Source organism: Fusarium keratoplasticum, chromosome 13, assembly GCF_025433545.1.
Source record: "Fusarium keratoplasticum isolate Fu6.1 chromosome 13, whole genome shotgun sequence".
Taxonomy (NCBI): domain Eukaryota; kingdom Fungi; phylum Ascomycota; class Sordariomycetes; order Hypocreales; family Nectriaceae; genus Fusarium; species Fusarium keratoplasticum.
The window spans coordinates 928-145,106 of NC_070541.1; the positions used below are offsets into that span (position 1 = coordinate 928).

General features: G+C 37.8%; 14 protein-coding genes and 1 pseudogene across 15 annotated transcripts, besides 1 other annotated feature; 5 read left to right on the forward strand and 10 right to left on the reverse strand.

The window, feature by feature from the left end:
* Positions 1–7,835: 7,835 nt before the first annotated feature.
* Positions 7,836–8,597, reverse strand: NCS57_01442700 (uncharacterized protein; the record flags this gene model as incomplete). The annotated part of the gene is made up of 1 exon (XM_053064030.1): positions 7,836–8,597. The coding sequence occupies one exon, from the start codon at positions 8,595–8,597 to the stop codon at positions 7,836–7,838; it is 762 nt and encodes a 253-aa protein (XP_052906313.1).
* A 6,664-nt stretch (positions 8,598–15,261) lies between these two features.
* NCS57_01442800 (HTH CENPB-type domain-containing protein) lies at positions 15,262–15,955 on the reverse strand (the record flags this gene model as incomplete). The annotated part of the gene is made up of 2 exons (XM_053064031.1): positions 15,262–15,269; positions 15,325–15,955. 2 exons carry the CDS (start codon positions 15,953–15,955, stop codon positions 15,262–15,264), a joined length of 639 nt encoding a protein of 212 aa, XP_052906314.1.
* Positions 15,956–19,485: 3,530 nt separating this feature from the next.
* Positions 19,486–20,314, reverse strand: NCS57_01442900 (uncharacterized protein; the record flags this gene model as incomplete). Its single annotated transcript, XM_053064032.1, has 2 exons — positions 19,486–19,811; positions 19,903–20,314. The coding sequence occupies 2 exons, from the start codon at positions 20,312–20,314 to the stop codon at positions 19,486–19,488; spliced, it is 738 nt and encodes a 245-aa protein (XP_052906315.1).
* Positions 20,315–29,571: 9,257 nt separating this feature from the next.
* On the reverse strand, positions 29,572–31,071 carry NCS57_01443000 (FAD-binding PCMH-type domain-containing protein; the record flags this gene model as incomplete). The annotated part of the gene is made up of 3 exons (XM_053064033.1): positions 29,572–30,327; positions 30,397–30,631; positions 30,680–31,071. 3 exons carry the CDS (start codon positions 31,069–31,071, stop codon positions 29,572–29,574), a joined length of 1,383 nt encoding a protein of 460 aa, XP_052906316.1.
* Positions 31,072–33,437: 2,366 nt separating this feature from the next.
* On the forward strand, positions 33,438–34,323 carry NCS57_01443100 (Epimerase domain-containing protein; the record flags this gene model as incomplete). The annotated part of the gene is made up of 3 exons (XM_053064034.1): positions 33,438–33,702; positions 33,756–34,124; positions 34,175–34,323. The coding sequence occupies exons 1-3, from the start codon at positions 33,450–33,452 to the stop codon at positions 34,321–34,323; spliced, it is 771 nt and encodes a 256-aa protein (XP_052906317.1). The 5' UTR covers positions 33,438–33,449.
* A 2,497-nt stretch (positions 34,324–36,820) lies between these two features.
* Positions 36,821–38,796, reverse strand: NCS57_01443200 (FAD-binding-3 domain-containing protein; the record flags this gene model as incomplete). The annotated part of the gene is made up of 4 exons (XM_053064035.1): positions 36,821–38,314; positions 38,367–38,512; positions 38,570–38,650; positions 38,712–38,796. The coding sequence occupies 4 exons, from the start codon at positions 38,794–38,796 to the stop codon at positions 36,821–36,823; spliced, it is 1,806 nt and encodes a 601-aa protein (XP_052906318.1).
* Positions 38,797–39,420: 624 nt separating this feature from the next.
* Positions 39,421–42,189, forward strand: NCS57_01443300 (Zn(2)-C6 fungal-type domain-containing protein; the record flags this gene model as incomplete). Its single annotated transcript, XM_053064036.1, has 8 exons — positions 39,421–39,826; positions 39,890–40,049; positions 40,116–40,178; positions 40,230–40,446; positions 40,495–40,797; positions 40,846–41,331; positions 41,398–41,815; positions 41,867–42,189. The coding sequence occupies exons 1-8, from the start codon at positions 39,454–39,456 to the stop codon at positions 42,187–42,189; spliced, it is 2,343 nt and encodes a 780-aa protein (XP_052906319.1). The 5' UTR covers positions 39,421–39,453.
* Positions 42,190–46,376: 4,187 nt separating this feature from the next.
* Positions 46,377–48,721, reverse strand: NCS57_01443400 (Zn(2)-C6 fungal-type domain-containing protein; the record flags this gene model as incomplete). The annotated part of the gene is made up of 7 exons (XM_053064037.1): positions 48,620–48,721; positions 48,510–48,533; positions 48,293–48,414; positions 47,831–48,231; positions 47,484–47,770; positions 46,954–47,409; positions 46,377–46,868 (listed from the first exon to the last, which is right to left on the reverse strand). Exons 1-7 carry the CDS (start codon positions 48,668–48,670, stop codon positions 46,377–46,379), a joined length of 1,833 nt encoding a protein of 610 aa, XP_052906320.1. The 5' UTR covers positions 48,671–48,721.
* A 751-nt stretch (positions 48,722–49,472) lies between these two features.
* NCS57_01443500 (putative ABC1 transport protein) lies at positions 49,473–54,145 on the forward strand (the record flags this gene model as incomplete). Its single annotated transcript, XM_053064038.1, has 6 exons — positions 49,473–50,549; positions 50,608–52,131; positions 52,185–53,117; positions 53,173–53,406; positions 53,455–53,684; positions 53,731–54,145. 6 exons carry the CDS (start codon positions 49,473–49,475, stop codon positions 54,143–54,145), a joined length of 4,413 nt encoding a protein of 1,470 aa, XP_052906321.1.
* A 29,922-nt stretch (positions 54,146–84,067) lies between these two features.
* On the reverse strand, positions 84,068–85,073 carry NCS57_01443600 (Mitochondrial fission process protein 1; the record flags this gene model as incomplete). The annotated part of the gene is made up of 2 exons (XM_053064039.1): positions 84,068–84,782; positions 84,868–85,073. The coding sequence occupies 2 exons, from the start codon at positions 85,071–85,073 to the stop codon at positions 84,068–84,070; spliced, it is 921 nt and encodes a 306-aa protein (XP_052906322.1).
* A 2,989-nt stretch (positions 85,074–88,062) lies between these two features.
* NCS57_01443700 (Zn(2)-C6 fungal-type domain-containing protein) lies at positions 88,063–89,250 on the reverse strand (the record flags this gene model as incomplete). Its single annotated transcript, XM_053064040.1, has 3 exons — positions 88,063–88,816; positions 88,867–88,964; positions 89,014–89,250. The coding sequence occupies 3 exons, from the start codon at positions 89,248–89,250 to the stop codon at positions 88,063–88,065; spliced, it is 1,089 nt and encodes a 362-aa protein (XP_052906323.1).
* A 27,843-nt stretch (positions 89,251–117,093) lies between these two features.
* On the forward strand, positions 117,094–118,570 carry NCS57_01443800 (uncharacterized protein; the record flags this gene model as incomplete). The annotated part of the gene is made up of 2 exons (XM_053064041.1): positions 117,094–117,245; positions 117,295–118,570. The coding sequence occupies 2 exons, from the start codon at positions 117,094–117,096 to the stop codon at positions 118,568–118,570; spliced, it is 1,428 nt and encodes a 475-aa protein (XP_052906324.1).
* A 5,690-nt stretch (positions 118,571–124,260) lies between these two features.
* On the forward strand, positions 124,261–125,761 carry NCS57_01443900 (annotated as a pseudogene). The gene is made up of 3 exons: positions 124,261–124,800; positions 124,857–125,460; positions 125,538–125,761.
* Positions 124,261–125,761: a sequence feature.
* Positions 125,762–125,796: 35 nt separating this feature from the next.
* Positions 125,797–126,576, reverse strand: NCS57_01444000 (Haloacid dehalogenase, type II; the record flags this gene model as incomplete). The annotated part of the gene is made up of 1 exon (XM_053064042.1): positions 125,797–126,576. The coding sequence occupies one exon, from the start codon at positions 126,574–126,576 to the stop codon at positions 125,797–125,799; it is 780 nt and encodes a 259-aa protein (XP_052906325.1).
* A 784-nt stretch (positions 126,577–127,360) lies between these two features.
* On the reverse strand, positions 127,361–129,086 carry NCS57_01444100 (Invertase; the record flags this gene model as incomplete). Its single annotated transcript, XM_053064043.1, has 2 exons — positions 127,361–128,593; positions 128,646–129,086. The coding sequence occupies 2 exons, from the start codon at positions 129,084–129,086 to the stop codon at positions 127,361–127,363; spliced, it is 1,674 nt and encodes a 557-aa protein (XP_052906326.1).
* Positions 129,087–144,179: the final 15,093 nt, after the last annotated feature.

The window sequence follows — 144,179 nt, forward strand, 5'->3', positions numbered from 1 at the left end:
AAACTAACTTCTTTCTTTTTTTCCTTCTTTCCTTAATCTTTTCTTTTTTTTTTTTTTCCTTCCTTAATTTATTTTATTTTTTTTTTTTACTTAATAATTATAATTCTCTTAATTAATATAACTTTTATTATAATTCCTTTATTTAACTTTTATTTAACCTTTTTTTCCTTTTTATTTTACTTTTATATTTTTTTTTTTTTATTTTTTACTTTTATATTTATCTTTATTCTATCTTTAATTACTATATACATCTCAATAATTTATAATCTTTTTTTTTTATATTTTTAAATAAAATAATTAACCCCTTTTATTTATTCTACTTATTTATCTCTATTTTTTAACCCTTTAATCTACTTATATATATCTATACTTTTATATTTTTACTTTTTTAATTACTTTTTTTTTTTTTTTATCTTATATTCTTTAATCTTAACTTTTTTATTTAATTTTCTCTTCTTTTTTTTTTTTATTTTTTTTTTCTTCATTTTTAACCCTAACTTATTTATTAACCTTAACCCTACTATAATTACCCAATCCAACCTTTTAACTCAACTCCCCCAAACCTAATCTTAACTACTTAACCTTAACCCAACTTATAATTATTTAACCCTAACTCCTTACTATAACTACTTAACTCCTAACCTCAATCACAACTACATTTTAATTCTTAACCTTTAATTAATTACTTAACTTTAACTTACTTTTACTACAATTTATTAACTCTAACTTAACTTCATTTATTAACCTTAACCTTAATTTTAACTCACTTTAACTTTAACTTTTCACTATAATTATTTAACCTTAACCTTTTAATTCATTTTAACTACTTTAATTTAACTCATTTTAATCTAATTTTATTTTATAATTATTTTAACTTTAATCTTTTAACTTCAACTATTACCTTACTTTTAATCCTAATCCATTACTCCTACTTTATTAAAAACTATTTTTAAATTTAACTTTTAATACTTAACTATACTTCTATTATACTTTTTTCCCTTTTTTTTTTTATTTTTAAACTTTATTAAACTCTTTTTTTTTAATATTCCCTCCTAAATAATTTCATTTTAACTTTTTTTTTTCCTTCCCCTTACTCCTTTAAACTTTCCTCTTATACCAACTTAAAACTTACTTTTAATAATTCTATTAACCTTTTCCCTCTTTCTTTCTTTCTCTTTATTTATCTTATCTTTAATTTTTTCTTTATACTTTTATAACTACTTTTAACTTTATACTTTCCATATCCTTTTTTTTTCCCCGCTTTCTCCCTACTACTTTCCTTCTTTACTCTTTATTTTATTACCTAATTTTTCTTTCTCCTCATTAAACTTCTTTAACTCCTTTCTATAACTATTAACCCTTTTCTAACCCCTCTTACTATTCTCTTTTATGCCTTTATTACTATTTACTCTTCTTATCTTACTTATAAAACTTATTCTAATTATACTTAATTATACTTTTACTTATAAAACTAATCCCTTATTTTACTTTACCCCCTTACCCTATACATACTCTTTACCCTCTCTAACTCTTACTTATATCTTTACTCTCTTAATAAACTAACCCTAAATTAATTTACTTTTACCTTTTTCCTTTTTTTAAATATATATATATATAATTAATTAATAATATAAAAACTAATTTTATATAAAACTCGCTTAACTCCTTATCCTTTTATTACTATAACCTTTATAACTAACCCTAACTCTTAACTTAACCTTTTATTTTACTACCCTTATATACTTCTTACCTTAATACTTAACTTAATTACTTTACTTTTATTATTTACCCTCCTCTCTAATACTACTTATAATTATTTTTTTTTTTTTTTTCCTTTTTATCTTTTATTCTTTATTTAATTTTAAACCTTTATATTCCTTGCCTTGAAAAATTACTTTAAATATAATACCTAATATTTAATTATTACCTTTCTTATACCTTTTTTTAATTCTTTAACCCTAACCCCGCTTTTACATTTATGCCTTTTACCTAATTACCTCTTTATTACTTCTTTTACCTTATATTTTACCTTTCTTCCTATTTTTAATATTATACTTTATACTATTATTTTAATTCTTTTTAATTCTCTTTATACTTTTTATATTATTTTAAACTCTTTAATTTTATTAAACCCCTTATAACCCTTTTTCTTATTATATCTTCTTTTTAATACTTATCCTCTTACTTTTATTTTATTTTATTTTTACCTTTATTACTTTTACCTTTTTATACCTACATTTTATATTCTTTTAAACCTTATTCTCCTATATTAATTACTGCTACTTTTTATTATTATAACTCTTATATTTTTTAACTCTTTTTAACTTAAACCTTCCCAATATACTTACTCCTCCTATTTCATTCTATATCTCATTTAATATATAAATATCCCTCTTACCTTTTCTAATACCTTTTAACTCTATTTATATAATCTTTTCCCTTTTAATTTATTTACCCCTTTAACTATCTTAATAACTATACTTCTTTATCTTAACCTAATGCCACTATAAAATGCTATAATTACATTGCTTTATCTATACTTTTTTTACTAATTTTTTCCTTATTTTTTTGCCTTATCTTATACCTAATTCTTTTTCATTTAACTTAAACTTATTCCTCTCTTATAATCCTATATAAAATGCTAAAACTCCTAATTATATTACTCCGCCTACTAACCTTATATTTTAACTTATAAATAATTTTTTTACCTTTTCTAACCTCTATATTACCCCCTCTCCTTCTTATCCTTCTACTCCTATGTTCTCCTGTGCTTAAACCTACCTAAACTATCCACTGACTCCACTAAACTCTTATAATAAATGCACTTTTTTTAATTCTTCCTCCTCTTATGCTCTAAAACTATAAAATAAACTATATTAATCTAAACTCCTTATATTATATTTTCTTTTACTCCCTAACTATTTCATTTTCTTTCTTTTTTCCCTTGCTCTAACCCCTGCTCATTACCAATGCTAATAACTCAGCAAAATAACCCCACCCTGCCTGCTTTCCTACCCTATACTTGCCAACCTTTTTCTCCTTAACATGATCCCTTATCTTACTATCCTTCTAACCCTCCCCTTCTCTACTTACCTCTCTAACCCTTAACCGAACCTGATACTTAACTACGTCTACCTTAATGTTGCCCTCGCCTTCCGGACACCTAACTACACTTTCTAACTTTTCTAATAACCTTCCTTCTTAACCTTTTTTTTTTCCTTTCACTAACTTTTCATTACATACAAATGCCTTGTAACTTGAACGTTGTTCTCTTTCTCCTCCATCCAACGGCTTCTTATTCCACTTTCACCTAACTAACTTTTCTTATCCTTCCCTACCATTTTTCCCCTGCTTCACTATATCAAACCCAACTCAAAATAACATTCAAACCTCACACCTACTCCATAAATCCCACACAACTCCTACTTAACATCTACTTACTATTTATTTGCTCTATGTTGCCTATTACTAACCTCTTTACCACTCTATCACCTAACCCCCATCCCAACTATTCCTCTTTTACCTTAAAAAAATTCCTTTTTCTAACTCTAAAATATAACCCTAACCTCTAACGCTTCTAACCTAACGCTTTCTAACCTAACCTTAAAATACTACTAACCCTAACCTTAACGTTTGCTCTGCCCCTAACCTTAATCTCTGACCTGTTCTCCTTCATGTGTCTTACTATATATAACCACTCACACTCCTTGTCTTTTGATCTACCTGATTACTTGTAACCCTATCTGCCATATTCTCGATTACTTCCATCTACCTATTACTTAATTACATTGCTTAATTATACCTCTCTCCCTAATGATATGCTTACCGTGTACTATCTTAATGACTTAATTACCTCGTCTCTTATGATGACTTGATTACCTTGTCTCTATTTGATAACTTGATTACCTCGTCTTTGTATGATGACTTGATTACTTGTCTCTGTATGATGACTTGATTACTTCTCTATATGATGACTTGATTACTTCGTCTCTATATGATGACTTGATTACCTCGCATCTCCTTGATTACTTAATTACCTGTATATAACCCGTCTAAACCCTGCTCAACCTCAACCAGTCACATATAATGATACTATATCATGTGTTACGTTTCTAATCTTCCTTATATATATATTCCTTAAAATTACAATCTACCCTCTATAACCTCCAACCGTTTTTCCTAACCCATCCAAATACACATTTATATAACCATTGACTCTACCTACTTCAAGTTTTTTCCTCTAGTATTAACTCTTTTGCTTTACTCCCTTCACTCAACCCTGTTCTACTCTTAACCCATGCCTGATTCTATGTTATATGCTGCTTTATTTTCCCCCTTAACCCTACCTACCTGCCTAATCATACTAATATCACAAATCTAAGCGACTACAACCCACTAAAATTCACTATACCTTATCGACCTTTATGCAGCACTCGGTCTCAACTCATAAATCCTTTTCTTTTTCTTAAACATTCTTCCCCTAACTCACGTTTTCTTCCGAATAATCACATCCCCGACCTTTTTTTGTATACATTATTCCTTTTAACACTCTCCCTTCTCATCATACTCCTCCTTCCTTATATAACAAACACAAGTAACACCATTATTTCCACTTTTTCCAAATCTGCACTTCGTCCTCTTTTCTATCATATCAACACTTTGCCTTCGCGACAACTGTTTCCTTCACCTAGCCGCTCTCCTATCCTTCCTTTCAACACTTTCTCTGCCAGATATATCCTTTCACCTACTTATGTCATCACTCAGCCCAGCTTAAATATCACATTCTTTTTCTTTTCTATAATTTGTCGCCGTTTTATTTTCCCTTTACTTTACTTCCCCTCACCTTTTTTTTTTTTTTATTCCTCTTAACTTATCTCACTTACTCACCTCCTCCCCTCAATACTCTGCCAGCCTCCAATAGAACACCTATAACCCCCCCTCCTCTTTCAACTTCCCCCCTTTTCTTTTCTATACTACTAAACCACCACTGACGAAACTATTTCACTTCTCTTGATTCCAAATGAAACTTTGATGTCCCCTCCTAAACAGATCTACTCTTAAATGTATTTACTATCCTAACGTTAACCCCACCACCTGAATATCCAAAATGCCTATCTTCGCCCATCCCCGTTCCTCGCCCTCACGCACGGTAAGCGCACTTGTTCTTCTAACTTTTCCTTACCCCAGTCTTCTAATTCTTTTCGCCCCGCCCGCACCCTTTCATGTTTCTTTTCTATTAATCCATATCCCCTGTATGAGCAAGCAAGGCATGGTTTGATGGACTCACTTGAAATACAAATAACCCGTCTACTCTGTTACCTTGACATATATATACCCTCCCTTTTATTTATGGAACTCCCCCTAACCTTCTTTTTCTTACCCTCCCCCAACTATACATAAACTACACAACCTCTCTCAAATCCTCCCCCTAACTATAATAAAATCACCCTAACCTCTTTCTTCTCATCTCCCCCTACTATAATAAAAACTACTCACCTAACCGCTTTAAACTTACCCCTAACTTATTATAAATACCCTTACCTAACCTTTTCTAAATATCTTCTTAATTATTTACTATAAAATACTTTTTATTTATTTTTTTTATATATATCTTATATATTTATCTTTTATTTACTTTTTTAACTCCTCTATACCCTTTATTTTTTCTATAATTTCTTCTTATCTATTTTATACTTCTTTCTTTATTTTTTTTTTTTTTTATTTTCTTTATTATTTATATATCTTTATATTATTTTATTTTTTTTATATTTATTTTACTTTTTTTTTTATTTTTTTATGTAGAATACATTTATTTATATCTACTATATACATATATTTTACACCCTTTTTCTCTTCTCTCTTTCTCTCTCCCCTTTTTCCCTTAACCCTATTACCCTATTATTACTCTTCTCCTTATCTCTTCCCCTTTATCCATATAATATACTGCCTATATCTATATTATATACCCAATAATTAACTGCTTTTTTTCTCCTTCTCCCCCCCATACTCACTCCCTTGCTTTAAAATCCTATAACCTTTATGGTATCCCTGTGTAAATTATTTATATTCATATATCATTTCTACTTTAACCCTAACTCCTACTAACTTACCTTCTATTTATCTACCCACTACGCTCTCTTCTTCTATACTTTCATCCTCTCTTCCAATATATATGCACCTTAAACACATTATTATAACTTGACCTGCTTAACCATTCTCCTCGTATGCAACGCCCTGCTGCCGACTTCTACATTATAAATCTTTTGTTCGCTTGACTTACAACGGACTTAATTAGTTTCTCCCATTATCTATCTACCTCTATACAAAACCACTAAACACATTTCAGTATAACTGGCAGTTTATATCCTCTCCGCCTGCTTTTCAACCCCACTCTACTAATTTCTAACTATCTATATATCTCAATTTATTGTTTTATCTGAAAAACTGACCTTTCTCCCCTCATCATCTGCCCTATGTGATATTGTTACCACTCATCTCCCCTGCACCTGCTGTGCACCATAATCGGAATAATACCCTTTGTACTGACGCTTCTCTCCCTCTGGACCCCTCCTGAATAACACATATGTTGTTTGCTGCCCCTAACGCTCGCATATTGCGGCAATGGCGAAACGCTTCCTCGTCATCGTTCCTCCTGCCACACCTCCTCACTCTCCTCCTCCCCCTGCTTCATCATTAACTAGATAATATCATAAAACCCCTAACAAAAAACCTGTTCGTCTCTAATGAACCCATTTGAACTTTATCCCCTAACCACTTCATTAACCCCTCCCCGTAAATCTTTGATCGTCCGTATCTTGCCAATCATACTGTCGCTCCACATCCATCTTCCCCATCACCTGTTGACATCGGTCTCATACCATGCACTGGCTGCTCCCCCATACGCTCACCAATAACCCGGCGTACTGGCACTCTACTCTCTCCGCAACCTATACGTCCCCTGATCATCGCCCACTGCCTCCCAATGCGTGTAAATATATTGCGGTAACCTGCACCAAGAACAACCGGAAAAATCCCGCATCACGCCCTTCTTGAACATGCCCTGCTGCCATTTCTCCTCGCATCGTCTTACCTATCGCCACCACTCGCACCTCGTACCGGGCACTCTTCCCTCGGATGAAATTGGTCGTCCTCTACCGTGCCTGTCGCCATGAAACAACCCATACATCGACCGGCCATCAATGCCAACTCCTCCTCTAACATCTTGGCCTCCTTGTTTACCTGCATTGCGTCCTGTCTGGCCCTGAACTGCTCGTATCGGCTGTTCTGCTGTGCCCCTCCTGAAACGCTCCTCAACCTCCGTCTTTGGCACTCCTGCACCCTCTTTTGTTTCCACCTACTGCCATGTCGCCTTCTTCTTTCAAACCATAACATATCCTCCTTCTAATGCTAATTGGTCCTGTTGCTGCTGACACACATCACATGCCACCTCCGACTCTGATGACAACCTGCTCGATCGTATTGGCCATCCATCACCTGGTCCAACACCACACGGCGGCACCACTTCGCACTGATAAACCGCTCAACGGCTACTTCCTTTGCTGGCCACTTGGCCTTATCTGATGCTACCGCCTTCCTTCTTCTTCTCCCTGCCTTGGTTGATGACCGTGGACCTCCTGCTTCCTCCCCCTGCTGGCATATGACGACGACGGCCTCGCTATGGCCGTCCGTCCGCCCGGCCCGTCCGCTTTCCTGCACGTAATCTCGCAATCGGTTCGGCATCCCGGCGTGGACCACTAACCGCACATCTGGCACGTCGACCCCTTAACCCTAACGCGTTCGTGGCCACGATTAAATGACCTTGATCGATCCACGACTCAATCGCTGCGTCTTGCCCGCTGCTGTGTCGACTTGGAATGAAACACGCTGCACTCCAATAATCGCCCCAATCGTTCAACCCGGTCGATGGTGTTGGCGTAAACGATGACGCGACCTTGGCTGTTTCTGTGTAACCAATCCTGCACGATCTTGACCACGCGGCTGTCTTCCGCCTCTTGGTCTGCCCCAACCTCGCCGCTACCGGTCTGACTGGTATTCTGCTGCTGCTGCTGCTGCTGCTGCTGCTTGTGGTGATCTCTGCGCTTGGCTGATCGAACAACCACTACCCTATACCCGATATTCGGCCTCGTCGTTCGTGATCGGAATACCTTTACACGGCTGGCTGATAACCCCACGACCTCGAAAAACCTCCCAATCTCATCTGGTGGCAACGTGGCCGTCAAAAATACCTTTTGGACGCCCCATTCGTTTAACACCCGGCCCAACTCCATCAACTGCGGCCGGAATTGGCTGGTACTGTCCAAAATGGCGTGGCACTCATCCACAACGACACGATCCAACGCTTTCCGTGCCTGCAACCGGTTCACAAAATCGCCGAACCCTTTTGTCACTGCCGACTCGGGCGTGACGAACACGATGGGGGTGATCTGGTGCCCGCCGCGACTGTTCCAAACGTATGTCGCGATCTGGTTTCTGGCACAACGGCCGTGCAAATCATCTCGCAATGCTACCAACGGCACGATGACGATGGTTGTCCCTCCGTCGTCGCTGGAACAATACGCCGGTAACATGAACGACATGTTTTGCCTTCTCCCGTGCCTGCGATCTGCACAATCGGGCTTCTCCCCGCATGATGGCCCGGATCACCGTCTCTTGCTGGCCACGGAACGCGGCGTCTGGTCCTATCATCTCCCCTCAACCGGGCGGCAATGTCGACCTGCTGTAATCGCCTGAAACGCTGCAACTGGTGGTACTCCCGCTCCGTCTCGAATGGCTCCCGCTTTCGGCGTATCGCTACGGCTAAACTATCGCCCTCGCGGAACTCCAAAAAACCGATGCCACTGACGACTGACGGACCGAAACTTATCGCGCATCGTGGCCGTGCTGAATAACCCTTGCTGCAACTCTCGTGCGTATACCATGCCGGCCACGTGCGTTCCATGGCCGGCTTGTAAATCGATCGGGTTATCGTCCACACCGTCGTCGTCTTCTTCGACCCCATCTATCGTTGACTCCTTGAATGCCTTGTCCAAATATCGACGGATATGGCGATGGCAATCTGCCGCCACGAACTAATGTTCAATATGGTGCCCAATAATCGTTTGCTGTCTCGTTGGATGATGCGGCGGACGCGGTCTGGCGTCCAATTGCGCTCCTGTACCCAACTGTCGAACCTCGCACTGGAACCGGGCTCATCGGTACCATCCTCATCACCACGATCATCGCCGCCGCCGCCAATGCCATCCTGGCTGCCCTGGCTCTCCATTTCGGCCTGTCTCCTCTCCCTCTGCTCCGTCTCGCTGACTTCGTCCCTGCGAACCACCTCGTCTGGCCATAAATATGGGCTGCGTATGCCGGCATCTTTGACGACGCCCTGTACCTGCTGCCACCACGGCAACACTAACCACAAATACCACACCAATAACTCGCCCACCTCGCGTGGCAAATATCGGTGGATGACCTTGGCCTGCCCCGTGGCCCGGAACGACTTGTGGTACGACGTGACGAAACACATCAACCCGTCGTGCGCGAATATGTTGCGTACGCCGCCGTTCATGGTATTCTTATATCGAATGCCTAAAATCTCGGTGGATCGCGCCGGCTGGCCACCTACCATATGCATCAATAAAAAACATCTTTTTCCATGAACTCGTCGAATGTCTTCCCATATGACTGCACCGCTCTGGCCTGGAACGGCTTCCCCCGTCCTCCCTTCCGTGGTCGAACCAACTCTTACGCCGCCCTTGCGTCTTGATGATCTGTCGCGCATTCCAACTCTTGCCGGCTGCCAACCACGTGTGGTTACGGTCGTCATCCAAAAAATGAATATCCCACCTTGTCTTCGCTATGGTCGTCTTCCATCGACGACCACGGGATCCGCGGCAACTGGCTGATGTCGTCCACCATCGTCAACGTCGCCAACAACTTCGGGCTTCCTCTTCAACGCATGCAACATCTCTGTCAACTCGCCCATGTGGAACTGCACCCGCCGGTGCTTGATGCGGTCCCCAACCCAATCGATGGTCCCGCCGGCCGGCGTGTTGAACCGGATGTGCATCCCGTACGTGCGTGCTTCGTAAATCCAATCCATCGGCGTTGCCTCGGCGTGGGGATCCTTGGGCGTGACCGTCATGAACCGCTGCACTTTCCCACGCACGATGCGGAATATGCTGGTGGCCTCCCTTCTGCCTCCTCCTCTTCCGCCTCATCTTCCGCCTCCTTTCGGGCATGCTGCTCTTCCCACGTCTGATTTCCTCCTGCCGCCGCCGCACCATCCACTCGTCCATCTTATCCTGCTTCAAACGCATCACCTCGGCCTGCCTCTCCTGGTATGACTGGTACACGACCATGGCACGGGCGACCTTGATGACGGCGGAATATATGGGCGTATAATCCAACACATCCATCCAACCGCCGTCCTTTCGGATACCCATCACGGCTAAACTGCTGATGATGGCGCTGCGGTACTCCCCCGCGGTCAAACGGTGGTCCAACAACGCTATGACGACCTGCAATGTCAACCCGTCCACTCGGTCTCGTCCAATGGCTGTGCTCTCCGGATCGTTAACGTGCGCCTCGACTAAATCCGCCAAATCATCCATGAAATCGCCTTGCCGCTTGATAACCGGAAACTTGGGCCTATCTGCATCTGGCATTTTCTCGGCACGGTATATGTAACACACCAACTTGGTCCACACGGCCGTGTAACGCGTCCACGTATCGTCCTCGACCCGGTTGTCGAACGGTCGCCGTGGCTTCTTGTCCACCTCTTTTCGCTGTACCTCGAACAATGCATGGCTTCCAACGTGGGTGGGCGTGGCTATGGTGCGTGCTCGGTCCATCACTCGCACCAAGCTGTCATGGATCAACTGCAACTCATGCTCCTGCTCGCCCACTGGGTCGACCAACCGCTGCATGGCTTCCGGATCGAACCCCTGCAAATGGGTGGCCCATCCGACGTGCTCTAACCACGCGTTGGCGTCCAACTTGGAATCGGCGGCCTTGATCCGTTCTTTGTCCTCCAAATGAAACCGGCGCTCCTGCTGGTCTAATGTTTGCATTAAACGGTCTGCAACGGCTGCCTCGTCCGGTCCTGGCTGATCGGTGCACCGAACCCGACCTCGAACCAACGGCTGCCCGGCCCATTGCTGAAAAAAAACGTTGACACTGGACACCGCTACGCCACGGGACCTGCTGTGTCTCCATGGCTCGCTGCTGGACACTTCCGCCCCTGCCTCGGGGATTCGTCCATCCATGGTCACTGCGGTAATGGTTCTGCATGGCTCGTTCTGAACCGACCACGTATAAACAACCCTCCTCGCCGCAACCCAATTTGTCGCTCTGTGGTGGGTGGATAAATGGGATGGGGTCGGTTGTGGGTGGCGGCGTTGGCCATGTTGCCAACTCGGCCGGGGTCTGGATGACATCTGGGTCTGACTGGATCGCTTTTGTGATCTCGTTCCTTTCTGCTACCCGGATGGACCTGTGATATTGCTTCATGTGCTGCTCAATATGCTTACCGATGTATGCATAATGGCATGTTTTGCAGATAATTAATGGAAACTCGGGCAACTTGATAAATGGCTCCATCTCGGCCACTGCTATTCTGAACTGCGATGTGTGTTAACGGGCATCCTTGATGAGTAATATGATCTAAATCTGGCTGGAACGAATGGCTCTTTTTCTCTTTGGATTTATATTATGCTATTATCTCTCATTGGTGGCTTACACTCACATATATCGTGCTGGCTTCGATGGTCTGACTGGCTGTGTGCTGATTGCTCTATCTGTTGTACGGGAATTGGTGGTGTGCAATGAATTGATGTTTATCTATTATGATATTTGTTGCTTTTCATTGTTTGTGGCTTGGTGCTTGAACTTGCTTCTGCGGTTGCGGGGGCGCTCCCGTTGACGTTTTTATATATGGATTATTAATTAACCATTGCACTTCATTAGATATCTCGATGAAAAACCCTTCTATATAATAAACCTGCTTTAACTAATCTCTCTTGATTAACTACTGCTCTTCTTGACTTATACCTGCTCTGATACTCTCTCACCGGATGGTTGGCGGCTTTATGGCTGGACTTCTTGGCGGGTGAATGCCACGGGTTATCTTATGGCAATAATATAAATCACTTATTTAACCTAGCATTATATGACCCTTAACCTAACTGCCTTATTCCTCATATACTCTCTTGCATGTAGTCCTTTCTACCTTGGCTATGCTGACTAATAATTCTGGGAATCTGGGTTTGATCAAAAATGGAATCTTGCTGCACTCGGGTCAATACTTGGGTTAACTTTAACCTCGCCGCAACGCCGCAATATTGGATCTCTGATGCTGATAATTGAAATGCGATATGCCCTTAACGTAATGGATTGATGCATGTACTTGAAATCCATTTTTTATCTTTTTTTTAAAAATGTCGACCTGTTTCCGTTGGGGGGCAATCGTATCAGGTCGACGATTTCACTAGCGCGGTTTTTTTTACTATGGGATTGCCATTGGAATCAGACCTGTATTCGCCATGCAGCTGGGTTAGACCTGTATTCGCCATGCAGCTGGGTTAGCTGGAATATCGCTGTTGTCCTGACTGGTATAGCGCCTTGCTACCCTATAGCAGCTGCTGTAACTGCGACCTTGAAACAGCATCTGAATAGATCGAATATCTGTTGCTTTTTGGTTCTCAGAGCGCCTTGCTACCCTGCAGTGGTTGCTGGAACGCAGTTGGCCATCTGGCTCTTAGAGCACCTTGCTACCCTGTAGCCGTTGCATTGCTGCGCTCCCGATAGCTGGGATATCGCTGTTGTCCTGGCTCTAAGAGCGCCTGGCTACCCTGTAGCTGTTGCTACCCCTATAGTGGTTGATGGAACGCAGTTGGCCATCTGGCTCTCAGAGCGCCTTGCTACCCTGTAGTGGTTGATGGAATGTAGTTGGCCATCTAGATCTCAGAGCACCTTGCTACCCTGTAGCCGTTGCTACCCTATAGTAGCTGCTGCGACTGCGACCTTGAAATAGCATCTAAATAGATTGAATATCTGTTGCTTTTTGGTTCTGAGAGCGCCTTGCTACCCTGTAGCGGTTACTACCCTATAGTGGTTGCTGGACTGCAATTAGCTATCTAGCTCTAAGAGCGCCTTGCTACCCTGTAGTGGTTGCTGGAACGCAGTTGGCCATCTGGCTCTTAGAGCACCTTGCTACCCTGTAGTGGTTGCTACCCTGTAGTAGTTGATGGAACGCAGTTGGCCATCTGACTCTCAGAGCACCTTGCTACCCTGTAGCCATTGCTACCCCATAGCAGCTGCTGCAACTGCGACCTTAAAACAGCATTTAAATAGATTGAATATCTATTGCTTTTTTTGGCTCTTAGAGCGCCTTATTACCCTGTAGCGGTTACTACCCTATAGTGGTTGCTGGAATGCAATTAGCTATCTGGCTCTAAGAGCGCCTTGCTACCCTGTAGCTGTTACTACCCTATAGCAGCTGCTGTAACTGCGACCTTAAAATAGTATTTAAATAGATTAAATATTTATTGCTTTTTAGCTCTTAGAGCGCCTTGCTACCCTATAGCGATTGCTACCCTGTAGCGATTGCTACCCTGTAGTGATTGCTACCCCATAGTAGCTACTGTAACTGCGACCTTAAAGCAGTATTTAAATAGATTAAATATTTATTACTTTTTTAATTATAAGATTACCTTGCTACCCTGTAGTAGTTGCTACCCTATAGTAGCTACTAGAACGTAGTTAGCTATCTGGCTCTTAGAGTGTTGCTACCCTGTAGTGGTTGCTACCCTGTAGTGGTTGCTACCCTATAGCCGTTGCATTGCTGCGCTCTTAATAGCTGGGATATTACTATTACCTTAACTCTAAGAGCGCCTTACTACTCTATAGCGATTCCTACCCCATAGTAGCTACTACTCTGCCGCAGCTGCCTACCCTGCAATAGCTGCTGCCCTGCCATAGCTGCCTACTCCCTGCAGTAGCTGCTGCCCTGCCGCAGCGGCATACCCTATACCAATTACACCTCTAACCTTTATCTATCACTTCCCAGAACACATACAGCAACCACAGCCGGTCTTGAAGAGCGGCCCGATAGCTCAACGGTTAAGCTTAGCAACCTTTTCCCGAGGGCCTAGGGTTCAATTCAGGCTAGAAGCAGCTTGCGCTGCTTTGCCTTAGGAAGAGTACGGTGCGCTCGCCGTTAACATATATGGGCTTCCTAAGTAAAAAACCGCGCAGTTATCTGGGAATAGGCCTTGTGGCATTAAACCTTATAATCATAAGACAGGTTCTAATAGGTGCTAGCCGCACTAATTAGTTTTGCTATTTTATTATTATTATATTATTATTTTTAATTTAATATTTTAATTATTATTATTATTATATTATTATTTTTAATTTAATATTTTAATTAATATTATTATTATATTATTAACGTACATCACAAGTGAGTGAAACACACAAGCGAGTGAAACAAAAATCCCAACCTCTTTTATAAAAATCGCAATAAAAACACCACAAACCATTTGATCAATTAAAACTACTCACTATACTCTTCCCCAGACGTCTCAATCACTACTTGACAGGTCCTTGCATTATGGCCGGGCTTGCCGCAGATACCACAACGTCGAACACCCGGTCGCGCCGACCTCCCTTGACCACCACTCCGCGACGATTCGGCCATTACCCGCGCATCAGCATCCATTTGATCAATTGCTTGCCTTCCTTCCTCTACCGTCATCACCCCTCTTTTCTGTAGCCGGGTCCTTTTTGCTCTCCGGCGCCGGCTTAGTATCTCATTTGCCTGTCGAAGGTCTTGAACCTCTGCCCGAACAAGAGCCATCTCATGCATAACCGCCTTTGTTCCCTTTGCAAGAGACTTTAATGCTTCAAGAATTGACTCTGGAGAGCTGCTTTGGTGCCTTCTAATTCGTCTCTCAAGGTATTCAGACTGAGATTGGGCCTCAAGCACAGTCTTCGGGGTCCTTGATGCCCAAGAGGTCAATTGATCAGATGCCTCCTCAACCGGCGTTGGCGTCCGTAGCTGCACATCAAGCTTCGAGACCACACTTTCTGGATCAAGAGGAATAAGCCCGGCCCCTTTGAATGATGCCTTGATGTTTTTTTTCGTCATAGTGGCCTCGTGTGCTGCGTAGAAGGCTGGAAAGAACTCGGTCTTTGAAACGTGTGTTATAGAGCATCTGATCAGATGCTCTATTTCTCGACCATATGCCTTCTTTAGTATGCTAAAGCACCCGACGTCAAGGGGCTGGAGTAGATGAGATGAATGAGGTGGCATACAAAGCCGGATAATCTTATTCTCCTCGCAATATCTCTCGAATTCGATGGAGTGGTGACTTTCGTGGCCATCAAGGATCAAGAGACGATAGGAACCAATTGATCGATTGGTTGTGTGCCGGTCAAAGTGCTTGAGCCACTCGAGACCGGTCTCATTATCGGTCCAGCCATTTTGGGTCGTTGCAATAGCCCAATCGCCCGGGAGGTTGCTTTCTCGGTACCAGTTGGCGAGGTGATATTGGCCCGCACCGATGATAAACGGCGGGATCGACCAGCCTTCCGCATTGATCGCTTGGATCACTGTAATCCATTCCCGATTTCCAGGCTGCACTGATTTTGGCTTTAAACGCCTTTCTGAGCCCGTGACGACCATTCCGCTTGCAATCATGCCCATAAGGAAGCCAGTCTCGTCAAAGTTATAGATATCTTCTGATCGGATGCCGTACTTCGCGATTATGTTCGCCACAAGCATAAACCAGTTGCGGATAATAGTTGGATCTTCGCACTTGGCTCTCTGGTAGTCATATTTACGAAAAAAACGCGTCTTGAGGTCTGGGTGTCGCCTGACGAAGTTTGAGGCCCAGTTTGTGCCGACTGGTGGTGCGTCGCGGTCGGCAAGCAATTGATCAGCCATTGCTTTCACACTACGTAGCCGGGGGGGAAATCCTCGCGAATCTAGGTCAAGAATAAAGTGTTTAAGGATCTGTTCCTCTAGATTAGATAGTCGACGTGATTTTGGGGTAATATCGCGTTGAGATTGGATGCCTTTTTTGCCGACGCCAGAGCGTTGTTGGGTTGACTGTATAGATTGTTGCAGCGCGTCGGAGCTTTAAGGTTGGGTCATTTTGAAGGGCCTGAAGGGCAAGAAGCATTCTAGCCTCATAATTTGACTGTGACATGCTGGGTGGTTGAGAATTAATTAATCAAATAGAGAAGGTGTAGGTTGAGGGATTTTTGTTTCACTCGCTTGTGTGTTTCACTCACTTGTGATATACGTTATTTTTAATTTAATATTTTAATTATTATTATTATTATATTATTATTTTTTAAATATAATTATTTATAATATTATATAAGGTAATTATAAAAATTAAATACCTTATAATAAATAAAGGACTAATTTACTTTATATTTTAATACTTAATATAGCTTAAAAAGAAGCTAAGATATATTAAAATAATTAATAAATTAAGCTACCCTATAGTAAATAAAAATACTTATTTTATTATCTTAATATATAATTCCTTAGAGGTATAGGGTAGCTATAATATAACGCGTTAGGCAGCTATAACCCTAGTAGGTCTAGGTAATAAGTAGTCTTATTACCCTATAGTTACTAGCTAGCTATAATATAATAAGACTAAGCTACCTTATATTATATTAGCTAATATAGCTTAAAAAAGAAGCTAAGGCATATAAGAATAACTAATAGATAAGCTACCCTATAGCTTTAAAAGCTAGCCTTTTAAGCCTTAAGGCCGTGAGTTGATTTTTTTGGTTTTTATATAGTAAATCTAGCCCGCAAAAAGGAAAAGTGGCCCATGAGCCCGGTCTGGCGTGCGGCTAGCTAAAAGGTCCTCGGTGGGTATATAAGAGGGAGCCAAGGCGGCCTGAAAAGGCCCCAAGGCAGCTGGGGGCAATAAGGCTAAAAAAGGCTTATAAGCAAGCTAATAGCCTAACCTATAGGTCTAAGCTACCCCATAGCTAAAGTAAAGTAAAAAAATAGCTTATAATTCACCTGGGCTATGTGACTAAACTAGCCCCACTGTACCTTATCTTATTAGATTACCTTTATGTATCCCTTATATATATGCTTGTAGGCTCTGTGCCTCGCGGTCTGGGGGGGGGGATTATAGCTGTAATCGGCCCCTACGAACCTGGCTCCTCCGGGTGCACAGCTACTAGGGATGCCTAGCTATAGCTAGCTAAAGGACCTTCTTTCTAGCTGCTAGATGGGCCTATTAACTCTATATGCTATTTATAGCTATATGGGGGGGCAACAGGGGAGTCACATAGCGACTGGGGCGCGCCGCAATGGTTCAAACCAGTTTCTATGCCCCTATATATAATAGATAACTTAAGGCTCAAGCTTCTATTATAGTGGGCTTAGAGGAAACTGCATTTAACTTTCAGGGGGCTATTTTAGGCTATCAGGGGCGGCTATAAGGGTAAGGGCGGGTACTTGGGCTATAGGGGGGCTATTTGCGCTATAAGAGGCGGCTATAGGGTAAGAGGCAGGTATTATTTTTCTTATCCCATTTATTATAGGCTACTAAGGGAAATAACTAAGAGGGCTAAGAGGATAGGGCTATTTTATTAAGTGCAAAGGGTACTATTATTATAATACTACCTAAAATAAATACCTAGTAACTATCCTAGAGTATCTCTTTAGCTATGCTAAGGCATATTCAAGGCTTCTGCCAGCTCCTTATAGATACGGCAGATCCGGATAGCATCATAGCTAGCCCAAGAGATCCTCCCCCAGCCAGGACCATAAGACCCGATGGTGCTTAGGAGCGCAGTTAGGGGGGTTAATTTCCCCTCAAACCCAAGCTCTTTATAAAGCCGGCTAGTTAGTTGTGGCTGCTGTAATACAGCAGAGCTCCAGAGGGCAGCAATAAGCCCAGGAAACTGGCAACTACCCCCCCTGGATTAGCTGCCAGCCGCCATGCTGCGGGTCTTCCTCCCAGCGGCTGCAAAGCTCCTGGGGCACAAGGCAATAGGGCACAGGCTCCAAAGCTTCCTAGCCTATCCCGCTGCCTTAGGTAGCGGGTAATAGACTTAGTTAGCTCAAAGCCAAGGCGTATATCCTTGCGGCTGGAAGAAGTGGCCTGGTGCAGCTTAATGGCAGATGGTCTCGCCTATCTAGCCCATCAAGCTTGCAGAAAAGGCAGCCCTGAAGAAGCTGCTGAGAAAGCAGCCTCTGAAAGGTCTCAAAGTCTGCCCTTTCCCTCTCGGCCCGTGGTAGCTGCTGCAGTACGCATCTGCTGTACTTGCATAGCTCTAAGCCTAAGATCCCCTCTTCAGGGCTCTCTAGGGCATAGCCTTCTTCTGCGGTTAAAGGCAGGTTCTCTAGGCAAAAGTCACACTTTTCCTCCCCTGCCTCGCATACTTGCCGGCTAGCTCGGCCATCTAGAGCCCTATCTAAGGCTATCCTACGGCATTGGCTAGTAGAGAGGAATTCTCTGCTGCCTATGCTTAGGAACCTAGAAGATTGGGCTTCTTGGGTCGAGCTTTGCAAAGGCCTGAGGGTAATAGCCTCGCTAGGAAGCCCATCTCGACCGGCACGGCCGCTCTGCTGCCCATAGTCTGCAAGCCTCTTTGGCATCTCAAGGTGTATGATAACCCTGATATTAGGGATATCAATACCGAGGCCAAGAGCATTAGTTGCAACTATAACCCCTGCCATTGCCATAGAGGGTCTCCCGAGACCCTTCCATCCAGGCCTGCAGGCGTTCTGCCTTGCCATCGCGAGTATCAACCTCGTTATAGTAGGCATCACACCCTAGAGCCTGGGCTAGGGTTTCAGTTATAGCTATAGTCTTGCAATAGACTATAGCTTTGGCTGGGCGAGGGTATAGGGTAAGCTTGCTATCAAGCAGCTGCCTCAGGGCATTCTCAGCAGACTGCAGATAGCCCCTCTTTGGGAAGCAGAGGGAAATCAACTACCCTGTAGCTGATATTAGGCCGGGTTGTGGGAGCCCGGAAGATAGTGGCATCTTTGGCCTTGGTGTAAACTAGGCCTAGGGAATTCACGCTCTTCAGCTATAGGCAACGTTGCAGTTAGGTATACTATCTGCACGCCTCGCAAGGCCAATAGGCCTAGCTGCCTTAGCTTAGGCCTGAACCGGGGGCTGCCTTCTAGAATCGTGTGGCACTCATCTATAACTATGCGGTCAAGGCGGGCTAGGGGCTTGGAGGCCATCTAGATAGGCCTGGAACCGCTTTGTCATAGCTGACTCGGGCGTCACAAAGATAATAGAAGCCCCCTTGGTGCCCCATCAGCCTGCCACTGAGCAGCAGGGATATCCATAGCTTGGCAGCGGTCTAGGAGGTTGCCTAGCAGCGAGACCAGCGGCACAACTACTATAGTTATGCTATCTGGGCAGCTAGCAGCCGGCAACTGAAATAGAAGGCTCTTGCCGCCGCTAGTGGGCATGATGGCTAGGATTGATTCCTATTACTCATGATGGCCTCTAGAATCGGCTTCTGGCCTTGCCGGAAGGTGGCGTTAGAGCCGAGCAGCCTCTGCAGCTCAAGGTCAAGGTTAACCTTGCGTAGCTGCTTCCAGCGGGCTACTTGAAGCTCCTGGAAATGCTCAAGGTCAACGGCAGCTAGGCCTCTCTTTGAGCCCGAGGGGATAGTTGCCCTTGAGAAGCCAGGGGCAGAGGGGAAACCAAGCAAGAAGTGCCACTCTTCACTAAGAAGCCGGAAGCTTTGCCTGCGCTGATAGGTCTCAAAATGGGCTTCTGTAAGCTGCCGGCCGTAGACTAGGTTGGAAGTCATACTGCTATGGCCGGTCTGCCTATGGAGAATAGTATCTCTTTCTCCAGGGCCCCTCTTCATCAGAGCTGCTTTCACTATCTCCGTGGTCGACTTCGCTATATAGCCCCTGGCTAGTAATAGCTGCATCCCGGATATAGCGGCGGCCTAGGGCAATAGCTATATGCCGCCAGCTACTAATAGTAAGAGACTCAATGCCAGCCAACTTGCCCCAGCGCTTAAGGACCCGGCTAAGCCTAGCTGAATTCCAAGAGCCTGCTGCAAGCCCTATATGCAGCCTAGGGCTATCAGCCTGGCTACCTCTCAGGGCCACAAAGGGAGAGCTTCTAAGGCTATAGAAGCCTAGCTCGGCCTGCAGCTGCTGTAGCTGGGGGTTATCCCCTAGGGCCTCTACCTTCTTGCCATAAGCCTCATCGCCATCTAGGCTAGAGGTCTTCCAGAGAAAGGGGGAAAAAGAGCCCTGAGAGCTAGGGTCAAAATTAGCCTGCATAGCTTCCCAGAAGGGCAAGATAAGCCAGAGATAATAGACTAAAAGGGTTCCAACCTCCTGAGGAAGGAAGCGGTGGATAACTTTGAGTCTCTCTGACCTAGAAAAGCCCTTATGAATACCAGTAACTAGCATAACTAGCCCTTGGTCTAGGAAGATATTGCGGATGCCCCCCTGCGGCGGTATTGCGGTGCCGAAGGGTTAGGAGCTCATTTGACCGAGCCGGAAGACCACTGCTCAAGTGAATCAAAAAGGCTAGCAGCTCAAGCAACTTCTCAATGCTTTGGCTATAAGAAGACATAGCCCTAGCCTCTGGGGCTATAGAAGAGCTACTAGAGCTTCCAAACCAGCGGGCCTTGAGAATAGGGTCTTCCCAGAGAAAGGAAAAAAAGCCAGCTCTTAGTCCCTCCCCTAGCTACCTCATAGAGGTTATCTAAAAGGAATAACCCACTGAATCATCAGTAGGGTTATCCTGGATAGAATCCCAGGGGATAGAAGGCACTAGGGCCGGCTGGCTCTCCTCCAAGGTATAGCTCTCTTGCATAAGAAGCCCCTGGAAGAGAAGAAGCCGGGCTTCATCCAAGGCAGCCTGCAGTATATGCTGCAGGCTAGGAAGGCTAAGCCGGTTGCCTCTATAGAGGATAGTCTCTCCTTCCCAGCTGATATAGCCGGGCTGGGCTGTATTGGCCTTGGCAGCTATTCCATAGCTACGCAGCCGAAGGATAAACTGCATAGGGGTCGTATCAGCCCCAGCCGGGCTATTCAGCATACACCTAGTTACGAGCTGTTGCACAAGCTCAAAATAGCCAGGGCTAGCTTCTCGAGCTTCTAGAAGGCTCCTTCCAAGCTCGATATGCTGCTGGATAGCCTTATCTCTTTTCTAGCTACTTCTGCAAGATAAGGAGCCTAGAAATAGAGACTAAGGCAGAGAGAAAAGGGGTAAAAGTCTCAAAGCTAAGCCAAGAGCCATTAGGAGATATACTAAGCACAGTAAGAAAAGAGACCATAACGCTATTAAATTCACTATCCTTAGTCTGATGATCTAGGATCGAGATAAATAGCGCCAAGGTCTTTTCCTTTGCCCCCTTATAAAGCTCTATAACCTTATAGCTAGAGAAGTTGCCTTTAGCTAAGAGCCAGGCCTCTTCTAGGTCATCTAGGTTATCAGATAGAGCCTTATAGCTAGCTAGCTGCTGCTGGCTTGCTTTGAAAGGTGGCCTCTCTGTGGGCTCTAGGTTGAGGCAGCGGAAGGTATAGACTAGAAGCTGCTTTGCCACTATGGCATAGCGGTCTTGCGTAGCTTTCTTATACCTATAGCTAAAGGGCTTCTTTGCTGGCTGCGAGGCATCTTGCCGGTTAACCTCAAAGAGAGCATTCAGAGGAATCTCATTAGAAGCTATAAGGCTTATAGCTTCTTGAATAAGCTCCTCAAAGGCCTGCAAGAGAAAAAAAGCAGGCAAGCTCAGAGGTCTCTTCTAGTGACTCTTTAGTTAAGGTAAGGTTAAGAGAAAGTAGGTCTCTTAGGAAATCCTTTTCCCCACTAAAGTCAGCTAGGTGCCTTGCTGATCCTAGCCTTCGAAGCCAAGGGTTAGGAGCAGTAAAGTCATTTAGCTGCTCTATAGCCCTCGGCCTCCTTGCTTCTGATAGCTAGGGCTTGGGCCTCAAAGGCAGCCTTAGCTTCTGGAAGAGAGAGAGCTTCAGAGCCATTACCTTCTAGCAAGACCTCAAAGTATTCACTGCGAAGCCCCCGCTTGAAGAGTTGCTGATAGGCTACGCCGGCTCGCCAATAGCTTTCAGTAGCTATAGAAGGCTGCGGGGCTGCTGCCTTGGAAGGCCGGCCGTCTTGACCCTTCTGCTGGACCTTGTGAAAGACCCGTAGGTGCTCTCTAATTCGGCGTAGCTCGGAGCCAACATAGAAGCAGCTAGGCTCAAAGGTGCAGCGGAAGCCCTGTTGCATAGGCTCTCCAAGTTGTAAGATAGGAGGGCCTAGAGGAATAGGCTTAGGTAGCCTTATAAGGTCCTTCTGGCCCTGAAGAAGATTAAGCTTAGCAGCCTGCTCTAGGGTGGGCTTGATCTCTTGGAGGGAAAGCTGATGAGGTTGTTGGCGGAGGTGTTGTTGAATTTGGTTAAAAAGAACTGTAGTTTTGCAAGTCTTGCAAATTAGAAGGGAAAACACAGGGATATAAGTAAAATAATCCATAGTTATAAGGCTTATATATAACTAATATATAAATAGAGATAGAGGTTAAAAGTAAATACCTAGGAAAAGTTAGTCTTTATAAAAGAGTAATAAAAAAAAGAAAAAAATAGAAGTTAAAGCTTATTGGCTAAGAAATTACCTTAGTTGTGGCTGGTATAGTGGTTGGTGTGGCTAGGTAGCTAGGTTATGGCGGTGGTTGGGGATTTTTAGCGTAACGCTAGTTGCACTGACCACCCCATTAAAATTTCTCTTTTTTATCTTTAAATAATTCTAGAAAAATAAGGGAATAAGATATAAGAAAAAGGACTTAATTTCTAAGATCCTTATAGCTTAATATAATATATATCTTTTTTGTGGAATTATAGCTATATTAGAACCCTGTTTTTTAGAAACTGTCGGCTGGTCGAGAAAAAAACTGTCGGCTGCCCCATGGTCTGCTAGCGTAAAAAATAACTCCCATATAAAAAAACTGTCGGCTGGCCTGCCGACGGTTTTAATAGATGATAGGTCTTCCTAAGGCTAATCTCTTTTCTTATTTATTTCTTATCTCTTATCTCTTATTTATCCCTTATTTCTTATTTATCTCTTATCTCTTATCTTTTATCTTTTATCTCTTATTTATCTCTTATCTTTTTATCTCTTATCTCTTATTTCTCCTCTCTAGCTATATCTCTCTCTCTTAGCTATATCTCTTTCTTTTAGTTATATCTCTTTCCCTTAGTTATATCTCTTTCTCTTAGTTATATCTTCTTACTCTTATATCTCTTATATTTCCTTATCTTAGAAAAATCTCCTCTCCTTACCTTATAAGCTATATCTTTAGCTAGAGGAAACCCCCCGGGCAGATTAGCTTAGATAGTAAATACTAACCCCAACCATAACCCTAACCCTTAGCGCTTATTAGTCTTAAAAGCTCCCTCGGTTACTAGTCGTCTATAGATCAAGCCTGCGATCTTAGACCCGTGACTAGCTTATAGATTATATAGATTATCCCTATTATTATTACTATCGCTATTACTATTATCTAAGTCTACTTCCCGTAGTAGTCTCATATAGGATATAGATATATTCCGGAAGTATTATCATCCGATCGCAATTAATATATACCTCTAGCTACTAATATTAAGCTTCTACCCACACGCTATAATACTAAGCCTTCGGATAATATATACTAAGCGCAATAATATCTAGTACTCCCCGGGTCCTAGCTTCTAAGCACCTTACCTGCTCTCCCTAGCCTAGCTAGCTTATTCTTAGCTAGCCTCCGCGGCGCTATCGGTTTACTTATTATCCTATGGGCTACTACTCTCTAGTATACCCTCTATAGCCCATAGACTAGCGTTAAAGCTAGACCGGTCCTATATATTAGCCTAGATATCCTCCTAGAACAATAAAATAAGCTATAAGAAGTATACCAGCGGAGTATTAACCTCCCGCGGTAAAAACCAATAAATAATCTTAAGCCTTCTAGATATTAAGAAGCCTTTATATATACCTATAATAATTATAATAAGCCCCTAGTCCACTAAAATATTCCGGATTCCTCTATTAGCTATATTGCGGTATTAAATCGTAAGAAGCTTATATGCCCTTAGGGGAAACCCGCTACTTAATTACGCTAGAAATAGTAATAACTCCAAAGCTTTCTCTACCTAGAGACTATATCGATATGCCGCCTTTATATTTAACTCTATGCTACTATTACTATTACCTACTAATTTAACCCACATAGCCCTTAAGCTATTATCCTATAATATCTTTCAAACGACCTAACCTTTACTTATACCTCTATTATACTAAAATAATTTATTAATAAATAAATAACTAATTATTTCATTAGCAGCATTATCTAAGAGCTTACCCCATGGGATCTTAGGTAAGCTAAGCTTAGCTAGAGACTAATTAAAAAACTCTCTATAAAATAGCAAGTCCTTATATAATATATCTTCTAGCTAATAGACTACTATTCTTATCATAGCCTATATATTAAGAATACTAAGATAAATACCCTTAAAGATGATATATTCCTTATCTTAGCTTACTAACCCCTAGGATATTATATTATTATATATAGCTATGCTAAAGTTTTAGAGTTAGATAATAAATTATATTAGCGTTATTTCCTAGCCCTCTCCTCCTCTAATTATAAACTAGCGAGTTATCTTAGATATAAGCATAAAGTTACTTAGGCTATTCTCCTCTGCCTCTTCTTAGTTCTAGCCCTACTATATCTTTTACTTAATAGCCTTAGCTCGCTAATTAATTATATACTTAATAATATAGAGACGGGATATTACTATAATTATAGAAAGCTTTAGGGTAGAATTCGCATAGCCCTCTTAAGTATTATTCGCATAGATACTTAGAATAATTAAAAAGCTAATAAGAATGCTATTATACTCTATATCCTTAGTAAAATAATTAAAAATAGATATATAAAGTTCTAAAATATTATTTTTAAGTAAATTAAGAAGCTTAGAAACTTCGGGAGCCTCTAGGTTATTATTATAGTCCTTTTAAGTATTTATTAAGTTATCTATATACTCTATTATTATATTATATATATTTTATTATCTCTTACTTAGTTTAAATAATAGCTGATTTATTTTATTTTTGAAAGATATATAGTAAATAATATAAGTAAGTAGTTATTTAACTATAAGTATATATCGCCTCTAAGTCTCGGGCTTAAATTAGAAATAAAATAGCTTACTTCTCTCCTTAGTAAGCTCCTTATAGTTAACCTTAAATAGAGTATTCTAAGAGATATTTTTAGGTATAATAATAGCCTTAGCGTAATTAATTATCTAATTAAATATAATATATATAAACTATAATTAAGTATCGTCTAACTTATCTAGGTTATTTAGATTAACTTTATATTCTATAGAGATTAAATCCCTTAAAAAGTCCTTTTTCCCACTAAATTCCTTAAAGTAAAAAATAAAACTAAGCTAATAAAGCTATAGATTTAGCGCTATAAAGTTGTTCTCCGTATTAATATGCCTTGCCTCTTAGCTCCGGATATTATTACCTTTTCTTTAAAATATATTAATAGCTATTTAAAGTCTAGCCTATAAGCTATAGTCTTAAGACCTTAATTAATCGAGATCTAATCCTCTTACTACCTTAAATAACTCGCTACCTAGACCTTATAAGAATAATCTTTAATAATATACCCTAGTCCTCTATAGACTATTACTTTTTTCCTCTTCGGCCGTAATAGCTAAGCGATATCTACCCTTAAGATCTAAATCCCACTAGTATTTAATCTTAAGATATTCTTAAATCTATCGCAACTCTATACCTATATATTAGCAATCTAATAGGGATATATTATACTCTATGGCAAACTCGCATTAAATACCCCCTATACCTAGTGGACCTAATCCTATAATTAGCGATATATTATTAGGCCTTAATAATAGATTATTATAAGCTTTTTATTAATTTTAGAAGACTTTATAATTAGATATCTATTTCTATACCTCCTTAATTATCTTTATACTAAGATAATATAAAGTACTATAAAGATATACTTTAATTTATTTATATATAACTATAATCCGGTATATTTAATAATAAAAAAGCTAGAGTTCTAGGTTATATATAAAGTATTCTATTATAAATAATTTTAAGAAAATAAAGATTTAAATTCTCTCTTTAAACTCTATTAGCTACTACGTAATATTAATATTAATCTAAAACCCTTTTATTCTATATCGGCAATTTAAGCTAAGCATAATAAACCTAATAATTAATAGCTATTACTATGCTTTATAAGTTAAGAAGCTCTATTATTAGCTACAGCGGCTAAACTAATACTTATTAACCTTATTACCTGATAATTATTAAAAAAAATAATCTTAACGCAAATTCGCCGCTAAAGTATAAAACTTATAAATATATATATTAATATTAATACTAATTAATTCATAGATATTTACTTTATATTCTTCTTTATTTTTAGCTCACTATAACTATTATAAGGGCTATTTTGCTAATTATCGGCTAGTGCTTATTTTAATTATTAGTATATCTATATTATATAAGCGCTAAAGAATTTCTTATATAAAATTAATTATTAGTTGCCAGCCGACATAAGCTATAATTATTAAGGTCTTAGTGCCCTACTGCCCTTTTCATAGCCTTAGAGCTACATAGCCAACCTCTATAATTATATATTGCCCAGAGAATCTCTTTCCTTTATAGCCTTAGCTACCGCCCAGATCATAACCAGGCCTTAATGACTTATCTTACTTTCTAAGACTACTAGATATAACTACTAGGTTAAAATAATATAGAGCTTACCTAGAGACTATAAAATAAGACAGCTACCTTATCTATAAAACAGTATTCTAGCCGCCTTAATATACTTAATAAGTAAGCTATATAGATAAGTAAGCTATATAAAAATCCCTTATCCTATATCTTTTCTATTTAATTAATTAATTCCTTACTACCCAATATATCATAATCTAATAGAGAGGCTAGGGTCCTTCTTGCCTTTTAAGCCTATTAAAATAACCTAAAACTTAGTCTCCGACGCGCTATATTAATCTATTAAGTTAATCATAATACCCTCCGCGCCCGGCAGAATAGTATCTAAGCCCGAGCTAATATTATCCCTAAATTACGCAAGCTATCTAAACTAAAAAAAGAGATTCTTATTTACTTTATTCTTAATCTAAATTCGCGAGGATTTCCCCCCTAGCTTTATAATATAAAAGAAATAGCTAATTAATTACTTATTAACCGCGATGCGCTACTAATTAGCACGCATTAGGCTTATAACTTTATTAAGTAGCACCTAGACCTTAAGATATATTTCTTTTATAAATATAATTATTAGAGAGCTAAGTATAAAGATCTAATTATTATTTATAATTAATTTCGGCTTATAGCGAATATAATCGCGAAGTATAATATCTAATTAAATAATATTTATAATTTTAATAAGACTAGCTTTCTTATAGGCATAATTATAAGCAGAATAATTATTATAGGTATAAAAAGGTATTTAAAGCTAAAATTAATATAGCCTAGAAACTAGGAATAAATTATAGTTATTTAAGTAATTAATACAAAAGGCTAGGCGATCTAGCTATTTATTATTAATATAGGCTAATATTACCTCGCTAACTAGTACTAAGAAAGTAACCTCCCGGGTAATTAAGCTATTGCGATAACCTAAAATAGCTAGACTAATAATAAGATTAATCTTAAGTAGCTTAAATACTTTAATTAATATATAGCTAATTAATTAATTAATTCTTATTATCTCTTAATCCTTAATAGCTATAAAAATTATTACTTTATTAAATTTAAGAGATATTATAAAAAGAAAAAGATTATTTAGCTTTATATATTACCTTATTTATCTTATTTATTCTAGCCCCTTAATATTAGATACTTTAGTATACTAAAGTAAGCTTATAGTCGAGAAATAGAGTAATTAATTAGATACTTTATAACTTATGTTTTAAAGACTAAATTCTTTCTAGCCTTCTATGCTATATATAAGGCTACTATAATAGAAAGAAATATTAAGGGGGCTTTTAAAGGAGCTAGCCTTATTCCTCTTAACCTAGAAACTATAGTCTTAAAGCTTAATATTTAGCTATAGATACTAATATTAATTAAGGAAGTAACTAAATTATTAACCCCTTAGGCTTTAAAGACCCTAAAGACTATACTTAAGGCTTAATCTTAGTCTAAATACTTTAAAAGATAGATTAGAAGGTATTAAAGTAGCTCTCTAGAGTTAATTCTTAAAGTATTAAAGTCTCTTACGAAGGGAATAAAGGTAATTATATATGAGATAGTACTCGTAAGGACAGAGGTCTAAGACCTTTAATAGGTAAATAAGATACTAAGCTAACGCCGGAGGGCAAAAAGGATTAGATTATAGAAAAGAGGAGTAGTAATAGTAGAGGAAAGAAGGTAAATAATTAATTAGATAGATATAGATACGTAGGTAGTGGCTAAATTATCGAGGAGTAGTGGTCGAGGAAGGTTAGTTAGGCCGGGCGTTTGGCGATATAGTGTCTATAGTAAGCCCGGGCATAATGCAAGGACCTATTAGGTAGTGATTAAGACGTCTAGGGAAGAGTATAATAAGTAGATTTAATTAATTAAATAGTTTATAGTCTTTTTATGATGATTTCTATTCAGGGGGGTAAGGAAAAGTATATAGCTCACTTATCTATATAGCTTACTTATTAAGTATATTAGTTTTTTTCTCCTATGAGAGTTTTCCCCAAGGATACATAGCTTAGGTCGCAGCTATTAGCGATCTAAGAGGACATAGACTTCCTACCTTAGGGTAGAGAATACTATTTAATCTATCTATACAAGAGAATTCTAGGCTAGGGAGGGATAAGTTCCCGCTGATAGGATGCCCTCTTGAAGTAATATGCCTTAGTATTGATTATATACTAGATAAACTAGATGCAGGCACTGCTAGATGGGAGCTCTGCTAAGATTAACTGTATTGGTGTCTTGCGGGATGTGCTTTATCGAAAACTACCATAAGGCTGGCTATGAGTAGAGAGGTGCCTTTTTGGGAGCAATGAGCACGAAAATAGCTCGAGCATGTATATGGCCCCGATCTAAGAGGCCTTGCGGGGGATCTGAGTAGGACTCAGTATGGCAGCGATTGTATTTAGTTTAGCTCAGCACGTCGTTTGCTCTGATAGGAGACTTTTGGGGCCTCACGGCCTCCCGGACGAAAAATATACATACATGCATACATTTATCATTATTTTTTCAACCCCTCCCTAAATTTTTACTTTCTTGATATGAAAATATTAAGGAATTAGCCATAATTATACCTTCATCCTTAGCAAGTGTACCACAATCCATCCAATCTACGCTCCGCGCAGCCTCTAGCGGCGGCGATAGCATCGGCTACCACCAGCCCGCATACTGCCCCAGATCCCTGCTCGGCTTACTGATCAACAGTCTAGTTCATCCCTTTTATTTGCGTTTGTTTCTATTATTTTTTTATAAATCAACTGTCAGCAGTTCTTCCTGAACATCCACCTAACCGCAACAATTTTTAATCTTCGATTCCAACTTCAACTCTCGGCACTGAATTCTTGAATAAATTCCGAGGATCCAACTTCCTCTTAACAGCCACCAAAGTCTGATAGTGATCTCCATAGACCTTGCTTAACTCCATCTCATCGTCATCTAGAAAGCCAATGTAGGCTGCGTCTAGGACGTTATCAGGGTCTTTTTCTATGAGATCCTGCTTCAATGACCTAGCCCATTCCTCAGCGTGCTTTGCAACTTGTGGATCCCGAGATGTGCCAGCAATCTCAAGCCAGTAGTGCTGACACCGTGGCTCAAATACTGACTTGAGGCCTATCCCCAAGTCACGAATGAGTTGCACCGAGATGGACGACTCCGGACCTGGAATCACAGAATTGTAATGCGCCAGGATCTGTGTGGTTCTTGGGGTAAGATATCGAAGGTTAAGAGTCCTTGCTCGGCCATAGACTGTCGATCCTACCAACTTCTCATTTTCTTCGCACAATATCTGCCATGACGTCGCCCTGACAGTCTTTCTGAGGCAGTTTCCAAAGCAGGCGATAACGTCGATCCATTTACGGCCCTCGTCATGGTCGTCATCGGCCCATACAACTGACGCCGTGAACATGTTGCCACAGCCTGCGATTACCTTACCAATTAGTTGTACAGAAAGGCAACTTGGTTCAGATCCGGTGCTGAGGAGTTGGTTGTAGCCCTGGACGAATAAAAACCAGGCGATACTCATGTCATCAGACTTGAATACTAAGGTGGCCATGAGGACCTATGGAAGAATGAGAAATCTTCTTCTATCGCAGCGGAACATTGAGGACACGTCCAACCATTCACTTACCTCCTTCAAAGGATATACCTTGATCGTGAGTTCCACAATCACACCGAAACAACCTCCTCCTCCGCGCAGCCCGGTCAATGCTTCTTCATCGGCATCGACAAGCTCTCCCTGAGCATTGACATATCGAGCACCGATGATTTGATCGACACCAAGGCCATACTTGGCAGCGAGAGGACCGTAGCCGCCAAGAATTGCCCAGCCAACGTATCCTATAGAGCCAACAAGGCCGCTTACCCTTTTAGTCAGAAGTAACGCAAGAAGCGGGAATAGGGCAATCACGTACGTTGGTGTAATGAGATCTTCTTCGCCCAGAGCTGTTGCCAAGTCTCGAATAAGAGTTCCACCTCCAATCTTCGCAGTTCTTTTATCCTGAAGAATTTTTATGTAGCGAATATCACGCATATCAATTACCAACGCGTGATTAACTTGACTTCGACCAGCACAGTCATGGCCACCAGTGCGTACGACAAAGTCAACATTGTTAGACATACATAAACGAACCAAGTCCTGAACATGAGCTGCATTCTGCGGTCGTGTAATGACGTCGGGACGAGCTGCCTGGCTCGTGTAGTATTGGCGAGAGGCGTCGGCCCATTCGTGGTCGGTGGGGATAATGATTTTGATGTCTGGATGGGTGCTGACGAAATGCTGAAAGAATCTCAACGGAAACGCCATACTTAGATCATCCGTGATTCCGTTGTCTCTTCTATCACGACATGTGGAGGTCCGTGACAGTCCGGTTGGCTTAGCCGAGAGTAGGTGACCTCGAAATTCGGACTTAAGTTCTGATAAACGAGAACAAAGATGAGAAAAAGAAAAATGAAATAAATAGGGAGGAAAAATGAAAAACCTTTTGAACCCAGCCCAGGCATCTAGACATTCATTCGTAAGTTGGGTCACCGCAAAAGACGGGGTGCCGAGAGAGTGGGGTTGACCGTGCCAAGACACCGAGGTCCTTGATGCTCGCTGCTTCGCGATGGTTCACCAAAGCCGAGCTTAGGAGTCGTTCGATATGCTCGAAACTAGTGGTATGAGTTGGTGGCGTAACTGGCATGGTTTATCACCTCTGTATTTGTTCTGTGGACAATGAGTGCGGGAGTGGCTTGGAAGCTGAGACTCACGGGTAGCCACCAGACCGCTAAAGTTGATACAATAACGCTGGGTAAACCACTCCCAGGAGAAAAACAAATCTTGATACAAGCTTCCCAAGGGGCCTTTCATTCGGCTTCGGCCAATATACATGGCGTAAGATAGACTTGAAAATTTTGACAGATAATCGTAATTCCTAGAATGCTGGCACATGAGGCTCCTTGAACCAGCTTCTCCAAAAAAGAGGGGCTCCCTGTCTTCCTCGTCGGAGACGGATATGCTCACAGCAGCAGGAAGACGACCACAGCTGTTGAGGGCACCCTAGATACGCCTGCATGCCGACTTGTTTCCCGGCATGTGGAGTAAAACAAAGGCTCCATAAAACAGGGATGACTGGGGAATCGGCCTTGATGTTGTCCGGTGAGTTGATGCGGGACTCGTTCACGTCGGCGTTGGCACGATTCTCGGCCGTGGACAGATTTTGAGATGCGAAATGCCGAGCGCGAAACCGAAAGCGAATGGCCACATGCTGCATCGTCGGCGCCCTTGGTAGCACGGGCAATGGAGGGGGGAATACTAATATTAGCCTAGCACCCCGGTGTGCTTGCAATGTATGCCCAGGGTGACGCCGGTGTTCGGGGTAAAATGGTGTGACTGAAACTTACATACCATGGTCGGTGGCAGCCAAGAGCGACTCGGGCTGTAATGCCAGAGTGGCGCCTCTACAATGAGAAGCCACCTCGGACTCCCACGCATTACCGAAGTGCGAATGTCGAATATGATTACAAATCGATGGGTTGCGACACATGTGCGCCACCGACAGCCCCTCAGCCAGGTCTCGATCACAAAATTGAGCATTAGCGTTGTATTCTCAACCGCGATGGGTGCCCCCAATGGTGTCACATAAAGTCCGAATCTCAGTTTCAGTGTTCTTGGAAGATGTGGCAATCCTCGTCGAGTGACGAAAGGCCTGTTGCTCATGCACAACTCTTATGTAATCTGTGCTGTAGCCCATGCTGGTACCTTAGTGGACGCGCTTAATTCCAGGAGCACATCGAGGAAAACGAAATCGTCGGTATAAAGTTCTAAGTCACCTCCTTTAAGAAGAGAAAAGCCAATACCCCTACCTTTACTCGGTTTATGAGCTCCTAACCCGAATATATTCGTCATCCGCTTGCCCCTTGATCGGACCAAGGAGCTTGATTTGGCTCAGTGCCCGCCTTCCAGCTGTACATAGGTGGCGTGAAAGTTACCGAGGAGCAGTGTACCGAAGAGACAGAGCTCTTCTGGCCTTTTGAGGCTGGTGTGTAGCCGACTGGAGTCATTTGTTTAGATCAACTACCATTGAATTATGTGGGCTGGGTTGATCAACAATACCATTCGAGCTGTATACTTTTGGCCCAGTATGGGGAACCACGCTGTTTCTCAGCACGCGAGGGCCGATGTGGGCCACAGATACTCTATTTTAATGACGGAGATCAAGCTCTGTCTTTATGCAGGTCTGGGGGTGCAGGAAATAGTAATACGTACGGGGTACTGGTCCCGCCTAGTACCTCGATCCTTACTCGACGTCAGTTAGAGCAAATCGGAATAAATCGGAATAAATTGGAATCGGACTTACTGGCTAGAAGGTACGCACGTCATTCTTCCCCTGATCATGCACTACGTATTGCGATTCATTCGTGGCTTGAAGCACAGCAGACCGAGAAAACTTCGTTGGCCCACTATGACGGCCTTGCTTGTGCACGCCCCCTAACGACTCACCGCCTTGTTGAACGTTAGAGGCCCACAACATCGATCCCTCGCCGCCGGGCCGGATTCTGCCATCTCGAGGAGGCGATGAGTGACTTGCTAATGGACTGGGTCTCCCTTGCCTGATGCTAGGGCGTTAAAAAGCGAGATGGGTTCCCAAGGCTTGCTTCTGCTGGGCCAAACTTAACCTCTCCATCCCTCTTTCTTCGGCAATGAGCTCTCTTGATGATCCGGCAGTCCAGAAGGGCTCCATTGTCCTCGTCACTGGCGTCAACGGCTTCTTGGGCTCACACATTGCCGACCAGTTTCTTGAGTATGGCTACAAAGTCCGCGGCACTGTACGGGATGCCGAGAGGAACTCTTGGCTTGTGAAGTTCTTCGAGAAGAAGTATGGAGAAGGAACCTTTGAGCTTTTCGAGGTTTCTGACATGATCGCTGAAAGGGCATTTGACGAAGCCGTGAAGGGTAAGCCGAAATCTAGTAGCAGTAACGTTCGCTTGCTAACCAAGGTTGGATAGGGGTCTCAATTTTTGTCCACACAACATCTGTTGTATCTTTTGACTCGAACCCTCGCAATGTCATCCCCCCCGCAATTACCGGAGCTGTGAATGCTCTGAGGGCGGCATACAGTGAGGCAAGCGTCAAACGATTTGTGTTCACATCTTCATCTACGGCTGCGATATCTGCCACTCCTAACAAGCCCGGTGTTGTCGTGACCGAGGACACTTGGAATATGGATGCTATCAAGGAGGCTTGGGCAGAACCTCCTTATGGCCCGGAGCGTGTGTGGGCGGTTTATGCCGCGAGCAAAGCCCAAGCTGAGCAGGAGGTTTGGCGATTTCATCAGACACATCGCGATCAGCGTCCTGATATCGTTGTCAACTCTGGTATGACCCAGGAATCTAGAAGCAATTGTGTTATTGCTAACGGTTTCGAGTCCTTCCCGCTTTCAATTTTGGAAAGGTCCTTGACCCAGTTAACCAAGGTCTTCCGAGTAGCTCTGGCTTGCCTTGTGCGCTATGGAAAGGAGAGGTCACATCGATGCATGAGATGATTGTGAGAGGCGCGTACAGTATCGTCCCCTAACTTTGGCAGGTAGCTAATGTGTCATAGACTATTATGTCAATGTCCAAGACACAGGTAGGCTGCATTTCGCAGCAGCTATTTTCCCTCATGTTAAAGATCAACGAATTTTTGCGTTTGCCGGGCGATTCAGCTGGGATTCGATTCTAGAAATCCTTCGGAAGCATAAGCCAAATAAGGAGTTCCCCGGTAACTTCTCTGGCGGGATTGACCCGAACGAGATCCAACCCTGTGGCAAGGCAGAACAACTGCTTCAGGATCTAGGACGGCCGGGCTGGACCAGCCTCGAAGAGTCTATTTTAAGCAATATCGAACCTTTAAACACCTTTGCCTGAAACTAAGGGCTTAGAAGAACACTGTTGTGTCATTTCTAAAAGAGTGAGTTTTAAGTTCGGAGGTTTGTTATTTAGTCAGAGATACGAAATCCTTTGGAATAGCAAGAGATGCTCTACAATAAAACGCAAAGGTAATCAATGTGTTAAATGCTTTACATCTTCCTCTTAGTCCCCCCTGGCCCTACTAACAAAGTGTACTGCTCTCTCCTATCGCGCTAATCATAAAAGGAAGCCATAACGCTCACTCAGGTATCCGCTCACTCAGGTATCTTTTGGCGGCCTTCAAGATCGTCGACTTTAATGGCTCATTGCAATGCGATAAAAGGTCCGATGAGAACGAAAGTCATTTATACGTATTCTATGAGTAATTATATGCTTAGAAAAATTTTATAAGATGATGAGCTCTCGGTATGGCTTCGAAGACCCAGTCCTTAGTAGGCTCTTAGAAGGCCACAGACGGACTGATCTTCGGTGATAGAACGCGTCGAGAAAAGTGCCTTGCCAGTCTCGATACCGCTTAGGGAAATCGCTGCCGCTATGGCCACGAAAAGGCGGCAGTGCTGTCACGGCAGAGAGCATCTCCTCTGTGGATGTTTTCAACTTCGCAACGATCACTCGGGTTGCTGCTCGTCGCGGAATCGCTCTCCCCTCTCCGTGATTGCCTGGAGGCTGGCCGCTCAACGCCGCACAGTCCTTGGAGACGCCCCGCGTCTGGACGCGAGACGTCTCGGGCGTTACTCTACGGCTGTGTAAGCAGGGAGGCTCGACGATCCCCCAGAACCAGGTTGACTCGCACTCCGAGTCTCTTAGAGATACGGTAGAGGCGAGCTCAGACGATGACGGCTTCGGAGTCATAGAACCGGCCGTTGCTGCCAACTAATATTTGCCACTAGACGATGCCAGATTTCAACTTCGGCTCAATTCCTCTGAATGACCCACCAGCGATGCCAGGTTTGAGGCGGCTCCGGAGACCAAGGACCACCCGCGAGCTCTACCAGAACGTCGTCGTGCTGGAGACGTTTCGAAATTTCTCTGCTCTTGGTCTCGACCTGACTCCCCACCCTTTGAGTTTCGTCAACTGGTTCGTGCCATATGCACATTCCCTGTGATCCCTGCGTTGCAGCACCTCTCACCTAATCCGACGGCTAGCGTGTCAACCTGTCCGCAAAGAGGGCGTTTGGTCTCCACAGTGTTCTATTGCTGGCTGTTCCAAACTGACACATCATATAGGCCGGTCCTCGATAGATAGACGGGACGAGTTGTGGTTGTTTTGCCTTACACGCCCTCTCCTACCTTCTGCGTGGTCTTCCATTGCCCCCGGCATTTCGTCGCACCTGAGAATTTCTAACAAACCTCCCGAGGCCCGTGTTCCCTACCCGCAAGCCTCGAGTGCCTGAATCGGCCGTTGTTCATCTTGACGCCTGTGCCGGTCCGCCCAAGCTGGGCCCCTGATGCTTCAAGACAGCTCTCCACCCAGTCCCAACAGCACTTCTTGACTCACGTCTTGAAGCGGAAGAGAAGTTATTGCATGAGCTTGAACAAAAGTTGGAAGATCCCAACCAGGCGGGCCAGGACGCTCAGCAACATGAGGCGCTGACCAGCTGGTTGGTACCAATATTGCAGACTCGGGCACCGAATATGGGGGAGGATAAGGAGGCCAAGCGCGTCATGGAGCAACTTTCATGGATGGCAGCCATGGTTTTGCGTGGTTACAGTGACCGTGTAGAACCTCGAGGGCTTTCTGGGCTCGACTCTGAAGATATTGAACGGAGGCGGAGTGAAGTAACCAGGCAGCTGTAGCTCAATGGGAAAGAAGTTGGCGAGCTACGCTAGCAGATGGCATTAGAGGTCATAGGATGTTCAATGGTTGACGAAATGCATCGGGTGCTACCAATGATGGTGTAGTGAGGTGTTTCATTTTCATGTCAGACATTGTGTGTGCACGGGTTGAGTTGCAATAGATAAAAAAGGTGACTAGAGCACTCTGAGGGTGGATATCGCATAGTTAAGTGACACTTCCTTCTCCATTGTGTTGTTCAAAACGGACATAAGTCAACCATACTGGCTCTTGCTATGGCTCTTGTTATCAACCATCTGGCAGGGCAATATCTCTCCTAGAAAGTGGTTTTGCCTGCTTCCTGGGCTGCCCAACACTACTGGATAATTTACAGCTCATGTCTAGATAGGATCTTGTCGAGGACAGCCGTCAATGTCTGTTGGCAGTCTTGGGCCTTACCAACAGACCTCCAGGCAATGAATCTATCAGGTCGAACCAAAACGCAACCGTCGTCGCCAACTCCTCGTTTCTTGTGCCAGTCGCGGTACACGTCGATGTATTCCTGCCCATGCCCAATTCCATAGACATGAATAGGGATGCCAGTGGATTCCTGGATGTTTTTGGCAGCAGTTCTCCAGCATTCGCTCTCTGTACCTACCAACAAACAGAAGGACCCCTTTCCGGCGATGTCCAAAGTCGATATCATCTTTGTACGGGCGGGCACATCAATCCATGCATGGGGCAATCGACTACCAGGGTACGAGCTGATCTGCACCGTGACAATTGGGTCATCCTTCAAAGCAGGTCGAGGCTCGCACTCATCGTCAAGGTACACAGCTTCAGAGGTATACCATTGATTGTAGGCCAACCCAAGGCTCTCAAGCTCCTGTGTCTTTGCCTCTAAAGCCTCATGCAGTCTTGCTCGCCGGTCTGCGCCAGTGGTAGTCGACTGCGACAACTCTGCAAGCTGCTTGATGCCCTCCTCAGGTGGTACGGCCATCCCAAGGACACCGAAGAGATCACCATTCTTTCGAATCTGGTTGTTAGACTCGCGGACAATGGCAGCGCCTACCGGCTGTCGTTCCCGGCGGTACGAGTCCAGAAGACCGGGACCGGCCAGACCTTTCAAAACGTACGCTACTTTCCACCCGAGGTTGTAGGCATCCTGGATGCATGTGTTGCTCCCCAGTCCAAATGTGGGTGGATGTCGGTGTGCCGCATCACCGAGGATAAAAACACTGCGGTCGGCTATCGAGTATGTTTCAGCGACGCTTTCACGGACCGTCCAAGGATCGAGCTGGAGGATTTCGACGGAAATGGAACTATCACCGATGAGGTCTCGCACAAAGGCAACAAGCCCAGGGCTCTCACGCGTTAGCCCGTCGAATGGGTTGGATCCCCCTGGGCCAAAAGCCACCATAACCCATTCATTCCAAGGCCAAACAGCTCGCAGATGTGCAACGACACCGGGAAATATAGTTCGATCAGGCTTGATGATCCAGTGTAATCCAGTGTGTCGCTCCTTAGGCAAGAGACGGGTAAGGTCCGCACGGAGCAACACGTTGCAAGCTTTCGGCCCTCCAGGCTTTGTTGAGAACCTGAAGTCGAATGCGCGCGCCGTCCAACTACGTGCGCCATCTGCTGCAAAAAGGTACTTGGTGCGAACTCGGAACGATTGCTTCGTGACATGGTCCTGGATAGTACAAATAGACCACGGCCTGCCAGAGTCGTCCTTGGCAGTCTCAACACCGATTATCTCGGTTGAAAATCGTATAACGAAACCATGATGAGAAGCAAAGCGTAGTAGTAGCGGCTCAAGGTGACGCTGCGTGAAGTCAACGTATTCACACGGCGTCACTTCCTTTCGTTTACCCTGGTGGCGCTCGCGTCTCATTCGATATCCAAGGAAACAATGTGGATGGGTTTGAACTTACCGAGACTGTTGGATGTTCCTCCCACGCCATGATTCTTCCATATTCCTGCCCAATGAAGCTTCGAGCAAAGCGCATAGAAAGATAAAGGGGCCCACGTATAGCGAGGCGTAGCACCTCCTCCTCAAGACCGATATCGCGGAGACACTCTGACATCAACAGGCTGATTAGACTAGCACATGGCTACACAGTAGGCTTGTTCTCACCGGCAGCGAAAGGATTGAACCCGTGGGCTCTAGGAGTATACGCCGTGGAAGAGGCCTTGGATATGACAAGTCCATTCAGGCCTTGAGGCTGAACGTTAGCCATCCATTCAAGCTTTGATTCCCTGCTATCTGTGGTGATTACCATTCTGGCCTAAAAAGGCTGCAAGGGAAGCTCCCGCCGGTCCGGCACCGACTATGAGAATGTCCGTTTCGATTTGGAAGCTCATGATTGCAGATAGAGTAGGATGGGGGTGAAAGTTCTGGCAGATAGATTCTTACTTTTAGAATGCTAGAGAGAGTGGAGTGCTGGAATAAAGTATTCCGCCACTCGTCCGAATCTACACCTTTAATCAAGAGAGACTCTTAGTCTTATGCAATAAGATTAGCGGCCATGTCGAACTACGGCTTGGCCGTCCGTGTCCTAACTCGGCCAATTGCTCATTCTACTCAATTACATCATATCCTCGGATAATATAAGAAAATGCGTGGCATTTAAATCACACCATAGCTAGCCTAATACTAATATTTAAGCATAAAGAAGGTTAAGATAGCCTGTAGATCTCATGTATCATATTAACCGAAGATCCGTATCGGAAGTAAGGTGTGAATCGTGTCATTCTTTCGGCATGCGGGCACATTAGGAGGCCGAGATGTGGGCCTCTGGTACCGCTTTTATGCAGGTAGAAAAGGGACGCCCGTTTATTCGATGTTGCACTCCCATCGTGAATAATCGACCTGGTCATGATAAGTGGGGCTCCAAAGCGGTCAGCTGCCTTCTTTGTTTGCATTCCGTTTTAGTTTTCGCGCTCGGCTCTTCGCGCTTCGGCCTTGCGCCCTCAATTTCGCCTCCACTCGACTTTCCTTTTTTGCCCAGACGCCAGGACATGGATGTTTCCGTGCTGTGCCGTCAGCCATCAGATGATTGTCCAGCACTTCATCCCTTAGACTGGCAGTCTGGAGTCCCCACACTGATTTCACTTGAATCTCTACAGCACCCTTACGTCGTGGAATCCAGACAAGTTCCTTCCGGAATCATGAGGCCGCATAGCACCGAGTCTGACCTCTCAGCAACCCCTGTCGCTCTCGGGAAAGAGCCCTTGTCCTGTTTGTCATGTCGGGCCCGAAAGCTCAAGTGTAACCGTGCCAAGCCAGCATGCAGCCGTTGCTCTCATCTCTTCACAGATTGCGCCTATCCGGAGTCAAGGAAAAAGCCAATTCGCAAGAGAAGAACCGTAAAAGAGTTAGAAGCTCGTCTAGGTAATTCTTGCCTGCCAATCCTATCTAATGAAGCAAAGCTGTCTACTAACAGGAGGTATGAAGTCGAGGTTGAAAGGTATATGAAAAAAGGCGATAAACGCATTGATGGGCGAGCACACCAAGGTGACCGTTTCCATCGCTCTATTATAACGGACTCCCGAACTTCCACCCTCGGCTTTAACGATAACACATCTGAGGCAGGCCAGAAACCGCTAGATTCACCGTCAATCCTATCCGCCTTGTCAGGTGTCAATGCGGAGCCTGACGGACATGAGCCTTTCTCTAGCAGTACTCAAGCTATTAGCCCAGACATAACTGAGCCCCTTCCACCGCACGAGATCATAGACGATTTGTGAGCTGCTTACCCTTACATGTAAGAGAGGAAAATAACTGACAAAAGTAGGAACATGGCATTCTTTACGACCTACTATCCTTCGATGCCCATCGTTCACCCTCGGAGGTACACTCAAGCCATCAATAGTGAACCCTCAGCAAAGCCGCCCATGTGGCTTCAGTACGCCATCTGGGCCACAGCGGCAATTGGCCACAACAAGTATAATAAATACCACGAATCCTTCTATAGGCGAGCAAGGCAGTGCCTTGAGGTGGATGAGATGAAGGTTGCTTACGCCAATGAATAAAGTATGTGGAGGCTAACACCTCGCTAGAGCTGCTATGAGCAGTTCGTAACGATTCAACACGTTCAGGCATGGACACTGATCGCCCTGTATGAGACCAAGACTATGATCTTTACTAGGTCGATTATGAGTGCTGCACGATCTGTTCGGCTCTGTCAAATGATGGGACTCGATCGAATTGATGGAGATCCGCACGTCCTTTCTTACTCTCTGTCGCCGCCACTGACTTGGACGGAACTGGAAGAACGGAGGCGAGCGTTCTGGGGTGCATTCTCCATAGATGCCTATGCAAGAATCTCAACAGGATGTCCTAGCTTGATTGATATAAACGATGTAAGTCAAACCTCAGAAGCTACTCGGCTATCATCTAAATAAGCGCAGGTCGCTGTTCGCCTTCCTGCTTCTGAGAATGCCTTCATGTTAGACCAGAAGGAGGAAGCACCTTTCTTGCATGAAGGGATTAAAGGTGCTGAGTATTCTGGCTTTGCAGGAACCGTGATTGCTTGCCAGATTTTCAAGTCTATCTTACGCCACATACACCGAGCCGAGCCGAGCGAACGAGCAGACGATATCATCAATGACCCATTTTGGGTGCGACATCGTGAACTTGATGATATTCTATCAAAAAATTTTATATTCCTCCCCAATAACCTTGGCATGCCTTTGAATACGAACGACCCTGCAGTTGCTTGTACGCATCTCGACCTTCGTGCCTCGATTATATGTCTCCACCATGCCGCTGTTGAGAAGTGCGAGAAACATGGCCTGCCCGACTCTATCAAGCAGACCAGCATTGCCCGTTTGCAGACGACCGCTCAAGAGGTGGTCAATATTGTCAGACTCGTCTCCCATGCAGTGTCACTTTTCGTATGTATTTATTGCTTTAGTGCTCCCTAATAAAGTAAATCTTAAGCACTAACGCATCTAATGCAGAAAAACCCATTATGTGCTCTTGCTTTGTATCTTGCGACGAGAGTTTACGTGTATATGGCCAAACAGAATCTGAAATCTGGTCTAGCCTCGTCTGACCTCTCGAATCTGGGCTTTATCATCTCAGCGATGGAGGCAATGTCACGCACGCACGAGCTGACACGTGCATTCTTGCAGCAAGCATGCGCCGACATCGAACATTGCGGTCTCCACTTGCATATACAGGTTCCATGCCTAAAGGAGTGTCTCGATGCTTTCAATCTAGCTGGAGCCCCTATTCCGATAATTGCTCGAAGCTCTGTCGCTCAACACACCGAGGCTAGACCCCTTGTGCCGAGCTACCGACGTAAACGACCCACCTATATGGCCCCGGGAAATGGTTCTGCATGTTATTTAGAGGACGAAGCTGGTGGTTCTAATGGTACATACTTGTCTACGTCCCTACCTTCTAATTCTAACGTTTCAACACCAGATCAAACGGATTCGACGACCCACAAGCAGGGTCGAACGTCTGCCATTCCAGAATCCGAAGGGATGAAGTGCCATAATACCACAGCACCTGTATCTTGTCGACTAGACGTGAATACTGGCGCGAATGCTTTGGCCAAGGCCACCTGGCAACCAAGTGACAGATCCCCCAGTACACATCTCCAGGAGGGCATGTCGGCACCTATATCCCAGTCTACGGGAGTGGGATGTTTATTGGCTCCCAATCTTTCAGAAACGATGGTTAGAAACCCTGTACCAGTCTCTGAAGCCGATCTCTTGGAGATCTTGGACTGGAACGTGGACTGATGTGAGCACGGTACGGTAAGCGTGGATGTTCCAGAACGATTTGTGCCTGCCACGATGGTGTCGTGCTCCACCACAACACCACCCGCCAAGTAACGTTTCATTGTATCGCCATGCATCAATAGAATTATTTCTCAAAATATCAAATTAGGTTAGAGTGATTTGACATTTTCACTACGTCATCCCAAGATACATATCGGGAGCATACTATGAGCACGGCTTTGCGGGTTCCGAGATGGATTAGCACCGACGCCGCAACTCACTCTAGTGGTTTCGTCAGGTCGACATTGTGACGGTCGGAAGTTTCCAAGGGATAAACCGGTCGTACTGGGTTTATGTTGGTAGAGGGGATACTGGCGTTGTCTTGAACAAGGATGCTTGTCACGTCTGGTAATGTGCTCAAAAGTATTAAGTATAACCAAGTTGTATTGATAGCTGAGGTAGCTGCTACCTAAGAAGTGCGAATGAGTGTGTTCTATGTACTGGTGTGGTTTGCCTTGCTCACGACGCTTGCCGTGAGCGGTCCTGGCTTACTGGTGTCGGCGTGAGCGGGAGTACATTGTTCCGTCCGTGGTCCGTTCTGCCTCTCCTGACCGCCCGGTCGCGACATAGCCGTGACAGACATTAAGAGGTCGCCGTGATAGATAAGGAAAATCCCTACCCGTTGGCTCATGTGGGCCAAGGCCCAGGCGAGCCAACCTAGTAAGCTAGGTTAGCTATAAAATTATAATATAGCCACAAAATTATAATATAGACCCCGCACTTAGTAATATCCTTATTTTTATATAATTACTACTTATTTTAGCCGTATTTTATAATACTAATTAATAAAAAATACCTCTTTTATATTTATCTTTATTATGCTAAGTAAGGCGAATCTTAAGGCCGCCCGGGAAGTTATAATATTATATGCGTAGTATACCCGGGGCCTCTATTATAATACCTCCACCGGTATAACTTAACCTCTCTTACTTTATGCCACTAATATATATTACCCTGGGTCTTTTTTTACCTCTATTTAGAGGATTATAAGAAGGCTAGAGATTAGATTTATCCCTGCCTAAGTTAATAAACCGAGAGTCCTTATAAATAAAGAGGATAAAGTTATTATTATTTTTATTATATAAATAAAAAAGTCTAGATTTCTTGCCTCTAAAGCTAAAATTAAGGATATCGCTATAACCTTTTATTAATATAAGAATCTTAATACTAATCTAATTAATAAGATATAATATTCTTATTTCTATATTAATTATTCTAAGCTTAAGTAAGTATTTCTTAAGGCTATAAAATAGTCTTATAAGTCTTAAAAAGCTAATAGTCTTTATAACCTTTAATAATAATTTAAAAGCCTAATTAAGATTATCTAGAGTTATAAAATTAGCGCCTCTAAGTATTAAAATATTAACTAGGCTAATATTAGGATTAAGATCCTTAGGGAAAGTATTAAAATCTTTATTATATAAATAAAGTAAAAAATAAGAAAATAAATTCTTTTTTTTTTTAATTATAAGACTTATACCTTTATTAATATAAATAGTGCTATAAGTAATATAATATTATTATAACTTATTTTTAAGATATTTTTAACCTTAGATTAGGTATATATAGAGGCTAATCTTAATATTTATTTTACCTAGTCTAATATAGCTTTTTCTAATAATAAAATAACTCTTAAGTAAATAATATATTTTAATTAATATTCTTAGGAAAAATCCTTTATAATAAAAAGTTATAAAATAATTTTTAAGAAGTAATTTAATTATAATAAGTTCCTTAGAGATCTTATATATAAGTATATTTAATATAATATTCCCCTTATTTCTTATACCCTTAATATAATAATCTAGCGCCTTATTATTTTTAATAGCTTTATAAAATATAAAGTCCTTATTATTAAAAAATATTATATAAAATTCTATATTATTATAGCTCTTTTATTATCTTATTTTATATATATATTATAATTAATAAATATTAGAGTCTTTTAGCTATTAAAGAATATATATTATAAGTATCTTATTAAATAGCTTTAAAAAAAATATCTCTTTCTCTTATATTAATTTTATTTATAGCTTTTAAGTAAATTATAAGTTTCTTTTAATATTAATATAATTATTAAATTATATTATAAAATAATAAATCTTTAAGGAAAGATTTACTATATATAATATTATCTTAGGCTTTAAGAAATTAGGTATTTATTTATTAAATCCTAAGCTAGTAATAATATACCTTATTAAAAAGTAACTTTAGGCAAAATAGGCTATTAACCTAGCCTTTTCCTTACTTCTTCCTTATAACTCTTACTTCTAGACCGCTATAAATATTATAAAATACCTCTTAGAGCGCTATAGTAATACCTTTAGCTCTCTAATATATACTAGACTTTATTAGATATATAAGGTTATTATAGAGGCTATAATCCTTAAATCTATAGTTATTACTTATATTAATAACCACTAGGCTTAAATCAAGAAAAGATATAATATTAAGAAGAAAGGGAAAAAAATAAAACTAATTAGTAATTTTAGTTATAATATTAGTCTATAAGAGATTTAAGAGTAATAAGAAAAGGTTATTATTAAAACCTAATAAAAGAAGAAAAAGGCATAAGTCTAATTTACTTATAGCCTTATTATATAAGAGATAAAAAAAATAAAGAATTTTTAGTAATAAGATAAAGAGATTATAATTAATAATATAAAAAGAAAGGTATTATAAGCTTAATAGCTAAAATATATAAGGAAAGATATTAAGTATTATTTTATAGAGATATAATACTTAATTATATATTAGATCCTCTCCTAAAAGCTTAATAATTTTATAATAAATATATAATTACTATAAGAAATTAATAAAGCTATTTATAATACTAGTTTTACCTTAAAACCCCTTAGTATAATAAATTAAACTACTCTTATAGGAAATAATAATAATATTACTTTCTACCTTAATCTAGCTCTTACCAATAAAGAAGAAAAAAAAAAGGAAAATAATAAGGAACTCCCTCTATTTAAACCTCTTTTATATCTACTCGAGATACCCTTATTACCACTAATTATAGCCTTATCGCCGCGGCTGCTATCTTTACCGTCTAAACCCCCCTCTATGCCGTGCCTAATATAGCCTTAATACTATATATTAGGAATATAGAGGATTAAAAGTATTATCATAGAAGTAAGAGCCGCATAAGAAGCTAGCCCGGGGGGCTAAAGAGACGATCTTATAGCTAAATTTATATAGCGAAGTATCTAGAAAGGCGGCGGCCTTAGAGGCTTAGGCGGCGGCTTTTATTATAGATATTATTAATATTATTAATATTATTAATATTATTATATCTAGCATCGCTAATTACTTTAACTTGCTCTTTTTACCTTTAAAAATCACTCTTAATAGCTTCTAAACCTCAGAGGATGAAAAAGGCGGCTTTTCAAGGGGGAAATCAGGGCCCCATAATGTATTATAATTTTGTGGCTATATCATAATTTTGTGGCTAACCTAGCTTACTAGGTTGGCTCGCCTGGGCCTTGGCCCACATGAGCCAACGGGTAAATATCTTAGGCTTGTTTTGTCACGACCCGACATGCACACGTCACGTGTTAGATGGATCTCCATAAACTCCGCACCAATCAGGTTGCGATCACTCTCAACACCAAGATGATCACGGTGATCACCTAAACGATCACCCTGATCATGGCGCGGGACGTAGTGATCAAGCACCACCCCTCAAGTATATAGTAAACACTCATTTGCACTTTCATATGTAGTAGCTACCTCAGCTATCAATACAACTTGGTTACACTCAATACCCTTGAGCACATTACCAGACGTGACATACACCGCTCAGTGTACGCTTCCTGATCCTCTGCCAACATAAACCAGCACGCTAGGTTTATCCCTTGGGAAAACACCCTACTGTCACAGAGGGTGTCATCGGCAGACATACTGTAGGATGTAGTAAAGTAAAAAGAGTTAAAAGTTGAATATGCTGATTTTGCCCCTTCCTGCCTACAGATAGACGACCTTGATCCTATAAACCCCAGCAAAAACCTTGAATGATAAGAAACCACCCCCACCCCCCTTCCTCCTGGGGATCTGGATTAAGCAGCCAACACCTGCCAATTACCTTGCTTGTTCTGCTTGTCTGCTTGAACTTTGTTCTGCCCTGAGTGGCCTTGCCGACCAGGCTAGCAGCCTCGTCGCCTGCATTCCCACTGGGTATAGATACTTGTGTTTAACTCATGCAATGTATGTACCAACGGCATGAAATCGCTATCGCCTTCTGCTATTATGACCAGCTTCTGAGCAACCTGCTCCAGCAAAGCCATATCAGCTTTTGTGGTTGAGTTAGGGTCGCTTGGATCACTAGAAAGCAGATGTTGGGCTAAGCAGCCATACGCTATATAGCAACGAAATGCTCCAAACACGCAAGATACGGCTGCCGGAACCGGATACTTCTCCAGCGCTAGGATCACTAGCTCCATAATGCGTCGTGCGATCTTGAGTGACAGAGGCGTAGTGGGCACATCATATGTCGTCTCGGGTGCTTCAGCCTGGCCGGACCGAAGGACTGCTATCTTGCGGTTCATGACCATTGCTGTGGAATATGCTGTGAGACTCACGTCGTAGAGCTTCCACCAGAATCCAGCGACATCTTCGTATGCCGCCATCGCGTCTATCTGTTAGTTGATTAGCTAATTGGAACGGCATAATGATAACACGCGAATCCTGAACAACTGTGGCGGAACATGACAATAAACTCACCACAGACCATTCTTCGATCAAGCCTTCAATTTCTTCACACAACTCCTCAATGCGTGCGACCACGCTATTTTTATCTCCAGCATCTCGGTTGAGCATATCAAACCGAAGAAGAAGAAAAGTCAGTCGGGACTTTACGAGAAACGTTAAGGTCGGGGCCACGTGTTCGGCAAGTTCTTGGGTGGCAGTGATGGAGGGAAGGTTAACGCGCCATTCGGTTATGTTTGCGGTAATGATGGCAGGCTTGTCGTGTAGAAGTCGGAAGAAGAGTTCGACAAGCATCAAAGCCCAGAAGCCCCTCCGCTGTTGGTCTGCCCCTTCTTCTGAGAGAGTGGGATCCATGGAAGCCGGGAAAAATTGATCGAGGTTGTGAATGTTGAGCTTTTTAACACAAAAGCATACGGAAGTGTACATGCTCCAACCAAAGTCAAAGTCACACTGCTCAAGCGCGGCTCGCATCTATTGAGTCAAAGTCAGCTGCTTTTGTGTGTGTGCTAGGATAGATTATAGGCTAATCTTGTAAGCGGACGTACAAGAAGTATGGATGCGATAAGATCTGTCTTGGTCCCCGAAGCTTGTTTCTGCCAAGCTGGTAGGGCACGAAGACAGTAGACATACAAAGCCTCAGTAAGGTCCCCACCTTGCGATATCGTCTCGGAGGGAAGCATCAAGGACCCATGGTACAGCATACAATAGTAGAGTATACGTGTAGCTGATTCAATCGTAATCTCAGGCATGTTGATGATATCGGGCATCAGCTTCATAAGCTTGATATTGATAAAGTCTTGGAATATGTCGCTATGATGGTGTTTGTAGAAATCTGCATCAGGTATTAGCGAGGCTTGTAAATCCGATCGTAAAATGCGTAGGGATGCCGTACGGTCAAGGCAAGTCCTGGAAAGCTCTAGAGCGATTTCATAGTCCATTCTCGTAGTCCGCTTGTTGAGGTTTTGCCGCTTGAGATACAAGACCTGATTGAGGGCTTGCTTGAGACGCGCGTCTGGGTTTGGTGGTTGGGCAGGACAAGTAATCGGAGAGGTTATGATGGGCTCATGTCGGGTAAGCAATGTATCAGACCCCCATAGATTCATGAGTCCCGTACTAGGCGACAGCGATGAAGTCAATGAAGGTGTGCTGAAGTAGCTTTCAGCATCCTCGTCGGCGAATGTCATTGAGTCTGTCGGGGTTGCCCCTTTCGTTGAAAAATTGGCCAGCCGGAAGCATTTTTTCTCGACCTGTATTATCCTGTTAAGGAGATCTGATAGAACATCATTGCCAGCTCTACCCGGATATGTCAGCTCGAAAGACACGAGTTTTGGGGACAGCGGAACGCAGCACATACACTGATTTAGGCCTTGCAGTTCTGTCGTTGGTCTTCTTCCTTCTCTTGCGCTCTGGATAGATGCAAGATTGATGTCGAGCAAAGCATCCATCGCAAGTAGGCTTGACGCGGTTGCAGCGGATCTGGAATGGCTGGTGTTAACCCTAGTCGACTGTATAGAGAGAAGCGCTGGCCCAATGTTATGTGGCATGGGTCAGGGGTAGTAGGGTTAGATTACCTTACGAGACTTACAGCCAAGACACTATTCAACATGTGTCAGAATGCTGTTTGCACCCAGTGGATTGGATCAGACGAGCAAGAACCGTTGATCTCCGATGCCATACTTACCGCTAGCTCAGTGAGACCCTGTCGGGGTCGCGTGTCTGCAATCGAATCCATCAGAGGCTGGCAGCCGGACAAATGCTCGGACGTCCGTTCAACAGAGGCCGACGGGGATCGCTTTTATCAATTACCTTCGATCCCGACAAAAGTTGCCGTAGAGAACGTCATAAGCTTGGAATTAATAAGCTTAGTTTTATCTCATTTGCCCCATTTGTCTTCTCCCTATCACATGACTTACTGGTTTTTGAGAAAACTTTATCGGTCTACGGAACAACAAAATTTCAATCGTGGCCGCTGGCCTTCGGCTTTGGGGTTAGTAGCGAAAGTCCGTTAGTTAGGTCAGGGATAGAGTGGGCTCCTCGCCTTTTGGGTGGGGCGGAAAGACACATGGTTTAGTGCAATGGCCGGTATTTGGAATTAAGGTTATGTGTCAGCTTAATCAAATTCACAGACAGCTATACCTAGCCGGGCATCTATATGGGGTAGCTTGTGCCGACCTGAGTATGGGTCTGTTGAACTAAACACTAAACCTATTTTGGGAAATCGGCCCGCTCAATGCGGGCTGGAAGAATCCTCTGTCTTTCAGGGTTGACGCCGAATGCCCGTCCCACAATTATTCGGTGTTCAGCATGGACGGTGATGCCGAGCTCCGATGGAACATATAACATTCAGAGATGTAACCTTTGACTTGAGACATATGGAAGTCAGCACTAAACCACTCGTTCATTCCTAAACGTTCAATCGAACGGCGCAAATCCTTTCTTGTAACTCGCACTTTCCCCTTGACACTCATTGAAGGAGGGCTCCCGATTTGGCTCATCTGTCGAATACGTTTCTTGAATCCGAGCTGATTCAGAAGATGCCCTCTGACGACAACGGCTCCAATGGCGAGAAGCCAACTGCAACACCCAAACCGGGAATCTCTTCCCGAGACTCGATCACTACGTTGGCTGCCAACACTGGCCACACGAGCGATGCCTTTGATAAAGGTGAAGAGGAGATCCATGATGATATGGCGCAACTTGCCAGGAGATTGACAAGTCGGTCTCAGGGCGCGGGTGCACCAGCGTCACTGTTCCCTCTCCCAAGCAACGGACCCTTGGACCCGAACAGTGGTCAGTTCAACGCGAAGAAATGGGCCAAGGCTTTTTACAAGGCTAGGAAGGAGTCTCTCGAGGGGAGCCCACCTAAAACAACTGGTGTCGCTTTCCAGAACCTCAACGTTTACGGCTTCGGCACAGACACCGACTTCCAGAAGACTGTGGGAAACATCTTCTTGGATGCAATCACCTGGACAAAGAGGGCGTTCAACCAGAAACAAGAGCGTGTGGACATCTTGCACAATATCGAAGGTGTTGTGCATAGTGGCGAGATGCTCTGCGTGCTTGGCCCCCCAGGTTCCGGGTGCTCAACCTTCCTCAAAACAGTTGCTGGCGATACCCACGGCTTTCATATTGAAAAGTCATCTACCCTCAATTACCAAGGAATCCACCCAGACCAGATCAGAGGTGCATTCAGGGGAGAGGCTATTTATACTGCCGAGGTTGATCATCACTTTCCGCAACTAACAGTCGGCGATACATTGTATTTCGCCGCGGCCGCCCGATGCCCCAGAAACATCCCTGCTGGAGTCAGTAGAAAGGAATATATCGAACATCTCCGTGATGTGACCATGGCGATTTTTGGCATTTCACATACGAAGAACACCCGCGTGGGTAACGATTATGTCCGAGGCGTCAGTGGTGGCGAGAGAAAGCGTGTTACCATTGCTGAGGCTTCCCTAAGTTACTCCCCCTTACAATGTTGGGATAACAGTACTCGAGGCCTCGATAGCGCCAATGCAGTCGAGTTTTGTCGTACCTTGCGTACTCAGGCCGATGTCATGGGTTGCACTTCTTGTGTCGCGATCTATCAAGCACCCCAGGACGCGTATGACGTGAGTAGATGAACTCAATCAGTCAATTAATTGATCAGCCACACTAATATCTCACCAGCTTTTCGAAAAGGTCCTTGTTTTGTACAAGGGACGACAAATCTTCTTTGGCAAGACCTCTCGGGCTCAGCAATACTTTGAAGAACTTGGCTTCCTTTGCCCAGATCAGCAGACAACGGCCGATTTCCTGACTTCGATGACAAGTCCTCAGGAACGCATTGTTCGCCCAGGATGGGAGAACAAGACGCCTCGAACTCCTGAGGAATTTGCCCAAGCATGGAAGGATAGTCGTGACCGAGCGCTGCTAATGGAGGAAATCGAAGATTATGTTGAAAGACATCCCTTCCATGGCGAACACTACGACAAGTTTCTCGAATCTCGGCGCATGGACCAGTCGTCAGCCCAGCGCACCAAGTCTCCATTTACGCTCTCGTATCTCCAGCAGATGACCCTGACTCTATGGCGTAGTGTGGTTATGCTCAAGACAGACCCCAGCTTAACCATCACTATGCTAGTGACCAACTTCCTCCAGGCCATCATTGTCAGCAGCATTTTCTACAACCTCTCAGAGACGACAGCGGCTTTTCAGAACCGATCTGTTCTCCTGTTCTTTATTATCCTTATGAACGCCTTCAGCAGCATCTTGGAAATCATCTCTTTATATGCGAAACGGAAGATCATCGAAAAGCATGCCAGATATGCCCTCTATCACCCAAGTGCTGAGGCGCTCTCTTCGATGATAGTCGACCTACCGTACAAGCTGGTAAACAGTGTCTTGACGAACATCACAATGTACTTCATGGGCAACCTACGCCGGGAACCAGGCGCATTCTTCTTTTTCTTCCTCATCATTTTCTCAACTACCATGACAATGTCAATGCTTTTTCGCCTCATTGCATCTGTCACGAAATCGATCGCTCAAGCCATGGCGCCGTCCGCGATCATTTTGCTTGGGTTGGTATTGTATACGGGCTTCACGATTCCTGTGCAGTACATGCGCAGCTGGATCAAATGGTGCCGCTGGGCCAATCCCATCTTCTACGGTCTCGAATCTATTATGATCAATGAGTTTGCTGGCAGGGACTTCCCATGCGCCACTTTCGTCCCTTCGGGTAGCGGATACGATGATGTATGGCCTAGCAGCAGAGCATGCTCAGCGCAAGGGTCGATGCCTGGACAGGATTTTGTGAGCGGCACCGCGTATCTGAGTGTTGCGTACGGTTACGAAACATCGCATCGGTGGCGTAACTGGGGTGTCATGATTGCGTTCGCAGTGCTCTATCTCGCTTTGCACCTTGTAGCAACTGAGTACGTCGCCTCAGAGCGCTCCAAAGGTGAGGTACTGGTGTATCTTCGCAAGGCACTGAAGCACCTCAAGACACCGAGCGATATCGAAAGCGGCCCTGCTATTGCAATGAACCACCCGACTTACGACGGTAATGCTTCAGGAGCCGAGGTGGAGAAACAAACTGCCGTATTCCATTGGGGAAAGGTTTGCTACGACATCAAGATCAAAGGGGAGCCTCGGCGGATTCTTGACGAAGTCGATGGTTGGGTCAAGCCAGGTACTCTAACAGCACTCATGGTAAGTTATGCACTCTAGTTTCTTCGCTCTTACCAACTAACCACCATCTGTAGGGCTCCTCTGGCGCGGGTAAAACTACCTTGCTTGACGTTCTTGCAAGCCGTGTGACTATGGGTGTCGTTACAGGCGATATGCTTGTTAATGGAAAACCTCGAGATGAGTCCTTCCAGCGAAAAACCGGTTACGTCCAACAACAGGATCTTCATCTTCCTACCTCCACCGTTCGCGAAGCCCTGACATTCAGTGCCCTTCTGCGGCAGCCATCGCAGTACAGTCGACAGGAAAAGATTGCTTATGTGGACACTGTTATCGGCTTGCTGAGCATGGAGGACTATGCTGATGCTGTTATTGGTGTTCCCGGAGAAGGTCTCAATGTTGAACAGCGTAAGCGTCTAACTATCGGCGTGGAACTTGCTGCGCGTCCTCAACTCCTCTTATTTTTCGATGAGCCGACGTCGGGATTGGATAGTCAGACGTCTTGGTCGATTTGCAACCTGATGGAAAAGCTAACTCAGAACGGCCAAGCTATCCTCTGCACCATCCATCAGCCTTCTGCTATGTTGTTTCAAAGGTTCGACCGGCTTCTGCTGCTCTCAAAGGGAAAGACCATTTACTTCGGCGACATCGGTAGAGGTTCTCGCACTTTGGTCGATTACTTTACTCGCAACGGAGCCCAAAGTCTTCCTGCCGGATCAAACCCAGCCGAGTATATGCTTGAGGTCATAGGTGCGGCCCCAGGCGCGACAACTGATATCGATTGGCCAGCGGTTTGGCGGGAAAGCCCGGAGTACCAGCAGGTTCAACAGGAGCTCAGCCGACTTGCTACTTCGACTGCTTCCACCCCTGTAAACGAAGACCCTTCCATTTACAAGGAATTCGCTGCTTCCCCTACTGAGCAGTATCGTCAAGTCGTCCAACGAGTTTTCGAACAGTATTGGCGAAGTCCTGGATATATCTACGCTAAAGTCTTGCTTTCTCTCGGCTCGGTATGTCTTCTCTGACGTCAACTACCCTACCCAACTTATGTACTAATTAAGATAGTCTCTGTTTACTGGCCTATCGTTCTTGAACGGTGACAATACCCAACGTGGACTGACAAACCAGATGTTTGGCATCTTCATGTTCCTGAGTCTGTTTCCCAACCTGGTCAACCAGATCATGCCTGTCGTCGCCAACCAGCGAATCATGTATGAAGCCAGAGAGCGTCCCTCTAAGACGTACTCTTGGAAGGCATTCATGGCTGCGAGCATTCTGGTTGAGTTGTTCTGGAATTCTGTGAGTCTATCTGCTCTTAATAATATGGCTAAAGCTGACCTGAGGCAGATTATGTCACTTTTTGCCTATATCTGTTTTTACTACCCCATCGGATTATACAAAAATGCTGAATGGACCGATGCTGTCCACTCGCGGGGCATTACTATGTTCCTGCATCTTTGGATTTTCTTTGTGTATACTAGCACGTTTGCGCACATGTTGATCGCCGGTCTCCCAACCGCTGATGTTGCCGGAGGTGCTGGTAATCTTCTTCTGATTATGATGTTCACTTTTTGCGGGTATGTTCATTCAGAAAAGTTCATGAGTCTTAACTAACGTCTCAAGTGTTTTGGCTGGACCTGATGCTCTTCCGGGCTTCTGGATCTTCATGTACCGTGTCAACCCCTTCACATACATAATTGAGAGTTTCATGGGCACTTCTCTCGGCAATGCTCCCATGTACTGCGCTCCCAACGAGTTTATTCGCTTCACTGCTCCAAACGGGTCAACCTGCACGGAATACGCTTCTGACTACATCAACCAAGTTGGAGGCTACCTCGCCAATCCCAACGCTACCAATTGCGAATACTGCACCATGTCTGAGACCAATCAGTTCTTAGCTTCTGTTAGCATCAGCTATGGCCACAGATGGAGAGACTTTGGGCTGATGTGGATCTTTTGCATCTTCAACCTCGGCGCGGCCTTCTTGTTCTACTGGCTTGCAAGAGTTCCCAAAAATAAGAAGGTGAAGAAGGAGTAGACAACGAATCCTCCACGTGAAAGGAGGAAGGATATAGATTTAAGGGCTAGAATGGCATAGGAAGAACTATAGACATACACTTGTATTTACTTTCTGATCTAATTGTCTTAAAAATTCTCTTTCAGAGGCGATCTTGATCGATGTTGCCACTCCAAACAAACGTCAATCCCTTACCTATGTTCTTCGCGGAGCTTAGTGAAAGTCGCTGTGTTCGCGGGCGTAATAATGAATACTTCAAGAAAAAAAAAAAAAAAAAAAACCCCAAGCCTGTTTATCAGAGTAGCCCGAGTATATGTACTAAATCGCAGTCCGAATGGTTGATTGCACACATATAAGGGGAAATGCGATTATGGGTCTGGTCGAGCAAGATACGGCTTATACCGGCAGAGGAAAGCCTGTAGCGCTTCAGACCCTTGGGTATCAAATGAGAGATTGTCCGATAGGCACCGTAGCTAACTGAAGTTGCACTCCCGGACTTGGCGGAGCGAGCTCTTTTGCTCGTTCCCTGTAAGACTTTCGTTCTTTGGGGTACTGTCAGCCCAGTCCAGATGGACTAGGGCGAATCGAACGGGCAGCCTGATGCGCTCAGACTGCCAAGTTGGACTATTGCATGCGCTGAGCCTGTTGTTGGTTGATAAGTGACTGCCTAGTGAGGGCAGTATTCCCTTTTCTGTGGCGCCTTTCAGCTTGCGAGAAACAGCGATCTTCTACCTGTCGTTGTGGCAAGTTCTTTACGCCGTTCGTTGCCTAGCGCAGCGCAGCGCAGCGGAATTTACGAATCATGAGAGGACAGACACCTGTGAGCTCATTCTGGAGTGGAGTCCAATCTACTTCTGGACAACACCATCCACATCCGTCTCCAGTTTCCATTCCCCTGTCCACACGGTAAAATAAACAAGAGCAACCAAAAGAAAGGGATTGTCCGGTATCGGATCCATTGTCCCGATGTTTCACACGATTTCCAACGAGCCCGCTCCGCGAGTCTCCTAACCGATGCCACCAATGTAGAGCGATGGGTGAGGTCTTCGTCGTAGCCTTCCATGCTAGCAGTCGGTGACGCTACTCGAATAGTAAAGGCCAGAGACCAGATGCTCACGGACGCCGATGGGAATGCGATTACTTCCTTAGAGGGTATTGGATTCAAGCTGGAGTTGAGCAAGCAGAACTCGAGCCACGGCTCTTAGTCACGACATCATGATTGAATCGCAAGCCAATCAGCAGCTCTGGTCCGGTGGCGATAGCTACATACGTAGTACACCGATGCCAGCTCGAATCTGTTGATGGGTGGGCAAGCTAATACTAAACCGTGTTTCCTGCTTCTGAGAGTTAGGGGTTTCAATGTCAGCAACTCGCATAAGTTCGCCTTGGCGATTCCGCCACTTTCCAGCCACCACCGAAAGATCGGAATGCCAGGGTGGAGGGACAGGGCGTGGGATATTAGCTGATGGATCAATCCAAATTATGAAACCACCGGGTGATCATCTCGGAAAACACACCATTTCATGCAGACATTAATGCTTAGCATTTCGATTATACTTCTCAGCCGTGACAGCCTTTCAGGTTTCCTCCAACTCGACCTCCCAGTCGGCCGCAATTTTCTAGGGCTTCCAACCCAGCTGGCATATTTCGGAGTGGGTTTGGACATGGACAATTCTCACATTAGCGTAAGTCCTCGGAATGGTCGCCGAGATGAAGTATTGTGCGAACCTGCCAGCATGGTTCGTTCTTAGCAGAAGGCGATTGCCCTCGGTGAAATCCTATCTCTTAATCGCCTTGTCTAAAATAATGGACGCCGATCTAGGAGATACAAAGTCACCCAAACGATAGCCGATGACCCCGAGTTTCTTGTTTACATCCTCCCAGGTCAAGGCACCAGTGTTGCTGAAGTAGTAGCCCTTGCGACCGCTCAGAACATTGGCACCGGCTAAGATCTTGCCTAAGAGCAACTCCTTTGACCCATCTGCTTTCCTCGCTCGCGAAGAACCCAACGATGTAAGCAATGTCCTAGGGCTCTCCCAGTTTCGGGGCGGCAGAACTGTCTTGGATCAGCCCGCTGAGGAGTCCCGCCGGCGGGTCGACCCAGGCGGCATTGTTAACAATGATATTGATGGCCTCCGTGGCCAGTTGCGTCAGGACTTGGCTGATGACCTTGGAAGCAATCGAAGAATCAAGTATCTGCCTGGGGTACGGTGGTCTGTCTGACTCCTAGTCGGCGACATTCCTCCAAGGTCGCCTCGGCTGCGGTGGCATTTCCGAGATACGTAATCGTAAGGTTGGTCAAGCCCTTGCGGGAGAAATGGACCGTAATTGCTCGACTAATTACCCGCGATCCACCCGTAACGACGACTGTTTTGCCCGCCAAAGACCAAGGCGGCTTAGTCGTGTGGATTTCTGACAAGGTCGATATGTAAGGGGAATGAATTGAACAGGAACTTCTTAACCAAAGGACGCAGAAAAGGGGGGGAATTAAAATCGGTAGTGTTTTTCGTGCACGCTAACATGGGATCTGTCCGCAGCCTGCTCATAATCACGGAAGAGAGAAACGGTATTACTATATTTGATAGAATTCGCAGACTCTGGCGGACTTTTGGCGGGCGGGCTTTTGCGCCGCCGTGTGAACTCCACACGACCATGATCCCTTGGTGTTCAAGATCCCGTGTCTTCCCTTTGAACCCTAGACAACACCTTCCTTAGTAATCAAGCACGAACACCATGCATAGAAGACCCATAAGTAACCAACCATGGCTACTCACACGGACCCCCGGCTGGCTCGGTTATTCGGAGGCGTCGGGCTGGCCGCAACTAGCCTCACTGCCTTCTGTCGAAATCCTGACATTGACTTGCCCTTCCCCAACAGCCGCAGCCAGCCCTTCGGGATCTTCAATAGCTCTTAGCCTTGTGTATATGTATGAACTCGAACGGCTACGGTGGAGCTGTCGTTCGCGGACATGTTAACGAGCTCCTGCCCGTGATTGATGATTGAAGAGAAGATGGCATGTTGATAACTTCTTCTGAGCTCGTTCAAGTCGCTGCACTGGAAACCACCCAAGGGATCATCTTCAGCAGTGGAGTGAGATGTCGAGGGTAGAATATTGGAATCATGCTGGATTTGAGGATAGGATAGGATAAGATACGCAGCACCGTCCATTCAAGCGGCTACCGCCAGGGATGTCCTCCTACTTAGTGCCTCTGCCAGTTATTGTGCCATCTGCTGTAAGGACGACACACGGTTGGAGGGTGGCTTCACTTAGGATGTTTGAGTGGTTGTGTTGGCTGACATGGCGGACATTGCTGGCGGTCGCGAGGAACTTAGCAGTTTAGTGTGCCCGCCGGGCGGTGGGACTTCGCAGTGGCTCAAGGGTGGGAAGTCAGCAGGTGGCATTAGCGCGGGGCGGGGAGAAGACGAAGAGTTCGCAAATCAGAAGGGAGGTTGCCATGCGGCGGCGGCGGCGGTTCACCCATGGCGATCGGGCAAGGAAGAAGAGGGCCGGATGCGGTGACAAACTATATATTGCATATATGTACTGGAGCTACAGTGCATGTAATGTACAAGCGGATCACCTACCCGGCCCTCCCAATTCCAGCGACAGCGAGTTTTCCAGAAATTACAAAGACCTACTACTGTGCGTTCGCCTGCCGTCGGCCTCCTATCTATTTAACAGTGATTGTTCGCTCGAGCGCCGTTTCTATGGATTCAAATTCCGGCAGCCCATCATTCCCAGCATTCCCAGCCCCTCGACGATTCGTTACCCAACACAATGAGGATGGGGTCGCGACCGTCGCAGCACATCCCGACCCTGAGACTAGGCCGTTCGGGGATGGATCTTACGCATTCCCTCTGTGGTCCGCATCCGAAGCCCCTGCAGATGTAAGCAACAGCGGATTGAGACAGGCAGCCGACATCCACACCGCATCCATGGGCTCCTTTTTCACGGCCTACGACATACCGCCGAATTACGACGGCCCGTTCCACCGCTCAATTACGCTCGACTACGTCTTGGTGTTCAAGGGGACGATAGTCTTGACAACGGAAGACGGTACTAGGACCACACTGGGCGAGGGCGATACTATCGTTCAGCGTGGCACGATGCATAAATGGAGCAACGAGGGGACGGATTGGGCGCGGATGGTGACGGTCATGGTGCCGGCTTTGCCTGTCATCACCGGGGGCCAAGAACTTTCAGCTCATTGGCCGTACGAGGCTGGGCCGGGGAAGCAGGTGCGCGGGTAAGATACGCGGGGTCTGGTCTGTCCAACGATATCGTACAGCAATTGCGCATACTCAATACAGTATGTTGTAGCATAGTCAGCATCTTCTAAACACTCCGGTGGGGGACAGAATGTGCTTGGCTGGCCGCTAAGAGTCTCGATACCGAAGCTTTGCCGGTATCGGATCTTATCATCGGATGTACGTCGAAGTTCTCCCGTCGCCCAATTATATGATCATTTCCGAAGTCTCAGGGCCCTTTTTCGGTCTTCGTGCTAATCCGACGGACACAGTCGGCCCGATGCCGGCGCACAACACCTGGCTGATTCTCCATCAACATTAGAGCAGAAGGACAATCGGGGGTTGGCGTGTACATGTGCCACGTACTTACGAGGTGACGACACTGTGCATCCCGGCTAATCAATAATTAGCCGTATCATCTTCATATATCTAATTGCCCCCCTCGTCCTCGTCCATCTGTTCGTTTGTCCGCTTTATCGTTATCGTCGCTGGCTACCTGCCGCCTGTAACAGAACCGGGTGGCATGCCGATTGAGCCAATAGACCAAAAGATCAACCAGTTGTGGCACTTCGTGCCGCAACTGTGCCACACCTCTATCCATAAGGCCTATGGCTCTGCGAGGCTTTGCCGTACCGCATGCCCACATCCTTGCACCGCCCCGCACAATTAGCTTCATCCGTTCCGCAAATCAAGCAAAGCAAAGCAAACCATGTCCCTGTTCGGATTAGCGCCCAAGCTTACAGCTTGGGTACCCTGACAGCGCTCTAAGCCCCTATAAGCAGCTGAAGCACCTACTATATTTACTAGAATAGCGATTATCGCCCAATTCTTTGCCCTGTGGCCTGACGGCTAAGTTGCACTATTATACTTATATATAATATATATACATAGCAAGTATCTTAGTTAACTAAGTATCTTAAAAATCTTAACCTTTAAGATAGAAATTATAATAAAAATACTATAAATTATTTAATTAATTAAAACTACTTATTATATTCTTCTCTAGATATCTTAATTACTACTTAATAAGTCCTTATATTATAGCTAGGCTTATTATAGATATTATAATACTAAATACCTAGTTATATTAACCTCCCTTAATTACTACTCTATAATAATTTAGCTATTATTTATATATTAATATCTATTTAATTAATTACTTATCTTTCTTCCTTTATTATTATTACCCCTCTTTTTTATAGCTAAGTCCTTTTTATTCTCTAGCGCTAGCTTAGTATCTTATTTATTTATTAAAAATCTTAGACTTTTGCCTAAATAAGAGCTATCTTATATATAATTATTTTTATTCCCTTTATAAGAGACTTTAATACTTTAAGAATTAACGCTAGAGAGTTATTTTAATATTTTTAAATTTATTTTTTAAGGTATTTTAACTAAGATTAGGCCTTAAATATAATCTTTAGGGTCCTTAATGCCTAAGAGGTTAATTAATTAGATACCTTCTTAACTAATATTAATATCTATAGCTATATATTAAGCTTTAAGATTATATTTTCTAAATTAAGGGGAATAAGGCTAGCTCTTTTAAAAGCCCTTTTAATATTTCTTTTTATTATAATAGCTTTATATATAATATAAAAAGCTAAAAAAAACTTAGTTTTTAAAATATAAATAATAAAATATTTAATTAAATATTTTATTTCTTAATTATAAGTCTTTTTTAATATATTAAAATACTTAATATTAAGGGGCTAAAATAAATAAGATAAATAAGGTAATATATAAAGCTAAATAATTTTTTTTTTATAATATTTCTTAAATTTAATAAAATAATAACTTTTATAATTATTAAGAATTAAAAAATAATAAAAATTAATTAATTACTTAGCTATATATTAATTAAAATACTTAAATTACTTAAGATTAGTCTTATTATTTATTATAACTTCTATAATTATATTATATAATCTTTATAAAATCCTAGGCCTCGCGGACCTATTAGGCATAGATTAATACTTTATTAAAGTAATATTAGTCTAGGGCTAATGCGATCTAAGAATAATATTAACCTAACCTATAATTAGTCTAATACTAGATATATAAATATATAAAATATACTTATTAGTACTTTCTTATATAGTAGCTACCTTAGTTATTAATATAACTTAGTTATACTTAATACCTTTAAGTATATTACTAGATATAACTTATATTATCTTATTTAAGTAATATTAATAATCTCTTATTAATATAAACTTAATATAATTAATTTATCCCTTAGGAAAAATATAATTATTATATATTAATAGCTTTTATTTAATAGATTATTTATATTATCTTAAATAATATTAAATATAATAATTACTTAGGCTATTCTTATTAATAACTATTAATAGGTTCTACCTATTAACTACCTAGTTATATTTATTACCCCCGTCCCTAATAACCTAGATAAGGAAATAAATAATATAAATAACTCTAATAATAAGGAGGTTAAATAGCTCTATGCCTAGATTATTACTATAAGTACTGAGATAAATAGACTTTGCGAATTTATTAAAAGAATAGATAAGTCCTAGCGCGCCTAGAATATATAATACCTAAATAATATCTAAGATATTAATAATATAGCCGCTGCTATTATAAAGGGAAAAGATATAAGAAAGGTCCTAAAGCCTAACCTATTAGAGATATTTAATAAAACCGCATATAAGCTATTAACCTTCCTTATATAGCTATAGGCCTTTATAACCTATTACTTAACCTAATTTATTATAGCTTTTAGTAGGGTTTAATATATTATAAGAAGGCTTAAGAATTATACTACCGCATAGTTTAAACTAATTATAAGGGAATACCTTATTATCTTATTTATTAAACTCTTATTATAAATTAATAACTTTTATTTAAATTATAGAGCTTTTAAGATAATACTTTAGTAAGCCTTTAGGACTATTAATAAAAAAGTATAAATTAAAAGAGAAATTAAGGTATTTTAATAAATATAATTTACCTTAAAGTATAAAATAAAATACTTTTAATTTACCTTAAAACTTAACTAAGATTAATAACTCTTAATATCCTTTTTCTTTAATAAACTTAAAAAAAAAGTATAGGCTAAACTCTATTAAGAACAATAGCTAGATAGTCTTATTAATTATATTAATAAGGTAATTAAGATTAATAATTAGTAATTCTCCTAGAAGAAGCTCTAGAACCCTAAGTCTAGTAATTATAAGGCTAATAACTCCTAATTTAACTTAAACTAAGGTAAGAAAAGATAATATAATACTTTATATAATATATAAGTAGGCCTTATAAAACTAAGAGCTACTTAATAAGGATAGAAACCTATTAAATACTACTATTATTATAAATAAGGCTATAAAGCTAATAAATATAAAAAGAAATAATAAGATATTAAAAAAGGGCGCTACTAACCTAGACTATAATAGCCCCTCCCAGAAGGTAAGAAATAATTAAATACTATTAACTATAAGCTATAAATAGCTATCTATACTACTAAGGTAGATATATAGTAAGAACTACTCCCTAAACTAAGGATATAAATAAACCTTAAACTAAATAATATAAGCTAATAAATAATTACTATTACTATAACTAAGAAGCTTATATAAGAAGGGGTAAGAGTATTAATAAGATAGAAATAGTAACTACTCCTAATAATAGCAAAATAAGTAGACTTTAAAGGAGCCGCTATAAAAGGGTTTAATTATAAGAAGTAGATTATAAGATATAATATAATACCCTTTTATATACCCTTTAGTATTGAGTTAGGGGAAATGAGTGCTAAGCCGTTTTGAGCTGTTGGGCAATTTCTTGTACGTAGAAAAGGGTCAGAGGCCAGCGGCCTCTGACCATCATCATCATCTTCTTCATCGGTTATGACGAGAAAGGGGAGCTTTGGGCTTTCTTCCTCGGCGTAATTATTATTGCTATCAATTGATCATTTGCCCTTACTATTTTCTATGATATTGAGATCACGAGACAGTGTGTGAGATCCCTCTTTTGAAAGGTCACAAGAAAGGAATACGCGAAGAAGATCTGGCTGTGTGGTGTGGTGTGTTCTGTTTCTCCAACAAAGTATATATAAAAGAGACTATTAATAAAATAACCCCGCGCGATATAACTATAATTTATGCCTATAATATTAACCCAAAGTATTATAAGAATATAATAAAATATATAAATAATAAAAAAAGGAATACTGCGAATTATATTACTAGGACTAGATCTTAAGAAGGGATACTAAGGACCTAACTTAAATTAATCTTAAGTATAATGTAGCGAAGCTATAAAAAGAACTCTAATAAACCTAGAAAGAGTTATAATAAGAAAAGAGAAAAATTAATAAGGAACTATAAGAAGAAAAACCTTACCTATAGCTCTATAATAAAAATAATAACTAATATTAAAATAATAAGTGCGAATAATATATCTATATAGCATAGGAATATATAGATATAGTATATATATAAGAGATTTATCTCTAAGCCTATTATAAGGAATTAGCTAAGAACTTATAATACCGAGAAGTATTATTTAATCCCTAAGATAATATATAAATATATCCTATATATAAGGAATATCTTAGTATTTTATAGATATCTTATTAATATTATTAATATAAAAAATATAAAGAGAAGAAATAAAAATAAGATTACTTTCTTATTACCTTATTAACTTAGCTAAATAATAAACCTTATATATAATATAAAATAAAGGGATATTAAGTATTTTATTAATAGAATTCTATTAGTATAATATATATATATTACTATAAGGACTTATACTAAGCTATTTAGAAAGATAAATAAATAGTTTATAAAATTAAAGACTAATAAAGAAAGGTTAGCTAGGAAAAATAAAGAAAACTAAGTAATACTTAATATAAAGAAAATAGAGAAGTAAAAAAAAGCTATTAATAATAATAAAATAGCTTAAGAAATAACTATAATTATAAAATATATATAAATAATAAATATAAATTTAAGTACCTTAGCTATATTATTAAGAAGTTAAAAAACTAAATACCCTATCTAGTATAAGGCGATAGATAGATAAATATAAGAAAAAATTATCCTAGAAGGCCCTTTATTTTATAAATAAAGTATATAGATAATAATACCTAGAATTAAGAGTATAAGATAAAAGAGAATAGTTAAATACTTTAATAAATAGCAGAGCTAAATAGAATTACTTTAACTTAATAATAATAAATAAGCTTAAGCTATTATAGAGGTATAAATAAGTACCTTATATAATTACTAACTTATAAGAAACCCTTTTTAATTATAATAATAAAATTATTTAATATAAGATTAATTACCTTAAAGTTTTTATTAAAGGAAAAAACTAAGGGATTTTATTTAATATAATATTAAATAAGTATTATAACCTTATACTTAGGTACTTATAGTTATAATATTATAACTTATATTTTAACTAGAGAATTAGCTAAGTATTCTCTTTTAATAATAAGATACCCTTTATAATAAATAATAACTTAAGATATAATATAAAATCTTAAACTTCTATTATAAATATTAGAGAAATTAAAAAAAAGTAAATATAAGATACCTCTTTACCTAAAGAGATATAATATAAATATTATAATAAATAAAAATAATAAAAATAATAAATAATTATATATAATATATATATATATATATAGCGAATATAATAATTAACTAAGTATAATAAAAATCCCTTAACTTATATTATCTCTATTTAATTAATTAATTCTTAATAACTTATTATATCTTAATTAAATAATAAAGCTAGATTATTTTTTATACTTTAAGCCCTTAAAGATAACTAAAGGTTAAGCCTCTAATATGCTATAGAGATATATAATATTAATTAGATAAGGCTATAATACTGATAGTAAGGTATAATTATAAGTAAAATAATTATTATAGGCTTAGAAAGATATTTAAAGCTAAAATGAATATAATTTAGAAATTAAAAATAAATTATAATTATTTAAGTAATTAATATAAAAAGCTAAGTAATTTAATTATTTATTATTAATATAGGCTAATATTACTTTATTAATTAATACTAAGAAAATAACCTTTTAAGTAATTAAGTAATTATAATAACTTAAAATAGCTAGATTAATAATAAAATTAGTCTTAAATAACTAAAATACTTTAATTAATATATAATTAATTAATTAATTAATTTTTATTATTTCTTAATTCTTAATAGCTATAAAAGTTATTAATTAATTAAATTTAAGAGATATTATAAAAAAAAAAATATCTAGCTTTATATTTTATTTTATTTCTTTTATTAATTTTAGCCTCTTAATATTAAGTATTTTGAGTTATTAAAAAAAACCTATAATTAAGAAATAAAATATTTAATTAAATACTTTATATCTTATATTTTAAAAATTAAGTTTTTTTTAGCCTTTTATATAATATATAAGGCTATTATAATAAAAAGAAATATTAAGAGAGTATTTAAAAGAATTAATTTTATTTCTTTTAACTTAGAAATTATAATCTTAAAGCTTAATATATAGCTATAGACTTTAATACCTATTAAGGAGGAAACTAAGCCTTTAACTTTTTAAGTCTTAAGGACCCTAAGAATTATATTTAAGGCTAGATCTTAGTTTAAATATTTTAAAAAATAAATTAAAAAATATTAAAATAGCTCCTTAGAGTTAATTTTTAAAGCCTTAAGGTCTCTTAAGAAAAAAATAAAAATAATTATATATTAGGTTATTTTATTAATTATTAAAAATAAAAACCTTTAAAAGGTAAATAAGATATTTAATTAGTATTAAAAAATATAAAAGACTTAATTATAAAAAAAGGGGGTTATAATAATAAAAAAAGAAAAATAAATAATTAATTAAATAAATATTAATATATAAGTAATAATTAAATTATTAAAAAGTAATAATTAAGAGAAATTAATATAATTAAGTATTTAATATTATAATATTTATAATAAGCTTAGTTATAATATAAAGACTTATTAAGAAATAATTAAAATATTTAAAGAAAAATATAATAAGTAATTTTAATTAATTAATTAATTTATTATATTTTTATTATTATATTAATATAAAAGGTTAAGATTTTTATTATACTTAGTTAATTATTATATTTATTATATATATATATTATTATAAAATAACTTTATAAATTAAAAAAAAACTTAAAATAAATTAAAAAAATATTTTAAAAAAAATAACTTAAGAATATCTTATTATAATATTATATTTATAAAAAGCTTTTTATAAAATAACTTAATATATATAATAAATAAATATTATAATTATATAAATATTATAAAAATCCTAATCTCTAAGCTAAAAATTATAATAAAAATATTATAAATTATTTAATTAATTAAAATTATTTATTATATTTTTCCTTAAATATCTTAATTAATACCTAATAGGTTATTATATTATAATTAAGCTAATTATAAATATTATAATATTAAATTCTTAATTATATTAATCTTTTTTAATTATTATATCTTAATAATTTAGTTATTATTTATATATTAATATCTATTTAATTAATTATTTATTTTTCTTTTTTTATTATTATAACTTTTCTTTTTTATAGCTAAGTTTTTTTTATTTTTTAATACTAATTAAGTACTTTATTTATCTCTTAAAAGTCTTTATTCTTAATAACTAATAAAATAACCTAATATATAATTATTTTTATTTTTTTCTTAATAGACCTTAGGGCTTTAAAGATTAACTCTAAGGAGTTACTTTAATACTTTTTAATTTACTTTTTAAGGTATTTAAATTAAGATTTAGCCTTAAATATAATCTTTAAGGTCCTTAAGACTTAAGAAATTAAGGGCTTAGATCCCTTCTTAATAAGTATTAAAATCTATAATTATATATTAAGCTTTAAGATTATAGTTTCTAAGTTAAGAGAAATAAAGCTAGCTCTTTTAAAAACCCTCTTAATATTTCTTTTTATTATAATAGCCTTATATATAATATAAAAGGCTAAAAAGAACTTAGTCTTTAAAATATAAATTATAAAATATTTAATTAATTATTTTATTTTTTAATTATAAGCTTATTTTAATATATTAAAATACTTAATATTAAGAGGCTAAAATAAATAAACTAAATAAAATAATATATAAAATTAAATAATTTTTTTTTTATAATATTTCTTAAATTTAATAAAATATTAATTTTTATAATTATTAAAAATTAAAAAATAATAAAAATTAATTAATTAATTAATTATATATTAATTAAAATATTTAAGTTATTTAAAATTAATCTTATTATTAATTTAATTATTTTAAGTTATTATAATTATTTAATTACCTAAGAAATTATTATCTTAATATTAATTAGCGAGGTAATATTAACGTACATGATAAGCATATGCACCAAACAAGTATGTGCACCAAAAATCCCTCAATCATCACCAATGCCATTTGATCAATTAATTATCAACCAAAAATCATGCCTCAACTCTATTCTGAACGTCAAGTCCTTCTTGCGCTTCAAGCTCTCCAAAATAACCCAAATTTAAGTCTCCGAGGCGCTGCTAGGCTATACCAAGTTAACTATTGGGCCTTACGTCGCCGGCACAATGGCATTCAATCTCGACGCGATTGGATTCCTAAATCACGCAAACTATCTAATCTAGAGGAACAGATCATTATTCAGTTCATTCTCGACCTGGATTCGCGAGGATTTCCCCGCGACTGCGTAGTGTTGAAGAAATGGCCAATCGATTGCTCGCCGACCGCGACGCGCTACCCGTCGGCAAGCGCTGGGCTTCCAACTTCGTTAAGCGACACCTAGACCTCAAGACGCGTTTTTTTCGGAAGTACGACTACCAGAGAGCTAAGTGCGAAGATCCAGCTATTATTCGTAACTGGTTTACGGTTGTGGCGAACGCAATCGCGAAGTACGGCATCCGATTAGAAGATATCTATAACTTTGATGAGACTGGCTTTATGATGGGTATAATTCAAAGCGGAATGGTCGTCACAGGCACAGATAGGCGTGGAAAGCCAAAATCAGTGCAGCCTGGAAACCGGGAATGGATTACAGTCATTCAAGCGATCAATGCGGAAGGCTGGGCGATCCCGCCGTTCATCATCGGCGCGGGCCAATATCACCTCGCCAACTGGTACCGAGAAAGCAACCTCCCGGGCGATTGGGCTATTGCGACGACCCAAAATGGCTGGACCGATAACGAGACTGGTCTAGAGTGGCTAAAAGCACTTTTGACCGGTGTACAACCAATCGATCAATTGGTTCCTATCGTCTCTTGATCCTCGATGGCCATGAAAGTCATCATTCTATCGATTTTTGAGAGGTTTTGCCAGGATAACAACATTATCACGCTCTGTATGCCACCTCATTCATCTCATCTGCTTCAGCCCCTTGACGTCGGGTGCTTCAGCGTGCTCAAGAACGCTTACGGTCGAGAAATTGAGCATCTGATCAGATGCTCTATAACCCACGTTTCGAAGACCGAGTTCTTTCCGGCCTTCCACGCCGCATTTCAGGCCACCATGACACAAAGAAATATCAGATCAGCCTTCAGAGGAGCCGGGCTTGTTCCTCTTGACGCGGAAAGTGTGGTCTCGAAGCTTGATGTGCAGCTACGGACTCCAACGCCGCCTGAGGAAGTGGCTGAACCCTTGACCCCTTGGGTCTCAAAGACCCCAAAGACCGTGCTTGAGGCTCAATCTCAGTCAGATTACCTCGAGAGACGAGTTATAACGCACAAAAAGTAGCTCCCCAGAGTCAATTCTAGAAGCTATACGGTCTTCTTCTAAGGGAACAAAGATAGTTATGCATAAGGTTGCCTTACTCGAGGCTCGGGTCAAAAGACCTTGAACAGGCGAATGAGATACTAAGCCGGCGCCGGAGGGCAAAAAGGACCCGACTACAGAAAAGAGGGGTAATGACGGTAGAGGAAGGACGGCAAGCAATTGATCAAATGGATGTTGATGCGCAGGTAGTGGCGGAATCGTCGAGAAGTGGTGGTCAAGGAAGGTCGGCGCGACCGGGTGTTCGGCGTTGTGGTGTCTGCGGCAAGCCCGGCCATAATGCAAGGACCTGTCAGGTAGTAATTGAGACGTCTGGGGAAGAGTATAGTGAGTAGTTTTAATTGATCAAATGGTTTGTGATGTTTTTATTGCGGCTTCTATCTTATGGGTACAGGAAAAGTGGTGCACATACTTGTTTGGTGCACATGCTTATCATGTACGTTAGCTTATATTAATACTAAATAACTAGATTATTTAGCTTTTTATATTAATTACTTAAATAATTATAATTATTTTTTAATTTCTAAGCTAAATTAATTTTAGCTTTAAATATATTTCTAAGGTTATAATAATTATTTTATTTATAATTATACCTATAAAGAAGCTAATTATATTAAAGTTATAAATATTATTTAATTAAATATTATATTTTATAATTATATTTATTATAAGCTAAAATTAATTATAAATAATAATTAGATCTTTATATTTAGCTCTTTAGTAATTATATTTCTAAAAAAAATATATCTTAAGGTCTAGGTATTATTTAATAAAGTTTAAAGCTTAATATATATTAATAAATAATATATTATAATTAATAAGTAATTAATTAGTTATTTCTTTTATATTATAAAGCTAAGAAGGAAATCCTTATAAATTTAAATTAAAAATAAAATAAATAAGAATCTATTCTTTTAGATTAAATAGCTAATATAATTTCTAAATAATATTATATTAAGATTAAATACTATGCTATTAATAATATAAGATATAATAATAAACCTTATAAATAGTTATAACTTATTAAATATTTAACTTAGGGTTATTTTATATAGCTTAAAGAGTAAGAAGTATTTTAGACTTAATAAAAGCCTATAATATACTAGGTAATTAAGAAATAATTAATTAAATAAAAAAGATATAAGTTAAGAGATTTTTATAATATTTATATAATTATAATACTTACTTATTATATATATTATATTATAATCTAAAAATTAAATTTATAAATAAGAAATAACCTAGCTTTAATAAATTTTACTTATTTAATAAAATATAATTATTAGTATTAAAGAAATATATTAAAGATATATTATAAAAAAAATATATTAAAGAAAATACATTACTAATTAAATACCTTATAATATTTATTTTAAAAAAAATAATAAGTTTTAATTCTATATTAACTTTAAGATACTTAATATTATTATAATTAAGGACTATATACTACTATTACTTATTAATAAGTTAAAAAACTAGTTATTTAAAATAAAATATTTTATTATACTTAACCTTAAAAAAGCTTATAATTTTATATATATTATAAAAGCATATAACTAAAAAACTACTTTTTATACTAAGTATAAACTATTTAAATATCTTATTATACCTTTTAGACTTATTAATATACTTATTATATTTTAATAAATAATTAATAATATATTATAAAAATATTTAATATATATAATAAATAAGTAAAATAAATAAATAAGTAAAATAAATAAATAAGTAAAATAAATAAATAAGTAAAATAAAAATCCCTTAATTTATATCTTCTCTATTTAATTAATTAATTCTTAACTACCTAGTATATTATAGTCTAATAAAAAAGCTAAAATCCTTTTTACCCTTTAGGCTTTTTAAAATAACTTAAAATTAAAGCTTTAATATATTATAAAGATCTATATAATTAACCTAATAATACTTTAATATTAATAAAAAGGTATTTAATCTTAATATAATACCTTTTAGAAATTATATTAATTATTTAATTTAAAGAAATAAGTTTTTATTTATTTTATTTTTAATTTAGATTTATAAGGATTTTTCCCTTAGCTTTATAATATTAAAAAAATAGCTAATTAATTACTTATTAATTATAATATATTACTAATTAATATATATTATACTTTAAATTTTATTAAGTAATACTTAGAGCTTAAGATATATTTTTTTTAGAAATATAATTATTAGAGAGCTAAATATTAAGATCTAATAATTATTTATAATTAATTTTACCTTATAAGGAATATAATTATAAAATATAATATCTAATTATATAATCTTTATAACCTTAATAAGATTAGCTTTCTTATAGGTATAATTATAAATAAAATAATTATTATAGGTTTAAAAAAGTATTTAAAGCTAAAATTAATATAGCTTAGAAATTATAAATAAATTATAATTATCTAAGTAATTAATATAAAAAGCTAAATAATTTAGCTATTTATTATTAGCGCGGGCTAATATTATTTTATTAATTAATACTAAGATAATAATTTCTTAAGTAATTAAGTTATTATAATAATTTAAAATAACTAAATTAATAATAAAATTAATATAAAATAATTAAAATACTTTAATTAATATATAGCTAAATAATTAAATAATTATTATTATTTTTTAATTTTTAATAATTATAAAAATTAATATTTTATTAAATTTAAGAAATATTATAAAAAAAAAATTATTTAATTTTATATATTATTTTATTTTTTTTATTTATTTTAGCCCCTTAATATTAAGTATTTTAATATATTAAAAAAAGCTTATAATTAAAAAATAAAATATTTAATTAGATATTTTATTATTTATATTTTAATAATTAAGTTTTTTTTAGCCTTTTATATAATATATAAGGCTATTATAATAAAGAGAAATATTAAGAGGGCTTTTAAAAAAGCTAATTTTATTCCCCTTAATTTAGAAATTATAGTCTTAAAGCTTAATATATAGCTATAGACTCTAATAATTACTAAGGAGGTAGCTAAATTATTAGCCCCTTAGGCTTTAAGGACCTTAAGGATTATACTTAAGGCCTAATCTTAATTTAAATACCTTAAAAGATAAATTAAAAAATATTAAAATAGCTCCCTAGAGTTAATTCTTAATAACTTAAGGTCTCTTAAGAAAGGAATAAAGGTAATTATATATTAGGTTACCTTATTAATTATTAAGAATAAAGACCTTTAAGAGATAAATAAAATACTTAGTTAGCACTAAAAGGTAAAAAAGACTTAATTATAAAAAAGAGGAGTTATAATAATAAAAGAAGAAAGATAAATAATTAATTAAATAGATATTAATATATAAATAATAGCTAAATTATTATAGAGTAATAATTAAAGAAAGTTAATATAATTAGGTATTTAATATTATAATATTTATAATAAGCCTAGTTATAATATAAAGACCTATTAGGTAATAATTAAGATATCTAAGGAAAAATATATTTATAAGGTATTATAAATATTATAAGATATTAAGCTATTAATAAAACCTAAGAAAAGTAAGTTTTATATTTTAGAGATAGAATTTCTTAAATATATTATTTCTTATAATAAGATATATATAAACCTTAAGAAAATCTTAGTAATTAAAGAATAAAAAAAATTAATAAATATTAAGAAAGTATAAGCCTTTCTTAATTTTATTAATTATTACTATAAGTTCCTTAAATAATTTAGAAAGATTATTATATTATTAATTAACCTTATAAAACAAATTTATTTATATTCAGGACTAAAGCTAGGGAAGCTTTAAAAAAATTAAGGAATTTATCCTAGGTAAACCTATACTTAAGATATTTAACCTATCTTAATAAATTAAATTAAAAATAAATACCTTAGACTTTACCCTAAGTACTTAAATTAGATAATAAAATAATAAGAAACTCTTATACCTTATTATATTTTATTTCTATAAGTTATATAAGGTAAAACTTAATTACTTTATTTATAATAAAGAATTCCTTATAATAATTAATACCTTTAAGGAATTTTAGTATTATTTACTAAGGAGTAAATACTAGATTAAGGTATATATAAATTATAAGAATATTACTTATTTTACTAAAACCTAAGAACTTAGTAAATAATAACTATAATATACTAAATACTTTTAAGAATTTAATTATATTATTATCTATATTAAAGAAATAAAAAATAATAAAACTAATATTATTAGCTAATAACCTAACCTTAATACTAAAAAGACTAAGATAAAAAAATAACTCTTATAATTTATATAAGAAAAATACCTTAAGTAATAAATAATTACTTATATTAAATAATAAATACTATTATATTACCTAATAGATAAGTAAAAGAATAAGATTATTACTAATATTACCCTTAGGAAACTTAAGAGACTTATAATTAATTAAGTAGACTAGATAGGAAGCTAATAAGGTATAATTATATACTAGAAATATATCTTTATATTATAATAATATATAAAAGGGTTTATTAAATACTATTACTAAACTATTAAATATAATAAGAAACTAAGAGATAGAGAGTTCTAGGATACTATCTACTAGTATTTTATATAAGAAAACCTTAGTATAGGACTAAATAACTACCTATATTATAAAATCTACTAAGAAAACTAAGAGCCGAACTTACTAAAAGCCCTTAGAATAACTTATATAATAAAATAAGGTAACCTATTCTTAAAATAAATTTAGTAATATAATAAATAACTTCTAGATAATAAGAAAATAAAAAAATAATAAGTATTAGATAAATTATAATAAGACCTTATCCGAGAAATATATAACTATTAACTATATAGTTATTAGGGGATTAATAAAACCTTAAAATAAGTTAAAATAGTATTTACTTTTCCTAATATAAAGAAAACTATTTCTATTATTATTAATTAATATAACCTCTATGCAAAGACTAAGGTATAATACTATAAGCCCTATAGGAAACTATAATTACTCCTAGTTATAAAATAACTATAAGATTTAATTATTATAGATTTTATTACTAAATTACCCCTATTAGAAGAACTAGCTACTAAAAATTTCTATAATAATATTCTTATTATTATAAATAGACTTATAAAACTTTCTTATTTTATACCTTATAGAGAATTAATAATAGCTAAAGAATTCGCCTATCTATTTTATTTTTATATTACTAAAATATATAATATATTACTTAAGATTATTATAAACTAAAGACTATTATTTATTTTAAAATTTTAATAAAGCCTTATAGGATATTTAAGGATTAATTATAAACTCTCTATTATATATTATAAAGAGATAAATAAATAAACTAAATATATAAACTAGATATTAAAATAATACCTTTAATACTATATTAATTATAAGTAAACTAACTAAGTTAAGAGGCTATTAGCTGCTTAATTAGCTTATAATATAGCTATAAATAAAAATATAAAAGTTATATTAGCTTATATTAACTTTAGATTTATACTAAATATATACTAATAAATATAAAATATTATTATTAACCCTAAGGCTATTCTTATTAATAATTAGTTAAAAAACCTTTATAAAAAAATAAAAATAAAACTTAAATTTATTAAGAATAGAATAATAAACTATATAAATAAGAAAAGAATTAAGAAATTAATTATCTTAAAAAGAGGTATAATTTACCTTATAATAAAAAATATTAAAATAAAATAATAAAATAAAAAACTTAATTATAAATATATTAAATTATGTAAAATTAAATAAAAAATCTCTAAATATAATTATAAATTAGACTTATTAGCTAAGATTAAATTCTACTTAATTTTTTATATTTTATTACTTAAGTTAATATAAAATATTATTTAAGTTAAAATTAATAAAGAATTAAAAGCTAAGGTTAATAGACTAGAAGAATATATTATAAAAGCTATCCTTAATATAAATAAAATTAATAATAAAATAATATATTTTATTAAATAGAAAGACTACCTAGACTTAGAAAATACTTAAGAACCCCTAGAATACCTTACTAATATATAACGCCTTCTAAAGAATTTCTATTAGTAATACTAAGAGTAAATAAAAGTAATATATTAAGAAAATTATTACCTAACCTAAGGAATGCCTAATTAACCTTATTAAGAATATAATCTACCTAGAGGTTATATATTATTATACCTTTATAGGTATTTAATATAAATAATAAGTTATCCTCTTATTTTACCTCCTAAAAGCCTTAGCGGGTTACCTTAGAATACCTCGCTTTTATATTACTCTAAGTCTTATAAATATATAATAGATAATTAGCCGCTATAGCTAGATAAGATTAAAGCTTTATTATCTCCTTATAAAGGATAAAAAGGGTATTACTAGTCTTACTCTTATCTTACTTTAACTTTTTCTCTTATTTTATTAAGGAAGTTATTATTATAATTAGCTATAGAAATGCGCAAGAAAAGGAGAATAAAATATATAAGAAGTAGCTAAGCGGGTATTATTATAAGATTTCTTATTATAAATATACTTACTATAGCGCGACGAATCTATAAATATTAGGCATCGCTTACCTAAATAAAATAATAGGTATAAGGCATATCGGCTTCCTTATTTAAGAATTCTATAGAAAAAGCAAAGATATATAACTCGCGGGTTTTTTAAAAAACCTATTTAGATATATAATTAGCTATTATAGCACTAAGGGTAATAAAAAGATTAAGATTAGAATATATTAATAAAATAATAAATAACTAAGATATATAAGTCTTAAGGATAAGGCCTAATAGAGGGGAGATATTATATTATAACCTCCTTGGTTATATTATATAGTCTCTATAAAATCCTAGACCTCGCGGACTTATTAGGCATAGACTAACGCTCTATTAAAGCGATATCAGTCTAGGACTAATGCGGTCTAGGAATAATATTAGCCTAACCTATAATTAGTCTAATACTAGATATATAAGTATATAAAATATATTTATTAGTTCTTTCTTATATAATAGCTACCTTAGCTATTAATATAACTTAGTTATACTTAATACCTTTAAGTATATTACTAGATATAATTTATATTACCTTATTTAAGTAATACTAATAATCCCCTACTAATATAAACCTAGCATAGCTAGTTTATCCCTTAGGAAAGATATAATTATTATATTATTAGTCTAGTTATTTTAGGTTATTATAATAGCCTAATCGCCTAGGTGGTTATTATCTTAGTACTAATTAGCGAGGTAATATTAGCACGCGCTAATAATAAATAACTAAATTACCTAGCTTTTTATATTAATTACTTAAATAATTATAATTTATTCTTAGTTAATAGGCTATATTATTTTTTAGCTTTAAATACCTCTCTAAGCCTATAATAACTATTTTATTTATAATTATACCTATAAGGAAGTTAATTTTATTAAAGTTATAGATATTATTTAATTAGATATTATATTTTATAATTATATTTATTATAAGCTAAAACTAATTATAAATAATAATTAAACTAATTATAAATAATAATTAGATCTTTATATTTAGCTTTTTAATAATTATATTTCTAAAAAATATATCTTAAGCTCTAGGTATTACCTAATAAAGTTTAAAGCCTAATATATATTAATAAGTAATATATTATAGTTAATAAGTAATTAATTAGCTATTTCTTTAATATTATAAAGCTAAGAGAGGAATCCTTATAAATCTAGGTTAAGAATAAAATAAATAAAAATCTATTCCTCTAAATTTAATAAGTAATATAATTTATTAAAGGTATTATATTAAGATTAGATACCTTGCTATTAGCACTATAGCCTTATTTAATTAATATTATATATCTCTATAGCGTATTAAAGGCTTAATTTTTAGTTATTTTTAAGAGCCTAAAGTATAAGAAGTAATCTAGCTTTATTATTTAATTAAGATATAATAAGTTATTAAGAATTAATTAATTAAATAGAGATAATATAAGTTAAGGGATTTTTATTATATTTAGTTAATTATTATATTTGCTATATATATATATTAAGTATCTAATAGATCTTTTTAATAATTATTTTAATATTAAGAAATAATTACTTAAAAAATCTTATTTAACTTATAATTTATTATTATATTAAAATAGACTTAATATATATATATAGTAAGTATCTTAATTAACTAAGTATTTTAAAAGTCCCTTAACTTATATTATTTTTATTTAATTAATTAATTCCTTATTACTTAGTATATTATAAATTAATTATAAAGCTAAAATACTTCTTATTCTTTAGGCCTTTTAAAATAACTTAAAATTAAGTCTTTAATATACTATTAATATCTATATAATCTCTTAGAAGACCTTAGGTTAATACTAATAAGGTATTTAATCTTAATATAATACCTTTAATAAATTATATTAATTATCTAATCTAAAGGAATAAATCCTTAAGTACTTTATTCTTAACCTAAATTTATAAGGATTCTCCCCTTAGCTTTATAATATTAAAGAAATAATTAATTAACTACTTATTAATTATAATATATTACCTATTAGTATATATTAGGCTTTAAATTTTATTAAATAATACCTAGAGCTTAAGATATATTTTTTTTTAGAAATATAATTATTAAAGAGCTAAGTATAAAAATCTAATTATTTTTATAATTAATTTTAGCTTATAATAAATATAATTATAAAATATAATATCTAATTAAATAATATCTATAACCTTAATAAGATTAATTTCTTTATAGGTATAATTATAAATAAAATAATTATTATAGGCTTAGAAAGGTATTTAAAGATAAAATTAATATAGCTTAATAATTAAGAATAAATTATAATTATTTAAGTAATTAATATAAAAGGCTAAGTAATTTAGTTATTTATTATTAATATAAGCTAATATTACTTTATTAATTAATACTAAGATAATAACCTCTTAGGTAATTAAGTTATTATAATAACTTAAAATAGCTAAATTAATAATAAAATTAATCTTAATTAGCTTAAGTATTTTAATTAATATATAACTAAATAATTAAATAATTATTATTATTATTTAATCCTTAATAGCTATAAAAATTATTATTTTATTAAATTTAAGAAATTTTATAAAAAAAAAAATTATTTAATTTTATATATTATTTTATTTATCTTATTTATTTTAGCTCCTTAATATTAGGTATTTTAATATATTAAAAAAGGCTTATAATCAAGAAATAAAATATTTAATTAGATATTTTATTATTTATATTTTAAAAACTAAGTTCTTTTTAGCTTTTTATATTATATATAAGGCTATTATAATAAAAAGAAATATTAAGAGGGCTTTTAAAAAAGCTAATTTTATTTCTTTTAACTTAGAAAATATAATCTTAAAACTTAATATATAGCTATAGATATTAATATTAATTAAGGAGGTATTTAATTAATTAACTTCTTAGCTATTAAGGACTCTAAAGACTATATTTAAGGCCTAATCTTATTTAAAATACCTTAAAAGATAAATTAAAAAATATTAAAATAGCTTTCTAGAGTTAATTCTTAAAGTATTAAAGTCTCTTATAAAAGAAATAAAAGTAATTATATATAAGATAGCTCTTATTTAGGCAGAGGTCTAAGACCTTTAATAAATAAATAAGATATTATATTAGCGCTAAAGAATAAAAAAAACCTAGCTATAAAAAAGAGAGGTAATAATAATAAAAGAAAAAAGATAAGTAATTAATTAAATAAATATTAATATATAAATAATAGCTAAATTATTATAGAGTAATAATTAAGAGAGGTTAATATAACTAAGTATTTAGTATTATAATATTTATAATAAGCCTAGCTATAATATAAAAACCTATTAGGTAGTAATTAAGATATCTAAAGAAAAATATAATAAATAATTTTAATTAATTAAATAATTTATAGTATTTTTATTATAATTTTTATCTTAAAGATTAAGATTTTTAAAATACTTAATTAACTAAGATACTTACTATATATATATATATTATAAAGCTTATAAAATAAAATATTATAAAAGGTAAAATATTATTTTAGTAATATATATAAATATATATAAAAAAAAAATATAAGAACTAGCTAAAAAGGTAATCTTAGATATTTATATAAGATAAGAAATTAAAAAAAGATTTTTTATTTATATAATAAACTTAAATAATTAATACTTAACTTAAAATAAGTAAAGAAAAATATATATCTCTAATTAAACTAATCTTATTAATAAGAATATAATATATTAATATACTTAATAAGTAAGTAAACTACCTAAGTATGTAAACTACTTATATTTTTATATAAAAAGCAAAATTTTAAAAAATTATTAAAAATTAAAATCTAGCCTAAAATAGCTATAAATTTAAAATTATATTTATTATATAATATATTATTATATAAAGCTTTATAAAAAATTATAATTAAATAAATTAATAAGAAGTATAAAAAATAATAAATCCATACTATATACTTAGCTATTTCTCTATCAAGGGATTTTTTAAGAAATATATAAAAGTTATTTTTAGATTTTATATAAAATAAGGTTTTTAAAAATACTCTTTTTAGCCTTATAGCTATTTTATTAAGAAAGTTAGTCTATATAGGGTAGGCTACTTTTTATAGTATAATATAGTAGTTTACTTACTTAAGTAGTTTACTTACTTATTAAGTATGTTATAATATTTATAAATATTATTAATATCTAAGGGTAAATTAATTAATTTATTTTCTTATTTTATAAATAACTTATATTTCTTTTAATTAAATATTCTTACTTAGATAAAGTTTTATAATTAATAAAATTATTTTTATTAATTAATTTCTTAATACTTTAATATAATCTTATCCCTTGTATTACTTATCTTAGATCTATGACTATAAATATAATAATATATATTAGATATAAGGTAATATAAAGGCTAGGGCTAAAATAATAAATAAAATTTTTTTTCCTTTTTTATAAGCTTACTTCTCTTACCTAATATATAATATAATAATTTCTAATTTTTATTATTTTTTATCCCTAGATCTTAAAAATTAATTAATTTTTTTTTCTTAATAATAATATTAGATATCTTAGAAATTAAAAGTATTTTATTTAAATTACCCCTAATAAGATATATAAACTTATTTATTACTTACAATTATTATTATTAATAGAGGCGCTATTTAATTAATTACTCTTTATCACTTATACTAATATAAGTACTTATTCTTAATCTTAATATCTAGCTCTTAATAATAGATTTATTATATTTTCTGAGTTCTAGTCTTTAGACCTTATACCTTAATAAATAAGGTTAAATAAAACCTAATAAACTATAATATTAATAAAGAATAATAAAAAATAAAAAACCTTAATAAAAGAAAGGGTTTAAGCTTTTATTTTATATCTTAGGATATAAAAGTTTTATTTTCCTAGGGGAAATACTCTTAGAAAGAAAATAAGAGCCTCTTATTTTATAACCTAGGATATAAAAATTAGACCTTAGCCTTTTAAAAAGCTAATTAAATAGGCTTTATACCCTAAGGTTAAAAATTTCTATATTTTTCTCTTATAATTTAAAGTATTCTATAAGTCTCTAGAGTTATTAGGTTTATACCCTAGGGTATAAGTCTTACCTCACTAGCTTTTTTTATAACCCCTCTACTTATCTTCTTACCTTAGCTAGCTATTAGTCCTACTATATATCACCCTCACTTACCTTATTCTATGTCTAACCTAACCTCTCGAAGGCGCTTTTAAAAAGGTCATTATTAGTAATAGCATACCTATTGCAACCTTTAAGTAAAGGGGCAAGCCTTCGCTGCAAGGACCACCCTGACATTTATTAGTAAAGGAACTGGAAATACAGGGCCTGGGATTATGGCTCCGATTCCACAAGAGCAGCATGTTCAAATGCCCATCCTCAAAGCAAGATCTGTAATCCCTCTGTCCGAGGAGATGTCCTTCCTGGCTATGATTAGCCAACCTGCTCAGGGTTTCGGAGTTCGGCAATTCGTGTTCCATCTCTTTAAGTCTTGAGGGACGGGCAAATTCCCAGAACCATGGAACATAGAGAGCCTTGCATACAGAAATGCTGGGTTTCCATGAGGCTCGTAGAATTCTGAGATGAACTGACCTGAACGGGCACCAACGAAGTTGTGAATGTGGCGGATGGGTGGGCAGTTCGCAATGTGCGAGGGACACATCGAATGGGTTGTGCAATGACGATACTGCAAAGAGGATTTCCAGGCACATCGTCCCACCGGAAGGTCCGGGCTGAAGCATCTTCTCTGTAAGTCTCGTCTCCGACACGCAATTCTGAGGGCATAACATGAGTGTAAATATGAAAATCCTTTCCTAACCGAGATCTCAACGGCGGACCCGCAGGGCCCCACTCCGAAATGCGGGAGAAATTAGAGGGTACCACGTCTCGAATGGGCTACTAGCGCCAAGCCACCTGGGAGTACTTTCCGAAGTGCCGACGTTATAATCCTCGTTTTCCGCGGACATACGCCTCTCGCGCCTTGAGGGCTGTCTGGGAGGGCCTGCGCCGTGTGTGAGACTCTAGACACCGTCTTATTACGGCTGGGCATTGCTCAGCAGGGCCGACATCGCGACACATTGGTGGTGCCTTGGCATTATTGGAACTTAGAACGATCAAAGGCGCCTCCTGTGAGATTGAGATTGAAATACGAGTGTGCCTGTAGCGACGCACCTGAAGTACACTAACTAATAAGACGGGTTATATGACGACTAAGAGCGTTAAATTCACAATTTTGCTCGAGCGGCTCATATCCCAATAAGAGCTCCATCATCACTCTTAACCACCCCAATTCATAACAAAGCCTAGCCTCAGTCTACCATCACATAGTTGAAAGTTTATAACGGTACCCCTGTTCCAACGGATCATCCGCAGAACGGTCTGCCATGACATTTTCCTGGCTCTCCGTAGGGTTAAGCGGGTGATGAGGATCCATGGTCAACCGATGGGTAGCCACATCCTCCTGGGGCTCTGTAGACTCTGTAGGTTGCGACTTGTGCTCCCGCATGGGAGATATGGCTTCTTCCGGCTTCTTAGAGGTATCTGGCGGCTTAGAGGAGGGTCTGGTCAGGAATCTTCGATCAGGAGTCATCCGGAACTGGATGGGACCGAGAGGGGCAACGCTCCTTCTAGACACGCCAATGAAGAGTGTCATAGAAGGAGCTTTTGAGAATCCTGCGCGGTGCATGTGTCTTAGTTTGGATTCGATTAGGATGTTTTATTAAATGGAAGGAAGGACGTTAATATGGTATTGATTTTTTCAGAAGTTAGGATAGGTATGTGGGGACATTGGGGTTATTATTGTCCTTAGGCGGAGCGGAAAGCGCACTGACGCTTAACAGGATAATTGTGTGACTAGCGGTTATAAACATGAAATCCTAATTTATAAATATACTGATATCTAGATTATTCCTAATGTAATGTTGGTGGAGTGTACAATCCCGACCTACTAAACTCAAATGTGTGCGAATCGTCAATGATGTCGGATTAGAGTTTGTTAACAAATGGGTAGGCTATTGGTCAGCGAGTTCTGCGTGATTTGAAGTTCATGATCAGGGTTGCCTACACTTCCGCGGGACGAACAAGTATCCTTGCTTTGGAGTGATGTGTGACACAGGCATGTGAGAGGAATGATTTGTAATTGCAAACATATCACCGTAGCCCCAAAGGTTAGGTACTCCAGCACCCACACCTACCGGAAGAAGTGTATGTTTCGGGCCTCTCTCGGATTTCCGTCGAGTCTCCGTCGGTTGTTTCTATTCCGTTTTTCCCCGTCACACCCTTCCTCAACCAGAGGGTTATGGAATCCCTGGACATATTCCACTTAAAAGGCTGCCCACCGGCTTTACAGCGTAACCCATGCCCCACGAGAGATTGTCATCAGATTTGGCAATATCATTAATTCACTTGAACTAAGAAAACTACCAGCGTTCAAGATTACAGCCAGTGCAGATGACCAGCGTTACGCCATATAGCGACGTTGGTGTCCGTTAAACTAATAGTCTCTTTGCCACCAATCTAGATTTGGACAAGAACAAGGTGAGACCCAATAAGCGGCCCAATCCATTTTGTCGATGAACTCCTTCTGCGAGTCTCCTTCTGTGAGTGTTTCGAGATTCTGCGCCCTATGACTCTTCCGAGCTACCTTTCTCCACGAAGAGGGAGATGGTAATGTACGTCTTTGTCGTCTTGAGTAAAGAGATGCTGGAAGCTCAATCTTTTTTATTAAAAATCCCTAAGCAACTGACAAACAGCTCTCAAAAGGTTATCATGTCATTCTTCGGTCCTACGTTTGCCCCTCCTGAAGATGCCATAAGATACTTGCCCTGGGCCGCCGCAAGCGAAGGTCATAATGGCCTGCCTTGCTCGGCAGAGGCGAACTTCGATGGCGCGTTGTACGGCTCTATTTCGGTACCTGGCAACTCGATGGGGCCAATTGCTGATTTGGACTCGCAAGCGGCCAACTATACGTACATACCAACATCACCATTTCCAGTTCCATACACGTTTTCGACAATCGCCCTTTGCAGTACCAAGGATGCTGACTATTTCACTGATGAATTCTCACTCACAACCTTGCCCGACGTTAATGCCGACTCCGATACCATGCATGATAGTGTCTACAGTGTGGCGTCAGGTCACAATAGCATTGTTTGCAGCACCGTTGCCGAAATGGACCGCAACAATGCCACGTTTTCCACCTCTGAATCTCCCCAGTCCCACGAGGAATCCTGTCCCAGCAAGGGAATAAATACCCCCCCCTCATTGTTGCCAATATCCCAAGGGAAACCTACAACATTGCCGAAAGAGAATCCCTCACTATCCACCTCAGCGACCGACACTATCTGCAGCCACAGTGGCAACCATAGGGTACAACTGCGCACGCGGAGCCGCAATTGTAAAACCTCCACCGCGTGCAAGACTCCTTACCTCCTGTCCTCTTCCAACCCCAGTTACTCTTTCCCGATCGACCAGAGCGGCGGCCCCTTCACAATTAACCCACATTGCCGTCGCTCGAGCCACAACATTATCGAAAGACAGTACAGGGGGCGTCTAAAGGTGAAGTTTGAACAACTTCTTTCTGCGCTGCCGGCCGACCAATTGTACCAGGACGACAGAAATGACAGCAGGGGCCGCCGCATAAGCAAGGCAGATGTGCTGTGTCTGGCTAGAAGACGGATCATGGCTCTGGAACAGGAACTGAGGGAGTTGCGGGCCGAGAGACAGACTGTAGTGGATATGTGTGCGTATTGTGAGGGACAGTCTTTGGAGGGAGAGAGATGAGGCGTACAGGGTAGATTGAAGACCGCGCCGGAATGCTGGTATGAATGATGATATAACTTGCTTTGCATGGCGATAGAAATCTCGTTATGTCTTGATGTTATATTGTCACGCGTCAGGACCAGTTACTACGCAAGGCTGTACATACATTAGACAGATACAGAATCACAACTCAACTCTTGAGCCCTTGCTCATTACTTCACAAGGACAATTTATCGCCATTACCCCTTCAATTGTGATAAGACTCCCGCCAGGCCATTACAGGGGTGTCTGACCATTTAAGATGTGAGCATAAAAGATACATCTATTCCAATGGAAATTAGGCTGTGGTCTTTGTCCCAGCAATTCTTCTCGTTACAAAGTGCGACTTCACCTAGACAATGATTTGTGACGTGTTGTGGGGTTTCTCTGATGTACTAGTCATGGGACAGCGTTATGCGGGGCGAGTTACATCCAGGAGACTTATTACAATTGAAGGGATAAAAGGTACAGGAAACAACGACGCCGGGCCTCCCCGGGCCTCCGTAATCACTCCATTCAATGTAATATTCTAATCCCATCTATTAAGTTATAGGCAGCAGGGATAGAATACATATTATTTGGCGTCAAACTCGCGAGTCCGCTCGCCGACCGTTCCGAGTATGAAGAAATCGAGGCCATCTACCTATAGCTCCCTCTCTCTCTGCTTCAGCCTCTCGCTCAGCTGCCTCTCTCGGCCAATCAGCGACGCCTCGCCCACGGCCTCTTTGCCTCCGTATGCCACGAACCCTTTGTAGAAGACCCACTCCACCGCATCCTCAACCGGCTTGTCAAAGAGTGACGGCAGGAATGGTACGACCGAGAGTCCCAGGCCAATAGGCGCCCATATCTTCACAGTTTTGTACTTGAAGTTCTTCATCATGCGGCTCGAGTACCGCACGATGCTGTGGATCGTGAACGCCGGTAGGCCTATGCTTGCGATGCTCTGGAACAGAGCGCGCTGCAACATGACAGTACGGTAATCCTCGAGCGGCGCTATCTTCCCCGGTTTTACCGCTGCTGCTCTGTCCTCTGATGATGGAGCCACCACAGGCCCGCCCGTTGGTGTCGCCTCACCTCGCTCCGTAGCCTTCTGTTGGCGTGAAGTCAGTTCCAGCTGTGGGTTGAGCACGCGCTGGTTATGCCGGAACGCCTTGTAACCCTCGTAGGAGACGTCGCCGAGTATGTACGCAAACGATACGCCGTAGGTGCCGCGCACGAGCCATGGGTGCTGGGCGGGTCGGAAGGATTCACCAACTCCAAAGGCGTATGCGGTGTAACGGTGCGCCGCGAGGGGAATATTGCGCAGCCGGGTTGCGTAGGCGGCGTAGCGGACGCTAAACTCGGTCGAGGGGGGGGTGCTGTAGAGGTGGGCGGGGCCTGTGTCAATTTTTGGTCTTGCTGCTTGTTCCGAATGAAAGCGGAATTGCCTGGATGAGGACGTACTATCCTTCGACCAACTCGTCGTAGAAGTTCTCCTCCTCGTCCGCCTCGTCCATTATCTTCTGCAGACCTTTGGGCAGCTTCTTCTGCTCCGGTTTCTTATGGGGATCGAACGCCGCGGGATCCTTCGGCTCATCTTTCGCTTCGAGTGGCGACCGCTGCGGAGATGTCCCTTCAGGAGGTTTGTATGGCCTCTTTCCCCACCACATCTTGAATAGGTCGCCGTTGATGTTGTGGATTCAGAACACCACAGGTGTCGAGCGAGAGTTTAGTGAATTAGGTACACGACGTGCTGGAGATCAGGTGCCCCAAATAATACAACTAGTCGGAATTACAATATCAATTCGGAATTTCAAGCGGGAAACAGCATGAAGAACGGATGTGAGATGTTGCGGAAATCTTCATATGGAGGAGTGGTGCGCTGCTAATATTTGAGGAGAGGGAAGCATGAGACAGCCGGCGGCTCCATCGGGAGTTAGCTCCTGACCGCACCGTGGGACAAACTCTCATTTGTTCCGACTCGTACCTGGTTCAAGGCAGACCTCTACATTACTAGTGCTGGCGCTCACGTGGTATGTCTACTGTCGTATGACAAACCAATGCGTTGTTAAAGCAGTAGATCCCATGAGTGCCCAGACCTCCAAGCCGTACCTCGCCCCAGTGTTATTCCGTTAACAATTAGTGGGTGACGCAGGAGGTCTAGCTGCTACGCCCTTATGATCTCAGTACTTACTCCTAAGGCCGAGTTGAGGTGAGGATGATGTACTGTCTCTATTAAGTGATTTGATTGGTCTCACCCCCCTTGGGGTACTTGCTTGGAGGTCCTTGGGTTCTCATAGGATGGTGTCTTGAGCTTGGAATTTATGTACGTACACCCCCCACCATAAGCCAACGGGTACATCAGAAGAGCAATGCGTCATTAGATCCAGCTTAGACATATCGTGTGAAATCTTATTTCTCACTAAATCCTGCATGATCATGAGTTTCATGCGAAAATCAACTGATTTGCTTTTTCTTGTTTTGGTGAAATAACCAGCCTGTGATTTCAGGATGATTCCGATATGACTTGAGTGGGCTTGCTCACATTCTCAATACAGCGGATGTTAGCCTCACCGGGCAGGTGCTCTTCAGAGTTCAGCTAGGAGATAGAAGACGGGTCGGATTTTCTTGATCCTCAATGTGAATGTTGCTTCATTATACATGCGACTTGGCACATCAACCCATCGCGACCAAGTCCACGAGAAGTCTGGTAACAACGTGATAAATGTGGCAAGCAGATACAACGCCACCCGGGCTTTTTTAAGCACGACGTCACGAAGATATGCCTTCATGTGATCCCGAGATACCGCCGAAAGTCTTTTCATGTCAGACTTCATCCGGCACAACCGGCATATCGATAGAGTGCTAAACCATAGCCTGCCTCAATATTTGTTGGAGGTGTGCACTTCATGTTCTTAGCTTAAATTCAAACACAGGCCAAATGATGCAACATTGAAATACTCATGCCTCTGTGTTCAATGACCGTCATACTAGTTGCCACCGTACATAACATCCTCTGGTCTATAATTAACTCGCGCGCCTGGCGCATCTAAAGAATCTATACCCATAAATGATCTAGACGGCAACGAGCCGGTTCTGAGACGTGAGAAATATCCCAAGAAGTGGCATCGTTGATCTATATCAAACAGAAGATCTAGATAAATTTCGACTCGACCTACGGCGCATGTCCAAAATCAGGGGAGCAGGAAGCGGAAATATCAGTCAAAGAGCCAAGTCCATGTGACTCGACTTCCAAGAAAAAGAGGCGCAGGAGTAAGAATACCGGTAATCCTCCAGTAACAGATATTCAGGGCAAACAAGTTTGTGTTGATTTAATAACAGTCCTCTTCACAACCATCGTTTTCCGAAACGCCTTCTCATCCCAAAATCTACACCGTTGGCCATGGCACTCGGACAGTCTCCGATCTCATCAACCTCCTACAGGCTGCGGGCGTTACTAAGCTCGTAGACGTTCGTTCTGTCCCTCGATCTTTCAAAAACCCTCAGTTTAATCACGATACTCTCATCTCGTCCACCGAATTACGAGAAGTGGATGTAGAATACATATGGCTTGGCGACAAACTAGGAGGGTTTCGAAGCGCAAGGAAGCTTAACGAAGAGAAACACACCGCCATCCGCGTCGCAGCATTCAGGAATTATGCAGCCTATATGAGTACCTCAGCATTCAGTGAAGGGTTGGACCAACTGACAGCGTTGGTAGAGAAACACCAAAGTAGCAGAAGCGGAGCCGTCGCAATTATGTGTAGTGAAACACTGTGGTGGCGGTGTCACCGGCGAATGATTGCAGACGCGCTTGTTGCGAGGGGGTGGAACGTACAGCACTTAGGTATTAGGAAAAGAGGGTCTGTGGAGCATGTGCTTTGGGAAATTGCAAGAGTGGACGATAGCGGGAACTTGATTTATGATGCCAGATTGCAATCCTAGTTGCTAAGCGAGTGATATGAGGATAAATGTTATAATATTTAAAATTTAACGCTCCACAAGTTGAATAAAATGTGCTTTTCCATGTCCGTTAAATTCTGAAGTCTCGTCACTAAAACTACTATTGACGAAGATAAGGGAATCCAGAATTCCTTGGGTCTTTCAGTCACTCTAGCCCCATCAGGCTTTTGCGGCTTCATGCTATTCGCATGGTGCGCACTTCCACATCCCACGCCTATCCTCATCTTTCTACAGGTTTCCCTATTCACTAGATAATACCCAAAGCCTATACCCTTCTCACAGAAACACCGCAAAATATATACTCAGAAAGAATATTAACATCAACCCCTAACAAATACCGTGCCGCCGTGCTAATCTTAACCGGAGGAAATGGCCAGAAACCAAGTCCACGGTATTGTAAAGTCATGCGCAATCATATGTGGTCCAAGCCGGCCTTATATCTGTCAGGACTCAAAACGGGAATAACCTCACAGTAGCCAAGGCCGGGCCGAAGTCCGGCGAGGCACGACAGCTAGCTGCGAAGTGGTGACGGACTCGACGGAAGGCACGGAATTACATGTTAAGGTGGCAAAGGATATTAGCTACAAGACTGATATCTAGGACCTCTAGGAAGAAGAGCAAGCATCAATGAGGAACACCGCTGCGACCTATCTATGGTCTTGCTAAGGCTCTTTCACTCTTCCATTGGTGACCCCCTCAGACCCTTGACAATATCGGTTCGCCGTCATAACCAGAATAAATCATCAGATCGCCCGTGCCCATTATGATCTCAGGGTCAGGGACATGACAGGACGCGAGGATAGTGCCAGGCTCTGATTCTACGCGCCTCTGGTTCATCATGTTCATTCTACCCATAATTTCTAGCTCTTGTACGAACTGCAGAGTCAGATCGCTGTTTTGGGCCTTGGCGGCCATAGACCAGGGGGGGAGATTCGGTGTCGAGGGCGATTGCGAAGGGAACGTGGTTAAGTCGCCGGTTTCAGGAGGCAGAGGGTCAAAGGCGACGTCGTTGCTGCTGCCTGTGAAGCTCTGGGCCGACAAGGTCATCGCATTGTTGGTGTTGCCAAAGGCAGCCGCTGGATAGCCGCACTCAATGTCGGAGTGATCAAGTTCCGAGGACGACGCCCGCTCGGTTCGGTTACATACGGAAGAGTCTGCGTCATTGAACCCCTTCTGAGACTCGTTCTCCTTCTGTTGCTCCTCGAGCGGGAGTGTCAACTTCGTCATGCTGACTTCGTCTTCGGGGAAGCCTAAATGCAGGGGGGGGTTGATGTCGCTGCTGGGTCGGGCGCAGCCGAGCTTCTGAGCAATGTCGTGGACTACGGGCTGGCCGTGGTCGTTCGATCCAGGTTCGCCCAGCTCCCAGGGCTCGTTATTCCTGACCATGGAGTAAAGCTTGTAGATAGTAGCGATAAACATGAGTTGCGTGTTTTCAAGGACTTCAGCGTATCTAATTTGATGTAAGTGAGATGTAAACCATCAAAGTTTGACGCGGCATACCCTTGTGGCAGTTGCTTGTATTTCCTCTTCTTTCTAACACCAGCGGTGCAGATCTGACCATCATCCTTGCATCGTTTGCAGGGGAAATTACTGTCGCACTAGTCATATCAGTGAGTGGTCAGAGCGCGAGACAGTATTAGGGCATACCTTGGTCTTCTTCATTCGACATCTCTCACAAGCCTTCGAGACACGCTTATGTCGACCGTCCATACCAGCACTATGCGCAACATGGTTACAGTGGTGAATTGTGGCAGCACTGGAGCTTGATCGTTTCAAGACACGGTGTGGAGGCTTGCCCGACTTAGTACTTGTCGTGGTGCTATATTTAGAGCAAGTCGACTTGTGGTCCTCTGCGGGAGTATCGGGCAAACTATTTAAAGCCATTGCTGGGCTAAGTCAAGGTTTATGAGTGAAAGGTATTGGGTGGGTATGTGTAAGTGGGAGATAATGGCACCAAACCCCTAGGGCAGGATGATATATAATACAAAAAGGCCGAAAAGGATTGAAGGTAAAGTAGGAAGGGATAATGCCGACGTCGGCAAGCTTAATACGAGTAGCCCGGAGAGACAAATCACTGTGGTTGCAGGTATTTCCCAGAGTGGTGTGATCACAGGACTGCCACAGAATACAGCCCAGGTGATCTCCCAAAAAATATGCTAGACGAGAATATGCCTCGCTAATGTACAACTCCTCGGGGTATGTATAACTCCTCGGAGGAAGCTGGGAAAGAGGGTCACGTTCAGCGAGAGTCGGGTTTCGCTGTTTCTAACCCAATTCGTGGTCTTCAAAAGTGCTTCCGGTCATTTGGATGCTTCATCCACTTTTTCTCGGCGAAACACGGATGGTAAGCCCGGAAAAAGAAGAAGAATAAAATAACAGAAACGATTTAATCTTTTGGAATGACGGTTGGCATCAAGGCTGTAGCATGAGGTCGGTGGCTGACAGCACACTAGGCTCCCCGCATGCACTTTCGGGATGTGGGGCGAGGTTCGCCTCACTCCAGGGATGAGGAATCAATTTTCATGATGCCCCACCGAGTTCCCATCTTCAGCCATGCAGAATCGACATCTCCGGGAATATGCTGGTGAATCCGTGGAAACGACGCGAGCGCGAGGCGACGGAGGTCATTCCGTCTCAGCCCAAGCTCATTTGAACCCCTGAACAAGGAAACAGGCTGTCACATGGTTCCCTTAGAGCTGAAACGGAAGCCAGGGGCAAAAAAGGCCCAGGACACTCCAGACTCTTCCGGTTATATCCATTCCAATAAGCCTTCGGTTCCCCGGGTTGGTCCAAAGCTTATTGTTGTTAGATGAGCTCACTGTGCCAGAGAATTACCCATTCGTCAAGGCTCCACTGGCCAACTTTCAGGGCAGGCTCCGTGCTCCTTGATTATATAATTCGCGGATAGAATCAATGCTGTTATGAATTGATTGATTAAAAAAGGCTGGTTTTTCTTACCTAAAATGAGGCATTTTGCTGTCTGCGAATTTTGTGACCAACCGAGGGGCGCGGAGCCTACCCCGAAAGTTGGCTGGTGGGGCCTTGACTAACGGGTATGCAGTCCAGGCGCGTGGCGTTCAAAAAGCCCGAGGGCCAACCATTGGCATTTCTGCTTCCCCGCAAAGAATGCGCCTTTGAAATTTGTCATGGCTTTTTATTTCCCGAATTGGCAAATAGATGCAAGCTCTGGGGTCGTGCATTATCAATTCACGAGGCGACCCCACCTCCAGCCACACCATCAATTGCCTCACTTCGGAAATGAACGCATAATGGAATTCAATCTTTCTTAACCAGAAATAATGCCATCAATTAGGTTGAAGCTGGAAACCACCCATCATGTCTCCCTACTGCAGCCGTACTTGAATTTGTTTGTAATTTGGGTGCGTCACGGTCGCGTATTTTTCCCGGCGCTCTCTCGGCCTCATATTGAGCGTAGGCGGTCTCTCTGATGCGTGCAAGCCTCTCATTGGCGTCGTAATCTACGGCCTCCTTGCTGATGGGCTTCTGTGCCTCTAGCTACTTCCTTAAGAAGTTAAATTCGTAAGCTTGGGTCGCTACCATGGTGTTCAGGTGGCTGATCTGCTTGCTATTCTGGTTGGCTAGGGTCCGGACAGCACGAGGGACGTTACCTGTCTCCTTTCGAACTCGTTCTAGGCTTTCTTCGACGTCTGCAGCGTCCTTTAACGTACGTAGAAGGCTGTCTGTGTTGAGTCTTGTTTTCTTCGGCGTTATAGGTAACGGATTTGGTGATGGAGGGCGCTTAGTAGTCTGTCTGGAAGACGCACTCGCCTACTATACGACGAGCTGCCGTGAAAGGACGCCAGCGTGCTGGCAAAGCTTACAGTTGGAATGGCCCGGCTCAACGGTTGTGTGTGTCCTATTCGAGCTGCGCCGACATATGGGTGGCCGTGCGGAAGGGAAGAAGAAACGACAGAGCATTTTCTCTTCCGCATGCGTGAATTGGACAGCACACCGCAAATAGATGCTTCAATGTGAGGACATAAAACTCAGTAACTTCTCCTTCTATGTGGGAAGAAAGTCGGCGTTAGATAGACAGAGATGAACAGCAAACATGGACGCGGTGCGAACCACGGTCAAATTCACGATCGTCCCGAGTCGCCTTAGCTAGAGATGATCCAAATTCCGTTAATATACCAATACTAACCATACACCCCGTGCAACCAAAAGCAGGCACTGCTTCAACCGCCGAAAATAGGAAACTGAACACGTAGAGGAATTGGACTACAAGTTAACTTATTACTATCCTTCACGAGGACCAAGAAGAACAAGGCGAGATCCACAAGGGCTTGGCGAGATCAAGGCAGGAACTAGAGTTATATATGTATTTTAGCTTCCGAGCCCTTTGGGCATGGCCTACTGAGCGGAATAATCTTGTATGTGTGTACAGTAGAGTTAAGTGAACTTCCTAGACAACATCAACTGCCGAAATCGAAGGCCAGACCTCAGTAGTTCAATCTTGCGTAGGGTTTTCGGGCAGATACTTGCCCACCACATATATCACGAAAGTAGCATGTCTAAAAGCTGCTTGTATTATTTCTCACTCATCCTCGATAGTGTAGCTATGATAGCAGTGAGGCCTTGCGCATCAGTGGCTTCTAGCCGTTCCCCGCCTTGCACATCGATATCCCTTGCCATACTTCCCTCCGTAGGGAAATATATAATTTCTAGGCCCTCGCGGATTTCCTTGATTAAGGACTGCCAAGACTCAGCGCCGTCTATGAGATTGATACCATCAAAACTGATTTTCCGAAGCGTTCTTTTATGGTAAAGAAGGAGACCTGCCAGCTGTTCGCTAGTGCGATCCATTAAGCCGAGCGTCAATGCGTCCAGTTTGGGAATATCTAACATTACAGCAAATCCTGCAAACCGATCGAAATCAGCACTGTCCTCGAATTCAGGGAAAATTCCGAAAGCTCGGGGGAAAGCCTGACAAGCTGAACAAGGCCAGATCCTCAAGGTAGTGTCCTGGCAAATTTGGGAAGACTTAGATCGAGCACGGAGAATATATGGCGAAGGTTAATGATAGGGGATGGTAGCCCAGGAAGCATACAAGGGATTATGCAGTTAGCATTTTGCGTAAGGTATCCGACACTGATTTCGAGGTCTTCGACATCGAGCTTACTAGTAACCACTACGGTAAGAACGGCATACCTTATATGCCAGATTAGCTTGATGCTCTTAGCCGACATAAATGTCAGCGTTCTTTGCAGCAAAGCTCCCACTATTCGCTTTAACCGATCCAGGCCCCATAGCCGGTTGCCATCATTAATAATAATCCTCTTGCATTAAGTGAGGTGCATCATAGCTTGCGTCAAATACTCGAGGGCGTCCTACGCCTAAATGAGTTAGTCTTAATCTTTTAGGTGCGTAAGATATGCTTCTGTATGCAGTTAACTCAGGTAATGATAATAGTCATATGGCGATAATAATCTGGCGTCTATGTTCTTAATACCACTGTTGCTAGATGCAACCTTTTTATTATTTCCTTATCTTCACTAAAAGAAGGTTTAATCTCCTCTAGCTCTTTAAGTGGCAAGAGATAGTAAACGCATGCCTCTAATATATAGACGGATTAGCTAAGAATATAATACTTGGATATATTAGCGAGGGTATCTAAGCTTTGTCTTTTAAATATAGCGCGACGCGTCCAAAAGTAATCTTAAATAAATCAAGGGGCTGCCCTGGCATAAAGTTATTTACATATTTGCCGAATATAAAGAAGGTCCTCTGACTATATCTTACTAAATATTAAGTTAATTATTTCCGGGGCAAGGTAATAAAGCCGAGAAGCTGTTAGTTATCTTCTATGCTATTATAGTAGCGCCGTCTAAGGACGTGATTCCTAGAGGTGCAGGGTAGCCGTGATATACCGCGTTAGGCAGTTATAACCTCGATGGATCGAGGTTATAGGTAACCTTTTGGTCAAGTGGCTAATTAGCCTTGCTACCCTGCAGCCACTGCCTAGCTGCTGCGTAATATATGCCTTATGTTAGGAATAAAAAAATAGCTCTATTCCTAGACTTAAATATAAAGAGAGGTTATATTTATTAATTATAAAGTATAAAGTATAATAGGGATACTATTAGTATTTAAAATTATTTATATTAGTCTAAGGAGCCCCTTAGAAACTTAGTAAGGTTATGCGGAACTATTATTACCTAATATACTTAGAGGCTATATAACTAAGGAAGGGACTTATTATATTAACTAATTACTACTAGATTAGCCTAGATTATACTAAGATATTATGATCCCTTTATAATCCTTAGTAGGCTTATAATTAGATTATAACTAATATTTTATAAGCTATTATAAGCTAATTTAATTACCTTAATATATAAAATATACTTATTATATTTTTTTATATAATAGCTACCTTAGTGATTAATATAACTTAGTTATACTTAATACCCTTAAGTATATTATTAAATATAACTTATATCCTTTGCCTTAAAATATATTATTTAATCTTTTATTAATATAAACCTAATATAATTAATTTATTTCTTAAGAAAATACCTTTTTATTATATATTAATAGCTCTAATTTAATAAATTTCCTAATATTACCCTAAGTAATATTATATTAGTACTAATATATCTAATAATAATACCCCTAATACCCTAAGTATTAATTAGGGCTAGCTACTTATATATAATATACCCCCTAGTATTATAAAAATAATTACTAAGATTTATTAACTCTATGCTATAATTAATTAACTTAGGAGATAAATATAATAATAAGCTATATTATTATTTATAATTAATCTTATACCTATTAGAGATATTAAAAAAGTAATTAAGTTACTTAAGTTAATATTATTTAGTAAAGATATAAGAGATATTATTTTATTTTTAATTTATTATAAGAAATACTTTAAATTTTTTTAATTAAGTTTATAAGCGCTAAAGTAAAGGCCTTATTTATAAGATAACTTATAAAAAGCATTATAGCTATATAGATAAAACTTATTATTAGGGGTTTTTTTTTAAATAAAGAAATATAACGTACATGATAAGCATATGCACCAAACAAGTATGTGCACCAAAAATCCCTCAATCATCACCAATGCCATTTGATCAATTAATTATCAACCAAAAATCATGCCTCAACTCTATTCTAAACGTCAAGTCCTTCTTGCGCTTCAAGCTCTCCAAAATAACCCAAATTTAAGTCTCCGAGGCGCTGCTAGGCTATACCAAGTTAACTATTGGGCCTTACGTCGCCGGCACAATGGCATTCAATCTCGACGCGATTGGATTCCTAAATCACGCAAACTATCTAATCTAGAGGAATAGATCATTATTCAGTTCATTCTCGACCTGGATTCGCGAGGATTTCCCCCGCGACTGCGTAGTGTTGAAGAAATGGCCAATCGATTGCTCGCCGACCGCGACGCGCTACCCGTCGGCAAGCGCTGGGCTTCCAACTTCGTTAAGCGACACCTAGACCTTAAGACGCGTTTTTTTCGGAAGTACGACTACCAGAGAGCTAAGTGCGAAGATCCAGCTATTATTCGTAACTGGTTTACGGTTGTGGCGAACGCAATCGCGAAGTACGGCATCCGATTAGAAGATATCTATAACTTTGATGAGACTGGCTTTATGATGGGTATAATTCAAAGCGGAATGGTCGTCACAGGCACAGATAGGCGTGGAAAGCCAAAATCAGTGCAGCCTGGAAACCGGGAATGGATTATAGTCATTCAAGCGATCAATGCGGAAGGCTGGGCGATCCCGCCGTTCATCATCGGCGCGGGCCAATATCACCTCGCCAACTGGTACCGAGAAAGCAACCTCCCGGGCGATTGGGCTATTGCGACGACCCAAAATGGCTGGACCGATAACGAGACTGGTCTAGAGTGGCTAAAGCACTTTGACCGGTGTACAACCAATCGATCAATTGGTTCCTATCGTCTCTTAATCCTCGATGGCCATGAAAGTCATCATTCTATCGATTTTGAGAGGTTTTGCTAGGATAACAACATTATCACGCTCTATATGCCACCTCATTCATCTCATCTGCTTCAGCCCCTTGACGTCGGGTGCTTCAGCGTGCTCAAGAACGCTTACGGTCGAGAAATTGAGCATCTGATCAGATGCTCTATAACCCACGTTTCGAAGACCGAGTTCTTTCCGGCCTTCCACGCCGCATTTCAGGCCACCATGACACAAAGAAATATCAGATCAGCCTTCAGAGGAGCCGGGCTTGTTCCTCTTGACGCGGAAAGTGTGGTCTCGAAGCTTGATGTGCAGCTACGGACTCCAACGCCGCCTGAGGAAGTGGCTGAACCCTTGACCCCTTGGGTCTCAAAGACCCCAAAGACCGTGCTTGAGGCTCAATCTCAATCAGATTACCTCGAGAGACGAGTTATAACGCACAAAAAGTAGCTCCCCAGAGTCAATTCTAGAAGCTATACGGTCTTCTTCTAAGGGAACAAAGATAGTTATGCATAAGGTTGCCTTACTCGAGGCTCGGGTCAAAGACCTTGAACAGGCGAATGAGATACTAAGCCGGCGCCGGAGGGCAAAAAGGACCCGACTACAGAAAAGAGGGGTAATGACGGTAGAGGAAGGACGGCAAGCAATTGATCAAATGGATGTTAATGCGCAGGTAGTGGCGGAATCGTCGAGAAGTGGTGGTCAAGGAAGGTCGGCGCGACCGGGTATTCGGCGTTGTAGTGTCTGCGGCAAGCCCGGCCATAATGCAAGGACCTGTCAGGTAGTAATTGAGACGTCTGGGGAAGAGTATAGTGAGTAGTTTTAATTAATCAAATGGTTTGTGATGTTTTTATTGCGGCTTCTATCTTATGGGTACAGGAAAAGTGGTGCACATACTTGTTTGGTGCACATGCTTATCATGTACGTTATTAAGACTAAGATATTATTAATATTTTTTTAGACTAAAATAACTTTAAAGCTATTTTAAAAAATATATTTAGGCATATAAATAATAAGTAATTATATAACTATTTACTCTTAATTAAACTAAATTATATATTACTTATATAGCTTTATATAAGTAATTAGCCTTAAAAACTAAATTTAATAATAAATCTCTTATAAAGGTTTTTTATTAAAAATTAAAATTAAAAGTTAAAGATAAAATATATAAAGTAAATTAACTTAATAACCTTAATAAATATATTATAATAATTATTAAGATTAATAAATAATAATATAAAAGATATAAAAAAAAATTATAAAATAAAATAAGCTAAGAGATATAAGCTTTAGTTTATATTTTCTAAACTAATATTAGTAATAAAATAATTATAATAATTAATAATAGCCGCGAGGAGGTACCTCTTATAAGATATATATAAGACTTATAGAGTTAAGAATAACTTAATAAGAGCCTAAGAATATTAAATATTATTATTATTATAAGAAAGACTATAAGGCTAATAAATATAAAAAATAATAATAAAATATCTAAAAAGAATAATATAAGCCTTATAAGTAATAATTACTCCCTAAAAGTAAGAAATAAATAGAAATAGCTTATATAAATAATAAATTATAAATAGCTATTTATATTATTAAAATACTTAAAATAGCTTAAATAAAATATAATAAAATAAGCTTATTATAAGGAGAAATTATTATATTTTATTAATTTACTTACTTAATAAAAGAATAAGCTAAAAGTAATTATATAATAAGTAATATTATAAGGTAATAACTCTATAAACTTATATTACCCCTAAAAGCTAAATAATTATACCTTATAAATTATATTATTTAGAAATTACTTCTTAAGCTTAAACCTATTAAGAATAATAACTTAATATAAAACTTATAGTAAATTATTATTATAATTAAATATATTAAAACTAAATAAGAGAAACTTATAGTATTAGCCTTAGTATAATAATTATTATTAATAATAAAAAAATAAGCTAATTTCTAAGAACTAATTATAAAAGACTTTAATTATAAGAAATAAATAATAAGTTATAAATATAATAAATAATCTTAGATACTTATTATAATTTACTATAGGGATTATTAATAAGATAACCCTGTATAATATAATTATATCTTATGCCCTTAATATTAAGTTAAGGTATTAAGAAAATATAATAAGATTTATAAATAATAAAAAGTAAATTAATATAATAAAATATTATATAATAATTAAATTATTAGGATAAATAAGTATTATAAATTTATTAAGTATAATAATTACTTTATAAGAATATAAATATAATAAAAACTTAATATTATCTAAACCTATTATTATAAGTATAATTACTATATAGCGCTATAAGAAAATAATTATAAAATCCTCCTTAAGAAAGAGACTAATTAGCGCTATTAGATTAGCTTAGCTATATACTATATTTAGCTAATTAGAAAATAATAAAATATTAATAATATAAAAAATATTTATATTAAGATATATTATAAGAAATTAGCTATAAACCCTTAATAACTAAAAATATAACTTAACTTACTAGATAATCCTTATATTATATTTATATACTTATAATATAAAAAAATCTCTTAGGTATTATATAAAGATTACCTTTATAATATATATATTATAAATAAATAATAAAATAATTATTTTTTAATCTTATTATTATAGCTAAATATTAGACCTTATTTAACTTATAAAACTTATAAATATAAAATTAATAAATAATATAAAAGACTTAACGTATATCACAAGTGAGTGAAACACACAAGCGAGTGAAACAAAAATCCCTCAACCTACACCTTCTCTATTTGATTAATTAATTCTCAACCACCCAGCATGTCACAGTCAAATTATGAGGCTAGAATGCTTCTTGCCCTTCAGGCCCTTCAAAATGACCCAACCTTAAAGCTCCGACGCGCTGCAACAATCTATACAGTCAACCCAACAACGCTCTGGCGTCGGCAAAAAGGCATCCAATCTCAACGCGATATTACCCCAAAATCACGTCGACTATCTAATCTAGAGGAACAGATCCTTAAACACTTTATTCTTGACCTAGATTCGCGAGGATTTCCCCCCGGCTACGTAGTGTGAAAGCAATGGCTGATCAATTGCTTGCCGACCGCGACGCACCACCAGTCGGCACAAACTGGGCCTCAAACTTCGTCAGGCGACACCCAGACCTCAAGACGCGTTTTTTTTTCGTAAATATGACTACCAGAGAGCCAAGTGCGAAGATCCAACTATTATCCGCAACTGGTTTATGCTTGTGGCGAACATAATCGCGAAGTACGGCATCCGATCAGAAGATATCTATAACTTTGACGAGACTGGCTTCCTTATGGGCATGATTGCAAGCGGAATGGTCGTCATGGGCTCAGAAAGGCGTTTAAAGCCAAAATCAGTGCAGCCTGGAAATCGGGAATGGATTACAGTGATCCAAGCGATCAATGCGGAAGGCTGGTCGATCCCGCCGTTTATCATCGGTGCGGGCCAATATCACCTCGCCAACTGGTACCGAGAAAGCAACCTCCCGGGCGATTGGGCTATTGCAACGACCCAAAATGGCTGGACCGATAATGAGACCGGTCTCGAGTGGCTCAAGCACTTTGACCGGCACACAACCAATCGATCAATTGGTTCCTATCGTCTCTTGATCCTTGATGGCCACGAAAGTCACCACTCCATCGAATTCGAGAGATATTGCGAGGAGAATAAGATTATCCGGCTTTGTATGCCACCTCATTCATCTCATCTACTCCAGCCCCTTGACGTCGGGTGCTTTAGCATACTAAAGAAGGCATATGGTCGAGAAATAGAGCATCTGATCAGATGCTCTATAACACACGTTTCAAAGACCGAGTTCTTTCCAGCCTTCTACGCAGCACACGAGGCCACTATGACGAAAAAAAAAACATCAAGGCATCATTCAAAGGGGCCGGGCTTATTCCTCTTGATCCAGAAAGTGTGGTCTCGAAGCTTGATGTGCAGCTACGGACGCCAACGCCGGTTGAGGAGGCATCTGATCAATTGACCTCTTGGGCATCAAGGACCCCGAAGACTGTGCTTGAGGCCCAATCTCAGTCTGAATACCTTGAGAGACGAATTAGAAGGCACCAAAGCAGCTCTCCAGAGTCAATTCTTGAAGCATTAAAGTCTCTTGCAAAGGGAACAAAGGCGGTTATGCATGAGATGGCTCTTGTTCGGGCAGAGGTTCAAGACCTTCGACAGGCAAATGAGATACTAAGCCGGCGCCGGAGAGCAAAAAGGACCCGGCTACAGAAAAGAGGGGTGATGACGGTAGAGGAAGGAAGGCAAGCAATTGATCAAATGGATGCTGATGCGCGGGTAATGGCCGAATCGTCGCGGAGTGGTGGTCAAGGGAGGTCGGCGCGACCGGGTGTTCGACGTTGTGGTATCTGCGGCAAGCCCGGCCATAATGCAAGGACCTGTCAAGTAGTGATTGAGACGTCTGGGGAAGAGTATAGTGAGTAGTTTTAATTGATCAAATGGTTTGTGGTGTTTTTATTGCGATTTTTATAAAAGAGGTTGGGATTTTTGTTTCACTCGCTTGTGTGTTTCACTCACTTGTGATGTACGTTAATATTATTATATTATACTTTTATCTTACTAAAAAAAGAATTATTAGCTTAGAATAATAAATTATTATAAAATAAAAAAAAATATTAAATAATAATTACCTTAATATAAAAGTAACCTTATATTATAAAGAGATATACCTATAATATAAAGAATAAATATTAGCTATATATAATTAGCTAGAATATATAATAAAAAAAAGATTTAATTATATTATTTACTAAGGAAATATTATTAATAAAAAATAATATAAAGATATTTAATTATATCTTAGGAAAAAGTATAGATTTATTAATAAGGTCTTATAAAAATATATTAATTATATTAAATAAAGAGACCTTAATAAGATCTACTTAGAACTTAAATAAAAAAACTATACCTATTAGGATAAAAGAGATAAGATAATAAAATAAAGCTATTAAGAATTAATTAATAGCTAAATAAATAATTATAATTATAAAATATATATAAATAATAAATATAACTTTAATTACCTTAGCTATATTATTAAGAAACTAAAAAACTAAATGCCTTATTTAATATAAGGTAATAAATAAATAAATGTAAAAAGAAATTACTTTAAAAGGCTCTTTATTTTATAAATAAAATATATAAGTAATAATACCTAAAATTAAAAATATAAATTAAGAGAAAATAATTAAATACTTTAATAAATAATAAAACTAAATAAAATTACTTTAATTTAATAATAATAAATAGACTTAAGCTATTATAAAAATATAAATAAGCCCCTTATATAATAATTAACTTAAAAAAAACCCTTTTTAATTATAATAATAAAATTATCTAATATAAAATTAATTATCTTAAGGTCTTTATTAAAAAAAAAAACTAAGAGATTTTATTTAATATGATATTAAATAAATAATATAATCTTATACTTAGATATTTATAATTATAATACTATAACATATATTTTAATTAGAGAATTAGCTAAGTATTTTTTTTTTAAAAAATAAAATACCTTTTATAAGAAATAATAACTTAAGATATAATATAAGATCTTAAACTTTTATTAAAAATATTAAAGAAATTAAAAAGAAATAACATATATATATAGTAAGTATAATAGATAAGCAAGTATAATAAAAATCCCTTACCTTATATCTTCTTTATTTAATTAATTAACTTATAATTACCTAATATATTAAGCCCTAGTAATAAGGCTAAAATACTTCTAGTACTTTAAGCTATTTAAAATAATCTAAAATTAAGTCTCTAATAGGCTATTATTATTTATAAAGTCTATTATTAAACCTTATATCGCTAATAATAAGGTATCTAATCTCAATATAATATTATCTAGAAATTATATTAGCTATTTAATCTAGAGGAATAGATTCTTATTTATTTTATTCTTAACTTAGATTTACGAGGATTTCCCCCCTAGCTTCGCGATATTAAAAAAATAGCTAATTAATTACTTATCGACTATGATATATTACTTATTAATAGATATTAGGCTTTAAATTTTATTAAATAATACCTAGAGCTTAGGATATATTTTCTTTAGAAATATAATTACTAAAAAGCTAAATATAAAGATTTAATTATTATTTATAATTAATTTTAGCTTATAATAAATATAATTATAAAATATAATATTTAATTAAATAATATTTATAACTTTAATAAAATTAGCTTTCTTATAGGTATAATTATAAATAAAATAATTATTATAAGCTTAAAAAGATATTTAAAGCTAAAATTAATATAGCCTAAAAATTAAAAATAAATTATAATAATCTAAGTAATTAATATAAAAGGCTAATTAATCTTATTATTTAGTATTAATATAAGCTAATATTATCTTATTAATTAATACTAATAAAATAACCTCTTAGGTAATTAAGTTATTATAATAACCTAAAATAATTAGATTAATAATAAAATTAATTTTAAGTAGCTTAAATACTTTAATTAATATATAATTAATTAATTAATTAATTTTTATTATTTTTTAATTCTTAATAATTATAAAAATTATTATTTTATTAAATTTAAGAAATATTATAAAAAAAATAAAATTATTTAGTTTTTTATATTACTTTATTTCTTTTATTTATTTTAGCCCCTTAATATTAAGTACTTTAATATGTTAAAAAAGGCTTATAATTAAGAAATAAAGTATTTAATTAAATATTTTATAATATATATTTTAAAGACTAAATTCTTTTTAGCCTTTTATATAATATATAAGATTATTATAATAAAAAGAAGTATTAATATATTATTTAAAGAGACTAGATTTATTTCTCTTAATCTAAGAAATATAATCTTAAAGCTTAATATATAGCTATAAATATTAATATTAGTTAAGGAGGTATTTAATTAATTAACCTCTTAGGTATTAAAGACTCTAAAGATTATATTTAAGGCCTAATCTTAGTTTAAATACCTTAAGAAATAAATTAAAAAGTATTAAAATAGCTCTCTAGAGTTAATTCTTAAAGTATTAAAGTCTTTTATAAAGGGAATAAAGGTAATTATATATAAGATAGCTCTTATTTAGGTAGAGGTTTAAGACCTTTAATAAGTAAATAAGATATTAAGCTAGTACTAGAAAATAAAAAAGACTTAGTTATAAAAAAGAGGGGTAATAAGAATAAAAGAAAAAAAATAAGTAATTAATTAAATAAATATTAATATATAGGTAATAATTAAATTATTATAAAGTAGTAATTAAGGGAGGTTAATATAATTAAGTATTTAATATTATAATATCTATAATAAGCCTAATTATAATATAAGGACTTATTAAGTAATAATTAAGATATCTAGGGAAAAGTATAATAAATAGTTTTAATTAATTAAATAATTTATTATATTTTTATTATAATTTTTATTAAAAAGGTTAAGATTTTTATTATATTTATTTATTTATTATACTTACTATATATATATATTAAATATAAAATATTTATTTACTTAAAGAAATATAATATAAGTATTATATAAATAAAATTAATAAAATTAATAAATAATTATATATAATATAAAATAATTTTATAAATTAAAAAAAAACTTAAAATAAATAATAAAAATATTAAAAAAAAATAACTTAAGAATATTTTATTATAATATTATATTTATAAAAAACTTTTTATAAAATAACTTAATATATATAATAAATAAGTATTATAATTATATAAATATTATAAAAATCCTAATCTCTAAGCTAAAAATTATAATAAAAATATTATAAATTATTTAATTAATTAAAATTATTTATTATATTTTTCCTTAGATATCTTAATTATTACCTAATAGGTTATTATATTATAACTAAGCTAATTATAAATATTATAATATTAAACTCTTAGTTATATTAATTTTCTTTAATTATTATATCTTAATAATTTAGTTATTACTTATATATTAATATCTATTTAATTAATTATTTATTTTTCTTTTTTAATTATTATAACCTTTTTTTTTTATAATTAAGTTCTTTTTACTTTTTAATACTAATTAAATACCTTATTTATCTCTTAAAAGTCTTTATTCTTAATAGCTAATAAAATAACCTAATATATAATTACTTTTATTCTCTTCTTAAGAGACCTTAGGGCTTTAAGGATTAACTCTAAGGAGCTACTTTAATACTTTTTAATTTATCTTTTAAAGTATTTAAATTAAGATCTAGCCTTAAGTATAATCCTTAAGGTCCTTAAGACCTAAGAGATTAAAGGTTTAGATCCCTCCTTAGTAAGTATTAAAGTCTATAGCTATATATTAAGCTTTAAGACTATAATTTCTAAGTTAAAGAAAATAAAATTTATTTTTTTAAAAACCCTCTTAATATTTCTCTTTATTATAATAGCCTTATATATAATATAAAAGGCTAAAAAGAACTTAATTTTTAAAATATAAATTATAAAATATCTAATTAATTATTTTATTTTTTAATTATAAACTTATTTTAATATATTAAAATACTTAATATTAGGAGGCTAAAATAAATAAAATAAATAAAGTAATATATAAAATTAAATATTTTTTTTTTTATAATATTACTTAAATTTAATAAAATAATAATTTTTATAATTATTAAAGATTAAAAAATAATAAGAATTAATTAATTAATTAATTATATATTAATTAAAGTATTTAAGCTATTTAAAATTAATTTTATTATTAATTTAGCTATTTTAAGTTATTATAATTACTTAATTACCTAAGAGGTTATTATCTTAGTATTAATTAATAAAATAATATTAATTTATATTAATAATAAATAATTAAATTATATAACGTACATAATAAGCATATGCACCAAACAAGTATGTGCACCAAAAATCCCTCAATCATCACCAATGCCATTTGATCAATTAATTATCAACCAAAAATCATGCCTCAACTCTATTCTGAACGTCAAGTCCTTCTTGCGCTTCAAGCTCTCCAAAATAACCCAAATTTAAGTCTCCGAGGCGCTGCTAGGCTATACCAAGTTAACTATTGGGCCTTACGTCGCCGGCACAATGGCATTCAATCTCGACGCGATTGGATTCCTAAATCACGCAAACTATCTAATCTAGAGGAACAGATCATTATTCAGTTCATTCTCGACCTGGATTCGCGAGGATTTCCCCCGCGACTGCGTAGTGTTGAAGAAATGGCCAATCGATTGCTCGCCGACCGCGACGCGCTACCCGTCGGCAAGCGCTGGGCTTCCAACTTCGTTAAGCGACACCTAGACCTCAAGACGCGTTTTTTTCGGAAGTACGACTACCAGAGAGCTAAGTGCGAAGATCCAGCTATTATTCGTAACTGGTTTACGGTTGTGGCGAACGCAATCGCGAAGTACGGCATCCGATTAGAAGATATCTATAACTTTGATGAGACTGGCTTTATGATGGGTATAATTCAAAGCGGAATGGTCGTCACAGGCACAGATAGGCGTGGAAAGCCAAAATCAGTGCAGCCTGGAAACCGGGAATAGATTACAATCATTCAAGCGATCAATGCGGAAGGCTAGGCGATCCCGCCGTTCATCATCGGCGCGGGCCAATATCACCTCGCCAACTGGTACCGAGAAAGCAACCTCCCGGGCGATTAGGCTATTGCGACGACCCAAAATAGCTAGACCGATAACGAGACTAGTCTAGAGTGGCTAAAGCACTTTTGACCGGTGTACAACTAATCGATCAATTGGTTCCTATCGTCTCTTAATCCTCGATGGCCATGAAAGTCATCATTCTATCGATTTTAAGAGGTTTTGCTAGGATAACAATATTATCACGCTCTGTATGCCACCTCATTCATCTCATCTGCTTCAGCCCCTTGACGTCGGGTGCTTCAGCGTGCTCAAGAACGCTTACGGTCGAGAAATTGAGCATCTGATCAGATGCTCTATAACCCACGTTTCGAAGACCGAGTTCTTTCCGGCCTTCCACGCCGCATTTCAGGCCACCATGACACAAAGAAATATCAGATCAGCCTTCAGAGGAGCCGGGCTTGTTCCTCTTGACGCGGAAAGTGTGGTCTCGAAGCTTGATGTGCAGCTACGGACTCCAACGCCGCCTGAGGAAGTGGCTGAACCCTTGACCCCCTTGGGTCTCAAAGACCCCAAAGACCGTGCTTGAGGCTCAATCTCAGTCAGATTACCTCGAGAGACGAGTTATAACGCATAAAAGTAGCTCCCTAGAGTTAATTCTAGAAGCTATACGGTCTTCTTCTAAGGGAATAAAGATAGTTATGCATAAGGTTGCCTTACTCGAGGCTCGGGTCAAAGACCTTGAACAGGCGAATGAGATACTAAGCCGGCGCCGGAGGGCAAAAAGGACCCGACTACAGAAAAGAGGGGTAATGACGGTAGAGGAAGGACGGCAAGCAATTGATCAAATGGATGTTGATGCGCAGGTAGTGGCGGAATCGTCGAGAAGTGGTGGTCAAGGAAGGTCGGCGCGACCGGGTGTTCGGCGTTGTGGTGTCTGCGGCAAGCCCGGCCATAATGCAAGGACCTGTCAGGTAGTAATTGAGACGTCTGGGGAAGAGTATAGTGAGTAGTTTTAATTGATCAAATGGTTTGTGATGTTTTTATTGCGGCTTCTATCTTATGGGTACAGGAAAAGTGGTGCACATACTTGTTTGGTGCACATGCTTATCATGTACGTTAGCCTTTTATATTAATTATTTAAATAATTATAATTTATTTTTAATATCTAAGCTAAATTAATTTTAATTTTAAATATTTTTTAACCTTATAATAATTATTTTATTTATAATTATATTTATAAGAAAGCTAATCTTATTAAAGTTATAAATATTATTTAATTAAATATTATATTTTATATTTATATTTATTATAAACTAAAATTAATTATAAATAATAATTACATTTTTATTTTTAATTTTCTAATAATTATATTTTTAAAAAAATATATCTTAAGGTCTAAGTATTATTTAATAAAATTTAAAGCTTAATATATATTAATAAGTAGTATATTATAATTAATAAGTAATTAATTAGCTATTTCTTTTATATTATAAAGCTAGGAAAGAAATCCTTATAAATCTAAGTTAAGAATAAAATAAATAAGAATCTATTCCTTTAGATTAAATAGCTAATATAATTTTTAAATAATATTATATTAAGATTAAATACTATATTATTAATAATATAAGATCTAATAATAAACCTTATAGATAATTATAGCTTATTAGATACTTAACTTAGGGTTATTTTATATAGCCTAAAGGGTAAGAAATATTCTAAACTTAATAAAAGCCTATAATATACTAGGTAATTAAGAAATAATTAATTAAATAAAAAAGATATAAGTTAAGGGATTTTTATAATACTTATATAATTATAATACTTACTTATTATATATATTATAATAAAATTACTTAAATATATATATTATAACTTAGAAATTAAATTTATAAATAAGAAATATCTTAGCTTTAATAAATTCTATTTATTTAATAAGATATAATTACTAATATTAAAGAAATATATTAATAATATATTATAAAAAAAATATATTAAGAAAAATAAATTACTTATTAAATACCTTATTATATTTATTTTAAAAAATAAATAAAAAAACCTTAGTTTTGTATTAATTTTAAGATATTTAATATTATTATAATTAAGAATTAAATATTATTACTTCTTATTAATAAGTTAAAAGATTAATTATTTAAAATAAAATATTTTATTATATTTAACCTTAAGGGAGTATATAACCTTATTTATATTAAGAAAAGATATAAATAAAAAACTATTTTTTATATTAAATATAAATTATTTAAATACTATATTATACTTTTTAAACTTATTAATATACTTATTATATTTTAATAAATAATTAATAATATATTATAAGAATACCTAGATATATTTATTATATATTACTTAAATAATATCTTTATTTTTTTTTAAAATAAAAGAAAATATATAAAATATATTTATAAGGTATTATAAATATTAGAAGATATTAAGTTATTAATAAAACCTAAGAAAAATAAGTTTTATATATTAGAAATAAAATTTCTTAGATATATAATCTCTTATAATAAGATATATATAAACCTTAAGAAGATCTTAGTAATTAAAAAATAAAAAAAATTAATAAATATTAAGGAAATATAAGCCTTTTTTAATTTTATTAATTATTATTACAAATTCCTTAAATAATTTAAAAAAATTATTATATTATTAATTAATCTTATAATAAAAAATTAATTATATTTAGGATTAGAGCTAAGAAAACTTTTAATAAAATTAAGGAACTTATCTTATATAAACCTATATTTAAGATATTTAATGTATTTTAATAAATTAAAATTAAAATAAATACCTTAGATTTTATATTAAGGGCTTAAATTAAATAATAAAATAATAAAAAACTCTTATATATTATTATATTTTATTTCTATAAGTTATATAAAATAAAACTTAATTACTATATTTATAATAAAGAATTCCTTATAATAATTAACATTTTTAAGGAATTCTAATATTACTTTCTTAAGAATAAGTATTAAATTAGGGTATATATAAATTATAAAAATATTATTTATTTTATAAAAACTTAACAACTTAATATATAATAACTATAATATATTAAATATCTTTTAGAATTTAATTATATTATTATTTATATTAAAGAAATAAAAAATAACAAGACTAATATTATTAGCTAATAACTTAACCTTAATACTAAGATAATTATAATAAAAGAATAACTCTTATAATTTATATAAAAAAGATATCTTAAATAATAAATAATTACTTATATTAAGTAATATATAGTTTTATATTACTTACTATATAAATAAAAAAATAAGATTATTATTAATATTACTCTTAGAGAACTTAGAAGACTTATAATTAAATAAATAAACTAAGTAAAAAGCTAATAAGGGATAATTATATATTAGAAATATATCTTTATATTATAAAAATATATATAAGAGTTTATTAAATATTATTATTAGATTATAAAATATATTAAGAAACTTAATAATAAAGACTTCTAAGAAATAATATATTAATACTTTAATTAAGAAAGCCTTAATATAAGTCTAAGTAATTATATATATTATAAGATTTACTAAGGAAATTAATAGCTAATTTAATAAAAAATAATTATTAATATTAAACTAAGTAATCTTAATATTAAACTTATAATTTATAAATAATCTAAAATTATAAAAATATTATATTAGATTAATAAAGCTATTTATATAATAAAATAAGGTAATTTACTCTTAAAATAAATCTAATAATATAATAAATAATTCTTAAATAATAAAGAAATAAATAAGTAATAAATCCTAAAGAAATTATAATATAACCTTATTTATAAAATATATAGTTATTAATTATATAGCTATTAAGAAATTAATAAAACCTTAAAATAAATTAAGATAATATTTATTTTTCTTAATATAAAGAAAATTATTTTAATAATTATTAATTAATATACTCTTTATATATAAACTAAGGCATAATATTATAAACCTTATAAAAAAATATAATTACTCTTAATTATAAAATAATTATAAGATTTAATTATTATAAATTTTATTATTAAATTACTTTTATTAAAAAAACTAGCTATTAAAAACTTTTATAATAATATTTATATTATTATAAATAGACCTATAAAATTTTCGTATTTCATATTTTATAAAAAATTAATTATAATTAAAGAATTTATTTATTTTTTTTATTTTTATATTACTAAGATATATAATATATTACTTAAGATTATTATAGATTAAAGATTATTATTTATTTTAAAATTTTAGTAAAGCCTTATAAGATACTTAGGAATTAATTATAAGCTTTTTAATATATATTATAAAAAGGTAAATAAATAAATAAAATATATAAACTAAATATTAAAATAATACCTTTAATATTATATTAATTATAAGTAAACTAATTAAGTTAAAAAGCTATTAGCTATATAGCTAGCCTATAGTATAGCTATAAATAAAAATATAAAAATTATATTAGCTTATACTAACTTTAGATTTATATTAAATATATATTAATAAATATAAGATAATATTATTAACCCTGAGGCTATTTCCATTAATAATTAATTAAAAAACCTTTATAAAGAAATATAAATAAAACTTAAATTTATTAGAAATAAAATAATAAATTATATTAATAAAAAAAAGATTAAGAGATTAATCTTTTTAAAGAGAGATATAATTTATTTTATAATAAAAAATATTAAAATAAAATAAAATAATAAAAAACTTAATTATAAATATATTAAATTATATAAAATTAAGTAAAAAATCTTAAAATATAATTATAAATTAAACCTATTACCTAAGGTTAAGCTTTATTTAATCTTTTATATTTCCTTACTTAAATTAATATAAGATATTATCTAAGTTAAAACTAATAATAAACTAAAAGCTAAAGTTAATAGATTAGAAAAATATACTATAAATACTATTTTTAATATAAATAAAATTAATAATAAAATAATATATTTTATTAAATAAAAAAATTACTTAGACTTAGAAAATACTTAGGAATTATTAAAATATTTTGTTAATATATAATACTTTTTAAAAGATTTTTATTAATAATATTAATAAAAAAAAACTTAAGATTAATAATATTTTAATTAATAAGATTTATAATACCTATAAATTATACTATAAATGTAGCCTCTAACTCTACCTTCTCTATTACTTTTAACTTATTTAATAACTAAAAGTCCTAAGAAATTATCTCTATGCCTTTAGTCTATAGCTAATATTTCTAATACTAAAGGCAAATTAATTAAATAAGGACCTTATTTATTTATACTTAAGTCTCTTAGGTTTCTTATTATAAATAAAAAAAATCCTCTTTAATATATTTCTCTTTAGAGTTAAGATGATTTAATTCCTTAATAATTTAAGTTATTAAGGATTATAATAAATAAAAGAAATTAAAAAAATAATAAGAAAAACTAAAAAGATATAAATAAGTACTAGATATATCTTTTAATATATTACATAAGTATCCCTAATAGGTATATTTATTATAATAATTAGATTTCTTAGGTAAAGTTAAGTAATAAAGACCTTATAAATAATAAAATAAATATAATATAATTTTAAAACTTAAATAATTAATAATATTACCTAATTTAATAATAGCTAAATACTTTTTTAAAAAAATAATTAAATATAATTAATAAAAAAATAATTATAGGTTTAAATTAAGATATATTAATATGAGATCTATAGTTATAAGTATAGCCTTAAAAATATAATTAATAAAAAAGAGATATTATATTATAACCTAATATACTTAGAGGCTATATAACTAAGGAAAGGACTTATTATATTAATTAATTATTATTAAATTAGCTTAAATTATACTAAGATATTATAATTCCTTTATAATCCTTAATAAGCTTATAACTAAATAATAATTAATACTTTATAAATTAGTATAAATTAATTTAATTACTTTAATATATAAAATATACTTATTATACTTTCTTATATAATAATTACCTTAGCTATTAATATAACTTAGTTATACTTAATACCCTTAAGTATATTACTAGATATAACCTATATCCTCTGCCTTAGAGTATATTACCTAATCCTTTATTAATATAAACCTAGTATAACTAGTTTATCTCTTAAGAAAATACCCTTTTATTATAAAGAGCCTATATACCTTATAAAACTTTGATATAGCTAATTATAAGACATAATCTATTTATAATAAAGTCCCTTAATATATAATTATTTAGTTATTAAGTAATTAATAAGTCTATTTCTTTACCTAGGTATTATAAGTAGCCTTAAAGAAATAAATATATTACTATAAGATATAACTAAAAAGTATCTTAGCTATTTAATAAAAATATTACTTATATAGCTTATTTAATAAATTTAAAATCTTAGTCTTTTTATTTTATTATATAAAATAAATAAACTTAAATTAAAAAAACTAAGCTATTTAAATAAAAATAAATAAGTTATTATTAAAGTTACTTAGCTCTTATTATATATATTATAATATAATTCTTATTATTACTAGGGATTATTTCTTATTAATGCCTTAGCTAGCTAAGTATATATCTTTTTAGCTAAGTATAATATAAAAGCTTAAAATAAGAGGCTTAAATAGCTAGCTAAAAAGTATTTATTAGATTAAGGTAATATAAAACTTATAAATATTATATTTTAAAATAAGGTTATTATTTTTTTTTATACCTTTTCTTTATCTTACTCTTATAAATAAGTAATAATCCCCTCTATAATACTAACCTAGCTATTTATTAACTTAATAATATTTATTAAAAATACCTAATTATTATTATCCTTAATAAAATAATTAGTTTTATAAAAGATAATATAATAGTAAAAAACTAAGAGTTATTTTATCTTCTTAAAGTATTATATTAATATTAATTAATTCTTAAAATTATAGAAATTAATTAAAGGGTTTTTATTTTCTAAGATTATAGCTTTATTAAATTACCTTAATTTCTTAACTTATTACTTTATTAATTTTTACTTACTTAATCTATTACTAGCAAGGGTATTAATATCTTAGAAATAAGCCTTAGCAGCGGCTATAATATAGCAGAGGTTAACCTTTAAACCTCGCGAGGTAGCCCCCTCTTTATTATCTTCTCTCTTATCTTTAGTATTACTATCTAACCTCCTAAAGATAAGCTTTAATAGTAGTAATAATATATAAGATAATTATATCTCTAGGTCTTAAAGACCCTATAAGTAATCTAAAAAACTAATTTAAATAAGTTATAATACTTATTTTACTTATATAATTAACCCCTTATGTATAATATTATTTTTCTTTTTTATATCTCGCTATACCTAGATATAATTTACTTATATATTAATAAATTATTTCTTTTTATTTTTTAATAATATTAGCCTAAGGAATAATAATATCTTTATTATTATTTCTTATCTTATTATTATTATTAATATTAATAATACTAAAAATAAATCTTATATTATAAAATAATTAATAAGCCCCTTTATTATAAAATATATCTATAGCTTATAAGCTTTTTATAAATAATCTAATAATTTCTTTTATATATTAATATATATTCTTTTATCTTATCTAGCTATTTTATATAAAAGTTATATTTATTAGTAGTAATATATTTATAGCTATTTAAAATAGCTTAACTATTAATTTACTTATATAAGGAGTTAGTATTATAATTTCTAATACTTTACTTCTTTAGTTTATTAACTAGTTATAGATTATATATTATAAGAAGCTATATAGCTAACTTTAATATATCTTTAATTATTTAATATTACTTAGATTATAAATATCTCTCTTAGCTCTTTAGCTTTAAGATTAGGTAAGTCTTATATAATAAGTAAATAATAACTTAATAATTTATATTATAATAAAATAATATATTAATCTTTATTTTAATTATTATATTTTTAAGTATATTTTACTTAATTAAAGCTCTCTTAAGTAATATTAAAAATAAAAAAAAATAAAAACCTAATTAAATAATAAATACCTTAATAAATCTTAAATCTAATATAATAAAATAAAATAAAAAAAAATATTAGCTTATTATTTAAATTTTATATTATTTTTTATTATTATTTATTTTACTTACCTCTTTAATACTACTATATATATATTACTAAGAAAAATCCCCCTTATTATAATATACCTCTTATTTTATTTCTTCCCCTTAGTATTACTTTACCTAGCTATTCTAACTAACTTACTTTATTATTACTATAATAATTTCTCTTAAATTACTTTTATTAATCTTATTTTACTTTTTAATTTTTTTTTTATTTTTATTTTCTCTCTCTCTTTTATTTATATAATTTATCTTCTCTTTATTAATCCTAACTTATTAAAATCTAATATTTTTATTAATTAAAAAGCTAGCTTTTTTATAAAAAAAGCTCTTTACTTTACTAAGGCCTAACCCTAAGTAACCACTTCTGCTATTTTCGCTATATAAGGTACTTCTCTTAACCTATAAGGAGCTAGCTTTTTTACTAAAAAAGCCCCCTGCTATAGTAGCTAGAATTCTCTTATAGAAAGAAACTATTATTAGCTTAACTAATAGTTTTTATAATTAATAGGCCTGGGTTAAAGTATATTAATAATAAATCTAAGGTTATAGGTATAGCTTTAAAAATAAAATTAATAAAAGAGAGGTTTATATTATAGCTTAATATACTCTATAACTATATAATTAAAAAAATACTTATTATACTAGCTAATTAATATAAGATTAATATAAATTATATTAAGATATTATAATCCTATTATAATTCTTAATAAGGTTATAGCTAGATTATAATTAATAACTTATAATTTATTATAAGTTAAATTTAATTACTTAAGTATATAAAATATATTTATTATTATTTTTTTCTATATTAGTTATCTTAGCTATTAATATAATTTAATTATATTTAATACCTTTAAGTTTATTACTAAATATAACTTATATTACTTATTTATATATATATAATATTCTTTTTTATTAATATAAACCTAATATAATTAGTTTATTTCTTAGGAACCTTATAATTATTATAATTATAAAAAAAAATAATTTTATTAATCTTATAAATAAGAATTAAAAATATAAAAATATAAATAAAATATCTTATTTTAAGCTTATAAAAACAATAAAAAACAAAATATTAAAAAAAAAGAAAAAATAATAAAAAAAGCTTAATAAAAAAATTAAAAAAAGCTTAATTAAAAAGCTTAAGATTAATCTTTATTTACTTTTTTATATATTTATTTTTAACCTTAAGTCTTATAACTCTTACTATAAGTAGAATATAATTAATTACTAAAGGTTTAAGGTTAAGTTAAATAAAATATAATTTAAAAAAAAGTAAATTATATTAAAAAATTCTTAAATACTAAGGTTATATTAATATCTTAGGAATAAAAAAGGTTGTAAATATTAAATAAGCTAGAATTAATTATTTATATAATATTTTATTTTATAACTAATTTTTATTTTTTTTTAACAATATATCTTAATTTAAAAAAAAATATATCTTTAGGAGTAAGCTATAAGTATTATACTAAATATTTATATAAAATAAATATACCTTAACTAAGATATATTTATAATATATAACAAGGTATATTATTAATATAAGCCCTAGACTTAGGTAATTTTTTTATTTATTTATATAATATATTTTAAAATACTTTTTTAAAAATATTTTTATAATTATTAAAAATTATTATAAACTTAATAATATAATATATTAAATATATATCTAAAATTCTTTTTTTATTAAACTTAATTTATTAATAACAGGACTTAGAGAAATTAAATAAAATAATAAATTAAAGTCTTTAATATCTTTAAAAAAATAAAAAATTTTATTTATTTAATAATTAGCTAAATATTTAATAAAGCTAAGTTATAAGAAATTTAATCTTACTATTAATAAATAATATTACTAAAAATAATAATTTTATAAATTTTATAAATTAAAATTAAAAATATAAAAATATAAATAAAATATTTTATTTTAAAGTTATAAAAATATTAAAAAATAAACTATTAAAAAAAAAGCTTAATTAAAAAACTTAAAATTAATTTTTATTTACTTTTCATATATAATTATTTTTAATCCTAACTTTTATAATCCTTGCCCTATATAAAATATAATTAATTATTAAAGCTTTTAAATTAAATTAAATAAGAAATAATTTAAATAAAAATAAATTATATTAAAAAACCCTTAAATACTAAGTATATATTAATATTTTAAAAATAAAATAAGTTATAAATATAAAATAAGCTAGAATTAATTAGTTATATTATATTCTATCTTATAATTAATTTTTATTATTTTATAAGACTAAGAACTTAGTTTTTTTTTTAAAAATATACCTTAGGTTAAAATAAAAATATATCTTTAGAAATAAACTATAAGCGCTGCGCTAAATATCTATATAAAATAAATATACCTTAATTAAGGTATATTTTTAATATATAATAAGAATTATTATTAAAAATAATAATATAAGTAATATATATAAATTAAGGTAATTTATATAAATAGCTCTAATTTATAATAAGTTGAATTTTTTTTAGTTTTTTACTAAGTTAAGTTATTTTACTAAGTCTCCCCGCCTGGGTTATATTATAGCTTTAATACTATTTAGATAGTAATAATACCTAGGGTAAAAAAAAGATATTAATATAAGAGCTATTACTAATTATAAGGCTAGGTACTCTTAGAAGTAAAATAAATTTAAATTTAAATAACTAGTTTTAAAGTAAGAAATAAGTAAAATTATTTTATATAAGGCTAAGTAATAAGAATACTTAAAATCTAAAAATATTTAAGTTAATAAGTAAGGTATTAGTATTAAAATTATTATAATATTTAAGACTAATTTATTTATATAAAATAAGCTTAGGATTTAAATTTAAGTTTTTTTTATTTTAGATTTTAGTAATTTTATTACTTATTTATACTAAAAACTATATAATTAATATTACTTCTAATAAGATTATTTTATATAAAAAGAATATTATACTAAGAATGCCTTAAGTAATATAATATCCTAAGATAAAACTTAGGTAAGGTCTTTATTACTTATATATATGCTATTAACGCCTATATAAAGCACTCATCACTTCTAAATAGATAATATAGATATAAAATATAATACTCTAAGATTAGCGAGATGCTCCTTAGTACGAAACTAGTTTCGATCATTTAGTGGGGAATAGTAGTACTTCTAGCAACCACCAGCTCCCGGCCAAGGTAGAGCAGGGCATCAAACGTACTACTCAGGTGACTGTCACGCAGAGCTCGGATATTGCAAACGTCAACGAGACGAGATATGGGCACCAAAGGCAGTGGAGGTAGAGGTTTTACCGGTGCTGGGACGGCGCCTCACGGCCAGCTGGGATATTGTCTCCCGTACATGGTCTGGAGTATTGGCTTATGATCCGTGACTTAATTCCATTCCTGTTATAAAGAATAGATGTACTCTTCATCAGATCCTCGTGGGCATCATATTGATCTTGATCTCTGAACTTGGCGGAAGCTAGAATTGAATCGCTCCATTGCTCGTCCTTTCCGCAAAGTCATGATGTCTACATGCAGGGCGAAGAAGAGGGCCTGGGGGAACTGGGTCTCGTGGGGCATGTGCCAGGGACTTACTGCTACGCCGGGGAGTCGGCCTCGGTGTGTGCCTGAGGAAGATCCGGGCGATGAGAAGGCCGCAGTGGTTCTTGACAATGCCCGTCAGGGGCAGACCCCGGCCCCTGCCTCGCCGAACCTGGGTTCGTTTGGTGCCAGGGATAATGCGACAGAACCCGGCCAACCTGGGGCGCATAAATGCTTCAACGTTGTGTGCAGATTATGTACGAGGTACACATCTTCCGGGACATGACCCGAGTGGAGAGGACTCACTCACCGCTTCACCCCATCTGCTGGACGCTCCCAAACGGCATGGATCACCGCGCTGCCCTGAGGTTGTCCAGTTTGACCCCGCAGCACTGTTAATGATTATACTTTAATCAGCAGTCCCCCGCGATTCAAAAGAAACATGCCCAAGATGCCCAGATTCGACAGTTCACCTCTTCAGTAACACTTCCCTGCCGTTTTAGACACTCATCTTACACATCCTTCCTCGCCTTCCTCACAGCTACCATGCCCAACGTTGAGGAATTCCAGCTTCATCCTCTGGGTTGGGGGAATGACCCAGAGGAGGAGCGCTTCAAGATCTCCACGCTCGATTACTTGTCGGCGATGACCTACAATAACTATACTCTATTCTTCAAGCTGGATGACGCGGAGAAGAAGTCAGTACTAGCACATGCCTTTCCCAATGGAGTCACTGACCCTTGACAGCAAAGTTGAAGCCGTACTGAAGGAAGGGCTGGAAAGAACACTCAGCCAGACAAGACATCTTGTTGGGATCATTGAAAAGGACGAAGAGGGAGGCCACTCTTTTGTCAAACGAAAGGACAGCACAGTTAAGTTTGTTGTGCAGCATCTCGATTCACGCGAGGATGGCTTTCGATCCTTCGCTGAGATCGAAAAGGCTCACTTCGTGTCGCCCTTGCTTGGCGATATCAACGTCTTGAGCAATGCCCCAATGACCTACGGCGAAAATCCAGAAGCCGATCCAGACAAGAGTCCCGCTGTCGCCTCATACAAAGCCAACTTCATCCCAGGCGGTCTCATCTTCAATATGCACTCGCACCACTATAGCAACGACGCCCTCGGCTATGGCAACTTTGTCCGTCAGCTGGCCGAGAATTGTTATGCCATCACCAACAAGACAGATTTCCCTTCCTTTGACCCCAAGTGCCTCGACCGCAGCCGCTTCGTTTCTCCGCCTATCCCGGAGGAGTCGCAAGTCAACGCACCCCCGCGGGCAGATCGTCACCCAGAACACAAGGACTCACAGGCGCTCATCTTTCACTTACCCAAGAGTAAGGCTGCTGAGCTGAAGAAGGCAGCCTCGCCCGTCGACGGCTCCTGGATCTCCACGTATGATGCCTTCTCCGCTCTCATGTGGCGCGTCTTCTCTAGAATTCGTGCCCCCGTCTACAATCCGGACCCGGACTCCAAGCCGCTCTGGGCCGAGGGTGTCAACATAACAAAGCGTGTCAGCGATCCTCCAATGCCTGCCCGCATGCAAGGCAACCTCTTCTTCGCTCCCATGTCTACCATGTCCACCATACCGCAGTTGACGTCAGCCGAGATCATCTCAGAAGCGCCGCTCTCCAAGCTTGCAAGCTATTCGCGCCAGATGACCGACAGCGTCATCAGCGAGATGCTGGCGGGGGTGATGCAGATGCTTGCCCCTATCCGAAACAAGCCAGATCTGTCGGTTCGCGTCAATTCCTTCCCGCCCATGACTTTGGTCGTCACCGACTGGCGGGATGCTGATGTCTGCAACGCCGACTTTGGCTTCGCCAAGCCAACCGCCTTCCGCCACTTGTTTGGCAAGGCATTGTCAGAGAACATTGTCATGGTCTACGCGCCACGCAATGGACCAGCTGGTGACGATGAAGGAATAGAGGTGCAGTTTGCATTTGAGAAAGAACTTACAGAGCAGCTTGTAAATGATGCAGAGTGGAGCAAGTACTTTGAATTCAGAGGTATTGATTCAGAGTGATCTAAGTAGAAAGTAGTAATATTCAGATCTACTATTTTGCGCGCCCCCCCTTTTTCTATACGTACCTAGGGCCTGTATTTGTTGTCGCTGCTGCTCTAACCTTGCCATTCCTCCTATCAGAACTTGAAAGGCCTGGTTCTCATAAAACCACATGAGTGGATCCTTGCCTTGAGAATGGAACTCGGCAAGTTGTACACGACTGAGCCCTTGGCTGAACTGCATCCAGGTATTGTCTTTTTGCTGCTTCGTGGCACTATTCATGATCTTTTGAGCAAGCTGCATAACTTTGGCCTTATCGCCCTGTGATAGTTCGATCGCAGTCAGGGGAAATAAAGACTTTTGTTGTTGATTTCCTGGTCCGACCTGTGGCCTTCTTGTTATTGGTGTTGCTGGTCCAAGTGTTGTGGGAGCTCCCTTTGAGGGTTCATTCCTCGTCAGAAAATCTGCGCCGGCTGAAGAGATTGCGATTGAGCCAAAGTCTCACCCACCTTCTCATTCACCATTGAGGGTTCCTCCTCGTTTTCTGAGCCCTTCAACGCCTTCGTAGGCTGGGGCTCGGGGTCAAGTGGGGGAGTCACCATACCGAGCGACTTGGTTTTGTCAAATTTCAACGTGAAGTCGTTGGATGATATCCATACTACATAGGCGGCCTTGAAGACAGACTTGAAGCCAATTCCCTTTTCGCCGATAAATTCGCCGTGGCCTGTCTTCCCTGACTTGGTGCTTTGGCTGATGGCACAGATAGCCTCGACATTTTCTGCGGTGAAGCCAATTTCGTTGCAGTCTATGCGAAGACTTCCTGGTCTGTACGTAAATCTGAGAGTTGGACAAACTCCATCGTAGGTATTGTCATCGGCATTCTGGATGAGTTCGAGCAAAAAGTGGGCTGAATTGGCGTAGAGCTGACTGGATAGACTGCGCGGTAACGTGCGTTAGAGTCAAAGAGCAAGAGATCAGCTCCAAAGCACATGTTACTTACATTTCAAGACAGTTACTCAACAGTGATTCGAACCGTGTTCCGATAATGGCGACGTCCAAGGTGTGCTCTCGGCCGATACTTTCCACCGGACAACGTGCCTCCGTCCGACTCGATGTCTCCATTCTAGCCGCCATGGAGATGCGCGCACCTGCGAAACTGTTGAATTGCCGGGTGAGTTGTTGCCCTCAACAAGGGCCGACGTGACATGGGCAAGGCGGGCGAGGTTGGCTCTGCTGAGGGGGCATTTCAGGCTGCCTTGCCGTGTCCAAAGCCACAATGTCTCAGTTCCGCCACGAGTTCCATCGGGCTGTGTTGAGTCTGCCTATGACAAGGGGCCAGTTGTGCCAGCGTGGAATGCTCTGGGCTGAGAGCCTCGTTTGCTTTGTTGCCTGAGGCATTTATACCTGCAGCTGCGCGGCTCTCTTACTCACCCCCCAAGATTCTGGCGGTTCTGCCAACGAGTACGAGAGCTTCGACTGTACTCTGGCTTGTAGCCTTCCGTAGGCTGGCTGGGTGTTGAGGCGAAAAGTGGCAGTGAAAGGTCTGCGTGTCGTATGTGAACGTACTGCATTGATCTCATGCACTTCTGAATGATGACATGGTGGGCACAGCTTTTGGGGGTCAAACATCGCAGCCCAACCATATATCAAGTATCTGCAGTTCGCATAGGGCAGGGTTGTATGTGGCTCAGCGCCTTCTTTTGGATGCCTAACCTATGGTTGAAAATAAAAAAGCACCTCATTCCTTAAGCCGACCACGACGTGTTTAATCCTCTGAACTGTAAGTTGTCCAAACTCGCTCCTGGGGTTGGCTCTACCTTGCTCGTCACAATGGCCTCGACGCGTTCGCTAGCCTACCAGTCCTTAAGCGATGCAAGCAACGATATCCGCATCCTAATTATCCAACCAGCACAGAATCTAAATGACTTGATCTATTGCCATCTAGAGCATGTCACACTCGCTGCCAGCTCTAACTATGTCGCCCTGTCGTACTGCTGGGGTCGGCCCGATAAGACGGTGCCGGTGAGCATCAACGGTACAATCACATTTATCACACCTAGTCTAGCGGATGCCCTGAAAACCCTTCGCGAGCGCAATTACCTGCGGGTATGGGCTAATGCGATATACATTAACCAGACCGACATAGAGGAGCGCAGTCGCCAGGTCCTCCGCATAGCGGCGATATATCGTTCCGCCAGCGCTGTCCTGGCCAGGCCAGGCAATGCAGATGAAGACGATGTCGATACACTCCTTCATCTCATCGCAGGCGTCGAGAAACTATTAGAATTCGACGACAACTACAACCCGCTTAGGTTCCAAGACACACTAGACGGACAGGCGTTGCGCCGCGAGGCCCTTCGCTGCATCATTGACCAGGTGCGGAAACTGCGCGAAGGTGGGCCCTTTGTAGCTTTGACTTTCAGCAAGAGCAAAAGGGCAAAGGGAAAAAAGGCGTGGCGTCACATACGCTACAAATTGATAGACCGGCGCTGGGAGGCACTCGCGCGTCTGCTCGGGTCCGAGTACTGGAGCCGGGTTTGGATCATCCAGGAACTCGCCATGGCCAACCATCTCCACATTGTCTGAGGCAGTCAGTCCTTTTCATTCGGCGAAATCGCCTTTCTCGTCGCTGCCTTCAAGATGCTACACAAGGCGAGGCTGGTAGGTGACGTGCTCCCTTTCAACGTCGGCTTCCATATGGGGAACCTCATCAAGTTTCAGAGTCTGCAGAGAGAGCTGACGGCGGTCCCACTGATAAAAGCGCTGAGAATGGCATCATTTTCAAAGGCAACTGACGCGCGGGACAAGGTGTACTCGCTCATGGGGCTGACATATGACGGAACAATCATGTTCCCCACGCCAAGCTATGGGCGAGAACTGGACGACATTAACCGAGAAGCGACGTTGCGCCTCGTTCAAATCAAGAACACCCTCGACCCTATAGTCTTCAGGAGCGTACCGCCCGGGTCATGGGTAATCGATTGGTTCAACCCGGGGACGTGGTCCAACTCCCGCGCCTTGGCATACCTCATGGGCGAGACAAGATTTAGAACGCGGGTTGGCTCTCTGAGGGTCTGGGCAGCATCCGGGTCGAGTCGTCCTTGTGTTAGTCCGAAAGACACGTATTTGGAAGTCAAAGGGACCGTCATTGACACCATCCGCGGCTGTTCCGCCACCTACGATGAACGAAAGCTTGAGGGGACGCTGAAATCTGGCTGTCGTGAGGAATCTTGTTCGAAGAGCATCTCCAGAGACCGGATTCACCAATGTTTTTACGTCATCGACGGAGCAAGGAAAAGTATAGTACATCGCCCGGAGCGTTTCTTTGCTGGTATCTCTCATGCCCTGGCCGCGGCGACGCCAAATAAATAACCTAACGATATGGTCGAGTGGATATCCTGCCCTCTTAACGAGTCCTTAACTATCAGTGGTCTCTCTTTGCGCGAATGGTTTAAAACGGGGCAAAATCGCTGGTTAAATTGGACCAGGCTCAGAATGGAAAAGGAAGTGGACGCGATTTATGCGTCTGCTCTGGTTAAGAAGGTATTGAGAAGGGGCATGAGGTTGGGGGAAACCGTCAAGGGACGGGTCGGGTGGTTTACGGAGTATGCAAGGTCAGGCGACAAGGTGGCTATCCTCGCTGGCTGCAGCGTCCCTGTGGTGCTAAGGCCACTAATGTCAGAAAAGAGATATATGATTGTTGGTGACAATATTATTATGGGAATAATGAAAGGAAAGAAAAAGAGTACGTATGAAACGGAGTCGATAATCCAGTTAAATTAGTTAAGAAAGCCTCAAAGAGGAACAAAGCATACATAGTTTAAACATCGTAGGCTAATAATTCACCCACACGGAGCACTATAGAATTCATTTTATCTACTAATATAAGGGCATCTAGTTACCTAAAGAAAGTAATAAATATATTACCTTAAAGTAGACCTTGATCATGAGTTTTGGGATTCTTGTTTTGTTGTTATTCTTGTTCTGCCCTTTGTGAGCCTTGAACAGTTGGGTTTGAGGGCTACTCAGCCATGACCCTTGGCCTTAAACGCAGCTGTTACACAACATGCACTGCCTCGGTGAATCTGCCTTATTTGACCAGATGAAATAACAGCCACATCCGTGGCCCTGGCAGACAAAGGGGCATATTCTTCCTCGCAAAAAAACATCCCCAGCCACATCGCCGCATAATTACGGACCATGAGGGTCCCTGATGCGCCTCCACAGCCCCATGTCAACCAATTGACTGAGATTCTTCTCCTGGTCTTCCTGACTACCTTTTGTAATGCCGCACGAATTAGAAACTCTGGTCATAAAGCGACACAAATTCCGCGGCTGAAGTCAGGATTTTGCTGGTATGCCGCCCAGGTACATTCTATTTGTTCATCACCTCGTAATGGAGAAATTGGTGGCAGTCGTGTTTATTTGATCTAGGTATAGATGTATCAACTGGAGGGATGTGCCTTATCTAGAGAGTGCCGGGTATCTCCAGAGCATGTTCTGATTGGAACATGATCAGGGAAGTGGTGAGGTTGCTAAAGATCGATAGTACGCCACGAACAGTCTAGTCCACGAGACCTTTGTGAATATTATAGCTGCGTCTCTGCACTGAAGGAAATAGACGAGCGTACAGAACCAAGCACGTGCCGCAATTACCCTGCACTAGGCTATCTGAAGGAATAACACTCTCATAGCTATGCGGAATCGGATTCGGATTCGGATTCGGACTGAGGGCTAGGCTCACCTCCCCCCTGGGATTCCACACATTTCTTGCCTGTCTGTTTTTGATTATACAATGACATTCAAGCCTTCTGTTTGTGCAAGGCATAATAGTGCTTCTCGCCACAGGGGAGAAATGGGGATGAAGATTTGAATCATCCAGATAATCTGTTAGCTAAACCATGTCAGGATATCAGCTTGTACCTAATGGCCAAGAGTTGGCTTCCACTTCCAGTTAGCTTTCAGGGGATCTACGCGGGGTATGGGGTACGGGGTATGGGGTATCGGAATCCGGGGAAGCATCCACTTAGCACCAATGCGGAAATTCCGAGTTGGATCTATAAAATATAAAATCCCAAGGTTTAGTCAAGGTTTTAACTGGCCATGGCAAATAGTCCATATCATCTTTTTCTCTTTTCTTTTCACGCTGCATGAATATGTCAGATTTATTCGACTTTATCATCTGTGGGTGAGTCCTTGACCTGACACCATTTAAAATCCGTTAAAGACTCTCTGCTAAGATTTCCACCCCCGACAGCGGTGGGACGTCAGGATGTGTTGTAGCATCGAGGCTTGCCGAAGATCCCCGCAACGAGGTTCTCGTGATTGAAGCGGGCCCGCACAACGAACATCTGGAGAATGTTCATATGGTTGGAGGGCAAGCTTCCCCTCCTGAGATACAGTCCGTCTTTGCTGACCCTCCTAGATGGTCTCAGAATTTTGATAACGAGACCGATTGGAACATTGTTTCTGAGAAGAAGAGTTCCGTCAACGATCGACAAATCTGATTAAGTCGTGGCAAGTTACTGGGTGGATGTTCTGGATGTAATGGCACTTTGTGTGTCCGTGGTGTCAAGCAAGACTTTGATGACTGGAACCTTGAAGGTTGGAGTGGCGATGAGTTTTTTGATTACATGAAGAAGGCAAGTTTACTTCATTTCGCTTGGGCAGATCTTACGGTTTTGGATATCACACTAACAACGCCACTCCAGGCCGAGAACTTTCACTCGAAGCCATGGTTCAAGGCAGACACGACCTCACATGGATACAACGGATATCTTGACACGGAGCCCCACGATCTTGCACCGATTTCCAATTTCATCAAAGATTCCATGGTCTCAGAGGGACTGCCTCTTGACGACGATATGTTCTCTCACGGAAACAACTCCCACGGCTGTGGGCATGCCGTGAGAACTGTTTACCAGGGCCTTCGAACTACAGGAGCCGATTTTATCACAAAGACTCCTCCGAAGGATAATTTGACGCTCATGGTTAGTACATATGTTGACAAGGTTATGATTCAAAACGGCGAAAATGGAGAGCCAATTGCCGTCGGCGTGACGGTTGTCAACTCAGATGGCCGAGTGATGGATATTAAAGCCCGGAAGGAGATAATCATCTCAGGAGGGGCTTACTATAGCCCAAATATCCTGAATCGTTCCGGAGTTAGGGCTACAGAGGAGCTGAAGAAACATGGTATAACTACCATCGTTGACCTTCCGGGTGTTGGTAAGAACTTGCAAGATCACCTGGTAACTGCCTCTGAGGTCCTAGCCCCATCCTGCACTTGCTAACCTCACATTTTTAGATTGCATTCATCTTCTATCAGACAGAGAAACCAGGATTAACAACCGATCATCTGATTCACCACGACGAGGGGTTTTCAAAGTCATATGAGCTTTGGAAACAACACAAAACAGGTTTTCTGTCTAGCTTTCCCTTCGGAATATTTGCCTTTGCTCGACTTGATGAGCGACTGTCTGACTCGAAGCTCTGGAATTCAGCGCCTCGGAGAAAAGGACGCGATCCGATGGGATTAAGTCCAGCACAACCGAATGTTGAGTTTTTTACTACGGAGTGCTATGGAGGTCCAAAGCAATTCGATGACCCGCCCACTAACGGAGAGCACGCTTTTGCTATGATCGCCGAGCTCTTTGCCCCCAAGTCCCGGGGCACGGTGTCTTTGCGTAACAAAGATCCGACTGCGATACCTGTTGTAGACTGCAACTATCTCTCTGATCCTCTTGACGTTGAGGTCATGGCCGAGGCTTGCAGATTCAGCAATGAGATAATCATGCAAGGTGCTGGAACTAAGAAGATAGTCAAAGGCTCTTGGCCGCCCAGTGCCAATCATCACAAGTTCCAGACGAGGGAAGACTGGGTGCCATACGTCAGAGAGAATGCAACAACATGTAAGTCATTTACAAGGTTACTCATACCTACTCGAACATAAACCTGAACCAGAGCAAGCCGACACTAATGTAACCAGGTTACCATGCAGCCGGAACTTGTGCTATGGGCAAACAATCTGATCCATTCGCTGTATTAGATGAAAAGCTGCGTGTGAAAGGTGTGAAGGGGTTAAGAGTCGCAGACTGCAGCGTGATGCCTCTTTTGAACAGTGGCCACACTCAGATGCCGGCTTTTGGAATTGGAGAGAAAGCTGCTGATCTTATTAAAGAAGAATGGTTGCAACACACAGCTAAGCTGTAGCCCTCTTTAGTTATGTTAGGCGCAATTGCATCTGCCTAGACTCCCTTCTCGCGGAATTGCCTCTCTACTTCTTCGGCGAACTTTCCAATACTATCAAATCGCCACTCAAAAGCAACGTCTCCTTTCAACTTCTCGTAATCTCCACCCACCCCTTGTCCTTGCCTCGTCTCCCCACCACGTGAGATCCAGACGCTCCTCTGCCCAATTTGTTTTGCAGGAACGTGATCCGCAGTCAGGCTTCTCGCAACATGTAGTAACTCTCCCTTCTCTCTGTCCACGTTCAACTCATCCTTGACATGGGTGAACAGGTAGTTGAAGTTCCGATGCGAGGGCTTGTAGCTACCAATGTCTTGCGCAGTGTAGACCTTGTCAAACTCGACGGAGGGCCGGAAATGATCCAGTGTCCTGGAGATGTTCGCGTTATCGACATTTGACAGGATGATTAACTTGAAATGCTTTTTGAGGATCTCCAACCCTGGAACCGAATCGGGGAAAGGCACCCATCTGCCGACCCATGATCGAACATCATCTAGCTCATCCTCAGATACGGAAACATCCAGTTCACCTGCAAGTCTCTCAAACGACTGCGACAAGATTAAGTCGTAGCGCAATTCTGGTTCCGAAACTTCCAGATCCCAGGCAAGGGCATTGAGGCGTCGGACCAGTTCTATGGGGTTGTTCTTGTAGTTGCTTGACGAAGGGAGGCGAGAAAGGATGGACTCCAAGCCGGCAATAAAACCAGATTCCTGGTCTATCAATGTTCCAAAGCAATCGAAGGAAAGAGCCTTGAATTGTGTGAGGTCTGGGTAGGACATTGTGTAAGAGGAAAAGATAAAGAATTGACTGCGGGTAAAATATTCACAATTTCTAACAAGCCTGGCCACGTAGTCACAAAGAAAAAAGAAGACATTGGGACGATCCGAGGAAGTTGGGGCCAGATTTATACCTCTGAAAGGTAAGGGCGTAGTTGACGAGGTTTGTCATCATGTCTAGAATGACGTCAATTATCAGCTTTTACTGGTGGACTCTTAACTGTGTTGGACGACTTTTCACGTTTTGCCCTAGCATAGACCTGACCGTTGGCCCCTGGGGGTTGCGGAGGCCACTGGGTTACGAGAAGCTCCTGTTGGGCTTGAAGATGGATATTCCGCTGCTACCATTACGGGAGGTAATTGCACCATGCCAAGGACCACTCCGGATCTCTTACTATTAGTTTCGGCCATGTTGGAGCCCTGTCACTGCTGTCGTGACCACGGTTTTAACTAATGGCTTGTTTGGCCGTTGCTAGTCTTGGACAAGGTGGCTCTTGCAGAGGTTCTTGTTGAGGTACCTTAATTTCTGGGTGCCACAGCTGGAGACTCGATAACCTAGACAGTCCTCCAGTAGTTTACACGAGTTCTTCTCCAGCCTACGATCGTCAACCAAAAAAGAAGAATCCACAGTCACGAAGTTTCTTTTTTCTTTCTTCTTTCCTTTCAATTTTGTTGCCCATGAATTGTAGCTTTACCAAAGAAACTAATATCGATGGTTAGGCGGTTCTAGACACGGCATGAGCATGTGACCCAACTTGACTTCCTAGAGCAATAACCTACCAGATTTCTATACACTGCTCTTGCTTGAGGTTTCATTGCCATGCACTAGACCGTCACCCTCGTCTTCCATATCCTTCCACGCACTTTCCAACCCATGAACCTTGATACTAATCTGAACGCTCTCTGGAAGATCAACCGTTTTAAACACAAAAAGTGATAATGGCTGCGTAGTAAAGAACGTGTTTGTTGCACTGTCAACACCATCGTTGAGAAAGACCTCCAAGATGGACCGATCAATGACGCCAGCGAGACTCCACGTGCCTTGCTTTGTCGGTAGGCTACTTATAGAGGTCCTCTCGGTGAAAAAGATGTTGTCAAAACCCCGTGCGCCATTACGGTTAACGAAAAACACAGGGTCACCACCGAAGAAGTAACCGCCGTTGATATATTCACCTGTGACCGAACTTAGGACCGTAAAATTCATTGACGCCGTTGCCGAAATGCCAGTATCTGGGATACCCGTGACGTTCACCTCCCAATACAGCGCGTTCGACTCGACGTCGGAATAGTCTACGGTCAGAGTTCCGTTGCCAAAGCTGTCTTTGGTGGCGAGTTGGCGGCCCAGAACTGGACTCAAGTCATAGGGTTGTGAGACCAGTTTCCAACCAACGCGCTTCGCTTTGGTCAGGTAGTTCTTCCGCGGAAGGCTCATCGCACTTCGCCATCCTTCATTACCAGTGGGAACTACCCCAGTGTATTGCCAGTTGGACGCCCAAGCCATGGATACAGGAAGTTCATCATCTGAAAGACCGTAGAACCACTGTCCAGCGTAGTTGTCTTTGCCAAAATCCGCAATTCGTGCGGCCGCATCGACGGCCTCGAAGTGGGTGCCGTTAAAAGTGCCGGGGTGATACTCGGTGATAGAGCCTCCAAGGGGCGCGCCCGGGTTGATACTGATGGCCATGAGCCACATGCCATCCTGCCTTTCGCCTTCCTCGTCCAGATACGGGATAGGGATCATGTTCGGACACTCGTACTGCAAACCGAGAAGACCATGATAGGAAAAGTTACTTGTGGCCGTCCATTCCTTCAAATTGGGCGAGGTGAAGATGCCGATGGCGAAGTCTTGAGGATAAGCCACCACCATGACCCATAAGTTGTCGTAACGAATCACCTTTGGATCGCGGAATTGCGGCGTGGAGCTATTGATGACGGGGTTGTTTGCGTACGGCGTGAAAGTGTAACCTCCATCCCGAGAATAGGCAATGGCCTGAGTCTGCAGCGTGGGCGATGCCAAAGTCTTTAGGCATTAGTCACCTCCGTGTCTGTCAAGTTCTGTCGAAAAGGCTTACATAGATTGCGACAACACCGTTGTCTTGGTCCGGGAAGAACCCAGAGGTGTTATTCACGTCAACAACCGCACTTCCAGAAAAGATGAAGATGTCATCTTCGGGCGGAAATAGTGCTATGGGCTGATTTGTCCAGTGGTACAGATCCTTGGATGTTGCATGTCCCCAATGTTGATTGCCTGCGACAACGCCTGTCGGATTGTACTGGTAGTATAAATGCCATAGGCCATTGGCGTCACGAAACATGCCATTTGGATCGTTCATGAAATGTTCGGGTGGAGAAAAGTGAACTTGGGGGCGGTAGGGTCCATTGTAATCCCCAATTACGGGTGTTCCAGTCGGAACCTCGATGGGCTTGGAGGAAGTCGGAGATTGGGCAAATGTCATATCATTGAGTTGGGCGAGGCCAACAACGGTCGCGAGAAGAACACTTGCGAGGCCCATGATGAAAGATTGAAGTAGAGAGTGCTTGGGGATTGCTCGGAGGCTCATACTACAAACAGCTTTTGAGAGGTATATATATTTCCAAGTGCTAATAGAGCAAGGCACACACAAGTCGCCCTCACCAACGATGATCGGCCAGGATTGCCACTATCCGACAAAGTATGGGGTTTCCCCGTGGAGACAGCGTCACGATGGTTGCATCAATTCTCCACGTTGGCTCGACTCGGCCTCTTTTCAATGCTTTAGTTAAACTGAACCGAGAAGGTCAAATTGAGAGGGTGGGTTGAGGCCGGGGTATATGGGGAAATGCCACGCAGTCTGCATCAAGTTGACGGGCCCGAGGGATTTAACAAGACTTGTCGGACCGACGATGGAAAAGTCAGGCTACTCTGCTACAGATCATTTCTCTAGTTGGCATAGTTCCATTATAAGCGTACCGTCAATTCCCCACTCGAATTCTCTTTGCAACCCGCAACCCGAAGCTCAACTTTGATTATTGATAAAGGAGCTAGTAGGAGCTGCAGGACAGCAACCATGAGATTCTTCCTTCCATAGTAGTATGAGGGGACAGATAGTTGATTGGATCGGCCTTGCTCTTGTCACAGAAGATAGTCGTATCGATGATGTAATATTTCTAGACCGAAAGAATCCTGTGTTTCAACGCCTGCATGCGACCGGTGCTACAATGAAATCTGGAGTTGCTAGGAGAACTGAGCTCACCGCCATTAATGAGGTATCAGTGGGTCTAGTTGTCTTAGTCCAACAAAATGTTACAAAAGGTCTTATCCCCTTAAGGATCATGCCTGCATATAAATCCGCCATGCCCCCCAATCAATTGCCGGAGAATAATACCTAGGCATCAACAGTGCCATCCCACCACCCATTCAATCTAAGATTCACTAAACGGGCAAGGCCAGTAGATCCATCTGCCTGCGTTTCCTGCTCTTCTATTTCCCGGAACATCCTGTCGATATAAGACCCTACTGCCGAGAGATAAAGAATGTGGGCAATAGCGCGGTGAACTGCGAGGAGGCGGGGTGAAGGGGGCTCAATTGTTCGAGTTTCCGTGAGGAAGAGGGTGCGGGTCGTGGGTAGCAGGCCTTAGAAAAGCAAGGGGGGGAGGAAGGTATCGATTCGGTAGGTATATGGTAGCTCGCCTTCCATAGGTTCAAAGAATATCTAAAAGTCACCAAAGAGCATATGCAAGCGATGGGTGAGTGTGAGGGCGTTGCGAGGGCGGTCAACCTCAGTACCGTCGATAAAGTATGCAACATCCTTATCGAACATGTTGAGGATAGTGAGTGCCGCTTCTCTAGATGCATCCTGGGCGAATTATTTGAGCGGGTTTTTAATCCACTCATCAGAGAAACGTACCAGCTAAGAATCCTGGCCAGCTTTTATCAAAGAGTGGGAGGATATAGGCGACTTCTAGGGAGTCAAACGACTCTCCGGCCAGCGACTATCCATCGTCATCAAGGGCATCGTCGCAGTCTCTCATGCGCTCTATTGCCTAGTTCTAATCGAATGCGCGCGAGATAACACAGCGATATCGGTCACGGATAAGGCAGCTACCACGAAGCTTCGATATCCGAGCCGGTGTTCCAACAAATATCTGCGCTCTAGCTTGTGCGTTGAGGACAGCGGAATAATACGCAGGAGACGGCTATGGAGTCGTTCTTATTGACGCCTTCACTGCTAGGTATAAGTATTTGATGGTTAGGAGCATGATGGGCAGAGCGAAGGGTTCATACAAGGCAAGAAGAAGTTATCCAACAGATACTCTGCAAAGCCAACCAATTTGCAGTTAATCTCCTCTTCTATATGCTTATCTGCGAAGTCAATGTCTTCACCGCCGTCTATCGGTATCTCCAGTGAGCGGAAAAAGGCTTATAGCAAGATATCTCTGGATTCCTCGGAGATTACATATTCATAAGTGAGACGGATTAGTCTAAGACGATCATATAGACTGCTATTATTGCTCAGTGGCTTGCCCTCGGCGGTATCGAAATATTTGATGATATGATAGAAGCCACTTCTCGCCCTGGCGTATTGGTGAACATGTAATATTTCAGTGTTTGAAAAGTTAATGTGTCCTTCCAAGGATGACTGATGGCGATGGTAGGGAGAAGCCATCATGAGGTCTTATGCTGTGAGGTGGAGGGTGGAATGTAGCAGTTTCGGGAAAAACAAAAAGAATGCCACCCTGGAGTTAATTACCGAAAATCACGTGACTAACCCAGTTGGTTGCGCCAGGCATCCCGGCGCGACGCATTCCCTAAAGGGTTAACGGCTACCAGAGGGCCTGGGTAGGTTACGCGATGCCACGGGTCTCGAGGCTGGCGCTGGCGCAGCTTCCCAAAATCATTCGACCGGTGTCGCATATCGTCACCAGGTTCTACTGTGCTTCAGCGAGACGTGATACCGGCTGCGAAATTCGGCCCTTATCTTATGGTTGTATATCCGGTTTCACATTCAGCTTGTCGCATCAAGGACTCCAATCCTAACGACATAAGCTCAAATAGCTATGCCCGAACACATGGCTGTTCAATTGTTTTGTTCTTTAAATCATTCTCATCAATTAACTGGTGCTATCAACGACCCATGTAGAGCCGATGTCTGACATGCCTTCTACGTTAGTAACTTACTCTTCTTCGCTCGGAACCACTCTACGCGTTACCCTAGTCTTTGGCCTACGCATGGGCCACTGATACGTATTTTAATTCCGTACCTAGCCCTGCGTTCATGTTGCATACGGGTTCAGCACCTTGGGGCACGACCGATTTCGGAAAATATTGAGGGTCAGGCCTTTAATTGTCGGCTTAAAAGGTTACTCGACCTCTTTGTATATCACTGTTACCCCGGTAGCAATTTCTATCACCCCGTGCAACATTCTCAACGCCTACCCTTGACCATGTTGCAAATGAGGCAGGTAGCCACACTGACGGCAATTCGAGTTGGGCATAGAGGAGACAAGGAACCCAACAACAATGCGCACCAAATTGAGCCTAAAAGCAGAGCCGAGGCATAGCATGACGGACCGCACACGACAGAGGGAGAGGCCATTTCACAAATACCGGGGTAGTGGCCGTGGCGGAATCGATAACCCGAATGGGGAAGGAAAGGCGATATTTTCCGTCTACCGCTTCTGACGCGTGGGATACGAAACCCTTCAAAGCCACGTGCGTTCCGCTACTCTGTACGGAACACCAGTGGTCGAGTTCCGAGGTCAGGCCCGCAATCCTATCAGCCGCGGCGCACCGCATCGCTACGAAACTGCCCGCCCTTTGATGATGGACGAGAGGCCGAGTTAAATCAAATGCTAGTTCTTGAATGATAACTGTCCTCAAGCAACCAATGCCTCCTCAACTGACACAAGGCAGCTCTCGACGACTACGCCCGGTGGATCCTGTTGCTGGCCGGAGCCATTTGACGATCACCATGGAGGTGAAAAATGGAGACGAGCCTTGGTAACGCAGTGTTACCTTGTACTGGCAACAGAGGCAGAATGCCATCTCCAAAGAGTGGCTTCTCAGTTCGACCATGCTTGACAAGTATGACCTGACTGAACGTTCGTGCCTCGATTTGATATCGGCCAAGGTTATCAGAGAGTCAAAAAGTCTTTCAGACTGGGGGCTTGGGGTTGCAGAATGTTTCACCGCCGTCGATCCAGTGCAAAGCAATATTTCAAGGCGGATGACTTCGGAGCGAGTCCAGGTGGCCTTTTGGGAAAAGCCAGTTCTTGCACATCAGCTGGTGGGCCTTTGCACCAACTACCCTAAGGAAAGGGTGCCATCGAGACTTTTTCGTTGTGGGTGTGTTGCAGATGAACTGCCTGACCGGATCCTTCTTTGATGAGGGCCTGAGTCGCGCGAGATTCGCACATAAGTATCTGGAGAATGACGAAAAACCTCTTGGTCCACCTCACGGATTACCAGTCGGCCTTCAGGTCAGGTTCTGCTTGATTCACTGTACGGGGCTCCAGCATTGACAAGCACAGCACGATTCCTAAAACTTCAAAGGCGTGCACGCCTGACTTAAGAACCTGCCCGTAGCGAGAACCTTAGTCATAGTTGATTAACGTATATGATAAGCGAGTGTCATAGACAAGCGAGTGTCACAAAAATCCCTCACCTCATATCTTCTTTATTTAATTAATTAATTCTTAACCACCTAGTATATTAGGCTCTAATACTAAAGCTAGAATCTTTCTAGCTCTTTAAGCACTCTAAAATAACCTAAAACTAAATATCTAATACGCCGCAGCGATATATATAGTTTATTATTATACCTTATATCGCCGGTAATAAGGCATCTAGTCTCGACGCGATATTATCCCTAATTTATATAAGCTATCTAATCTAGAAGAAGATATCCTTATTTATTTTATCCTTAACCTAGATTTATGAGGATTTCCCCTATAGCTATATAGTATTAAAGATATAGCTAATTAATTACTTATTAACTATAATATATTACTAATTAATATATACTAGGCTTATAACTTTATTAAGTAATACTTAGAGCTTAAGATTTAATTTTTTTTAAAAATATAATTATTAAAGAATTAAGTATAAAGATTTAATTATTATTAATAAGTAATTTATAACGTATATGTATAGCAAGTGTCACAGTTATGCAAGTGTCACAATTTGATTTTAGTTAAAATAAGGGTTTTTTAAATAATTCTAGAAAATTAAAACTAAGCTAAAAAAGGCTAAAAATTAGAAGTTAGTATAATTATATAATATATTACTCACCCTAATTCTTATAGATTATTAAAAAAATTCCTATAGGGTAGTATAGAGAAAACCTATTCGCACTGTATAAATAGCTATTTCTCTATAAAGTAGATTTTTTAAAAATCTATAAAAATTATATATAGTTTATCTATAAGTTAAATAGCTAGAAATACTCTTTTTAAGTTTTTAGCTATTTTATTTAAGTTTTTATTAAAGCTAGAAAATCCTAGTTTTATATACACAGTCTAGCTGTGACACTTGCATGACTGTGACACTTGCTTATCATATACGTTATTTATAATAAATATAATTATAAAATATAATATCTAATTAGATAATTTTTATAACTTTAATAAGATTAATTTTCTTATAGGTATAATTATAAATAAAATAATTATTATAAGTTTAAAAAAGTATTTAAAGCTAAAATTAATATAGCTTAGAAATTAAAAATAAATTATAATAATCTAAGTAATTAATATAAAAGGCTAAGTAATCTAATTATTTATTATTAATATAGATTAATATTACCTCGCTAATTAATACTAAGATAATAACCTCCTAGGTAATTAAGCTATTATAATAACTTAAAATAACTAAATTAATAATAAGATTAGTCTTAAGTAATTTAAATATTTTAATTAATATATAACTAAGTAATTAATTAATTATTATTATTTCTTAATTCTTAATAGCTATAAAAATTATTAATTTATTAAATTTAAGAGATATTATAAAAAAAAAATTATCTAATTTTATATATTATCTTATTTTTTTTATTTATTTTAGCCTCTTAATATTAAGTATTTTAATATATTAAAATAAGCTTATAATTAAAAAATAAAATATTTAATTAAATATTTTATAATTTATATTTTAAAAACTAAGTTTTTTTTAATCTTTTATATTATATATAAAGTTATTATAATAAAAAGAAATATTAAAGGGGCTTTTAAAAGAATTAGCCTTATTTCCCTTAACCTAAAAGCTATAATCTTAACGCTTAATATATAACTATAGACTCTAATACTTATTAAGGAGAGGGTTAAACCTTTTACCTCTTAGGTCTTAAGGACCCTAAAGATTATACTTAAGGCTAGATCTTAGTCTAAATACCTTAAAAGATAAATTAAAAGGTATTATAATAGCTCCTTAGAGTTAATTATAGAGGTTATAAAATCTCTTATAAAGGTAATAAAAGGAAATATATATAAGATTATATTATTAAGGGCTAAGGTTAAAGATCTTTAAGAGGTAAATAAGATATTTAATTAGCGCTAAAGAGTAAAAAAGACCTAGCTATAAAGAAGAGGGGTTATAATAATAAAGTAAGGAAGGTAAGTAATTAATTAAATAAATATTAATATATAGGTAGCTATAAAATTATTAAAAAGTAATAATTAAGGAAGGTTAATTAAATTAGGTATTTAGCGCTATAGAATATATAGTGAGCCTAGATATAATATAAGAATATATTAAGTAGTAATTAAGATATCTAGAGAAGAGTATAATAAATAGTTTTAATTAATTAGGTAATTTATAGTATTTTTATTATAATATTCCTAAGGAGGGTTAGGATTTTTATGACACTCGCTTGTCTATGATACTCGCTTATCATATATGTTACTCTAAATCTCTAGGTGCCTTTTTCTACGTCAATATCACCCTCCCCCAAACAATGGCAGCATGTCATCTCATAGCTCGTCTGTTAAACTATGGTGGTTGGCTGACGCGTGAACCAAGACCGTAGAACCCACACAACTAATTGCTCGGGCAAACCCTGAATCTCCTGAACCTTGCACTTACTCCAAAGGGCTCATCCGGGGTTGAGGCTTCTTTCTTGCACCATGAAGCTCCCAATAGTCCCTGAAGCCGGCTACAGGACCAGTCCGCATATCCGTCATGTGCCGTGGCCTTTATGGGTTGGAGCGCTCAGCCTGTCGCTTGCCTTACTACAGTAAGACACGCTCAACCCTAAGCATTCATGCCCCCATCTGCCACAGGTCCCTTGGCTCTCAATCTTGATGACACCAAGCTCTTCATCTCTTCCATCGTCAGGTGCAAGCCATGGCTGTAAACCTCTACCACCATCATGGAGCGAGGCGATCCCTTGGTGCTCCAGTTGCTCAGATCTGGCAAGGTGCTAGGTCCCGAAGACCAGAAAGAAGCCGACATCAGTGGGCTCGCAGCCATGACGCGGTAATGTGACAGGATTCTTATGAAGTGGTGCCGACTCTTTGCCAATGCAAAATTACACTTTTTGATGCTTGAACCATCTCAGAATGTCGCCGCCGAACATGATTGTTACAACCAGCTATATATAGTCGTCCCTTTTGTATTCAACCTCATAATACTAGAAAACCCGGCAAGTTGCTTGCCTAAAGTGTCAAAAAGCGCCACCAAAGATAAACTTGGCTCAAGGGATACCCTAGCCAGGTTCTCCTCCCTGAAGATGCCACCGTGCAGTTTTTCTCCACTGCCATGACACATATTCTTTGTGCCCTTGAGGCTGCATAATCGAACCAGGTCTTGAAAGTCCATGATAGCTAAAAATGTATCGTGATATTGTTGTCATAGCTGGAGCAAGGCACCGCATCCGCTTCTTGCAGGTCCAGGTGGAACATGGCCTGATCCAGTACCTACGATCTTCTGGCTCAGTTAACCCATCGAGGGCCGGGCTTCAACTATAATAAAGAACACATTTTGAACACATCATAGCATCATATCCCAATACTAACACAGTGGGTGTGGCTTACAAGGCCCAGTCCTTAATAGGCTCCTAGAATTATTATAACCCGAGCTAATGTATTTATTTAGACCCCTGAATAGTATTTAAATTTATTATTCCCTGATATTTAATAATAAACTATAATTATATAATAATAGATATTCCTAGATACCTTATAAGAATAATATATCTAATCCTAATAGGTCTTAGCCTAATTGCTATACTTATAAGGACTTATCTAGCGGCTAAAATAATATCTTAGGAGTTTTATCTATAGTTTAGCTAATATAAATAAAGTCTAAAAAGCTATAGGTAGTTTATATAGCTTTATGTAATAATATATAGGTGGGGTCTTTTAGTTAATATATGACCTAGGAAGTCTATGCACCCCCTATCTCTATATATTATAATGCCCTTATAGTTAGAAGAAGTAATTAGTAATAGTTATTAATTTCTTAGCTAATATAACTTTAAATTATTAATTAAATAATAAATTAATTAAAGAAAGTATTATTAATAATCTAGCTTTTTTTATGCCTTTTTTTTACTAATTTATATATATTAATTACCTTTTTTTTCTTAACTTAATTTTTAGCCTTATTCTAAGTATATATTATTTTATAAATCTAAGGGAATACCTTATTAGGGTTAAATTAGATAGGTTTTCTTCTTAAAGGCTTCTTAGTTATAGCTTTTACTTTTAAGAGAGTAACTTCTTACCTTGGATAAATAATTTTATAATTATTATAATCTATATAGTCTTATGCCTTTTTAAAGACTCTCCTTATGCCTTAAGTTAATTTATTTTTGCCTAGATTAAGCTATTTAATTTATTATTTAATATCGCGGCTATAATAAGGCATATTTTATAGCCCGGGGGTATTATTAATTTAATTCTTTAGTATTAAGGGCCTTACCTTTTTTATTTTAGAGACCTTTAGTTTCTTAATATTAATAAGAGCCTTTATTATATTAAGAGGATATATTTTAAAAGCCTAAAAATTAGCTTAGATATTCTTCTTAGTTATAGATTTTATTAAAGCCCTTTTATAAGTTAATATAAAGAGTTATTTTTAGTATAATAATATAATATTATAGATAGCTTACTTATAAGTCTCCTTATAATAAAAGACCTTTAATAATTTAAAAACTATAATATTAAGTAGCTATATAAGGTATAAAGAGTATAATAAGAGCTAACTAAGCTAGACCTTATTTTTCTAAGTTATCTTTATAAGGTCTCTTATTATATATATCTTATATTAATTAAGGACTAAGATATATTATTAGTCTAGCTTTTTTAGCTTTATCTTAGAAAGAAAAATAAGTTTAAACTACTTAAGGAAAATATCTATAATTAACTAGCTAGAAGGGCTATAGTTATACTTCTAGTCTAGAATCTCCTTAGGAAACTATTATTCTTAAAGGTTATAACTTATAAAGATAATATATAGCATTAGGCAATAATTATTAGCGCTCTTATACTTAAGAATTATAATCTAAGTAATTAAATCACTCTTTATAGCTTTTATTATTATTATTAATAATATTTTAATTATTTTCTTAGCTTAGGTTTCCTTTTCTTTAATATTAATCTTATTAATATTATATAGATAATCCTCCTTAATATTATAGTTATTAAAAAGGTCGCTAAGGCTATGCTAATGCTCCTTAAGTCTTTCTTTTATAATAGCCTTCTTATAAGTAGTATTAATAAGCCGAGTTAGCTTTATTTTAATCTCCTCATAGCAAATAAAGAAGTAATTAACCTAATACTTACCGATAGGTTTATTATTACTACCCTCCCTTATTATTACTAAGATAAAAGCTTATATCTTAGACTTATTAATAGGTATATAAAAAGCCTCTCTTTAAAGTATTTATTTAGTGATATCTTTTTCTTATAAAGGACTTAACTTTTAAGTCTTTTCCTTAGCGGTATAAATATTAATAGCTCTTTTAATCTAGTCTTTTAATATTAAGGGCCCTAGGCTATACTTACGCGCCGAGCCGCAAATTCCGATGCTTTTTATATCCTTAATAGCTATAGAAAGAGTTACCTCTTTATTAGTACTTTGAGAAGTTATATTAAAAATTTAGTATTAATTAAAGTAAAATTGCGCCCGTGAGAGCTATATTATATGATATTGTGGTAATATAATTAAGATACTCACGTGTGCGGAGATAGGGGGTGCACGGACTTCCCGGGTCATATGTTATGTGATTAGGCCGCCCTTGATTTTAGCTGCTAAGACAGTTAGATTTAGACATCTCAGAGCGGTCTATTTATAAGTACATATGAATCGGGTGAGGTTTTAGGAATATTAAAGCAAAATACCCCTAGCGGGAAGGCTATAGTAAATAATCTACCCTCTAATTAAGCTAATAGTTTAATTTGGTTTTCCTAATATTAAATTTTTAATAAACTTACTAAGATAATCTCGTCCCGGAATTAGAGGGCTCGTTATAGAGAATAATAACTCTAACTATAAGGTTAAGGGTCTTAATATATACCTTAATAAGGGGCTTATTAGACTCTGATATTTTCTCTAGAGCTAGATAATAAATGAGGAAAGTAGTATATAGATAATTTAGGCAATCGCTAAGAATAAAATCGCGCTTAAAGGGATTATCTGGTTGTTGCTTTATGCCCTCTTGCAGATGAAACTGTGAGATATATAAGTCTTAGTAGGCTTTGGGATGATAATAAAGAAAACTCGATACTCTCTCGAGTGAAGTCGATGTCTCAATCTCTATCCCGCTCACCTCTGCCCATTCTCCTACCCTCATAGCGTGCGTTACGTACCGCTCGCATCGCGCCCACTAAGTCGGTTCTGATAGAGGGAAACGGCTACTAATTACCTGCAGAGCTATGCCGGAATAGTATGCTTCAACGTTCTCCGGTTTACTCGGCCTGCTCTCTACCCATGGTACCTTGCCTATAGTTATCTGTATTATGTCTCCTACCCTTAGTTCATATCGCATAGCTTCCTGTATAAGCCTAGGAATCTCATAGCTCCGCCTGCTATACTAAGTTTTTTTCTAAAAGTTATTATTGATAGGTTAATTAATGATTTCTATTTATAAGAGAGTAAGCTATTATTTTATTATTTATCTCTGCTATCCAAGCCCAAAAAGTCCTGCCACACTTCGGGCTGGTAATCTAATGGAATATTCCAGTCTAGAAGCCCAGTGAACCAGCCACCATCGTTTGTGAGGCTGAGGTCCTCCAAGTTCATTTGCCCCTGCTCGGCTGAGACTAGACTTTCCCCGCTCAAAGGGCTCGGTATACGGCGAGACTATTGGTGTCGTTGCTAGTTACTGCTGTTGACGCCGCAACAACTGTCTGCGTCATTCCGATCGAACACGGGTTTAAACAATCCAGTGGGAGCTCTGCTCCGTTCTGTAGGGCGCGAGAGGCGATAGTAGCGAGAGCCTTGATAATATAATACGAGAACACACTCTGGTGGTTGGGATCGTATCTCTCGAAGAAGGACACAATGTTGTTAATGAGCTGAAGATCCTGGAAAGCTCGTTGCGTTGTTTTGTTCTGCAGGATGCTGATGAAGAGAATGTCGACGCTCCAGGCGACTTGATACAGTAGGTATCTGTGCGGTGGGAGAGGTCAGTTGGGGCTTAGCCAGTGAAGTGGGCTGTAGATGAATCCTACATGGTAAATGGATGGCCATTCTGGTGGTAATTTAGCAATGAGATGGCCGCCCTCGACGCACCTACGCAGAGGGCAACACTGGGCATAATAGCGCCGCTCTCAGCTTCGTTGCCTTCATCTGCTGCACGAAGCCGGAACGCAGCAGAATGAATGGCAACGATGAGCTGGAAGTATGTAAAATGCAACGTGGTCAAACACATCAGTCTACCATAATCTGCATCCACCAGTGCCTCTGTCGGCTCAGGCCGGATCATCTCGGGGATGCTGTCGCGCCATTCTTGCAGCTCCCTTCCCATCGCATTTTGCAGGTACTTTTCATATTCGAATGAGTTTCCCATGCGGCTTCGTTTGCGCAATGTGTGTGCGAGGATGATGTTGACAGCCATATACCATCCCGAGTCGCTGGGTGGCTGATCGTAGACGTAGGTCTGAATGGCGGCTCGTACTCCGTCTTCTTGGAAGAGGCGTATGTCATGGTTCTGGGTCATGAAGAAGTCTGAAAGAACTTGATCAGCTTTTTCCTTGCTAGGCCGTGGTCATGAATGCATTCCAAACCATTTACACAATCTATAATGACATCGTTCGGGGGGAGAGGATGAGGTGTATTGGATGAACCAAGGATCCGCCGAGTTCCAAGGCTCGGGGTTTCAAGGCTGCTTATGATTCTGGCAAAGCTGTCGTCCCCAACAAGCTCATTGATCTTACGAATGCCCCTAAGCGAGAATATGGAGCACGCACCTATCGATAATGAGTTACCGGGGTACCAAGCCAGCAAGTGGGTATCTGGCATATTGAAATCTTAACTGTGGAAGCTGTCCTGGCTTCACTTGCGGCGCCGGAGAAGAACGGCGTCCTTGCTGGTGTGACTGGCTCCGACGTCGCCTGCGCGGTAGTGCGGCAACGTTGACAGTCACCAGAGTCATGGACGTTATTCATGTTGCTTGTGCCCGAGCCTCCGGTCGCGAGATTGGGGGAATCCGTAATTGAATCGAGCTGGAGTTCTTGCACCAACCGTTCCATCTTCGCCAGTCGCGCAACGATGTCCTGGTATGACCTCAATGCGGAGGACGGGCCAAGTCAGCTTGCATGGAGGGAGATGAATCATGATCAGTAGGTATAACTCACAGTCTTTGTTGACGGCGGCTTGGATACCGCCTTGATTCAGGCCATACACATTCTTGCCCGTATTTAAGGCAGTTGCTACAGACAGGCGTCTTGTGGTCGCATTTGACCTTAGCCAGCCTCACGTTAGTAACTTGACTTTGCCTCGTATAGGCGGTTCTTCCTTTGCCCTACCTTGCGACGCCGACAGGGGGTGCAGGCCAACAATTTGACATGCGGCCCCACCTGCACGTCGTCAACGGGTAGTTTGCTTCTTGCCTCGGACCGAGATTCTATAGTCGGCGCATCGAGGAGTGGAGGAACGAGACGGATGAGCTCGGGCTGGACGGTAACGGCTTGGAGTTCTCCCTTGGCGCCCACGAAAACACCATACACTTGTCGTTGCAATGATCTTGCGACGTTAAAAGGCAGTATTCCAAATCAAAGCAACATGCATTCTAAGGATATTTAAAGGGTGTGCAGGGTTCTAAGGTCTAGTTTATCTTATATAACAGTGATAATAGGAATGAAGGCGCGACTGTGATCTCCAGACCCTCAAGTCAAAATCTAAAAGCAGCGACATGACAAATCTTGAATCAGGCTAGACTTGGAGACGCTAAATGGGCTCAAACGACAGCGGATCCTGTGAATTGTCCGTCCGAAACTTGCATGAGCATAAGGCCACGCCTTCACCAATGGGAAAACGGGCTGGCCGGAGTGCACAGTCACCTAAAATGCCACGGACATTCTTGGTCATTATCCGCCCGAAATCTGCATGTTACTCAACGCTGACTTTGTGGTTATAAAACCCAGACTACACTCCCCTACGACAATTTTGTATCTCTATTAGCAGCAAAAGTTGTTCAGTTCGGCTTGTTACAGTCTCAAGGCAACCACAATTGCGCATCACACCATGTACCGATACACCAACATCTCGCAACCCTTTAACCACCGCCCGCCCCATGGTGGAATGAGTTGGGTTGAAATCCCGGCAGTTGATGTTGCTGCCTCCAAGGTCAGTCGAGCTGGAGTACTAGCATCTTAAGCTTTGGGGCCACAGTTCCCGTATACGTCAAGATGGTTTATGTGCTAACTGGCCCTTGGCTCAGAAATTCTAACAGTCACTTTTTCCGTCTTGGAAGTTTGGAAACGAGACCAGAAACCCCGATGAATTTATCAGCTTGTTCAAGATCGAAGGACCATCATGTTAGTTACGGCGCTCATCTCCTTTTGCCCTCCTTTCCTTTCCTTTTATTTCCTTTTATTTCCTTTTTTTTTTTTTAAAAAAAAAAAAAAACGCGCCCAGTCTCACTGGTAAACCAGACATAGAAGGCGCAATCATCAAAGTCAATCCAAACACCCTCCCTGCCAGCAACAATTCACAGACAAACAGCATTGGCATGGTGGTGTATTTCCTTGTGGACTCCATTGACGAGGTAAGCTTAGGTCATAGACGATTTGCTTGTTGTACCTGACACCCTCAGATGCATACTAAAATCCTTGACCTTGGTGGAGAGGTGTGCCTCGAAAAGACGGACGCGCGTGGCGATGGCTGGTATGCGAAATATTTGGACATTGCCGGTAATGTCTTCTGCATCTACGAGGTGGCCTTTAAGCAGTAGGAAGTATAGAGACGACCTTTTCTGTAGTTTCCCTAATCAGGATTTGGCTGAGCAGCCCCGCTGATGTTGTCCTGGCTGAGGTACCTTTTGATGACCCACAAAACAAGCGAAGCGCTAACCTGTTTTCAGTGAAGACAGATTTCTGTCCCGCCCCACCTTTCAAAACGAGCGGCTCGCCATGAAAACGTAGGCTGGTTCGCCATGGAAGTGATGAAGCCCAGTAGACATAAGTCTTCTTGTATTCACTGCCCCCTCGAGGCATTCGTCGGCCAGTCTCATGGATTTGTGATGTACGCCAGGTTCTCAGCGGCCGAGTACGTATACATGGAGATCAGTGCTGGCGACAAATAGAAAGACAGCTTCAAACACGTCTACACTTGCATGGGCGATGGGGGCACGATATGTCTGTTGATGAGCTTCCTTATTTTGCACCCAAGATCGTATGGGTAAGCCAGCTTCAGACTTGCCAACTTTCATCAACATGATTGAAAGGGTGCTGCGTTTTTCTGCCTGTACTTTCGTCAGCCCTAGTAGTCGACCAACCGCGACGATTCTCTTCCGTCACTGTGGACGCTACACATGTACATACTGCTCACGCGAAGAAAACATCGGGATGTTGACTTCTCCCTCGTCTGAGGCCAAGAGGCCAAGTGAGAAGCCGACCTGAGCGTCACAACTGGGGCCAACTGGAGCTATCTTCCAGTTGAGACGAAACTCGCCGTTAACATCTTGATGAAGTGCAACTATCGCCGACAAATGTTAACACGGAAGTGAAGCTCCAGCTGACAGTCCTCTGGCATGAACACTATCACACAGACAGCAGAAAGCTTGATGGTGGCATATTCCAGCCGACCGATGGGGTTCTCACCCTCGTTGAGACGAAGGTCGCTGTTCTTTTCATTCTTTTACGCTCCGAATCCAACTAAGCATACCATTAGGCCTTTCATGATCTACGAGATGCACCGATACAATCCAATACCAACATACCCAAGGGCCTTGGAGTAACTTTTCTTCAAATCAGTCACCATCCGCTTGTCTATTTGAAAGGCGAGAAGTTAACGCAGCAAAGCCATCGGGCCATGTGGTGCTCTTCCATATAAACCGCCGACTGATATGCTCCTCTGCGTAATAGTCTACGCATGAGACGGTTTGCTTTGATGTACGTAGCGGCCCCAATATCAGATTTGGGGTGGGTGTCTCATTCTGCATGCAGCTGGTCTCCAACAGCTCGCT